At 41.3% G+C, this 144179-nt stretch overlaps 2 protein-coding genes across 2 annotated transcripts; one reads left to right on the top strand and one right to left on the bottom strand.

The window, feature by feature from the left end:
* Positions 1–64149: 64149 nt before the first annotated feature.
* RMDN2 (regulator of microtubule dynamics 2) lies at positions 64150–112540 on the top strand. Its single transcript, XM_075146662.1, has 11 exons — positions 64150–64175; positions 64489–64955; positions 72469–72664; positions 73616–73718; positions 75751–75811; positions 88760–88835; positions 90521–90598; positions 99085–99187; positions 100913–100962; positions 101052–101132; positions 111600–112540. Exons 2-11 carry the CDS (start codon positions 64501–64503, stop codon positions 111651–111653), a joined length of 1257 nt encoding a protein of 418 aa, XP_075002763.1. The 5' UTR covers positions 64150–64175; positions 64489–64500; the 3' UTR covers positions 111654–112540.
* Positions 112541–136898: 24358 nt separating this feature from the next.
* CYP1B1 (cytochrome P450 family 1 subfamily B member 1) lies at positions 136899–141854 on the bottom strand. Its single transcript, XM_075148146.1, has 3 exons — positions 141394–141854; positions 139561–140577; positions 136899–137916 (listed from the first exon to the last, which is right to left on the bottom strand). The coding sequence occupies exons 1-3, from the start codon at positions 141411–141413 to the stop codon at positions 137304–137306; spliced, it is 1650 nt and encodes a 549-aa protein (XP_075004247.1). The 5' UTR covers positions 141414–141854; the 3' UTR covers positions 136899–137303.
* Between the last annotated feature and the right edge of the window lie 2325 nt (positions 141855–144179).

Here is a 144179-nt window from a genome sequence, read left to right as displayed (position 1 = left end):
ACACAAGTCATAAACCAACTGGAAACCACCAAAACCCCCAAGATTGTAAAGGACTGACTTTTTTCTGTTGCCTGATGTCCCCAAAGCAGTTAAAAGCAGCGAGTTGCTTCCTTACTTTTGAAGCACTAGTTTTGAACCTGTTGTCTGTGGGCCCCTGGTGCCCACTTCTGAGGATCCTACGAAAGCTAAATAAGAAAAGAATGCTCATTGTCAGTAGGTTTATATCTGCATAGGAAAATTTTTAGGAGTCCACAATTTGAGAAAGATGGAAGCTAACCCAGGCCATGCAGGTTCACACCTTTTTTTTTACACATGGTAAAGATTTAGCAATTTTTTTAGACTGAAAAGTATTAGTGGGAACAAAATATAGGGAAAGCTTAAAAACGGTTAGCATGATAATATCTGAAATAAATTTTTCAAGGATACCTCAATTTTGTAAGATACCCATTTGCAGAAAAATGTCTGGAAACCTAGTAACAAATATAACTGTTATATATGTTTTAATTTTCATAATATTCACATCAATTATGGTAATGTTTTTACCAATGCTCCTGTTATATAATTAGATGACTTGACATCCAGCTAAACAAACAACATACTGTATGTGATTAAAACACTGATCAAATTGCATAGGATTATAATTCATTTGCTTGTGATAAATAGTGGTGTTTTTTCCCCCAGACAAAAATACTTTCATCTGAAGAATGTAATTGTCATTAACTCCTTCTCTCCCTTCCTTGCCATCCCCCACATACATAAATATGTTGTCGTCCTAGAAGATCATTTGGGAAGCAACTGGACTAATCTTTTTAAATGTGGTAACAGCCTACAAACTGGCCATTAACTACAGGCAAAAAGTGCCCTGCTAGTGAGATTAAAGCCTAGAATAAGAAAACTTCCACCTAATTCAGCAGGAATTTTGCCTGCACTAGCTTAGTCCAAAACCAGGGGCTTCTGTTTTGGGGTAATTTTGAAACTCAGTGAGTATTTTCAATGCCATTCTGTTTTAGCTAAATTATTCTTTTTTAATAACTTCTTAAGCAAACTGGTATGACTGGAATACATATTTTAGAGAAGAAAGATGTGTACCAAACCTTAATCAACAGTCTTTCTGCTGAATGACATAATTTGTTTTTCTTAAGTAACCACAATACTTAGAGGTTTTTATTTGGGGGCTGGTACGTTTAATGTTGGCTTTCTTTTTTTTTTTTTCCCTAATGTTTACTATAGGTGTACTACACTTACACTTACGTCTATAAAAACTACAGAGTCAGTTAGTAACACCTGCCAGTTTACTAGAAACACGCGAAGTGTATTTGTTACAAGATTTCCATTGCTTGCAGCAGCCAGTGCTCCAAAACCTCTAAGAACAGCTTCTTCTATTTGGTCTAAATTTTCAGGTTGCTACACAGAGGTATGTGTTAACCCAAACCAGATTATACATTTGAGTTGACAACATCTGATGATGGAATTTAAAAAAAAAGCCCAAAAGTTTGTCACAAGCCCTCCTGTAAGTGCAAAGAATATGGTATCTAACAAACCCTGCTGGATCTGAGCTAGGACTGCACAGAGAGCAGAAAACCACACCGCTTTCCAACCATTTGTTTATTCAGCCTGTCTGAATACTTAGAAAATCCATGGCATGCATCTTTATATTTGATTTCTGTTTATCTGTTCAAGGCTCTAAAAGGTAAACCTGAAACAAAAAGGAAAATGCAAAATTGCTTTCAGATATCTGATTTGTAAGAAGTGGGAGTGTCTTTTTTTTCCATCAGCTTTGAGTTTCTTACAAATATTTCTGGTAGATTCATCAATCTTCAGTTTAATATTGAAGCCACAACAGTTTAAAGCTAGGGTATTAGTGCTCAGCTTTGGATTTCCAGCCATGTGTGGCTATCTTGCATTTCTATCCTTGAAGAGATTACTTTTCTACTCAGGCTATTCCATTTTTTACTGGACTCCTAACTGACTTGCAAATCTCAGTTGTATATTTTATGCAGTACAGGCACATCTTTTGGAAAAAAGACCTTGGCACCATGGAAAAATGTCATGTGATGACTCTCTCATGACATGTCCAACTATGAAAAAACTACTTAAAAAATGCATCATTGAAAAAAAATGCCAGAGCAGATTACAATAAATTCCCTAGTGGATTCCGTCAAGAAAGGAAAGAGTCTTACTCAGCATTTACTCATAGTAAACCAGTTCCTGAAGTCATGAACAAAGATTTACTCAGGCTCTGATTTGGTAGGATGCGCACGTGGAGATGCAGAGGTGATCCTTCCTGAAGGGACGCCAGAGCTCTCAGCATTTCCAATGGTTTGGAGAAGGGAGGAAGGTATCAGCTGGGAGGAGACAGAGGAGGGAACCCTATTTCTGCATCTCAGTGTTTTCATATTTACCTTAGTTTGGCTTTGCTTGCCATTGCATAGTGTTCGTTTTAAAAGTGACTCAGAATTTATGGAGCCTTTCAGGAGGATGTCCCACAACCTGTGATGTGATTCATGACATCCTGCAGAAATTGCATGCTGGTTAATAATACCCTCTCCGTATGGAACTGCATATCTGAGCTGTGAAACATAACAAGTGCTGACAAATCCTTCTAACTTAATTCTGTCAAAAACCTATTTTGTGATGTGCAGCCTTTCAGAGTAAAGGTCTACCCCCCTAAAAGGCTTCCAGAGTGTTTGGTGGCAGCTCACAGGCCCCACAGAGCCCATCCCCCCACCCACACTGACCCACAAGAAATAAGGGGCTCATATTTAAAGAGCTTACATCCATGCTACATTATCTGAAAAACTGTTGGATTTTTAAAATACAAACTTCCAAATTAAAGGTTTAGTGTGTAAAGCCAATTGCCATGCCCAGCATTCCCTGCTGTGGAGCAGTCCCAGGGATTTTGCCTGGGAAAGGTTATCTTATGGCCCGCTTGAGTTCAAAGGGAAGTTTGTTGACTTCAGGTAGCTCTCTGCCTGGCAATATGCCTAATAAGATTTACAAGTTTGGAGCCTGTTGACTAGCAAGTTATTTATATTTAATTTTAAATTACGCTGTTATTTAGAATAAATAAACCCCTACAATATGAACAAGTTAACATTATTAACACCTAGGGAAATTAATTTTGAAATACGCAGTCTCTTAAAAGTGAGATGGAAATAAAAATGTAGGAAGGAAAGTGCCGTGAAAAGCAAGCTACCATAATGATGCAGCATGCAAACAGGTGGGCTTTATAGTTCATTATTAGTTCCCATGGAACTTGCTGGTACTTTGCTGCTGAGATTTGGCAAAACGTGCCCTTAACAGAAAGTCCTGCCTGGACATCAAACTGACTTATAAGGACATAGTGCCAATGACATTATTACGCATGCCTTACAGTTTGGGGGATTCATTTTCTGCAAGGTAAAAAAGTTTTACTCTTCTCAAAAGGAATTAACCTGAAAGGAAAATTTTGACCATGGAGATAAATACTGATCTGAATTGAATTACTTTACAGCTAAATAATCTTTTCTGTGGGTGGTGACATGACAGCCAGCACTAGAGAAGGATCAAGAAACACTGGACTTCTACATTCCAGCACTTCTCATTTTGGAGCGGTATTGCCATTTTCTGTAAATAGCTGTGGCTTCAGCTGAGCAGTACAGGATATTGTAAACTGAAACACTTCCTAAAAAACACAATGCCTGCACAGGTGCAGTGAGCCAGCAGGATGATATAAAGAGTTATTCTGTGACGCTCATCCTCACAAATGTATGTGTCTCTTGATCCCTGTGGCCGTAAGAAACCTTTTAACCACCTTTTCTCTTAGCATTGAATACTCCAACATGCGAAGAATGTTTTCAAACAGGATGACAAGGCTACATCCTGCACGGATTTGAAAGGAATTGATTGCGAAGAGCAGGCAATAGCCCATAATATCCTTCCTGCTCAGTTGGCCCTCTTATTGCTGCTGACCTCAATATGGGGAAGTCCCAAATAAATAGGAGCTTTAAACTTCCCCCGTTGTGCCGCATTCCTATTTGGCATCTAAACCCCTATTATTTGCTATCCAATGGGGAGATGAATGGATCATCGATTAGCTCATGGTAGGTTTGAATCGAGGAATGTGAGTACGTGAAATTGCAGCACCATTAGATCACCCTGGGCTGATAGCTGCTACAAACGAACCTTGCCCCGTTGTTTTTCAAGGATCTTTCCCATTCCCTGTGGAACACAGGTATCCCTGGTCGATGCAGCTGGCACACCCAGGCTGTGTCTGGGCTGAGGGCACATGCCTGCTCTGGTATGCGATGAGGATCCTGGCCTTCTCACGGCTCTGTCAAGGTCTTGCCCTGAGCACGTGCCAGCTCTCTGCTCGATTTCCATGTTGCTTCCTGCAGAAACCCGGGCAGGGAGGAGACAGTATGTGTCTGACTTTCCCTCCAGTACGCAGCTGGGAAGTGGCTGGGCTGCCCTCACCCAGGGGACAGACGTGCTTCTGGATCCACCAGTTTAGACAGGCCTCAGGCTGGTTCCACAGCGATAGTTTGGTTTGTCCGTGAGAGTCACCCCTCTCTAGGTTCAAAACACAAGCCACACCTCACCCTTGTTTGCATCTCAGATCGAAGTTCGTTCCACAGCATCCATATGGTGCTTCTTGACCTTCCAGAAGTAATGACCTTCTAGTAATCAACCTTTCTCTCCCTCCATGGTCATTACCTGTAATTAGGGGCAGATTGGCAAGTGGGGGACGGTGGGAAGGCAGGAAGTGGGCATTGCCTGCTTGCTGCTGGAAGACACCTTGCACTGATGGTGTGCAGCCCCGGGGTGTTTCGAGCAGGACAGGACTCCCCCTCGAGTGCTGGCGTCCTTCTGGCCACGGGGTAAGTAGCTGCCAGGAGTGAAGGGAGGGATTTGCTGCGGAGATGGGGGTGGGTTTGGCAGGAACTGACAGTCCCACTGGCTGCCGCGAGGCTTTGCCGTGGGCACCTCGAAGGGAAGGCAGGGGAACGGATTAAATCTGTGGCTGACCGCACAGATTTATGTGTTTTCTCTTAATTGTCTCTGTAGTTACCCAATAATTGTGTAACTTTTATCAGGGCTGTTTGTTCTTCCTTACAGTTAATCCATGTCCTATGTTTTCACTGTGTTTGGTTTTCCAAGTTTCAAAGAGTGAAAAGAGAATTTCACATGATTTCGTGGGACAACAGACTCCAATAGTAACTGTGTCTTTCGCTAATACGCTTTTTGCTGGCAACCAAATGGTAACTATTAGTATTCATTTCCATAACGTAGGTCTCATAAAGAAAATGGCATAATCAAGTAATGCAGCATTTTGTATTGCTTAATTAATGGAAGGGAAGGGCTGAGATAATTTACCATTCATCATCCTCCAAATTAAAAGTCTGGTGCTTGGGGCCTCTACCCAGAGCTCCTATTTGTTACTATTAGGGTAAGAAAAAAAAGGGGTACACTGTCAGGCCAAATTCTGATAAAACGGCGATCTTTTAAGGGGCTGGTTCTGCTATCATTAAGCGTAGTGCAAACCAGAATGAAACTCCACAGGTATCAGGGGAGCTGTAATGCAAAAACAGCAGTGATAATAGCTGGATCTGAGATATTTATAAGAAAAGAGTTCATGTCTGTCCGATGTTTGTTGATAGCTTAGTTTGAAAAAGAAGGTGCAAACCAGCAGCTTAGCTTGACAGCGATTACTTAATTCCTATTTTGTTTTCCAAAAAATATATGTCTAGATTTTCTTCTACCTTATATTTGGATAATTTTATAAATTCATGAATAAAAGAGGAAATAAATGAGTCTGCAATAAGTAGATAGCATTGTATTTTTTTTTTTTAAAGCAAGTCCTTAATATAACAAACTGAGCTAAGGACTGACATGAAAATGAACATTTAAGTGAAGATGAATATACTTTTATAGCGTTCTCTGTAAAACATCCTGAATCTCCATGTGTATCAGAGGAAGTAATTATTTTTTAGCAATGGCCAAATGGTTCCAGATAAAAGGCTTAAAACTGGACTTTGAAGGTATTACTGTTTTCATTAATTGGAGGGATGAACTGGATCAGAGCTGATGAGTCATTGCAGGAGCCTGCTGGAGTGTTGCTTCAGCTGCATATTGGGATCCGCAGGTGCACATTTCTTGGCCCGGATATTCAAAATTAATAGGGAGGCATTCAACATTCAGCAAATTCTTACTAGATGGAGAATGTTTTCTCCGAAGGAGAAGGGCATGGTAGCCAAAATCCTCATGGCAGCATATAGTACATATTACAGTATGGAAATACAGTGATTTCTGATCTGCTTCGACTTTCTGCCTTGGTTCCTTTTTTTAGCAGTCCAAACACAATAATGCACTAGTGAGGGGGACCCAGTACTAAGAGCTGTCTTGAATGTTTTCCTACATTTTTTGCCATTTTTGTCTCTAGCCTACACTGAAAGAGAAAGTGAACATCCTGAGACCAGCCAAAAGCTTAGGGACTTCTCACCTACAAGAGTTTCTTGTGGAGCACAGGGGCGAGCACGTGCAAAAGACTTGAGCTATTGTTAACTCTGTTTGTAATCTGGAAAAGTTTAGAGTCAGATCTGCTGTGCTCTGCAAAGGGCTCTGCCTACAAAATGCAGATTATTCTATTGGCAACACGTTACATTTCTAGTCAAAGTATTGAAAATTATGTTTCCCTTTAAACACTGTGCATTTTTAAAATGTTTTGTATTTTTCATCACGTATCTTGTAAGATGTTTGGTTTTCATTATGAACAACTACTGAGAGAGTTTCTCAGCATGTCTTATCCCATTCCTCCTAAGGTTTCCTTTAATCCTAAACAAGAGAAATTACAGTTATATATCTTTAATAAGACTTTTCTGACCTGAGCAACAGAAAAAGGTGAACTGTAATCAGGGAAAATTATGCAATGAATCTGAATTGAGTTTGATCCAGCTCTAGTCATTAATATATAATATAATACAGGCTTTTGATTACATGATTTGATTAGTCAGTAGGAAGACATGCTTCTGCAGAAGGACTTTTAAAATTTATATTTACATACTTTCCAACAGCAATAGCATGCATTGACAGCTGTGAATGATACAGCAAAACTGTCATTCCTGGCATGTCCCCTGGTTTTTTGTTTGCTTTCTGTTTCCCAGCATGTGCCCTCTCCCTGCCTGGAAATCTTGCCTGGGCAAATTTTGATCACTTTCTATATTTGTCTGGGATTTTCAGCCTTCCTAGAGACTGGTTCTTGGTGAAAGGTCAGATGCTGTTTTGCATATGCCCTGTACTGACATATGAGCTGACAGTTTTGGACCTGGCTTGTATACAGAGGTCGAAGACAACCACAGAGTGCGGACACACAGTATGGATATATACGTCACTCTCACAATGCCTGATGGTTTGGCAAGCATAGGATATACCCCACATGCATTATATAGCCACCTTGGACCTGTGCAGTTAGTTTGACACTTACAGGAAGAATCAGCTTTAATTACTGGGCTGGTGTTGCAGAATTACTCTGTGGAGGGGCAACAGGTCTAGGAAATCCCAGAGGCATATATGGTGGTGCCACACAGAGATAAAGTGTCTGCGGCAGAGTTCAGGTCCTATCCTCAATTGCATGAGAATACCTATTTAATCAACTTTAATTCCATACTTTCAGTTAATTAGCCTTGGCTTTCTTGAGTGCTTTCTCAAAGACAAGCTGTCAGCGAAGATAGTCTCATTTCTCACTTGGCCCAGCTCTAGCGTTTTTTCAGGACTACCAGAGATTTTGGACACTGCTGCCTTTTGTGGCTTAATATATTTGTGAATACCTATTAGACATTATATTTATATCTGGGATTTCAAAGAACTCCCGATGATGTCCTGTGACAAGATCATTCATTCTGTGGCCTGCTGAGCACATGAATATATGACCCTCTGAAGTGTAGCTGAAACACTGAGGTATAGTTCCTTTTTCAATTGACTCATTTTAACTGGAATTTAGAATAATCAGACATTCTATTTTTCTAGATTTATGCAATTATATAAGCACCACTAAGACTACAAATAAAGCCTTAGATCATTGTGAAACAGCAAAAACAGTCCAAGAAAAACTCCAAGTTACCAGAAGAATGTTCACTTATGGAAGGAAAGATAAATATTTCTAAGACTCACGTCATAATTTTAGCCATATCTGAAAGATTTTTTTTTTCCAGTTTATCTTTTACCTTTGGTAATTAGAAGTTATGGTTCTTGCCCTGAGGAACTCCAGTTTCCATTTAGCTTTAATTTCAGTGCATGAATGGAATGCAGCACTCTATGCATGCTGCCCTGTGGCTTTCTCATCACTGAAGATGTGCTTGTCTAGTGCTTGGTGAGCTAGACTTAACAAAAAAAAGCCCTGCGTTTTGGCTTGTGCAATATCCTTCGCTTATGGATGTATGGGATAGATTTGTACATAGATAGGGCTGCTGGTATCATTTCCATATATGTGAGCTTGTTCACATACACGTTTATCTTTTAATCGTGGTTGCGTTTATGCTCATTACATAGTTTTGCTTCATTAACTCTTTCATTCTGAATTTTCAGTCAAGAAGGGGTTCCCTATCCATCCTTTTCCAGAAATAATAGAATATAGGAACAAAGATAAACATTAAAAAAGGAGAATCATCTTTTGCCAAGATTATAAGTCCTAAGGAATTTAGTCAAGTTTGTTTGACTAAAATGTTTCATTTAGAATAATAACTGCATTTATAACACACCAGCTCCCTTCCCAGCTAAGCTACTTTGGGATCTGTAAAAGCAGTCAGAATAACAGATAGATCATACCAATTAAAATTTTATCAGGAGCTGTTTTACCATGCAGCTTATTTCATGCGATTGGCAGAACTCGGGCAGCTGAAAATAATAAGATAGTTTCCCCCAAATAATAAGATTTTAAGTAATAAAAATGTTGATGCTGTTTTTATTCCTTGATGTTAGATACACTTTGTGTGACCTTCTACCTAGTCTGTGTCATACCTTGCTCTAAAAACAGCACGTGACATTGTATTTCATTCTCCTTAAAAGTCTGCTGTGTCCCTGGACATTCAGCAGATCTCTCTGACTTATCATCAGTGTCCGTGCAGTTTTACTCAAATCAAAAGTATTTCTAAGTAAGAATCATTCCATATGGGCCTTAAATTAATCAGTGCAAGTTTTCTCGTGAGTATGGTGTCTGTTTACACATACACATACTAGCAATAGCTACTGTGAAGATTTAATGCTGTTTAAACATAAGCTAGGTACTGTATTTCTTCACTTACCCTTGCCAGTCCCAACATTTTGCAAAACAGGAGTCAAGCCTTGAGGTCAGCCTACAAATCTCAGTATTAAAAAATAAATAAATGTTGTACTCTTTTTTTTTTTCCTTTTTTGTCTTGTCTTTCTTGTGTCTTTATCACTTATTTAATAGTACCATGAGTTAATGCTTTTGCAGCACAGAATTACAGGAACTAGTTTTTTTATGAAACATAGTAAATATCATACGTCTTAGAATGAAAGGCTATGTTGGCAGCTGTACGGCCGTTTTAACATAATTTAAAATTTTCTGGGTTTCCTCCCCTGCCAGCTATATAAAAGGACATTTAAAGGGATGTAGGGGGAAAAATATAGTAGTCTGGCTACAAAGGGCTTGAGAAACTGTCACAAAATCAGTGTCTAGTTTGTAAAAAGAAGTTTGTCATTTTAAATATAGATTTTGCATTTTTACATGTACTTAAAAGCATAGTGAGGAAATCTGAATGAGGAATGAATAGTGGACTGAAAAAAAGATTAAAAAGCAAATTCCAGCTCATTGTATCTAGAATGATGTATACACTGTGCTTAGCATGGAAATAGGCAGAGGGGTAAGCTAGGATTTCTAATACTGTGTATAGTTCAGAAGCACAAATGTTTGTAGTGCCTTTACGTTACATAAAAACAGTGGTAAACCACCCAATTTCGAAAAATACAGTAACTCAAGAGTAGATGTGAAAACTACTGCACAGTCTGCTACTTTTCAATAAACTCTATACTCGAAACATATTCAGTAGGGAATACAAATGGTACATTATCACCGACTCCACATTTCAGGCATATTTAGTGTGAATTATGAACAAATACATGGGGAAACAACTGGCTACATTCTTCTGATAGATAGATCAAAATCAGTGTGACTTTCAGCACTAGCAGCCATTGCAATGAGTTCTGTCCCCCATCCCGCACTGCCCCCTGAAAATTCAAGGCCTGATTCAAGGCTGACTGGAGCCAACAGAAGGATTGCTGTACTTCAGCAAGACTTGCATTAATTTGGCAGTACCTAAACAAATCATTCAAATCCCTTTCAGACACCCATCTTTGCCTTGTGGGGATACAGGTTAATGGAATCATCATAAATGAGTTTTATGATCATATTGAGAAATTCCTTCTCCTTGCAATGAATTTCTTCTTCCCTTAATCTTGACCCTACATATACTTCTAAAAACCCTTTAACCATATAACTTGTTTTCACACACACATACAAACTTACACACATATATGCGTGCACATGTACATATACATACACACATATATTTCACGGATCTTTAAACAGCAGTAACATACAATTTGTTTAGTCCTCATGTGGTCCACACTGGGTGTATTAGCCCCCGGCATGTACTGAAATCTGCATTTGTGATTCAGGAATACCTGGTATTTGCGAAACTCCCAAACCAAACTTTGCACTTCTGGCACAAGATATGTTTATTCTGTACTTCCTAATTCAGTGGAGGGTTTCTGATAATAAGCTAAACATGTCTTCTACCTGAAGCTGTCTAATAATGGCTCTCAGCAGGATAAATGGGCTTTCAAGGAGTCCTGTGATAATTGCAGCTGAGCTACTTCCCATGTTTGAACCAGGTCTTTTCAGCTCCAGATGGACAAATGTTTTAAGTTGCCGCTGCTGTCTTTCCCCCTCTGCCCACCCCAGATTCCTGTCCCCACTTCTGTGGGTGGAGGGGTTTTACTTATGCCAATATAATTGTTTTTCAGCCAGATCAGTTCTCCAGCTCACCCTGTGGCTGCCCAAGTATGTGTATTGGCACCAAACAGGGGATAATCAGGGCAAGGGCATTAGCAGCTCAGGCCAGGGTAAGATTGCTTCCTCCAGCAACAGGAAATTTTTTGCTCACCAAAAGTGTTTGTCAAACACTTGGACATCAATATGTTGCACAAGGCATAATAAAGCATAAAAGTACAAAACAACCTCTCCATCAGATCTATTGTTCATTGAGAAGTCCTACAAGGAGCCGTGGAGGTTGACTACTACCGATCTGGAGAGGACTCTGTGCTGGCGATGGTATGCACATGTCACCCACCATGCCACAGCCATTCATACAGATCTAAAATTGCAAGCCCACAAATAGTGAAAGTACCCCTAATATCCCATTCCTCAGCTGAACTCCACTGACTGCCACTGAAACCACCCAGAAAAAGAGGCGTTGCCCCAGATATGCGCCCGACCTCAGCCTCAGCATTTTAGCTTAACTCACAAACAGTGTGGGAGGAAGCAGATCTTAAAATTGTAATGGGAACAGGTTTTTTAATTTCTGAAGATTGGTGCCAAAGTCGGTCACATTCTTGTTGTTAGACAAAACTATGTCCGCTAGAGGGCTCTTTTAATTTTGTCTAATAAAATCAAAATGAAAATTTTATTAGAATATTAAAATCAATTATATAGTTACATGAACTGTTAGAAATAGAAGGCTGAGTCATATGCTACTGAAAAGGTAAATACGGATAATAATACTTAGCATTTTTTGATTCAAAGCACACGTGATTATCCACGAATTATCAACTGATTATCTACTGATTATCAATTATCCACTAGTTTATCCTCAATACACCTCTCTGACGTGGCAGTGACTTCCATTTTATGCATGGCTTAATTTGGGTGGATCAGATTTACCTGGCACCAGATTCTGATTCAATGATGCAGTGAAGATCAGACTTCAAATTCCTGAGCACATTGTCTTCCCACTGGCAATTAATAATTTGATAAATTTATGTAAATGAGTAAATGTGAACAAATCTTTTCAATAAACAACTTGTACTATAAAGGATAATTTTTAATTAATCAATTACTGATTGATTTTGATCTATCTGACCCTGAAGTCTGCAGCCTGCGTTTTCTCAGAGTTTACATGGTTCCTTCCACCAAGAGAAGGTGAAGGTAAATTGCTTCCAAGTCAGAAGTGCAACATTTTCCATTCTCTTCCAGGCAAGTGGAAGTGATTCCACAAGTGATGTGGGTCTCTGGACTTGAATCCTCGTACTCTAATCTCTGGCCGTAGTGTTGTCCTGCACCTCACACGGTAAGGCAGATGGAGTACACTGCATGGCTACAAATGTAAACTCTGGAAAACACAGAATATGAAAGCAAGGCCCACATCATCTCTACAGCACAACCTCACCTCTGCCTTTCTGAAACGATGACACTGCATGCCAGAAATGCAATAGTTTTACAGATGGTATGGGATACTTTGGGAACTAGCGCCAAGGCAGAGCCCTGAAAGCCAAACCCTTACCTCTTCATTCAGACAAGTCTCCATCTCAGGTCAATCACATTGAGCAGGACATATTTACTTCACACAAGCCATCTTGACGTCTGTAAATTTTCTCCTTTCTTCTGCTCTCAACATTACTTCTGGGCTACTGCCTTCCTTTGACCCTCACTAAACCTTGGAGTCCTTTCTGCAGGATACATCCAGCTTGCTGATAATTTCTATGGTGATAGGAGAGCTTGTATACCTCTGCAGGCCCAATCTACAGAATTAAGCGTTGACAAAAGCCTTGCTTCATGTACATGTATACTTCCCCTCTTGCTGCAGTCACAGCTCTGGGGAACTGCTGCTCTGTTCACCATTCGGTACAGCTACATATAGCCCAGTGGCTGCAGCTGGACGGAGCACAGAGAAATACTGCAGTTTAAACCATTAGAACACAATCCTGGTAAAAGCACTTATTTCAGTCCTTCTACTGTTTAATTTCCAGGTTTTGGACACCTCAGAGATTAAGTGTGACCAAAGCATTTCTCCGAGGAATGCCAAGCTGGGCCAGAGAGGGTGCCTCTGATTCACAGCCCATGGCCGTGGCTATGGTAAGGACAGGCAGGAGAGGAAGGGCGAACAGGTTCAGATGGAAATAGCGTGTGGAACTGCCCTCCCCTCTCAGCTCTGACTGCTCAGCGTTTTTCACCACATTTGGCCCCTGCAAGGCAGGAACCTCTGACCTAATCACTCAGCAGCTTTATTTGACCACACTCAGTCTCTCTCTTTAGGAAACATGATTACTGGGTCCTAAATGCTTCCTAGAGTCTTTCATCTTTCCTCTATCTAATTAATGCTAATTTCCTTGATGGTACTCCTAAAGTACAGTGGGAGCCTGGATGTAGATTACAGAGCACTTTACAATATCAGCATTAAATCAGACAGAGATTGTGAAGCACGTATAATATGCATTTCCTGAGACTTGTGAAGGGTGGGATTTTATCTTGCAGTGCATTAGTGCCCCTAAGATTGTGTAACACTATAAGTCACTCAGTTACCATGACACTTGGTTGCCTGGAAATCCTCTTCCTTTACGCCATATGCCTATTTCATTTTGTAGACAAATCAGTTTGACACATGTTAACCTGAAACTATAACTTTTACCTTTCCAACAGCTTTCAAGAGTGATTTTTCTCAAAGAGCAAAATGTATAATAAACTTGCTGAGAGAAATGAAGAGGGACTAAAATAAACTTCAGAAAGATCACACTCATATTTTGAGCCCAGAAGTGTACCTGAGACATAACAGAAGAATACACATTAAAACTAAGTTACACTCAGCTTGCACTGTAACAGGTAAGATACCATTGATCCATGAAAAGAAAATTATCCTCCATTTTAGTGATACTTCCTTCGGTAAGAAAGGTAAATGGGTTATTTTCTAATGTAATGTTAGACCATTTGGCTATATGACTCAAGTCAAATCATTCAGCCAGCATCATTCCATGTATTATTGAGAAGCCTTTCATATGGGGATACACGACTGCTCGCACAAGCACGTTTCAAGGTATGTTTGTGGGTGCACATGCAGAAGTGCAGGTGGAATCTGGAGATCAAGTTCTAAAGACGTGTCTAAATGCTCTAAAAGCCAAACCTATCTGGCTCTGTAACTCCAATAGCCACTGCGCTCCATCATCTGGTCACTTCCAGTGGTGGAAAGCAGGTATGAAATATGACTCTCTTGGTTTGGTAGCACGTTGTCATCACTTCCTACTGATTACCCAGAAATCTGAACAACCCAGGGAATCCCCACAGATTTCTTGTCTGCTATTCTGAACAGTATCTCTTTGATGGCAATACATGCAACCCAGTACAGTTTATATCTTGACTCAGATTACTTGTTGTAACTCTCAGTTACAGTATTGGCTCAGTTTCTCTGTATCTCGTTACTGCCAAAGATCAGACAAGCTCTCAGTAGATCTGCCTAGCTAAAGTACAGTACCTATCTTCTAAAATCCAATCAAGGAAGGAAAACCCAAACAAATATACCCTTCCCTTCTTAATACCACCAATCTTCCCCATGTTTTTACCTGAGTTTTTAAATAAACTATAAAATGAGAACATGACCAGAGCACATGTATATAAATTTCAGAAAAATGATATATTGAGCTTTCTCCAGAGACATTTTTGAGCCACCAAAAATGAAAATAAGTTCATTTTTTTAATATCAGCTTAGCTTCAGTGACTACAGTGACCCAAACCCAAATTATTTTCATTCTAAATTATTACGTGCACATTTTACAAAACCTATACATTATTTAGTTTAAAATCCTCCTCCCTTTTAATGAAATACAGTAGCTGGGCTTTCTACTGAAAAAATCATTGAATATTTCCATATTGGCTTCCAGCTTGTCTGGTGTTTTTGCCTGGCAGAGTACAGTGCATCTTTGTGCTTTATTAATGGGCTGAGCTTCTGGACAAGACCATGCTTTTTGCCACTGCAGAGTTTTCTTACAAACTATGCCCTATAAACCAGACAGAAACAGAAACTTTCATACATCTAGAGGACTATTTTTGACAGAGTTGTTAAGTCACTTTCACTAGACAAAAGCTAAAATACAGATTTTCTCCCTTCAAGGCATAAATTAAGTATTTTCAAAAAATCCTAGGCATTTTAGCAGTTGCAAAACTGGGAGGAATGTGGGAGGCTGTTAGCCTGCAGGTCTGGTCTTTGGCCTGTACGAGTCCTCCCCTCCTTTTGACTCTAAGATGGAGGATAACGGTATGAACACTTGCAGATGCAGAACTACATAGAAGGGTTGCCAGATGTGGGTGGTGCAGAGAAATCACTGTCAAGCATTAAAGAAGCCTTTCCAGGAGGGCTGCAGGCTCTGGACTGGGAAATGTGCCATTCCCAACAGCACTAGGAGCCACGTGCAATGCTGATACATCACCCAAGCACTCCAGAGATATCCCAAGACCTTAAGGTTGAGTGCTGAAATACAGCATTTCAGTATTAGGTACCCTCACTGCCCTGGCACTAGGAATCCTCTAGCAGAGCAGTGGGGATGTGTCTCTGAGGCTCAATTAAGACCTCTCTGTACTTCATGGCATGCTCAATGCAGGTGGTGGAGCAGGGGAGCAGTTGTGTGCGGCCCTGTGCCCAGCGGGCAGGAGCTGGTGGAGCTGGTTCTTCTCGCATGTAGGAGTTAAACAAGAGGTTTCCTTTGGTGTGTTCACTGCTACAGCTGAACATCTCTTCTGAAATAAAGGCAGTACAGAAAACCGTCAGCCCTTTGAGACCTTTATACTACAAAGTTTTTGTGGAATTTGCCAGATATTGTCACCCCTGGAGCAGAAATAAGCATGTGCCTTGGTCTCAGCTGCACTACCTCATAAACCTGAGCAATGCGTTAAACTGCTGGTGAAGAAGGAGTTGTGCTATTGAGCCAGCATGTGAGTTGTTAGGGAGGTAATGACATGCCTTCCCTTGTGCTGTCTCCCTGGTGGGGGGGCCAGCTCTGGCAGACAGGCATAGAGAAATTTTCTGAAATTAACTGATCTAAATTTGCCAAATGAGACCATGCTCTAAGTGACAATAGGAAGGTCTCATGGAGTTGAGTATTTTATTGGCAGCATTTCTGGCTTCCTTCATTTCAGAATGATTTGGATTAGGATAAAAACAGACACAGGCAGACAAATTGGTCCCCTGAATCTCTTATTTATGAAGTCTAATACAGTAAAAGACAAAGCAAGAATCACTCATTTAAACTGCCTCAATCACATTAACTAAATTTATTTAACCACCATGAATCTAAACTATTTCAAGCGTGCTCCTTCCCCACCTTTCCATTCACCCCCATCCAAAACCTACCCTCCCACCTCAAGGATTCTAGGTTTTGAATGAAGAAAAGTGGTGTTATCTGTTATTTGGCAAAGTGAAGGTCTCCTTCAACTCAGCACAGGATGAAAACTTACAGAGTGCCTTTAGCCTTGACCAGGTCACAAAGTGAAAGTTATACAAAGATGGGAGACCATGTCCTAGGAATTTCAGTGCTAATTTAGTGGGAAGGGATGGGGATCCGACCAATGTGGACCTGTATTTCCTGACTGCGTGGCAGAAGAGAATCTCTCAAAACGATTTTTGTGCACAGTGGCTGCCCCATGCTTAGCTGTCTCATATCCTGGAATGAGACATAAAGAAATGAAAAAGGAAGCAGCAGTGGTTGAGTAAAGAACATGACAGGATATGAAAATGTGGATTTTTTAAAGCAAGAAGAGTTTGGAGAAGGTTCTAACATAAGGTCTCCAGTGGAGGGAATAGCATGTCTCTGATGACAAAGTTGTTCTCCCCTTTTGCTGAAATTTCTTTGCTCAATGTTGAAGAAAATAGCTTTAGGGACAGGTTTACTGGTGGACTTGGCAGTGTTTCGTTTATGGTTGGACTTGATGATCTTAAGGGTCTTTTACAACCTATATGATTCTATGATTCTATGATTTTTAATCAGCTTTAACAAGATGAAAATCCAGATTGCTTTTTTCTTTAGTTGTGTATGCTCTGAACACCAGCAGCCTCTTGTTAGGAGCAACAACCAAAACTCAGGAACACGCTGCACGTGCTTCAGCACCATCTACTGGCACTTTCCCTATCCACCACTTGGGCATTGCATCACCTACAGCCCTTGAGACACTCGCAGGAACAAAGAAAACAAGTAAAATCCTCCAAGAGACCGTCCATACATAGTAAACCTACAGACTAGCCTGTGCCTAAATAGATTTTGATTCTTGTAAGAAACATAGTACAAATCAGTCAACTTAGAAGCTGTACAATCAAGCCAATGGTCATATATGTCCCCTAACAAAAGCATAATGGAGGCCAGGGACAAAAAGACAACCCAGAGCAAAACAAAACTCATGAGGTGATGAAAACACAAGATGAGGTTATCTGGGCAGGGAAAAAATCTACAGGAAATATAAGAAGATATTGACCTGGGTAAGAGCTTTTCGAAGCAGAGACTGGGGACAGTATGTATTTCCTGAGATCTGTGCCTTAAGAATGGGCTTGGACTGTTATTCTCAAATTTTGCAATACTCCTGTTTAAAAATAAAACTGATTAAGAAGGAGGGATGACTGTGTTTTTTAAGAAGACTTTAGATAAACAAGCTCTGACACCTCTGACTAGAGCAGCTCTACATACTCCTCCAGTGGGACAGATCTGGTGCTGGATTTATTGACAGTTTCTACTGTCTTCAGAAACAGTGACATAAAACCAAAAAGGAGAACAAAATTTGGAGCACATCTTGTAGACACTGTAAATCAGTGCAACTCATTGACATCAAAAGCACTTACTGATTTGCTGCAGTGGAGGAACCTTTCCGTCTGTTTGATGCCTTTTCTGCCAGTGGACTAAACCCAAATTGAAGCACAGCCACTAAGTGAGCCCCAAAATATATTCAATAAGTTGAATAGTGTTCAGCGCCAATTTTCAGTGTTCATTTTAGTATTCATTGACAAAAGATAGTGTGCCAAAGGCATTCCAGATAGCCATGAATGAGCTGTTCCTGGTGATTCTGAACATGAAATAAGAACAGAGAAAAATGGCATAACAGAACGTGCTACTGACACATTAGGATAAATACCCATTAAGCCTGTCTAAGTTTTCTTTTGCTTATCTACAACTCGATCTTCACAGATTTATAACAGTTTAGTAAAGCAGTACAGAGAGAAAAGTATGTTCTTCTCAGCACGGAAGTTGACCTCAAAGTCATCTAGTCCAATAAAAATCCATTGATAAAAGGCTTCTATACACAACCTTCTATTCACAACCTTTTCTTCTTAAAATCTAATTAACATTATACTTTATTGCAACATCAGCAAAATGTTGACAAAATTAACATTTTGCAGTATCAGTTTGCAGTATCTGTTTTGACAGCAACACCTTCCGAAAGATATTTCGAAGTTGTCAACTTGGCCTCATGGGAACAAAATTTAGGCAAATTCTCATTTAGCATCAGTGCTTGCTTATGCTATTGTTGCGAACACAAATGCCTCCAGTTGCTAAAGACAGGATAATTCAGTTACTAGCTGTAGCTAGGGATTCCAGCAAGCTGTAGCTTGCCATGACATCTACAGACTTGTGAGTTTCGTAAATCTTTTTGGAAGATGTTATTTCCAAAGGAAATACAAGGACCTGAGAAGTCTTCCGAAGTTAATGACTCCAGCTCTAATAGTGATGGCCGTATGTGTGGGAAACTGTTTGATATAGAAAGTAGTCAGTGGATGAACAGACCAAGGGTAAAGCAAGACTGGATGACAAGTGAGGTTAAGGAGACAAAGGCTTGAAATGACAAATGCTGGTAACGTTCTTTGAAAAGGCAACAGATAAAGAAGGGGCAAAGGCAGATTCAGAAAAAGCAAAATGATAGAAAAATTGCCCCCAAGAGTTATTCTGGAATTGATGCAGATCAAGCTGCTTACTAATTACACACTTCTTTAAAAAGACTAAAAGAAAACACTGGATTATGCTTTTGGGGATATAAAACATCCAACAGGCTCCTCCATTGCAGTGCAATTTTACGATGTTTCCAAATTTAGTCATTTTAGCAACTATGAGCTCAGAGAGTTGCTACTGTACTTAACTGAAGATCAGAAGTTGGCAACGCATTATTCCAGATGGCTTTTAGACAGATCCAGGATGCCCAGATAGAGCTGAAGAGCGTTTGGTGAACATATGGGGGAGTGAGTTGCTTGTAGATTTTGCAAGACGTTGATAGCATCACACTTCTGGCAAAACACAAAATACTTGTTCCCATTTATAAGAAATGAAAGCCTTGACAAGTGTTTGTCTTGGATGACAGAGAGTAGAATGTGCATCAAAGAGTTTCCTAGAAGCATCTATAGCTGAGGTAGAACAAATCCTACAACTTAGGGATAGAAACATAAAACAATGAAACCCCACAGCTGGAGTGCTGGAGCTGGAATTTGGCCAGGACTTGCAGATGTAATGATAATTATATCTCCTTCTAAGGGCTGCAACTCAGCATGTCAGTCAGTGTTACAATTTGGTCTTCAAGTGCAATTCAAAGCACTCACTGATTCAAAACTACCATGTCTTGCATCCTCCAGGGACAAGTCAAAACTTGACATTAAAGGAAGCTGTCATTCCTTGGTCTAAGGGTAATCAAAGATAGCTTTCTGAGAGTTAATACCTGAGCAGATGGCCTGTGGCAGTAACAGATTTTAGCTCCTGTTCCCTTCCCATTCAGTGCATTACACATGGCACACATGAATCTTTTGCTGGTACTAGCATAATATGTTCTGCATGCAAGTGCAGAGTAGCAAAGCCCAGAGTAAAATTAAGGAAAAGTCAAATGTGCCTCCCACATGCACATGTGAGGGACAGGATTTTTCCACGCGTATCAACAAACTTGTCCAAGAACTACAATGAAAGGAATTTAACTTCCTGTTAATAAGGCCAAAAACTCACAGCAAGGAGTCTTTATAAATAATCCAGTGCTGAGACTCCTACCTTTAGTTTGTGTGGGGGCATCTGTGCAGCCAAAGGATGAATATGCAGAAGGAAAAGGACTCCTAGCCAGTCCTCACCCCTGTCCCGATCCAATGTTGGGGGAGGTTTCGATATGATCCCACGGGTGAGATTAAGACACAAACGAGGTCAAATGCCGCCAATTTTAAAGGTCCTAAACAACTTTTATTATCAAAAGTAAAACTTAGTAGCGATAGGATGGATTAGAACAAAGATAGAAATTAAGTAAATATTTGGGATAGAGTTGGACCAATAGTCACCACCATGGATCCGCAGTGTCCCGGGGGTCCAAGTCCTTCGATGTTTCGGAGATGGGCGGTCGTGCCGGAGTCCAAATCTCTCGGTGTTTCTGTTTCAGCGGCGGGTGGTCGCGCGCACACACACCGGCACACACCGGCACACACCGGCACACCCCCCCCCACGCTCACACACACACTCAGGGGCTTGTCTTGGCAGCCCCTTTTATCCTCACTCAAGGGCTGCAGTTTCCATGGCAACGGCACGTACTTGCACATTGCCACACTCCTGTGCATGCGCACACGCTTCGCGCGGCTGCAGCCTGGCTCTTCACGCGGCTGGCACGCGACGAGCACGCGGCTGCACGTGCGCACAGGCGCCTCACGACCGCGGCTAGCGCGGGGTCTCTCGCGACCTTCGGTTGACCCCAACCGAGTCCTGCGCACGGCGCAGCCCCTGCAAACCGGGGGTCTCCACGGCCGTAGCCGTCCTTACAGTATTCAGAGGATTCTTCGCTTAGACGAGCAATCTTTGAGACAAGTGTTCTACAGTTCAGTCCCTCACGACCCCGTGCTAGGGGCCCAGCCAGCCCAGGGTCTCCCCATCTCCTCAGCTGGCCTGTGGCAAGGCCTGCATGGAGGTGTTTGCCCTCCTGCCGCAGCATCCACCTGCAAGCAATTAGCCATGGTCCACAACCACTTGAGTGCAGGTCTCAGACCCTGGTCCAGAGCCTGCTTCATGCACCCCTTCAGAGGAACTCAGGTACTGTCACCAGTGAACGCACCCCAGCTCTAGTGAAAGCTGCTTCCACCGCTGAAGTGGTCACTGAAAAGACAGACTGGGAACCCTGAGAGAAGACTCCGTTGACGGGTAGGGTCCTACAGTTCAGTAAGCAAATCACATTATTATAGCAGTGAAGTAACCGTGCTAGTAGCTGTATCCTTTATCATTTCAGCTCTGTTTTAAAGGAAACTGTCCAGAGGAAATGAGAAGAACCAAGCATCCAGTCGCCTGTTTGCAGAAGCCCAGCAAGTCCAAATTTCTGGGTAATTCAACTACACCATCTTGCTGCCATTAAGCAGTGCCTGAACTCTGCTTAATGATGCAGGGTAATTACAGCTGCGTCCTAGTGACAGATGCATTTCGTTGTAGAGAGACAGGATATAGGAGCAACTGAACAGTTTTCTAGTAAACAGCATTAATAAAAGAGTGGTTGAGGAGATCCTATTGGGAGAGCATGAAAAATACTGCCCTTGGGAAGCAAGTGAAGTCGGAAATTTGTATGTGATGGTTAAAGGGCTAAGTCTGGACTACTTGTGGAGCAGAGTTTTAACTAGCAATTTTGTTGTTCAACACAGCAATATATCCTTCTGTTAGTCTGCAGATCTGCCTCTCAGTTTTCAACAGGCCCACATGCTCTCCCGCTTGAGGGGAAGGAGCCCACTGGAATGCCATCTGGGCCTCAGCAGGGAGAGGGGAGTCAATGAAAAGTGTACGTAATGCCCACTTCAATCAACAGTGCTATCAAGTGTGATTTTATGAAGCTGAAGAATATTCAATGTCATTGTCTATTTACATCTTAATGAACAGATCATTTTACTCCAGAGGACTGTTCACAGTCACAAAGAAAATTGTGTTTCTTGCAGTCATTGCAACTATGCTGTAATACATAATTTAGTCACAGTATACAATGATGGCAAATATTTCTACTGCATATGGCATATACAATAGAACTATAAAATAAGTTACCTAATGGAAGTTTTGTCTCACCTGCAATGGTTTCATCTATTTAGGACAATATTTGGGGGAACAGAGGAGAAGTAATTCAAAAAGAATAATCCATTTGTGGAAATGAAGAGTATAGATTATTATACTTGCATAAAAATGATCTGCAGTAATAGCAATAGGGTACAGGACACTTGTGCTCAGTACAACCCTGCTTGTAACTCCTAGAACAGGTATTTGAGCCTGTTTCAGGCTGGTGATGCCTGAGAATTATAGAAGATCTGTGTAAAATGAGCCTGTAGACTGAGCTGAAGCTTTTAAACCTATGTTTAAAAACCACCAACTCAGCTGAAACTTTTGCTTAAGCATTCAAGCACTCCATCCAACGTACAGCTAGGGCACACCGACACAAGTGTATCATAACAACTAGTAAAGGTAATTTCAAAGAATTCTGAATTTAGAGAATATTTTGGTTTGCTTTTTTTTCCTAGCTACCTGTGAAAATTGGCTTTTTGCCTTGCTTTTAACTATGCTTCATTAGCTATGAATAGGAGCTTTAAGTCTCAAAGGGATGACAATCCAGCATTTACTAAGCACTAAAATAAAATTAAAATATTATTCTAGAAAAAACCAATAAAACTAGTATTGCATTGTCTGACAACATTACTGCAAAGTCCAAAACGACTTATTCAAAAAAGTACTATCTAAATTGTCAGAAGCAAAACATTTTCTTGTTAATTATGTGGTTCTACTGAGCATTTTCAAGAATACCAATTTTCATTTTGTTACATTTCTAGAGAACTGGAAAAATGTGCGTAATAGTGGGAGCTACTCTACTGGGATGGGTAAGTAAACAAATTTTGGCAGACTAGGTTGTTTATTCTACTTCTTATTATAGTAACATAATTACAATTCTTGCTAAGGGTGAAGAATGAAAGACTTTCAGAGGTATTCAGTAGATTTTAATACTAAAGTAAGAGCATGTGAGTAAGTTTTAATGATATTGGATAGATTCAACTTCAAAGGGAAGGCATACTGACGTCATTTAATTAAAAACTTACAGAATACATGGCTTGAATATGCTCTTGACTGGTTATTAGCCAAGAATATGCTCTTCACTGGTTTTTAGCCAAGGTAACATGTAGATGGCCAGTCTGCAAACCAATGACAAGAGTCTTCTTGAAACAAACCAGTAACAAAAATGCTAATGATTGAAAAATTCAGTCAGAAGCAAACTATTTTTCATTGGAAAGAGGAGAGGATCATCAGTCAACGCTTGGCTATTTCTGTGCATATCATCGTTTTATCTGAGAAAATAACTTCTGACATGGTCCATGTATCTCAAACGCAGACTAAAGCCAGTTAAAATGTTGCCTTCCCTGAGACAGGAAACAGAAAGAAACCTGAGCAGTTGCAGGTTGGCTAGCAATATAACTGGTGAGGTACTCTGATAGAGACTGGGAGGGTTCGACATATACTGCAAACCAGAAGGGTACAGGCAAGTTTTCCAGCTGTGACAGATGTGTCTCTCATCCTACTACCTGGGAAGGAGAGAGACTAGTGCATTTTTAAAAGCAAGGTGTCCTCTCTCTATTTTACCTAAAGGCATTCTCCTAGCTACAGCAGTCATGCACTGCATCCTAAGCAGATGCTTTGACTTTCTATGATTTCTTCCAAAAGTTTTGCTTTTAAAAGGTGCTTTTGGATGCAGACTCTTAGAGGCAAAATCACAACAGTGTCTCCAAAGGGCTGTTTTCTGTTGCTTTCTGAGCAGCACAGTGGAGTCAGCATCCTGTGGAGCACCTGGTGAGAGCAGGGACAGGCTGAAAGTAATTGGGAAAAGGGGCATGGCACAACTCTGTAAAGACAGGGATTATGCAGTACTGCATGCAGCAGTAACTAGAGAAAATGGATTTCTATTAAAGAAAAGGAAAAGGCCAAGAGAATGGGATGCTATGGGAGATTAGTGCTTACGAAAAGATCTCTCCCCTAGTCAGAGGCTGGGAGCAGTTAGACTCATTGAAGGGGCAGTAGAGAAGTAGTATGAGAAGAAATGTAGGGGTAGCCTAGAAATAAAGGTTGTCCTGTGCAATATAGCAACTGATGGTTTCAAGTACGCATGTAAGATAGAAGATTAGAGTGTAATATCATCTGCTTAAAAATGAATGCAGCTTCTTCCACTGAGCAGGTAGATAGCTGGATTAGCAAACAAATTTTGTGCGCCCCTGCCTCTCACTTGCATGGCAGTCGGGCAAAGAGCGTGGGGCTTGGCTGACCCCAGGCCGATGCACAAGCACCTGGAAGAGTTAAAAGTTGAGTTCCAGCAGATAGTGGCTTGGTGTCACAGAAGGTCTTGGAAGAGGTATAAACCAGGGAACAATAAAACCAAAATATATCTGTGAAATGTTCATCCGCAAACATGTCAAACCAGATTATGATTATCCAGAGAAGGGCTGGTACATCAAACAGCAGCTGGGCTTTCTGAGGAGGACTGCTTGTTAAGTGTGGGGTCTTTGGTGGTCTTCTTTGTGGGAGACAACAAAAATTGCCTGGAAGAAAATATGAAGTGCTATTTTCAAACAGCTCAGTGACTCCACAGAAGCCGTTTGTGGCTATGATTTCTCTCATGCTATTTTACTGCATTTTTCTGTTTCAACAAAATGTACGTTGTATGTCTGCATGTGGTGAACTGCAGATGTGCTGGACAGGAGGAAAAGTTCATTTCAGACTTGCATGTTGAAAAACTTCATGCAGTGTGAACTTATTTTCTCTTTAAACTAAACATATATTTGTGTACTTTTAAAAAGTGCTGATTTTAACTGTTTTTGTTTCTGATCTGAGAACTCAAAGGGCAGTCATCTGAACAAATTTTTGCTCTTACTGAGCTATTATTACACCTTAGAGACCTGAAAGGTTCCAGTGTGTGAATTTGAAGGTAATTTGACAAGACATGTGGAATCTAAGGTAGCAGAAGTGTAGATAGAGGCTCATTTTCTTGCGGGGAAAAAAGGTTCAGATTATAACCTGACCTGAAATGCCGACTCAGCAACAAGGTGCCACAAAAATTTCTTTCCAAACATTGTGGCATCTGTTAATGCCAGGAAACCCCACAGAAGTTAAAGAATGTGACTGAGATGTTCAAAGTAAGATCCTGAATTCTACTTCAAGCTCTGGTGATGACAGTTTCTAGTATGTCTACGCAGGAAAAGAAAAGTACCGTTGTTATACGGGTAGGTCTACCTTGCCAGCAAAATCCAGTAGCATGGGTGACAATAATAATGAAGGCTCAAAAGTCCGATATATTAGCACATGCCAGCAACTACAGTAAAAACTCTCCAAGAATCCTGGCCGTGTATTTTGCTTTCTAGCATATCCCAAAGGCCAAGCCACCGATTCTTCTTGGCTGTCTTCTGTCCTTGCCTGCTGATGCTAGCCCACGTCTGCCAGCATAGCCTGCAATCGCACTCCCTCGTTTTGCTGTGATGCTAGTATCACAGTGAGAATATTTAGCTACGTAAATTTAGATATCTAAAAGAGGGAAATGGATTTGCGTTTTGTTTTGATGGTTATCGGAACTGACTACCATACCCTGGAAAATTAATCATGGGTGCTCGTTTTGGGGGCGGGCAGCTGCACACTCCCACACTCTTTTCCTGTATCTCTCTCTGTCTCAGAACATGCTCTCTGTAATCACTGGGTGGCCGCTGACGTTGGTAAATGAAAGGAATATTTCAGACTGAGTACACAGAGATGAGGACCTGTAATGCAAATGGGTAATTTAGAAATAAAAAATGGGTAGTTGTTCTAAAGTAATAGTTATGATTTATCATCTGTAAAACTCTCTCACCACATCTAAACCTAGGAGTGTTTTAGAACACCTGTGCTTTGCTGTTGGAAGCTCATTTGAGCTGGAAAATTCTTCCTCCGGAGGCAATTTATTACCCATGTAACGGATGCTATTCTCTTGAATGTGTAGCATACTGAGGTTTGGCTACCAGTTTCACTCTTTCAACACAAAGTGAAAGTATGGAGCTTGTGGGTTTGGAAGAATTTCTCTTATTGATATGGAAAACTGAGAATTTAACTTGGAAATTCTTTGATTAACTCCTGATTCTGTGTATGCAGGGAAAAGGCTATTAATGTTGGAAATTAAGTTCAAATGCATTCAGTAAGAAACTCCCTTCTTCAGAGCCAGCTTTTGTTTCACCTTTCGATGGGACACTATTCCCTGAGCAAAAAGTGTATCTTTCAATAGGCTGCTATCGTGATTTTACATATTTTAAAATTTTACAGTTATATATTTTACAAAGGGGAAAAGTGAAGGTCTGAGAGGCAAAAAGGGAACATTTTCTTTGTCTTACTGATGTGATTTTAAATTGTTGAGAATAATTAAGAACCCAGCAACTCTGAAACAAAAGCACATTGAACTGTGTACCCTGAATCAGATAAAGTCACTTCATTTTTCTATGAATGACTTGCAGTATATTTCCACACTTTTAGGACACACTTCTCTGGAGTGTGTGCCTACCAATCTGACTGATGTACAAGATTAGAGAAACACTAAAACTAGAAATCTAATCACTTCATCTTTCCTTCCTAAATCTTCTTTATCTGAAAAGGGATTTTTGTTTCATTTTGTATTTTAATTTCAGTAAGCATGGGAAGGCAGGTATGACTGTGTTCATTTTGTTTGTGTTCCTTTGCTAAGGAATTACCATACTAGACTGCTCACGTCCATCTGGTATCTGATGATTCAAAAATATATACAAGACATTCTGAAATGGCTAATCACAAAGTGAAATACACTCCTGTTGTGGAGCTGTCACTAGTCTTTGAATTTCAAATGTTTCAAAGTGATCAGAATTTTATATTCCTTGTACTAGTTCACCTCAAAATGATAATGACAAGGATGCTTCTGTTATACATTCCATGGTGGTTTGACTATTTAATTAGAGCAATTTTGATATTGTCCTTAGTTTTGAAGAGGACTAAGGTATGCTTGCGAATCTTTTTCTTTTTTAGTGTAATGTAAGGTTTGCTTTGTTTTAACCGCAAATTAATAGGAGTTAGTAAACAAAACCATGCCTAAAAGTAAATCAGTTTGATTCTTTCCTGGTGTGGATAGCTGTAGCTCAGATAAGTTTTTGCCTTGAGGCCAATCCCCTATCAGTCCTAGATTTGTGTGTTCTCTCCTTACCTCCTCCTTTGTATATTCGTATTTAGATTAGTGTCTTTGCAAATGTTCTAGGGAAGTGTCAAATCTGCACAGACAAAGAACAACTATTGCTATTTTTGCTGTGAAGCTTAAGTTTATGTAATGGAGAATGACACCTGCTTGTGCAAGTGCAGCGGTACAAGTAAGCAAAGTGGAAGGAAATGTCTCAGAAGCCTACACCAGGCCTTGCAGCAGATAAAATTAGCCACAAAAGGTCTGGAGAACAACTTATGAGCTCTTGGGGGTAAGGGTTGAACTAGGCGTTGGCATATTCATACAGTTTGTTGCTATCGGGAGAAAAAGAATAATAATAGTACACAGTACTGATCAAATCCATTCCTTGAAGGTGGTTATTAAGGCCAATACTGAAAAACTATTAGCCCAAAGGGCAGGCATGTGGTGACATGGAAGTGGTTTATCAGAACTGTATCGTTTTGTAAACAAAGTTGTGTATCTCAGATTTCACAATGACTGCTTCAGATGCTGCCTTTCAACTAAAGTACAAACCCTGTTAGATCGGAAAAGACAACTTGCACTTCAAGAACTGTTTATCAAACAAATACAAAATGCCAAAGCTATAGGTTTGTTTTGCTTTCGTTTTTTTTCTTGTTTAATGCTGTATTTACAATGTGAATTTCATGTTGACTATATGGATACTCCGTCATTCACATTTGGATTATTTAGGGTCCTTTTCCAAGGCTTATTATCAAAGCAACTGCAAAAGTTACATTTGCTCCCAGCTAAGGTGACTGCTCCATTCCTGTCACTGAGGCTCTCTAAAAACTTCAGTCTGCAGATAACAAAAAGAGAGAGGGACCATGATATAAGCAGCAGGGTTCCCCGTTGCATACAAGCCTCCGTCTGTTTCCTGATTTAGACAGGAGTGGGGAGAATTTGGTCTGTCTGGATTTTTCTCCTCCACCCTCCAGTTCTTATTTTAGTTTCTTTCATCAGCTGTGCAATTGAAAATACTCTTCTCCCAGGCTCTCAGCGTGGACAACAGGAGGTATGAGAATCCTAACACGGGATAATGCCAATTAAATCTCTATCCTGTATCATTACCGCATCCATCTTTAAGTTGCTCTTTCCTTCCTGGCTGTGGGTTCAAAAGACATCGTCTCGCTGCATGGAGCTGCTGGCATGAAGTAGCTCCAAGGCCAGTTTGGGGCTGGGACCACAGTCCTGCTCTGGGCATAGCGACTGGAGGGGGACACCTCCTCATGCCTGAGGTAGACAGCAAGTGACTTCGTTTTTCTCCACTCAGCACTGCTTTTCTTGTTGCCATTCAACTCTGCTTTCCTGCTTCCCCGATTTTGCCTTTGCAGTTCTAATCCATTTGCACACTCTTTTGGGTGTGGAGGTGGCATTACCCTGACTTCCACCACTAGCGTTGATGGGTGCAGAGCACTCATCCAGCACCAGCAATTCCTCCAAGGTTTGGACACACAGTAAATACTGTACATTTGGGATCACTTTGGGATCAATATACAAAATGGCTACATGATTTATCCCAGGTCACCAAAGAAGCTGATGAAACAGTGGGGGCTTAAACTCCCAATTCCCATATCCTAGGTTGCTTCCGTAACCTACTTGGTGATTTCCTCCTCTTCTGTGTTCACGTTACTGCTGGGAAGGAAGCAGTGCTGGGGCTGCTCTGCCTTACTCATGTGATGGTTGTTCCTGCCCTACAACCCCACCATTGCCTCATGTACCCCCACGCAGGGCAAGAGCCTTACCTTAAATAAACTTCTTGGCATTTAGGGAGTAAATCTCTCTGATCATCTTACAGTACTCTTGTGCAATGACATAAAAGTTGGTACACATTTTTTCTCTTATGAGCTTACCTCCAGGAAGATGAGAAACCACAAGGAATCTGAGTGCTTTGAACATAGGCTTTGCGTGGAATTCCTACCCTCTCCCTGGTAAATCCTTGGAAACAAAGTTATTTTCAGATGTCCCCAAAGAATCTTTTCATCAGGTTGCTGAGAAATGTTGTTGATTGCCTGTTCAGCAGCAAGGAAAAATATGATGGCACTATTTTTTTAGCCAGATCTTTCAGACATTTTTTTCCTCACCATGAAACCTTCAGGCTTCCCTCTAGCACACATGAATGAATTAACTGTGCAGCTCTTTGCCACTGCCAAGTTCCTTCTTATCCTGCTCTGTAGATGAAAGGACGAGGAATCTATGGATCTGTTTTGCATCTCTCACTGCAAGCAAATGTCCCCTTTATCACCAAGAAACACACCAAGACTCTATTAAGATTTAAGGTGCAGACTTGCTATGTTCAAGCTCAGGTGAGAGCTCAGCAGGCAGTCAGCAGCTGGATCTAAACCTCATGACCACGTGAGGCAGACAGGCAGTATTTTAGCCCTGAACACACTAAGCTACTGTGACACTGGCATGTGTGCCTATTTTTGGTGTCACCGTTACCAAGCTAGTAAATACAATTGCGAGTCTTAGGTCTTGAGCTGGATTTTAAATTCCACAGCTAAACACCACACTTGCAAAAGCTGCATCTTTTGGTATTGAACTTCTTACAGTGGCTGGAAGGTTAGCATTTTCAGTAGGTTCTGTAAATCAGGTCATTCGAAGTACCTTAAATGTGCGGGCATCTGTACTTGGTAGGCACTTTTCAAAATTTGGGCCAGGGTCTTATTTTGAGAAAGTAATGTTTGATCCACTGTAAAGTTAGTGGCATGCATAACATTTACGGCAGACAAGGGGCTGGGCTGAAGACTTCTTAATACTAAAAGGACTTAATTTGTACCCAGCAGAGACAAAGTGAGGCCCCATTTCTACCCCTGCTCCTATGTCAGTCGGCTATTTCCTTCCAAGAGGATTGCTTTGGTCTGCAAGCTCTATTCAAAATGAATAAGGGTAACAAAACCTAATCCACTAATAGCAATGTATCAATAATGCTTTAGACTTAAGAGTATGAACTTTCAAAAGTAATTCAGGTGTGATTACGATCCATGCAGCATCAATTCTTTTGATCTGGTACATTATATATGAGAGACCAGTAAGCCCACTGGAGCTCAAATCTAACATGACTTATGATGAGAAAAGCGTTTTTAAAAAGTTATGAAAGCTACTCCACACTTTTCTATGGATTCCCCTTTAAAATTACTGTGCTATTGCAACTTCATGGCTGAAAACAGCTTTCCTCTTTCACAGCTTGCTGTTAATGCAAAGAATAACTCAGAAGAAGGAAAGATGGCAGCTGCTTTTAAAATATATAGCATTTGAAACTGGAAGTAAACAACATATTCGGGAGCTCTGGCATTACATCTCACAAAGAAGTGATGTAAGGCTTTGAAAGTAACTGAATTCTGAGGCAATAGCTGAAGTCTGAGGGAAGAGCTGAATCCTTATTTAACTGGGAATTTCTGAGTGATGGACATTGCACTGTTTCCTGTCCGTCAGCTTCTCCCTGATTCTTTACCTTCCTCATATACAGGCAAATCTGATGCAAAAAGTGGCACGGAGTTTTATTTTGTTTTGTTTTATTTTATTTTAGAGCAGCTTCTAAGTGGTCTTACTGAAACTGGAATAAACCTGGCTGACTTTTAAGAAAGTGTCCAGACAGTTTAGTTTCGCTATAATAGTTTAAAATAAAATCCGTAAACTAGTTTGACTGAAAGTGCAGGCTCTTGGCTGGTCTGCTGTAAGGATTGTTCTTCGCTATGTAATCTCTGCTAAATGCAGCAGTGATGGTTCTGTGATTACTGAACTAGTGGGTTTCAAGAGCCCAAAACTTGTTTACATTGAGAAGAAATGTTTCAGCAGAACTCATTTTTACCTACTGTTTTAAAAATACTTCTTCGCAGAGCAGCAGAAAAAGGGATGTGTTGTAAAATAAATGCTCAGCAAGTCACAAAGCATTAATTAATTTCTAATTTTCTTTACTACTTTTTACCTCTGACTCTACATGCAGCTTCAGTGGGTACAGACTCCAGCCTTAATAGCCAAGGTCCCCTTCCTTACTGCTGAAGAATCTGGCCCTACCAGCACTCCATTACATTAAGCAGGAAAGAAAATATCCTGAAAGGTGCCCCAGCATAAGGGAATGGGAGAGTAAGTGTAAATAAAGCAGAGGCTGGGCAGACCAACAAGAAATGTTTAACATTCCACGCTCTCCACAAAGGGCAGGTCAAGGAAAGGGAATGAGTGGTTGGGATGAAGCACATGCCACAGATATTTTTCAAGTACTGTTCAGCAGAGTATATCTGGTCACGTAAACATCTATAACAAACAGAACAGCCTTGTTCTTGAACGTGGCAAACCTCCCGAGGTCCTTCTATATACGCAGGAGATGGGTCTCCCTATGCAGGGAAGCCGCAGCTGCTGAATTCACAGCGGTATGTTTGAATTCATAGGCACAAACAATACTGAAAGCTGTACCCCGAGTGCCAGATGTTCTCAGATGTGACCAGTTGAACTCTTGCTTGCTCATGTCCTAGTCAAACCAATATACTGTCAAGCAACATGTGTGCTGAATGACTCTCGGCAGGTAGGAGGTGGAAGAAGTGAACTTGTCAAAAGTTGTAACTCAGGGTTTTGGGGGAAAGCTGAAAAAAACCTTTACAGCAAATGAAAGTTCCAGATTAGTGGGCAAGACTTCTTATTCTTTCTTATTCTCAGGTGCAATCCAAAGTAATTGCATGAAGATCAGAGTTATTAACCCTATCTTTTAATTTATATAGACTTGAAGCAACAGGTTTGATTCCGTTTACAGCTCAAGTTGCTCAGGGCTTTGAATTTGTGAGGCTGTAGTGATGTAAAAGTGGTATGAGACCAAAATGAGGTTTATTTTTGGTTTATATTGGAACTTAATGCACACAATGTTTAATAGCAGTCGGCTATGTAGATATGGGTCTTCAGAAAGCTGCAAAACATTCAGCAGAGGTAAAATCTTTCTATGAACTAAACCTTCCTCCCTCATGAATCAGCGACTACCCCATTCTGGGAACTGCCGTGCATAGGTGTGGAAGCAAAATCATGTTGCTAAAATAACTACACTCAATAGGGAAAACATAAGCTGTACTCTGCAAACAATGGTATGGGAAAGAGTGCTGTCAAGGTCATGGATACCAATGAGGAAGACAAATCTGGAGACTATTTTGTTAACATTGTTTGCCCTGCCAGGGTAGGACCACCAAGGGCTCTTGAAGGGGCAAAAGTCCTCCCCAAGTGTCCCATGAGTTCACACCATGCCCCAGCTGCTGCAGAGATTCAGTAGTGGCCAGTGAGGTTGCATTGGTTGGCAAAACCTTTTATTTATGGGGAAGGAGGAAGAGGTAACTGCACTGGGACAACAGATCTCGACTCTTAGGGATTGCGAAGGAATGGAAGGAATGGAAGAGCTTTCTTAATCTCACTTTGCAAGACTTGAATGTGTCCCCATTTAGCATTAATAGTTGTCTAGAATACCATGAGGTTTTGGATGCCAGGCTTATAATTACTGCCTTAGTGCAGAAGAATGATGTAGCTCTACTACTTGGGACAGTCACAGTACCCATTTTACCTTTTTTTCCTTTTTATATTGGTTAATAGTTAGTATTAGTAGCTATTTTGCTTCATATGCAGTTTAAAACCCCTTACTGGGTAGTTTGCATGGTGATCCAGAGAAAGGTAAGCCTCCTGGAGCTTGAGAGTTTTGCAGATATGTGATTTTTTTTTTTTTAAGATGGCAGGGTTCAGAAATCTAGCTGGAGTTCATGAACCTATTCTTCCTGTAACTGAAACCCATGTTTTAGTCAGGGTTGATTCAATTTTTAAAATAAATGTTTTCCTAGTTACAGGGAAAGCCAATGCTATGTATAAGGGGTAGAATAACACCCTTCCAAAATCCATGTGTCATGGGTGGGTGGCCTATACACAGGATATGCATGCACACAAAATCTAGCTTAGAGTAAGAGATTTTTCCTCTCTCCCCATCTGTTCTCTCCCGCCTACTCCCCTGCCATAAGTTCTGTCATCTTTCTGCCTTCTCTCTGAGCTATTTGCATATCAATTGCCATATTTTCTAAAAATATGTTTGTAGTCATTATTTTCAGTTTCTTTAAATGGAAATTGAGCTGAGTACCATTAGATTTCACCAACATAGAGTTTTTGTCCAGTTTCAGCTTAAGCAGAATTTACTTTTCCTTAATGGGGCTGTGTGTCTGAACTTGGATTACTGACATAAACAGAGTGATAAGAGGTTCTTACTGCTTGGGCATATCATCTATCCAGCCTGAGTTAGCAACAGCACCTACTGTCCTGAAGCATCTGGAATACCAGATTTCTCTGCAGAGACCCAAATGTGGAGAGTAGGGACACGCCACGCTAATGTCCATGACTTAACCCTTGCAGGAGGGGAAAGTTGGAAGCCTCTGTGTTACAAGTGCTCTCCAGTCTTCATGCCTGAATCCTGCAGCCCTTTTGCCCAGTGTGTCCCATCGCTCCCCAGGAAAAGCTCCCCGAGGACAGCAGGATTTTTCCCTTCCTGGACTGTGGTCATACACGTTGTATGAAATTCCCATTCACACTGGGGAAAATTCCATGTACGGATCAAGGGCAGCACAATCTTAGGTATGCAGTCGTCTGCCAAGAACAGACACATTGATTTTCTTTCATAAAACCATGGAATTACCCTTTGCAAAAGGGAGATAAATCATTAAAAGCATGTTAGGACATCAGACAGGAAAATGTAAATAACCATACATAACAGCATCTGTTCCTGATCAGGTTTCATTCTTTGATCTTAGAAAGATGATTATTAATTAGCAGAGTCAACACCAAGCTTTTTCTTGATAACAATGCTCTTCTGAACCGCTCAAATAATAGATAGTTGCTCGTAGTTTTGCTATGCTAAGCTTCTCTTGGAAGGATTCTTCAGATAAATGGGTTAACAAAATTACCTTAATATAAACAGTTTTGAAGTTAGGCCATGTCTGTAGATAGAGGAGCCATTTTATTGACAACTATCCTCTGAAATCCTGAATGAAATGGGTTCTAATCATACTGAGATTGCTGGTATTGCAATTGAGATTGCAATCGCTGCTTGCCATGTGAGTATCTATCTGCTGTGCCACATTACATCTGCAACATAAAAGCCACCACATTACAGGCTCCAAGATTGCTGAGACACTCCTGTTAAGCTGTATTTCAGTCTTCCACTACTGGCTGGATTGAAGAATTTTCACTGAACTCACTGGATAAACTGTAGAGTCCTACTGATGCCCACATGACTGGACCCCACGATGGAGTGCAGTATCAGATCCTGAGCCTAGTCTCAAATCCAAAACAGGTGAATCCCAAAGCCTAGCGCCAAACCATATGGCAAGAGTAAAACCCCAGACGCACAGTATATGCTAGAGCTGGGTCTCACTAGTCTCCAGTGTCCAGTTTCTGATTCCACTTCTTTGGAATTCAGCAGCAAACCGGAACAAGTTACACCTGTAATTTAATTGTGGGTCATAAAATTTACTGGCAACATCTTTCTTGTTGACATGCTATAATCACACACCGTTTTTTCAATGAAAGTCATAGCAAACTCTATGGAGGGAGTCTACTGAACGAATGGGAAATGACCTTGATTTCTCCTACTTTTCACACAGCAATAGGCATTAGAAGTTCAGGGTCTGTGATTATGTCTCTTCCTGCCACAAGACATGCAGAAGACTAGTCTATGTGAATTTGCACTCATGTTCGAGATAGGCCCAGTATGGCCCAAAGTAATTAGAATCAGAATTGCTGTTTCACAATTCTCAGTGCTGAATGTTCAGAAAATCATGGACACGGCATCTTGTCTAACTGCTAATGTGGTCTGGCACCAAAATAGCTTATCCCCTCAAAAAGGATGTGTAGTCAAATACACAAACACTTCCTCCTTGCTCAGTCCAACAGATGCTTGGTATAGTATAAGCCAATCTGGCTCTCTGTTCATGAAAATGTGTGTAACACGTTGGGCTATTTATCATTGCCTCTCTGGCTGCTTTGACAGAAACACAGTGGGGAAAACTTTGCTTCACATACAAAGCTTGCAGCCAATGACAAAATGGCTGACTAAATGGTGAAAGAGGAGTCAAAGCAATATACACAATAGCTGCAAAGATTTTGGAAATATGGGCATCTGTGGTCTAGGCTTACCTTACAAAAACTGGAAAGAACTGGGTCGCTATGTTCATGTGTCATTACTTGCACAACTGTAAGTATCGTATGTAAGAGCATAATAAAGTAAAATCATCATTCATTCAATCCTTATGCAAAATGCTGCAATGAAACCGTGGCTATACCTGACTGGAAGAGTAGAAAAAATGTAAACCCACCTGTCACTGGTGTATTGTTAAGGTCATAGTGGTTGCATAGTTGAAAACTATCGCATTGGATGTTGTGAAGGGAAAGATGTGGTACTTTTAAGAATTATCCTCCCTGTTCCTTAGCACACATCGCAGAATCATAAGATTATGTCCCATTTTAGGTATGTGAACTGTATGGCCTACAGATTTCAGCCAGGATTTCACCAATCCATACATCCAGCTTGTTTTCCAGGACCTGGTAGCATCAAGGCTGAAATGCTAATGTTTCTGTGGCCTTTTGCAGCACCAGGGAACCCCAGCAAAGCGCAGCGTCTGGCTGCTCGCTCCCCACTCCACTACTGTGTCTTCCCTTTCACAGCCACACTTACACACAGATTACTTCTGGGCATGACTCACTGTCCACATCTCTCAGGAAGAACCTCCTATCAGGCAGAGGTGCGCTGGATTGCACGATGTTTGTAACTGTGTTTCCGTACTGAAACACTTGCATAATGAGCTTGATTTGGTAAAGAAATAAGGTACATGAATGCCTCAGCAACCTGAGCTGTACTTATTCAAAGAACCTAGCTGGAAACCAGCAACTGGTGGTAGGAGTTGTTTAATCTGATTTTTGCAATTCATAACTAGCACGAACAGGCTTGAGCTTTAGGTGATAATTAGATGCAATGTCAGAGCTGTATCTTACTTTTGAGTCCTTTGCGGATAATATCAAATTATTGACCTTAAAAAGGGTTGAGATGTGTCCTTTTCCTAAGATGCTACTTTTCTCCTCATCCTTCTCCATGTCTTTTGTGCAGCCCCATAAACTACTCTTTTAAGAGTTCAGAAACGAAGTAGCAAAACATTACCAGCTCAGAGTGCTTGTGGTGCCCTGCCTGCAGTGATGCTGAGGTGCGTTACAAGTGGGAATGGAGAGGAAACTTCTAAGAAATAAATCTAACTCTTTCCGTGAAGTGTGTTCCCTCTGTGCTGGGGTGGAGGTGATGGGTTCCTTTCTTCTGTGGACCCAAGCCCTACGTTTATAATAACTGACCATGCAGGGATACAACATACAGATATTGAGTCTTCTTACACATTCTCCATTCTCCCCTCCATCCATGGCTTACAGACAGAGCACTGCTGGGCCCTCTACTGGGAGTCTTAACTCTCTGTCTCCAAAAGGCTTTATTTCTGCCTAGGGAAAAGGAGGCTAATAGGTAAAAAATGTGGGGTTGTATTTGGAAGAGTGATCCCTGTAGTTCCTTCTGCTGGCTACAATTTTGCACACTCCTACCGACTAGTCCATAGCAACAACTAACAACAGGGACTTCTCTGTATCCCCTTCTGTCCGAACGCTAAGTACTAAAAACAGATGCTAATTGTACGGTTCCAGAGAAAAAGAAAAAGAGCATGCTGGGGTGACTCAGGACATATTCCCGCTGCTGTGCAAGGAAAAATGGTATTTAGATATATGGAGGTTTGCCTGTGGTTAACTGTGGCTTGTTGGGGGCAGGGGAAGGGTATGCATGTATGTGCAAAAACTCACAAGCACCACCCTGAACTAATTTTAAGTCTTGGAGATGAAGCTGGTGATTATCTACTGTCTAAGTTGTTAGCAAATGACAATTCAATGCCTTGGTGGGACAAACTGAACTCAGTGACAAATAAAGAATGGAATAATAAAGAGAATTTTATGTGTTTCTTTTGAAGCATAAAACTTGCTACAAATTACATATCGTTAAACAAAGGCATAAAAACTTATTGGAAAACAGAGGGTGGCAACACTTAGACAAAAATGTAAATGTGACTCTGGTGCATATAATTTTACCTGAGGGAAATCAATGCCTGTGAAAACACTCAAGACAAGAATGCCTATGAAAATGAAAAGACTCAAGACAAGAATTTATTACCCTACAATTATATTTTTTTATTGTATTCTTGAACATCCAGTCAAGTGATAGGAATGCAGTGCTCTGGATCGCAGTCACCCTTCTTTCAGTGCTTGACTATAAGCACTGACAAGGAACTTAGGACAGCATTTTACACCTCAAGATAGAACTTAAGTTTATAATTAGGCACCTAAATAGTTAGCATCATTATCTTAGCTAATAAGCACATGAACGGAAAACTTCTTTAGAAGAATTAACTGAAGTTGCTTATTTAGATGACTTACAAGTACCAAAGCTCGACAATGCTGTCTATAACCTTCCCGTGCCTTCAGTTTCTTTAGTTGGAGGGATTGTAAAACTTCATTTGTTACATGGCATCGCAGGCTACAGCTGTTTTTTGTCACTGTAAAGCTCCGCATGCTGGAGTCAGGTTATTAATTAAGAAATCATTTTTTGGCACTCTGCGGTGACTTACGTCCATAATGGACTTGCAGCAAACACTGGTTGCAAGCAGTTAGCTTCAAGCTCTCTTTTAAGTGTCTCCTTGAATAACAAAAGCCATCATGGAAGGGTATGTCTGTTTGTCTTGGTATGGTCCTTCCTCACCTGATCTAAATTCTGTCTTTAGGGCATCTTCTTCACCTTTTGGACAGACATAATTCTTTCTCAATAATGCTTTAAGCTGCTAATAAGATTGTTTATACAAACTATAAGTGGTTAGCAAGAAGGAGAGCTATTTTTACAGCCACCAAAAATGAAAAATATGGCTCTTGACACCCCTTTACAACCTAAGCCTTCTGGTTATGAGGTCTCATTTGTTGCAATGAACTGTCAGATTCATTGCTAAATGTTACATTACTCTGCAGTTCCAAGCTCCAGGCTGCAAAATCCTCCAGTAATCCCTCCAGACCAAACAGGACTCTGCTGTCAGGATGAAGCCAGGAGTGAAGGAGGAGCAGCAGTGGTATACTGGAGGCAGCTCTCCAGGACTCTGCAGCAGAGTGAAGCAGCCTATGGCCAGGGCCAGAAGAGCAGTAGCAAGCAGCTACTTGCCAGTGGTCACCAACGACAGGACAGGTCACCTGACGACAGGAGGCCACAGCTTGCTGGTCTGTGGCTCTGCGCCCCATGGTGTAACTGTCTGTGGATGGAGGGAATAACCTTCATGTTGGGCATGAAGAGATGCATTTATTTTCCTATAATGCACTGTCCTGTTGGGGCTAGGTTTGAAGATGTAATCTGTACATTTACATTAATTCTTAAGGCAATTGTGCCCTGAATATTTGTATGCAATGTCTCTGGCAGGCCTAAAGAAGATCTCCAGTTTCTTTGCCTGTGTACATTTGGGGGACGCTGGTGTGGATGACAAATGAAGAACATGATGTATGAAGAAACCAGGATAACTTGCTTCTAAACTTCTAGCAAATTCATGGCAATTGCAGGCACAGAGTGAACAGTGGCATCCCACTATGCTAAAGGCAGATAGGGCTCTCTGCTGGTAGGGTCCTCTGGTATTTGGAGCAGTACTTGCATTGTCCTGCTTTTTTAAAGCTCCAGATGCTGTTGTCAGGATGATACCTGTGAATGTGAACTTTTGTTAAAAAGGAAAACAGTAATTTAAAAACAGTAGCCTTCAATATGATAAGGAGAAGGTTGAAAATGTGAACCCTAAATGTCCTCAAACTATGAGGAAGCAAAAGCAATACTTCTGGTTTTTTAGATCTAGAATTTTTAATCCAGCTTTTGGTGGATGCCCAGCAATGAACTCAGTTTCACTCGGTTGTTTGGCTTTCTCTGCACATGTCCTCTCACTGGAGAACAGTGTCCAACTTTGTTTCTGTTACTAGTGATGCTGGAGCTAGAGGTTTTGCCACTGTGAAGCTTATGTTTACGCTGGCTGCACTATGGCCCCTTTTTGTGGTTCTTTCCCTCCTTCTTGCCAAATACTTAAGTTTCCACCACCAGAAATAAGAAGATGGGGTGAGTGAAGGCTTTTGGGGTGAGTGAAAAGCAAAAATGGGGTGCATGATGACAAAGGGAGCAGAACTGGGAAGTGTGTGGGGGAAATGAAGAGGAGGAGGAGGAAATGGAGACATCAGGAAGGAGTGTAAGACTCAAATGCTTTGTGTCATTGAACCTCCAGCACTTCCAAGACAGAGGTCTCTCTAAGTTCTAAACAACATTATTTTTGTCTGGTTACTATAAACCAATAAACAGGAAACGTGTTATAGTAATAAACAAAGGACAGGAAAAAGGAAACACTACTAATCAAACAGGAACACGGCCTGGGAACACAAAAAGGAACAAACAACAGTTATGTTTTGCCCCATTCTCGCTCAGGATTGAGAATGATAACGAGTTTGACAAAGCACAGGACAAAAAAGAAAGAGACAGTTGTTGTAGGACAGAAACGAAGACCAACATTATCAGAGACATTTTGGGGCCTTGTTTATTGCTAGGAAAGAGGATGGCAGCTCTTGGCCTTGTGCAAACTCTAGCTGCTGTTCTACCTCTTACACAGGAGAGTTTTACAAGCTTGTCTGTGTATGAAACTGTAACTATCCCACCTTAGACCCGTCTCTTGTCTTTTGCATGCATGTTTGCATCAACAGGATGAAGCTATATTAGCATGAAAACATGTACAATACTCAGCAGTTGCCAAAGCTAGGCTATGCTTGTGCTGGATGGAAAGCAAAAATATAACTTCTTTCATTTTTATGTACATACATTTATATATATATATATATATATATATATGTATGTATTTCTTTGTGTGGGAACATCCTATTTCCAGCATTTCTAGGTTTTACTTCAGGGCTAGGGAGTATCCTTTAATGTATCTTTTGTTCTTTTTTTGTACGTTTGTTCTGTGTTTTAGCCACAAAACCCTCTTTAGAAAACAGGCTGTTTCTGTAGAGAAGCTTTAGTCAAAAATAAGTCCTACTGTTCTTCTAAATGTTGTTCCACGCAGTTCATCCTGAAAACAAAACTACTTTCTTGGAAATATTCTGTTACAAATTTTATTGGATTATTATTCACTTAATAATCCCATGGCTTTATATTGCACCTAAAACACAAAGCTGAATAATGAAGAATCATTTGGATTTACTTTCTACAAATTGGATATTCATAAATAAAATTCTCAAATGAGAAAATGAGCTTCCAGTGGATAAAAGCTAGCAGCATTTGAAATACCTGATTGTTCCTCATTAATGACCTAGATAATGAGGCAGACTGCACCATCAGCAAGTTTGCAGATGGTACAATACCGGGAGGAGTGGTTGATACATCAGATGGTTTTGGTGTCATTCCGGGGGACCTTGACAGGCAGGAGAAATGAGTCAACAGGAAACTTATGAAGTTCAAAAAAGGGAAGTGCAAGCTCCTGTCCCTCAGAAGGAATAACCCCATGCACAAGTACATGCTGAATGCTGACCAGCTGGAAAGCAGGCCCTGGGGATCCTGGTGGACTAGAAGTTGGCTGTAAGCCAGCAATGTGGTGGTACCCACTGAAAGGACAAGAGGCAGTGGGCACACACTGAAATACAAGAAATTCCATTTAAACATAAGAAAAAATTTTTACTGTAAGGGTGATCAAACACTGGCACAGGTTTCCCAGAGAGGTTGTGGAGTCTTCACCCGTGGCGATATTCAAAGGCCAGCTGAACAATGTTTTGAGCTGTACTTTGGCTGACCCTGCTTTGAGCAAGGGGGTATTGGACTTGATGATCATGAGAGGTCCCTTCTAATGTCAACTATTCTGTGATTCTGTAAAATTTAAAAAACCAGTAAGGACAGGCTGAAGATTAAATCATTGGCAATTCACAGAAAAGGACAAGAATGGGAATATTCTGCAGAGCACTTCTGACTACCTCATTTCTGAAGGTACCCAAAAAGCAAGGAGATGCTGCTGAACAGTGCTCTGGAGGTGGCTGGAGAGCTGACATTAGCAGGAACCAAGCAGTTGAAGGAGCTCTCTGAGGTTTCTTCCACCAGACACTACAGATGGCTGAACCAGGAGGCAGTCGGTGAGGAAATTCATGGGTTCTGGGATGAGAGAAAAGAAGTGCAGGTGGAGTCTCAGCATGCTGTTTGGAGAGGGGTTACGAGCTGGCACAGTAGCTGGTAGGGACGTGGCTGGGTCCCACTGTGTGCCTCAGTCCTCTTAGTGCTCCTGAATGAGTACAGGGTTGTGTCCAGCCCAGAGGGATGCTGAGCTTCGGCTTGAGAACAGGCATGGGTCTGGCACGAGTGCTTTCTCATTGAGCTGTGGTCATCACCTGCTTCTCTCTCTTTCCTCCCAATTGGCTTTAGCTGATCATCCAGTTCCTACCAATCATGACAAAATGGCTTAGATACTCCTCAAGCAGTACAGCAAGGATAGCTTTGGAAAGTACTACCCAACATAAGGATGGCAGAAGGATGGGCTGAAGCAAATCCATCTCCCTTGTCTGTTTTGGGTCCTTGTGCCAGAAAATAGCACCGCAGAGGTCTGAAGAAAAGGGGCTAGACAGGGTTAACATACACTACTTGCATGAACTTCCCACGTTGTAGCTTAAAGAAAGGAGTGAGATACCGCTCCACTAGAGACCAGGGTACCTGCAGCTTCCAGCTTTATTAGCAGTGGGTAAGAGCTGTATTTCTCTGTCAGGGAGGCACGCGTGTGCTTGCTTCGCTCATGGTCAGCATGGAGGAAATGCTTCGCTGCTCTGCCAGGAGCCTGAATCTGACAGGCTGTGAGCACATTTTCTAGACCTGCATCTTCACTGCGAATGCCCCAGCTTCAGTCAACAGATATGCCTGTAACTGGCATCAGAAGATGACTTCAGGTGTTGACTGGCTTCAGCACATTTAAGCTGTCAAATACGGACCTTGTTCATTACTTTCTCTCACCACTGCACACTCTGATCGCCATCCCATTTTGCGTTCCCAATACAAGCAAAAGCTGCAGCAGAGCAGCAGGAGCGGAGAAATAACAAGTTCAGAGTAGAGAGCTCTTCTTACGTGACAGACCATTTCATTAGGCAAAAGGCCCAGTCAGACTGGGCACATATGATGTAATTAAGCTGATTTAGCTTAATTTGTATATTAAAGAAAAGGACACAATTGTATAATGACCCATTCCTACTAAAAGCTCAAGTTTTGCCAATATGAAACCATGCTGAGGTCATGAGCAGAAATACGAAGTGTGGTGCGCAGGACAGATCTCTGATTCCGGGCACACAAAATACCGCACATGGTTCATCATCATAGCACATAAGGGCATCAGCATGCATCCACAAATATGGCTGTGGTTTAAAACACTGGTAATTATGATTCTCAGACATATTAGCCAGTTCTGCAGCTTTAATAAAGTGGCATATTTTCCCTCAGGCCATAGTTTGAACCCATGCCTTATCTGCTAAAACTTCTGATACTTTATTTTTTTGCACACACTAAGTGCTGAACACAAGTATGAAGAATTTTGGTAATAATGGTAGAGCATTCACACTGACCAAGCCCACAGCAAGCAAATCCTTTATGCAGTCCATTTCTCCTCGCTATTATTAATAAAACTATTTAAAGTTTAATCAGTCTTTTCAGGTCTTGGCTAGGCTCTCGTTCTGATGCCTGAATGAAAATAAAATGAAAAATCTCTAATGAAAAATTCCCTAAAGAAGTTTTGTGCCGCTAAGCTGATACAGGTGCAATACACCAGCTTGCTAAAGCAAATTACTCCAGCTTTGAAAACCTGAGAGATTTATTCTTGAGTCCAAATTTTAAAACCTTTAAAAATCAAATGTTAGAACTAGAAACCTGGGAGTAAAGCAAACCAAAGTCTGCATAAGTTAGTTTTGGCAAAATTAGTAAAGAAAACAGAACAAAATAAAATACGATCAAGGGAAGGGGAAACCCACAAACATAAAGGCACTCACAGTGTAATTTTTTCAAAGTGGATTTTCATCAAAATCTTTACATAAACTGAGAACTTCATTAAAACATAAAGCTTGAAAGGGTTTAGTGGACAGGGCTCTTGTTTATTATGTGAGACTGTGATGTCAGTCCAGGTGGAGGCTGTAATGAAAATAGTTACATTATTTCAGTCCAGTTTCTTTGAAGGTTAACCCAACATCACAAACCTGTCATGTCATAGAACACCCGTTGGCAAGGCCAGGGTTGCTTCCATCTAGAAAGCCCTAAGACTGTATGAAGGGTACGTAAACTCACCTACAAATAATTTGTGGGATAGTGGCTCAGTAAACGTAGGTTAAAATCTTTTGATGCTTATTATCAGTAGTTTGGAAAAGATGAAAGGCCAGGTTTTCCAGAAACAAAGTGTCTGTCTTGAGCGTGAAAAATATTCTCTAGGTGTGAATGGGATCAGTGTTTGCACAAACAAATACCTGACTTGCAGGTTAGTCCTAAGTGTGCAGACCATTTAAAAAGTAAAGCAAACAGCATCGTTTTAGGAAATATGCTATAACCCCAGAATGGAGAAGAGGAAAGAGGGGAATTCAGCTGAGACAGGAAACTCGCCCACATATCCTCTCAGCTTGACAAGATTTTTTTGAGAAGCTGAAGAGAAACTCCTCTCAGGAGGTCCCACAATGGGCCTGAACCAGCCTCCAGGATCCAAACATCTCAAGAACATCTTCGCATGAGCCTGTTCCTAAAGAAGATAAAGGAGGAGGAAGGAAAGTCCGGATTTTGACTTGAAAAAAAGGAGTATTTTCTTTCATGACAGAAGAGTTGTGATATGCTGCCTCTGTCTGTTGCTGCCTGGGAAAACAAGTGTAGGGAAATTCTCTATTAACGCTGGCTGTTATAACTTCACCTGGGTTAAGGGAATTGCGACGGACCTTTATTGAGGCTTGGCCACTATGCACTTAGATAACTATAACACACAGGTCCACACAAAAGGCTGCATTTACTCATTTTGGTGTATGCACCACAGCCTTAGCAAAGTACTTGCATTGACTGCAATCCTTTGCTAAGGAGGTCTTTATTCCAACATTGCAGGAAGAAAACCTGTCTCTTGCAAAGCATGCATTTCAGATTTCTAACTCAGGCTGTCAGACGGGCTGTAAGACGGGCTGGGAGGGCTGCTCTGTGCTCCCGCAGCTCTCCCTGCCCACATTTCCTCTCATGTCCCGCACTAACAGCTAACAGCACAAAGGGGATCCACTGCTCCCAATTAGTACCTGGATACCTTGTCGGACACTGTGTAAGGAGTCCTGGGAGTCTCCTGGAAGGTGAAATGCTGATTGTGAAGCCAGTGGAAGGTGCTGAGGGGCAGGGCAAGGCTCTGGGGCAGGTGGGGACCTAACTCCGTACTGGTTGGATGCATTTACATTTCAATATTCATCACCATGTGCCTTTTCCTCAGCACAGGTACCAAAAGCAAGTCAGCCGCTTTTCATGAGAAGAGGGTACTTTCTTTTCCCCTTTACGAGAAGGGTGCTGGTTATTCTACACATCCTGAATGTCCCTTTTTTTGCGGGGGCAGACTCTCCTATCTTCCAGAGGTGGCACTAGTTAGATGAATCAGGAGGAAACACCTTTGCCAGGAACACTGCGTGTCAGACCTTATGACAGCGCGAACAGAAAATGCCTGGAGAAGCAGACCTGCAGGCAATGTAGATCTGCTAATAGCTTGTTTAAGAAGGGCTTAAACATGTAACAGCATGGACATATCAGCACCTCAGTAGTTATAACATGCTGAGAGGCAGTAATTTAGGGAGGCAGACAACTCCAGTGCCTCCCCGGGCAGGTGCGTTGGAAAAGCCGCTTGGGGATTCGAGGGCTGAATTCAGGTAGCTGAAGTGGCAGGTGGGGGCCTCAGCCCCTTTGGGGACTGATCCTCTCATGTTTTGCTAAACAGAGTAGGAAACTGAAATTTTTCTGCATGAGTGAAAGAGAAATTGTGCTGTTAGTGAAAAAACCCCACTGTTATAAGTCTTTGTGATTTCTGCAAGTCAGACTTTGTCACAAGCCCAGGCAGCAGTCTCCCAGCACAACCTTTAGAGGCAGCTTTATTCAGCTCTGCCACTGCACTTGGGTGTGCGTGAGCTCCCCAAGTGCTTACGCAGTAGTGTGGAGCACATTCAGACTTCAGCTAGCCCCCCAAATACCCAACTCTAGATGTATTTTCCTGTTCCAGTTATCTTATCACTGTGGCAGTCTTTGGCTCTGGTTTGTAAAAGGTAGCACTAGAAGAAACCATGCATTCGGTTTTTTGTTCTGAATTTGTTGGGGTTTTTTCCTTCTTGCCAACACCAGCCCCCTGCAAAGTGGCAAGTCAGAAAGAGTTCTATTAAATGCTTGTCTAAACCTGCGTCCACCTAAATAAGTTACCACTGAATTCTGCTGACTGAGCATTTTTGTTTGATGTATGAGGGACACAGATTTGCCTTGTGGCTGGAACTGATCCAGACAGTCTGGGTTTCCAGGTGAGTGCCGGCTGCCTGGGCCATGGTCCACTCCAGAGGATTAAGTCAGCCCTAGGCTGAAGTAGTCAGGAGACCACATGAAGGTGCAGTGCTTGGTTTTGGGTAGAAACAGATTCAGCAAGTCCAGGGACACATGGTACTTGCCCTAGTAACAAATGCAGAATAGCAGAAATCCCAAGGTCTTCCATAATTCGACAGCTTGTAAAAGTAATGACTGTTTATAAGTTGTACAGACATTCCTCAAATTTTGTTTATAATTAGAAATTTTCATAGAATTATAGAAAGACTTAGGTTGACTAGGACCTTCAAAGACCATCTAGTCCAACTTTGAATCATGAGTAAAAGGATTCACATTTGAAAGCCAAATGCCATAAGCCATATGCTCACTAAGCCCTCAAATCATCTTCTCTGGAGATAAGTAGCAAATGTATCTGCAGTTCTAAACCAAAGGTGAAATCAATGTAATTTTCAAATAATTTTTATATGATTTATAAAGAAGGAATAACGGCAGAATGTCATTTGTGTCATGGCCAGCACAGGGTGCAAGTGGAAAAGAGAGAGTGCTGGGCACAGCTTATCTCTACCTCAACAGTTCTCTGAGTCTCGAGGGGGTCTGCAGAGCTCTCCTTCCCCACAAACATTAATTAGCTTGTCGTTATTGTCATATATTTATTTTTCTTGGCATCTAATAGCAGATATGCATTTGCTATTACGCCTTGTTGGAAATTTAATAGCTGCTGTCTTTAGACTGAACTATTGCTGTATTAGTCAATTCCAAATAAATTGCTTTAAAAAAGAAAATATTTTTTTCTCAAGACAATTTTTTTATAGAAAACAAATACAGTTTTTAAAATGTTCTCTATGTTTCTAATCTCATCTTCATGTTTCCTTTCTTTGACCTAATTGCTCATTCCTGACCAGTTCTGTTTCCCAGTATCCCATCTGAATATCATTACACTGTGGATGTATTCAATCACCTTTTTATCACCTCAGAAAGAGGGGCTAGTAACATACTACTTTCTCTAGCTTACTTTTATTCAAAGAAAAATAATGTATTACTTTAGGGACCAACTTTCTTTTGTTCTGGTTATTGATGCTATCATCTGATATCCATCAATGAAGCCTTATATTCTGTACATATCCATGTATAATACAATTGTCTGGAGAATCAATGTGAACTTTTAAAAATAATTAAAACAATTACTCCTATATAAGTGATAGCAAGTGAAAGCCTTGTACAATTAAAGCATCAGTATCGGTTTGGTTTAGTTCCCAGATGTGCATGTTCCACTTCTCCTGTAACTCTCTAAAGACCTCAGTTTGGCTCAGTATAGCAAGTCCATTAAAAAAATCCCCAGTGACATTCATGTTACAGCAGAACGGCTTGGCTGATGGAAGGATTCTGGAGTTTGAATGTTTTCCTGTTTGCGTACTAAAAAATGTTGGATGCTAGGCTGTGACATCACTTTGTCCCAAATCCTAGCTTTATGGTTTCCAACTTCTCTGCTTTCCCATGCTTACAGCGATCTGAGCTCCTCCAGCAGCTTGTTGGTTCAGTGGAGAAATTTTTGACTCTTTCATCCAAAGTCTAACAAGCAAACATTGGTGATGTAGCATGAGTGGAGGGCTTTATTTGCCGAAGTCTGCCTCTCAGGGGAAGTTTATTGGCATATTTGAAGAGCTGAGGATGTTTTTGTAGTATAGAAGCCAAGTTGACCGCGATAAGACCCTGTGGGGCGGAACACCGGGGTATTTTCTGTGTTTAGTTAAACTCTTATATCTGTGAGTAATTTAAAATGCTGATTAGATTTTATTGAAGACTTGTGATTCCATTTTCTCAAGAGGCCTATAAACATGAGGGTCATCTTAGTCTATGAACAACCCATATTCCAATGCCAGGATTTAAAAAAAAAAAACCAAACAAAAAACCCCAAAATCTCTCCTAAGACAATAGTTGAGATTCTAAAGGCCTATAAATTAATTAGCTTTCCAAAAGGAAGAGAGGGTGAAGTCTAGGAGAGTCACTGACTTCCCAAAATAATGTGCTAAGCAAGCCAAAGTCTGATCCAAGGCTTGTTGAAGACAGTGAAATGACTCCCTTCACTCCAACAGGAGTCTAAAGACTCTGCTACATCCAACAGCACCATGAAATATAGGGAATTGTGACTCAAATTTTATGACATATTACAGTCATTTGGACACAGGACATTTGGAAGGAATATCTACTTTATGGACAAAACCAACAGAGAGATGGAATTTTATACATGTGAGACTATCTTGACATAAATCTGTGGGACAGTAGAAGTTACCTGTGGCAATCATTAGTTGAATAGTAATAGGATTCCTTGCTTTAGTTTGTCTGGTCAAGACAAATGAAAAGAGCCCACAAATATAGGGCAAAATTACTTCCAAATTCCTGTATTTCCTTGCTGAGCTGATGCTTATACAGTATGTGCAATAGACACAGTAGCATGTTGTGCATACCAACCATTGTGCTGTGACTGCTACTTTGTTAAAACTTGCTGCTCGATATATAGCTTTCATATAGCTAAGAAATACTCAGGCTAAACATTATTTCTGTTGGAAACAACCTTCAATGTTTATGATAGTCGTTAAAAGAGTTACAAATACACAACAATTCCATACACTTTGAATCTGAAATACTCCACAATTTACAAAAATATTAGTTCCATCATTTCCAGGAAATCTGCCCTGCATTTTCCCATTGACTGACATGACTGACTTTCATGACCCAGCTAACCTAGGCTGTTTTCTTGTGATACAGCAAGCAGGCAAACACAGAAACCTCTCTACTTTCTGTAGCAGAGATTGTAATCATCCACATATGTAAACTATGAAAACACAAATTAAATAACGTCCATAATACTTTGCTAGTTGTTTTCCTGTGCTAAGCTCCTCTGTTTCCGTAGGATCGCAATTTCACGCTAGTTGTGTATCTGCTTTAAACAGCCACATGAATAGAGATCCACTGGGGAGAAGAAGACTTGCAGTTGATGGGATTTTGACCAAATCATCCACAGTGAAGAAAGAATTGCGAGTGATTAATTTGTGGGTTTAGATTTGTAGTATTAGTCTAAAAAACCTTTTCTAATTAAGACTGCTTTAAAAGGCAACCTATTCAAAGTCTTAATTTTGCAATATCTTACTCAAAACAAAAATTGAAAACCTAAACATCTAAAGATGCGCTTCTGATTTTCACATATTTGTATCTAAATTCATGCGCACTCTGCTACTCTTGAGTTTTAACTAAAAATACACCAACATAATGATATTAGGAAAAGACAATTATTTCTCAGGTTTTATCTGGTCTTGGAAAATTGAACTTTTATGGTATTCTCGGGTATTTTTGCCACATATGCTGTGTAAAGGATTGTGAGGTATATAACTTCAAGCACCAGGTTTTTTTCAGTTCTAGAGCTGAGGGATTGAGCAGCCAGCCAAGAAACACCACAGAGGAATGTGTTGAGGGAATAGTAGTTCAGGTAGATGGTTTGGCATGTTTCCTTCTATTGCACCATTAAATTCCAGAGGATTGGGCTTGCCAGGACTCAGTGCAGCCTTCTGCATAAGTTACAGCCTGATGGGCCTCCCAGATTCACTAGATTCACACACCAGAAACCTGCCAGCAATGCTGCAGAAAATGTAACTCTGAAAACCAGATGCAGCCTGCTGTGGCAGAGAGGCTGGTGTTCATATGCTCACAGTATGTCCAGAAAATCCCACCCCATCAGCTGTCAGCATTTTAAGAAACCTTTCTGGAGTCTCCTGTAAATTACTATTTTTCTAGAAAAATACGCCTTTCATGGAGCTGCATAGGTTTTGTCACAAAACCACAGACCCTAAGAAGTTTCCAATTTCTTTTAAAATGCTTTAGAAGTTCTATAGTCATTTGTTCAGGGTTTTGGTCGTTTTCTGGCTTTATCCCTATTGAATTTTGTGAAATGCTTTCATAAAGGAAATAATTCACTTATGGTGGTAGCCCTTGGCACAGGCCTAAATGAGGAAGGGAAGTCTGAGTTCCCCATTGCTGGTGATGGCAGTACATAGGAAATCCTTGCCCAGTCCTCCCACCCAGTACTTGGCATGGGACATGGTTGGAGAGCAAAAGGTCTAAGCCTGGGGAAGTGCTATATCTAAGGTGATTACAATTTATTAGGGCTATACACAAACAAATCCTCTGCACTAATTAGGGAGACTGGCAGAGAAGAGAGTAAATTGCAGCTGAAAAGGAAGACAGGAAGGTGAGCCGATAAAGAGTCTCCCTGCGCCTGCAGGCGCTGCTGTCAATGCTGTCTGTTTCCAGTCCCACGGTGAACTGCAGGACAAGTTAAAATCAGTGCTGCCCACTGAGTGCCATGGTCTCGACAGGACCCTCATTTCAGCTGTCATCTCTAAAGACTTTATTCAAGAGGAATGAACTTGAGCAAGAAAAAGACAGGGGGATTCCACAGAGCTCTTAAAAGGCTCTAGGGGAAAAGGGAAGAAAATATAGACTACGTGGCTTTGAAGTACTTGCAGGTTGTCTCTGTCAAGAACTGCTACGGGGAGGAAACAAGACTTTTTAAAAGGAAAAAAAGATCCTTTCTCAGACTCTTTCCTTTGACATCTAAGTATTACTTTGTCTTATCTTTGGAGTGACAGAATCAGGTTTTTCCTACTTTCACTGAGCCTCAAAACTCTTAGTGATGGAAAATTGTCTTGTTTAATCTTTTCACAGTGGCTTATTTGGTCTTTGGCTTTAGTGGTTCACTCCTGATTCTATAGTCTGCATCTGTAAAGCACACCCAATGTAGACCTGTCTGAAATTTTGTCTGCTGTTCTTGTTATTAGGAGTGTGATTTCAGTGATGAATGTTTATAACACAGCTTGAGGAATTTCATCCTCCCCTGGTAAACTGTGTAGGAGATTGCCTTAATGGACAAAGAAAAACGTCTGCTGGACTGTGGCCAGAAGCTTGGACTTGCTTACAAAGAACAAAACGCATGTTTAACCTTCTGGTATTGTGTACAGAAGACATATTTTTAAAAAAAAATTCACCTCTCTTCTCACAACCTAAAATGGAACCAGTGAAAGATTAATGTGCTTTTCACTATTTTATGGCAAATCACTTACTTGTGACAAGTTTAATTCTGCCTCTTGACCAGATGTCTTAAAAGGCTGTCCTGCTCTATTTGCTTCCACAAATACCTCTAACTGGGAAAATAAATTACAGATGACTGTGAAAAACTGAAGAGAACTAAAAGGTATGCAAAGAGAAAGTGATAATAGGCTTTATTCACAGGTGTAAAGATTCTGACTTGAAACAACAGATTAAAAGCTGCAGCTCAGTTTTAACCTCCCTGAATAGTTTGCTTGGGCAAGACTTGGGACTTAAATTCAGCAAGCCATGAAGTTGGTTAGATTTATGCTTGTGCAGTTCATTTAATCAGGGCCTGAATAAAGACTTCAGGATGTGAGCTGTTCTGAAGTCTACGTGACACGGAGTGTTCCGAGCTTAAGTTAAATTCACTGTAGAACAGTTTCTAACCTACACCGAAGAGCAGCAGAATCATCATGCATTGTCTGGCTAATCTATTATGTTGCATTTATTGTAAAGGAAATATACATGCTCAGAGCTATATTGAAGAATGGCTACTAACAGGTAGAGAGCCTAAAAATGTTCATGCCAAACAGTTGTTGAACATTACACTGCTTGCTTAAAAACTGTAGATGCCTAGTAGTTATAAAAGAGAGTTTCAAACAGGACTTAAGCATTGCTGAGCTAGCAGCCAGGGTGCACTAGTGCCTTTCTCAGCCTGAGAACAGTGATTGAGAACTATGAATCACCCTCTGTGTTTCCTCCCCTCACTCACTGGTCTGGGTTAAAAGTCTGTTAATTGTATCCCCATGGAAAATGTTATGTGCCAGGAATGGAAAAGCACAGCAGTGATAGTCCCATGCAGCTGATGGAGTGACTAAAAGTTGATGGGTTCCTTCTGCTGCTGCACCTCAAAAAGCGGAGGGAAGATGCCTCTTTTTCCTTAGAGCACCTTATCCCTGCTGCTGCTTCTGGGTTGGAGAAGGATGGATGCTCTTTCTGCTGTTGGCATTGCCTCAGGTGCACTGGAATAGGAGATTGTCTGCTCTTTCCTTCATTGGAGCCCTGGAGAACCAGAATTTCTCTCCCACATTTCTGGAAAAGACTATCCATGCAAAATGGGATTACAATTCAAACGTGTGCTTGATCCTGGCCCCACCTCTCAGGTTCACAGGCTCCCTGACCCATGGTAGCTTCCCTATTGAGCTCTCAAGAAGCCCAGAAAGCAGGCAAACTGCTGATAGAGAAAGCCAAGTAAGCCCTGCAGAGGAAGCAGGCAGCTTGGGATCCCGCCTGGCTTCTGACAGAGACAATGTGCCGCTCAGAAACCTGTCAATTACCGTTTCTTTTTTTTTTCCCAATGGAGGAATTTTCTGTCAGAAATTTCCAGCCAGCCCTGCTCTGTGCTGCTACCACTGCTCCAAATGAGAAAGGCAAAAAGGCACAGAGAGCCTCGCACAGGGAAGGCGCAGGACCCTGGGAGACCTGGCATTACGTCGGGTCTGCAGTCCTGGCTGTCACAACCCAACCACGAATACAATTCTGAAATGTCAGATATTCCCTCGAGAATTAAGTATGTGTATTCACTCTAGTGTGACCGCCAAAACAGTGCACGTGCCTTGCCAGGGACTTTAAATAAAGGGTTTTATGCAACACTGTAGTCCTCTGATAAAAAGTTCTGCTTCTTATTAGAGTCCTAGTCCTGGTCAATATTCTTCGAATTTAAGAGGAAAGTGAATTCTCCTGCTATTTTTTTCCACAAAGAAGTATATGCTTTTTTTATTAAACACCCAGTTGTTTAATAACTTGCACTTGTTACCTTAGCTGACTGAAATGCATTTATAGCCAAGCTGGACGATGGTGTCTATCTGAAGTACACAGAACTACCAAAATTACTGGGTCCAAAACTACTACCACTGAAGCTGGGCTCTTAAAATGAACGGGGACATTGCTCCTGACAAGTAATATTGTTAAAGTGTTATTGTGACTTTGCTGGCTCAGCTTAAGCAACAAATCAACTACCATGTTATTTCTTTACATTGCAACTCTTTTCCATATATTAGAAAGTGAAACATGATGAAAATACGAAGCCTGTGCTTAGTGCATGTTTTTCACCTACTCATGGTATTTAGAAGTAGATATTACAAAGAAAATGAACTAGAATCTAAGTAGTAACTTGACTTTTTAAACTAAAGTGCCTATAATGATGCTGTTTGCCAGCTCGGTTTGAGCTAATTTTTTATTATGCCTTACTGTTAAGCACTGATTATGGTCTTAGAACCATCACAGATAAAGACTTCCATTGCCTCAAAGAGATTAAACTTAAAAAAAAAAAAAAATACAGATAAGAAAAAATGCACTGAGAAACCCATGTTTGTTTAGAAATACTGGTCAAGCTTCTTTGCTGCACCAGACTGCTGTTCAGTACAACTCTTCAGCAGAAGGCAGCCAAGATAAGCAGGGAAGCTATCACAGCTTCATGATTTTTTGCTCATCCTCCTGTTTCAGTTCAAAATAGATTGCAGGACATCTTGCCAAAGGTTGAAACTAAAGTCACCCTTTTTAAGACAAAAGGGACAATGATGATCATATGGGCTGGCCTCCCATATAACGCAATCCAATATTTGCTTCCAGTAATTTCCATGACAAGGATGTCTTGCGATAGGCAGAGGTCAGTATACCCTAGGCATGTAACAGCAAGACTGAGCAGTCTACAACCTGACGCAGACAGACAACCACTGATATCCAACTTGAAGATCTGTTCCCCTTTGAAGGGGCCTTTCTCTCCATAGAAGTTACAGGAAGCCTATACCTGTATACCTTGGTTACACACTTAAATTCAGGAGGAAGGAATCCAGGTCATGGTCACCTTTGTTGCAGAGACGAGCTCTCTTGGCATTTAAAATTTTACAGACTTTCTCTACCTTCCTTTATTTCTCGCTTCTTTGCTTTTAACTCGTTTTTACTTGTGATTATTCCACTTTTCTTCTGAGCATCTGTTCTGCTGCTTCCATTTCTCTTTGATTTTTTTTTTCTAAGACTTGAAGGACACAACGCTTTGAGCTGAATCTTTCTCATTAAGGGTCAACTTACACAGAGCCACACCATGAGAATTACTCTAGTTCAGATCTACACTAGAGGCAAGTACAAACACCACAAAGATTTCTCCTGCTCTCTTAAATAGTCCCTGAGATCTCCTCCTTAGTTACTCTCCTCCTGGTACAAATACAGGATACAAGCAGTTAAGTGCTGTCTTTCCTTTCTCCATTTGTATCTTGCACCTACTACAACAGTCCCACTTAGTGGTGCATTCTCAAGGTGCACTTCCATGAGATAAGTCAGTCATCCTTTTCCTTCAGCTCTTGGCCATGTGCTCCTGCCTCTTTTCTCACACTGGGCTCTGCCCTGAGCTGATTCAACCAATCTGGCAGAAAATTCACTCAACAAAAAAGTGGTTTTCAGCCAAGTCAGTGAGCTGAGCCACCTAGTGAACACTGGATTCGGTGCAAAGGAGGGTGTAAAAGCACAGGGAAAAATAGGACACCTGCTTTGGATGGCAGCAAGCTGTTGTCCAAGCAGCTTCGTTTTCCACTTCGCCCTCATTCTGTTTTTCCAGACTTCAGATCTTCCCCCTTTCCTTACCTCTTCTTAGATAAAACTAGTGAAAACCAAAGCCTAACATGGCTGTTTCTTCATATCTCAATCTCCTGAGGCCAAAATTTTAAAAGCCAGGCTCCTGGATTCATCCAAGGTACGCCCAAAGCCATCAGCGGGTACCACCTGCCCGCCAGCCTTCCCCGCTGCTGGGGACCACGTGTGCCATCGCCGCCCGCGGGGCGCCTGCAGGCAGGTTTCACAGCCGGACCTGCAGCCGGCCACAAAAGCCCAACAAGCAGCGAGTACCTCAGCCCAGTCCCGTCGGGTTTGACCAGGGATCTCACGCGAGGGGACTCTGGCATGAGGCCTCTGGTTTACCGCCGGGGCAGCAGGAACCCGAGGCACGTCGCCGCTGCCATTTGCCCCCCCGAGATGCACCGCAAAGCACGCGAGCAAGTGAGGAACACCAGGGAAGGGGGTGGGGGTGGGGGTGTGCTTTTCCTTCATTATAAACAGGCTCGTTTCCAGGGCCCTTCTCGTCCTCAGAAGAACGGAGGCCCCCCCCCCGCACCGCGACCCCCCCGCGCACCGAAGCCGTTTTATTAAGACGGCGCCGCACAGCGGGGCTGCTCGGGCCGGCCTCGGCGGGAGCCGCGGGGAACCTCCAGGAAAGCGCCCAGAGCGCGGGGCTGCCCCTAGGCCGCAGGACACCGCCTGCCCGCTCGCTCGGCCCGCAGGCCAGCGCCTGGGCCCCCGCGGGGCCCCGTGAGGGCGGGCGGCCCTCTCCCGCCCCCGTCCTGACAGGCGTCGGGCGGCGGCGCTCGCGCGCCACCCAGTGGGGCCGTTGCGTTGCGGCCGCGTCCTCTGGGCCCCCGAGGGGAGGCGGGAGGGGGATTTCTCTCAGGTGATAATAACCCGTGTCACTTCTAAGTGGCCTTGCGGCCACGTCAGTGCGAGGAGGGCGAGTCCCTGCTCGGGCACCTGGGGAACCATGGGAGGCTCCGTTCTCCTCCTGCCCTGGAAGCACATACAGTATGTATGGCGCAATATATGGTGTAGAACTAGAAAGGGACACGGGGGCTCCTGTCCCCTGCTGTCTCAGGGAGGCACGTTACAAAAACCAGGCAGTGTTGCTGCATTTCACACTTCATTGCAAGGCTGTTTTGTAACTCAGCTCCTCTGATAGTTCTCATTTCCAGGCTGCGCCTGCCCATGTCTAGCATGCACCAATTTGCTTTTGTGTCAGGTGTGTGTTTTAGCACGGGTACCCCTTCTCCCTGCCTCCCCCCACAGCGTGGTGTGGGTACCAGCCTTGCCCCCTGTGCTTGGCTCACCAACTAGACACACCTGCGTCCCTTGGCAGGAGCTGGCTGCTGTGCATTTTGGTGGTGGCAGAGTTTCAGGTGAAGGGACAGTGGCAAGCGGCAGGGTGCGGCGCGGTTGTGAGACAGGTGTCATCCCCAGGACGGTGTGTGGCCTCGGGGAAATCGTGTGGGCCACGTGTGCCTCAAACTACCCTTGCAAAAGGTTCGCTGTCAGGGACGGAGGGAACCAAGGCTGGTTATGGGGAGGCATTTGATTCATGCGTTGCCTTGGAGCCAACCAGTCCCTGACTTGTGCCCTGACCTTCCCAGCCTGGTGCTGCTTATTGCTGCGCAGCCCCACCTTGCCCTCCAAACTCCCACTTGCAAGCCCTCATCAGCAGTTCCAAACATCATGGCCCAAAGGCATAATTGCATCATGACACTTAATACTGGCATGATGCTGTTTTTGATAAAAATATCAAGGAAGATTTAAATGTTATTGCCCAACATTAGTTTGCAGCTTAACACAAGTGAGTGGAGCGTACCCTGAGATCAAACAGATTTCCTATTCTGCACATTTAAAAATTCCATTTGCACCCTCATTTTGGAGAACACCGCAGTAATTTGAAAAATAAGCACATTTTTTAGCATTCTTTCTGCATTGTTGAATCAGGATCTGATGCAAAATAGTGAAATTGATACCTTATCTACATCATTTGCTGCCTCACACATTGTTGGCTCTTCAGAGTAACTGTTGATGTGTATCATCAGACTTGTTCAGAGTGTAGTGCTAGATTTTACACTTACTTCAAACTTCTTGCTCAGTAGTACTTTCAGGTGTGTGAGGAATGCAGATCTATAGACTCTAAAGCTTTAAAAGCATTTTAAATTAAAATTTTTTTTAAAAAATAAAAGTGTCAAAAAGGACGGTTTTGCATCTGGAAGATGTACCATATTTTGCCACTATAATACTTCTGGAAATTCTTTTCTTGTGTTTGAAATAACTGTAAGACCAAACCAACCTTTACACTCCCATTCTATTTAAAAAGTGACAGACACAATCCCATTGAAGTGAAAACAACTTAATCAAATTGCTTTGACATTATTTTTAGTTTTGCCAGATCTGGGGCAAGCTCTTCCATTTCTGTCTTTGACTTTTCTAGGTGTTTCGCTTGCTTAAGTCTTGCTTTCCCAATCCAAGGCTATTGAGTGAAACACAAAGTACCTCCTTTCTGAACATGGATGATCTTGAAAAACTGCTTAGTAACTTGCTAAAGTGGATTATATCAGTATGCAACAGAAATGTATCAAGTACTTGATGTGCCTGTTGACATTCAATTCTGTATTTGCATGTACATTTGAAAACTGGAAAACAAAACAAAAAAACAGAAAAACATTTCAATTGTTGGTACAATTTCTTCTTAAGGTTGGAATCTCACTCTGTTGTTCTCAGAAATATCTGGTATTTCAGTTTGAATATAAAAGCACATGCCAATGAAAATGCTTCTAAAACAACTACTCTGACCAAAAATCTGCCTGTTTAAGAGAAATAGTGTAATGTTGCTTGAGATGCCTTTCTAGCTGTTCATTAGATTTGGATTTTCAAAACTACATATTGAGTAACTGTGCAGAGCTTTAAATAGTGTCTATAAGAAGTGGCAACAGAAGAAACATTTTCACTGCTTTTACAGACAGCAGTACTGCTTATACTCCAGAAAGTACTGGGAGGGATTTTGTTAATTCTGCTAAAATACAGTACAAAGTTCTAGGCAGTCAAAGACCCCAAATCTCAATCTGGACCACACTGGATAATGATTCCCTATATAACCTACTGGATTAATCCACTAACACAGGCTGGGTGAAATATTTCTAAATTAGAAAAAAAAAAAGAACCAAAACATGCAAACACTTAAAAGGCCGTCATTACCATTCTTGACAATTGATCTTAACGCCCTCTTTTGCAAGACGACTAACGTGGTGTTGAAATTGCTGTAGCCTTTTTTTCCCACAAGGTAGCAGCACTGGAACTATGAATGAGCAAGAGGCTTGCGAGCCGATCTCGCCAAAATTCAGAAAGGACTGCCTGGTTTATTTACTTTTTAGTCTTCAGGAATCTGCAGCTCAGAATCAGAGGAAAAGCTTCTTAAACACCAGGACTGGGTGTAAACAGCAATTAAAATAACAAAATCTACATTTGCATTTTACTTTAACAGACCTGTCTCCTGCTGAAAAAGCACATCAGGGGACTTGAAACAACTGTGAAACTAAAATGCTGTGTATATAAACATATTTGTGTGAGTGTATATGTGTGTGTGCATTGAATACTGTGGAAATTTTGTCTTGTTACTGTATAGAGCAAACATCTTGTAACTGATTAGGAGTTTCTTTCTGCTTCCTCTTAACTGTCCTGGTTTCACCACTTTTCCTTATGCTTTTTGCTGCATTTATTAATTGCCGTTGTCCAAAAATGATCCTACAATGAATGAGGAAACCCTCTGGCAGCACACAGTAACTGCCGGGGGGAGGTGACCTCCCGCCCTGCATTCACTTTGTCCTACCTGAAAAATTGTGTGACTGTCGTGGTTTAACCTGACAGGCAGCCGAAACCAGGACAATAACCCACATCAGAACCTCCTAGTGTAAATATGGATGTATAGAGTAATGATTTGGGTTGGGTCAGTGTCCTGGTTTCAGCTGGGATGGAGTTGATTTTCTTCCTATTAACTGGTATAGTGCTCTGTTTTGGATGTAGTGTGAGAATAATGTTGATAACACACTGATGTTTTAGTTATTGCTAAGTAGTGCTTACACAAAGTCAAGGACTTTTTATCTTCCTGTGCCCTGCCGGGTAAGTGGAGGGCTGGGAGGGAGCGTGGCCAGGATGGCTTGCCCAGCTGGCCAATGGGGTATTCCATAACATATGACATCACGCTCAGCGTATAAGGCTGGGGGAAGAAGAAGGAAGGGGGGGACGTATGGAGTGATGGCGTTTGTCTTCCCAAGTAACCGTTACGCGTGATGGAGCCCTGCTTTCCTGGAGATGGCTGAACACCTGCCTGCCGATGGGAAGTAGTGAATGAATTCCTTGTTTTGCTTTGCTTGCACGCACGGCTTTTGCTTTACCTATTAAACTGTCTTTATCTCAACCCACGAGTTTTCTCACTTTTACCCTTCTGATTCTCTCCCCCATCCCACCAGGGGGGAGTGAGTGAGCGGCTGTGTGGTGCTTAGTTGCCAGCTGGGGTTAAACCACGACAGTCAGGTGTGCACTTCTGAGGCAAATCTCCCAATCGTCCCAGCATGGCAAGCTTTGCTTCACCCCGTGGAGCAGGCTTGGGGCACAGGAGCTGCACTTTGGGAAGATCCATTGCAGAAGCACACCCAGGGCACTGCAGCCGCAAATGGGCACACAGGCCCTGCGATCAGGCTAGAGTTAGTCAAAATTTAACCCGGGGCACAGCATGCATGTCATGGCCCCAGAACCAACCGTTTTGCCTACAGATGCACGCCTGTTGGTCCCCGCTGTTTGCTAATGTAATGTATAGCCTTAGTGGCCTAGATGGAAAGTTAAAATCAGAAGGGAAATTTCTGATAAGCTCACAAGTGCTAGTACAGTACAGGGGCAGAAATGATGGAAGAACATATCACATCACCCACATGAAGGTGTTTTTTTAATGTGAAATTGCAGACATCCTAGGGCCATGTGTTAGACGATATTTACTGGAGGGACCAATCTGTGGAGTTCAGGAAGGGACACTCAGCCATTTGCAGGTGGAAACGGTAAAAGTCTTTAAAATACTTTGAAATTGCATATTAATAGGGAAGCTGAAAAAAGAAACACTTCTCATTAAATAGAAGAAAATACATTAGGTGATGTGGAATGCATGTCTGCACATGTATACTTACAAAGAGTTTGACTCTTTTTGAGTTTTGACTCCTAAGGAATATACACATATAGATGTAAAATATATGTTTATACACACATACTCTTTTCTTATGTTTTTTATGACTATTCATATATTTTTCCTCTTTGTAGTATACCCAGGCAGTCCCAGGACCATTTCTCTTTGTGAAGGAATCAGGCAGCGCTATGGAATTATGTCTAATGTAGCCTTGAGTATTTATTCCTATTGTTGTCAACACAACATACACAATCTCTTTTGGGCTGCCAACTCTCATCTCTTACATCACAGAAATTGAATCATTTACCTTGGCCTAAAAAATTAACATAGCTTGCATAAATATATTTGATAACGTCCTTGAGCTTCCTGGTGAGACAAATAAAAACATAAAGAAGCAGGAACAGTGTGTCCTTTTTTTTTTTTAAATGCCATGGCATCAGTGACCATGTGTACTTAGCTGAAGTTGCAGCACTGGATCCTATCAACACACTAAATAAATAAACAGATGGTTGTGTGTGCAGTTGAACTAATGAACCCAGGTTTCCTATCAGGTTATATCTTGTAGTTCAATTCCCTCACATCTAATAAAATATAAGCTCTGCTTTAGTTTTTCCTGTCCTTGCAAAATGCCTTTCTCCTCTGTGGATTCTCAGTTGTGTAACAAGGGGTGAGCAATCTTCCCTGTAGTGGGGGCACTAATTCAGGGCTTTCTCTTTTAAAAGATCAACTAATTCAAAGAAACTTGTCAGAAGTTATTTCCTCTGTTGAATTTGACTGAGATTGGCCAAAGATTCAAAAATACTGGAGAGGATGCAGAGGTACAGTTACACGTGCACACACACAGACATGAAGACAGCGCAGCTACAATAACTGTTCTCCTCTGGGAACTACGCTAAGCAGTGTGTCTTTATTTGAAGAAAACAGAAGAGATCAGTCTGCTATTACCCATCTCCTTTTAACTCCCAATTTATTAATTTTTCATTCAGGACACTGGACAATTGTTCAAGGCAAGAGCAGCAGAGAATATTGACAAATCAGACAGTGAATGCTTCCCCTCCCTATGAGGTAAGGTATAATTTTGTTTATTTTTATAGCAAAAGGTTCAGGAGAATCCATACAACTTGACAGAACAGTAGGATTTCTGGCAGGCTGGTTGCTAGTCTGGTCAAAGGTATTTAAGCTTTCACAATATTTGGTGATTTATTAACAAGGTTTGATTATACACTTACAAGACAACTGTTGAAGTAGTAAGTATGAAGTGTTGCTAACACATTAAAAGTTTCTGTATTCGTTACAAGCAGTATATTAATCTCTAGTTGGGGGGACATTTCAGAAAGGGGGGTATACCACAAAAGAAAATTTGCAGAAGAATTACAGCTGAAGAATTTTATGTCAATTGTAAAATACCAATGCCTTCCATACAGAAATGAAAACACCAGTAAATTAAGCTACAACTTGGCTGGAAATAGCATGTGTCTTTTACTTAGAATGTAATGGTTCTCTCGCCCATTGAGCACAATTACTCAATAATAAGCTAGCTTTTCTAACATGACACAAAGTTCAAAATTTCCCAAAAGATCAGTCAAACTACATGGCCTGGTTTTACACAAATAGTGCTGTAAGAAGGCTGGTGTCCTATGCAGGTGTGTCAGCGTTGCAGTTCTGGTGTGCTGAGCTCATCCCCAAACGTCTGCTGGGGACCAGGGGTGGAGGGAGGCAGGATGTTCACAGGGTCTTACCACCCCAGAGCTGCTGACCTTCATGAAACTTGTTGGAACTTCAGTATCTTGACATCTTTCTTCTGACAAAATTGGCTGAAATTAAGCTACAGGTTCAAGAACTACTACTGGGTGGATAAAGTGTCATGGTATAGCCTGACAGAAGGACAGCACATGGACAACCCGGGGACATAGGCTTTGTCTTCTTAGGAACTAAGGCTAAAAATACACTAAAAATACTAAAAATATATGGGGCTAATCATTTTATAACAGATGATAGTCTGGACTTGCATGGTTTTTAAGACTTCAGGTACAAAGTTTCTTTTGAATTAGGAAAAAAATCCACGTGCAGAAGAACAGCACTTTTCTAAAAACAGTTCCTTTCAGTTTTTTAGAATATGTCAAATTTAGGCCAATTTAATTGTGCCAAATCTAGGTGAATTCATGTTTAGTTCCCCAGCTTAGAAAGCTGTTGTGTTCTGGCAGGTTTCTACATGCACGCAATAACTTCTATGCTTCCACGCTGCTCTGCCTGGGTAAAATGGCCACAGGTGAAAAGCAAATAAGGAGTTTGGGACCTGACAGGTGACCTGATTTTCACAGTTGCTACGCATCCGGGCAGTTGTAGACAGCAGTTCTCCTAGACCATTATTTTTGAAAACAGGCTACTTGTCTAAGGCTTGCAGCCTGAGATAGCCACTTTGGAAAACTCACTTTGGTTTTTGCATCCATAATTCTTTGTTTCAGATTTGTGCTGTGTTTGCCCTCTGATTAATTCTCTTTTTAAAATCCTTTCCTGTTTTAATTGGCTTATAGAAAGATTTTTGGCAGATGGTATTGAAAAAAGAAAATAAAATAAAGGTTCTTCAACAAATTTTTATTACCATTCCTGAACATTTGAAATACCATCAGCATAGAGATTCACATAGTCCTGTTCCATTTTAAAACACTGATGGATTATGTAACATAAAACAATTACTTATAGTGACATTTGTTCTTTAAAATAACTTTATTTTAGTAAAGTTTCCATAAAATTGAAGAGATCACCATCCTTGGTTTAAAAATCTCAAATTACAAACATATGAACAGATTACACTTTTTTTGTAACTAGGAAAGTCGTAGAATACTGAAACAGTATTCGTTTTTCCATCTTAACAAATTTCTACCTTTCTTTCAGGTTGTAGTTTGGTCTCATGTAAGGCTAGTTTCATCCTCAGGTTCTTAATAGAGAATTAGTTAGCAGCTGTAGTTATTTTAAAGGAAGTCTTTGTTTGAAGATAAACAGACATTAGACTGATTTACATTTGCTAATTTGCAGTAAGACTGAAAATTCTTGCGTTCTTGGTACCTGTTTAAGGTACTTTTTTTTTTTACTAGCACTTAGTTCACTTTTTAAAGATAATTAGTATGTTTTTTAAGAACCACATTGTGTTCCTTTGTTTCTGAGTGATATGGCTGAGGAAAATTCCAACTGTTGAAAAGCAGTTTCTTTCATTGCATAGACACAGCGGTTTCCATAATGGTTTCCTCGAGCTCTCATGCAGAAGAACATGAGTTTTACGCTTTTAAATTCTGGCAAGATATTGTGCATGGGCACCCTCCAGAAGCCTTCAGGAAGACGAATGGGCACAGCAGGTTGTCTGTGATGATTCTTCTTCCATTCAAGACCAAAAACAGGAGGCACAGGAGGCAGACCCAGAAATACACACTGTCATAAAGGAGAAAGAAGGGTCTTGTAAGTATCACCAATAAAAGTGATGTCTCAGATGGGATGCACAAGAAATACCTCCCGCACCTCGTTAAACCCAAGTTCTTCCATGACTTTGGGCAATCTATAATGGACTTTGGTGAAATCAGCTTTGGGCCCTTAGATGGTTAAAACTGCATGAAGCTATTCTGCCAGAACTGCTCCTCTTCCTGGCAACTGGGCGGGGGTTCTCCGTGATTTTGCAGCTTCAGGTCTTCACTAATGCAGGGGAAATACAGTTTCTCTAGGGCCTAGGAGTAGCAAAGTTTAAGTTAGTGAGAACAAGTAGCCAACAGACTGAAGAGAGACGCATAAACAGGTAAATTTGCACTTGAACAGCATATTCGAGCAATGCGTGAGGCATGTGCAGCAGGCGCCGCTCAGCAGCACCACCTGGGCTCACAGCCGGAGGCCCCGGCCCCGGCCAGGCCGGAGGTCCACCTGCCCGCCCGCTCTGGGGCTGCCAGGGCCAGAGGGCGGGCCCGGCCCGGCCCGGCCCGGCCCGGCCCGGCCCGGCGCTCTCCTCCACAGGGCAGCCGCCCGTCACCCGGGCGGCGCGGCCGGCGGCTGCGGCGGAGGCCCGTCCCCCTCGATCCGGGTATCGCCGCCCCGGGGCGGCCCCGCCGCCGCCACCGCCCCCTGTGCCGCGGCGGGAGAGCTGCGGGGCCGCGCGGCGCCGCGCCTGGGCCGGACCCGCTCCCGGACCGACCCGCCGGTACGTAACGGGGGCGGTGCCGGGCCCGGGGCTGGCGCTGCCGCCGGCGGCGCCCCCCTGCCGGGGCGGCCAGGGCTGGGGCGGGCTGCGGGACGGGCGGTCCCCGCGGGGAGGTGACCGCGGGGCTCCGGCAGCCCTTCGGCGCAGTGGGGCCGGGACGGCGGCGAGACGCCCCTCCGGGCGGCGCGGGCTGCGCTACGGCCTGACAGCTGGGACTCCGCCGCTCTGCAGTTGCGGAAAACCCGATTATGTGAGTTTTTCGCATTAAAACCACAAAACCCCCAAGATACGGAGAAGGTTAAAAGTGAAGGCTGTGGTCCTGCGCACGTGCCGATACAGAAGTGTGCCCCTCATGCCCCCCACCCAACCCACAACCGTCTTGTTTTTGCTGTCATAGCACATAGCCTTTTATTGCAGAATCTGCTAGACTTGTATCGTAACTTTGTATCTGCCGCATGCGCCAGTTATTCTAGCCTTACAGTTTTGTGACTTAAAAGCGAAGTCGTTTTGGGCAGAGTGGGAAAAACATCTTTAACTCCGTTATTGTTGTCTCACAATTTTAGGAGAGTGCAGAAATGTCTCCCTTCGAAAATAAAGGACTAATACTGGGCATAATGGCAGGGACTGCTGGAATAAGCCTGATGCTGATTTGGTACCGTAAGATTCGAAAACCTGGTGCAGCTGTGCGTATACCTGCCTTCCTAGATGTAGGTAACAGGCTTAATTCTGTGGGCTTGCAAAACGAAGCTGCTAATGAGCAAGGAGTAGTAATGGTTTTACACGGAAGGCAACTGCAGATACTAGAAAAATTGAATGGCTTGCTAGTAAGTGTGGACGAACTGAAGAGAGAGGTGAAATTTCTGAAAGAAGCTATTCCAAAGCTTGAAGAGCTTGTCCGAAATGAGCTTCAAGGGAAGGGGGATGTTCAGAGAGTTAGCCCATCACACAGAGCAACGAAGCGGAGAAAAGCTGAGACGGCTTCTGGTGCAACAGAAACTACCAGCTCTGAGGAGGCTGAAAGTGAAGGAGGGTGAGTCAATAATATTTTGTATATACTACAGTACACATACAGTCCAAATTGCATCATTACCTATGTGAAACTTTGTATTGTAAACAGGACCCCTTTTAAAGTGTTATGTATATTTTATATTTCTCTATACGCAGGGAAAAAAAACCCAAGAATTCAGATTAATAATTTTTAGATCAGAGAAAACTCTGGGTGACCATCTCTGAATCTGCACTACAGCTGCAGTTGGCTGAACGCCAAGCATAATAGAGATTTGTAAGGGTGCACTTGGTAACAATTTGATGCAGTATTGCTACATAGCTATGCAATGAGAGGCAAAGTTCAGAATAATGGTGTGATTTTAAAAGCTCTTCTAGTAAGAAAGTAGTCTTGTCTTGTGTCTCTGACAGAGTTTGTTCAAACTGTATGAATGCTCTTGTGCTTTTTGTGGTAATTGTCTTCTATGGGCCTCAAAGATGGGTTATTAGAGTGTTCTGCCTAAAGGTATTACATGCTATGAAAGCTATGTCCAAATGCAACACGTGTACAAATGGCAGTATGTTCATGCATGTGGCTGTTGTATACACTTTCTGGTGGCTTAAAAAGTAATCATGAGGGATTTAGGCTACTGACTCAGTAAGGTAGAAAGTTCCTGGTTTTGATCACATCTTGCAGTCCCATTGTGGTTAATGGGATCTTTTATACACGTGAGTTGAGGAAAATGCTGAAGGATCAGATGTACCTGGAGTCCAGGAGAAGGACTATATTTTTATCTTTTCATATGTTACCTGATATACCCTCCAGTAGTAATGTAAAAATGGTGATGACATTATTCTCCTGTAATTGCAACTTTGTTTTGATATAATCAGATTAGATACTTATAAGGGTGTGCTTATAGCAACTGAGGTTTTTGAACCATCTCCTCGGTGTGTTATACATACCTGTGTAGGCAGCATTATGTCTGTAAATTGCCTATCTTAAGTCACTTTTTTTCTTTAAAGATATATTTATTAACTGTTATATTCTGAAGACACCAACATGCTGCATATAATAGTTAATGGAATTCTATTTTTTAAGAGTTCCTCCAAATTTATTTTCAGTTCCTGTGGGCAAAATTTGTTGTTGTGTTACATTCCAGCCCACATGCTTCACGAGTCTTATATTTTGATACTGTATTTTGAGACCTGTCAGTTCTATTATGAACCAGTTCTTTAAGTATTCAGTATTGGCAGGGTTATTCAAAGACATTCCCCCTTCATATGGTGTAGAAACATTTCAGTTCTATTAGTTTCTCAGATTGTTTTATCCATTAGTTGGTTTGCAGAGGCCTTTATGTTATGCTTAAAATATTTGTAGATGTAGATAAGGCTAAAGGACCAGTTTATGAATAATCAGGTTCACAGACGCAATATAGGGATTATTCCACACCTAGCGTTTGAGAAGATCCTGTTTTCTGGTCAGGAGAGATGCGTTGCTGTTTGGGAACTAGCCAAGGAAACTTGTCTGTTCAGGTTCTTCTGTGTGACGAAGAAGCTGATGAGATGATCCAATACAAGTGATTACAGAGTGCAAGAGCTTTGAATGTGTCCTTAAGAGAGGCCTTCTCTGACAAGTATTTGTATACAGTCAGAAGGAAGGAAGATAATTCAAGGTTGTAGATAGTGTTAGTCATTCGGGTATGTGCTTTTCCAACACTATTTTTTAATCCCTTTTGAAAAGAGGTGTTTTTTTCCTACTAACACCTTGTACTTGATGTGCTTGTGTATCATCTCTAAATTTAAGATAATTTTATCTCATTTAGGAGTTTTCTTTTTGTATTTTTGTCTTCCTTTTGCAAGTGGAAATAGGTTGTTAATTCTAACGTGTGTACAGTTGCAACATATACAGCTTTTTCTGAAGTCTTATGTAATTTTAATGACAGTGGTGCATGTTCTATGAGAGTTTGCCATGAGAGACAGTAACAACACACTTTTTTTTTCCAGTTAACATGCATCACCACTTCATATGCTGTAGGTATAACACTATGTGCATTGTTTTATACTGTTCTGTGGTGAATTCCACACACAATAATGCATTCAGTTGCTAGTTTGTGCACTAGAAAAATATTTTTTCTCTTTGTTACAGATTAAACATTTTTTCACTTTCTGTATTCTATCTAAGGCACATGCAACATGTTTCACTGTCTCAGCAGTATTTTCATGATCTAGAAGATAGGATTTTGCTTGTGTTAAGCACTTTTGGTTTTAACTGACAAATGGGTAGGTGCTGGGAATTGACAGATGAAGCAATCTTAAAGAGTTTTATGGACTACATTGGTTTCAGATTTGTAAACTTCTTCCAGAAAAGCTTTTAATAATGCCTGGTTTTTCCATAAAATACTTGAAGCTGTCAGTCTCTGATATGGTCCTCACTGCTTTGATCTGCTCTGGTCATACTCTCAATGTCACTGTTGGTATTCAACACCTTGGGAAGAGAAGCTTTCTGTTTTGCCTTTCAAAAATTATATATTTCTGTAAGTGGAAAAATATCACATGCTTTTTAATAAATGAGATATATTTTTACATAATAACAGATAGCCTGAATGGAAGATTCACTGAATGGATGGGACACTGACTGAATGCTAAAGAGCCTACGGTTTCTAGTCTGTGCTTTTCTGTATTCTATTTTTAATAGTTTGTTTCAGTTTCCATCATTTACTAGTGAAAACCTCAATCTTTAACATTTGAGAATGTGTAACAAGCACTCATTCATTTACAAATACAATAAATTGTGTCTAGATGATCACCTGGGATGGAGAGTGTTACCTAATTCTCCTCTTTGTGATTTTAAAGCTGTTTTCTCTGATATAGCAGTGATGAACCGTTGACATCAGTGTCATGTTTGGCACCGGTCTTTAGCTGGCCTGGCATCCAAGCTTTTCAAATTACATTTGGCATAAGTCACCAGAAAGATTCACTGCAGTAAATCCTTTTCCTACAGATGTTTTATTTATATTTTTTCCTTGAAATAGTTTAAATATTCAGCAGGAAGAAACATTTCCCTTGCCTGCTTCTGCGTATCGCTTCACTTACCATTTCTTCATTTATTTTTGCTGCCCATTTGTTTTCAGTGCAACCCTCAGTTGACCCAAGAATCTGGTTTGCCAAACTTTTCCTCGAAGGTCGCTTATCATTACTGATGGATATGCATTCTGCTGGGTCACACAGTGCAAATTTGATCCAGATCAGTCTGTGACATGTAATCACCTTTCTATTGAATTAGCTAGAGTGGATGAGACGGTGTTTGTGTCAGCTTGTGATTTTTTAAAGTTGTCAGGGAGACCATAGGTGATATTTGATCTGTCTAAAAACTGAAGTGTTGTCAACAGATGATACCTGGTTAGGCCCAGTGTCTGCAATTTACAGGCAATCCAACACAGTTTTTGAACCAGCAAAGTCAGTTTATACCACAGTGGTGTTTTATACTTTTTTCTTAATGCAGTACTAGGTGCCTGGATTTACTGGACAGCTTAACCACAGTGTGGTGAGTCTCCAGCACGGTTTCCATTTGTTCTTTGAACTTTGAACAGTCCTTTGTGATCCAGCTGAGTCCTGTTGGTTGATCATTGCTCCTCGCATTCTTGCCACTGTTTTTCTCTTTTAAATAAAATCTATTGGTAATAAAGGTGAAAACAAGTTGACACAGACTGTAGACATTTTTAAAGTTCTTCCACTTTCTCAAACATTGGTCAATGTGTTTATCACATGTAAATTCTCACTTTTCTATTCATCATTTGATAAAACCTCTTGCAGGAAAATACCAGGTAAAACTGCTGATGTCAGTGTTGTTATATGAAATATTTGTAAAACAAACCATAATGACTCTTCCTCGTTTTTTGTTAATTTCCCTTTTGGATTAGTATCATCAGCCCTTAGACTCTTGGAGTTTTTAAACTGTGTTAAAAAGAATCTCCACTTCTGTTTGTGTTAGTACTGATTTTTTTTTTATAGTATTGCTCTTCATGACATGCTTTTCTAGAATGAGTAGATGTATAAGCCTGCTAGCTGCTTTGTTGAAGTCAGTTATCAAGCTCTTTTTATCATAGTTTTATATCAATAATATCTGTTACACTCTTATTTTATCCTTAAGTAGCTGGAAGGACTTCCTATCTTGTAATAAAGCTGGCTTCAGTTCAAATTGGTAAACTACAGCTTACCCAAGTTGTTAGGAAGAATCCTAGCTGTTTATTTTTTAAAAGTCTGTATTGCCTTCTTAACATGTTATGTTTTCATGCTTAAAACATTTCAGCTGTGATAAGGATCGAATAGAGGGCTAGCAAGGAAATGAATGTCATCAGAAACAAAACAGAAAAACATTCTTTATGTCTAGTTTGGCTCAATGTTTGAAGTGATATTTAGTGCTTTATACTTGATTAAATTACCTTGCTTTCATTTTACCCCCATAACTCCTGAGCAATGTAGGAGTTTGCCAGGGGTGCGTGTTTAGTGAGGTGGGAACTCATCACAAATAAGTGATGAAGCCCTTGGCTGTCACCTTGGTGCTTTTACTGTGGAAAATGCTGGGAGGCAGCAATGTCAGGTCTGGGACCAAAGAAGAAGAGACAAGGAAGAGAGGACCCTCTAAAGGTACTATGAAGTTACTTTTCTGAGGAAAGAAAGGAAAATTTTAGAGGAATGCTATTGCGTCTCGGGGCTAGTTAGCATGCCCAATCTTAAGCACTAGCAAGTTTTTGCACTTCCTTGGACATTTTGGTATCAGGACATTTAATTTCTGGCCTTCCCATGAAAAACACTTTTCACTTCAAACCAAACTTGGAGAGGATTTTAGACATTTTGTTTCTTTCATTTGACAATGGCATTCTTATCTGTTGGTTGTATAGAAACTCCTGCCCCTTAGTGTAGCTCAGTGTCTACTCATCTATGTCAGCAGGCACAGAGTTATATGGTTTGTTGCAGTCCCTAGGAATTACTGGCATTGCCTTACACTGAAAAAAGTTATTTACTGTTGTGTTTTTCACTTCCCACAGGTTCTTTTATAGGTATTTTTTGCCTTCTTTAAAGCATGCAATCAACAAGTAAATTGAAATTTATGGCATTCTCCTCAAGGTTTAAGATGGTCTGCTCCATATTTAAATTCTTTAAGGATTCATAAAGCAGATAAATAGAGGAGGTAGGAGAGAATTTCCCAGAACAGTGGAGGGGAGAGGGAGTGGGGAAGAGACGACCTGTCCTGTTTCTCAGCACAAATGTGGCCCAGAGATCATGTTTCTGTAGGAGAGGTGGGATGAGGAAAGGCTTGATGCAGTATGGTCTGATCTTAAAAGGTTATTCTTCCATGATATTTTATAATTAGCTCCTTATGGGTTCACATCTTCTGTTAGATAGTGACTTACTTCACACCTTTTCCATTTCAGTCTCTCAGTGAATATTCTCATGTGACTTATCTGATGTCATATGAATTTGAAGTTTGGCCATGACAGTTTGATACAGTGCTGCTGGAAATCTCTACTGGGCTTGTTTGGAGTGACAGGGCTTGGCTGACAGCCCAACCTTGGCCTTTATATTTTTGCTAGGGTAGTAACATTTTCTAATAATCACTTTTGTTTGTTTTCTAACATTGGGACAGTAGTGATCATAGAAATTTTAGCAGATGTTTTTGCAGCAAAGATAAAAATGGCATCATCAACATTGACTTCCAAACACTGATTCCTTACTTTCGTATCTACCTGCTTAGGTAGCATTTGATGCAGTGCCCAAATTCCTGTAACTAAGGAGTGTTATGGTTGCAGTATTGTATGGGAATTTGAAATTGCCTTTACTGCTTAGTTGTTGCTACTTTATATTATCTAGCGCCCTTATTTTAGGTCGGTGATTGCACAAACCCTCAGTGCATTTATCTTTTAATGGCGGGGGGGCATCCAAACCATGTGAGGAAGGGTACTTTCCAAACATACTTCACATCATAGGATTATGTATTGGATCTAAAAGACTGCCCCCCTCCCACCAAATCCCTTGCGCTTTTGGTCAAGTTGGTGCTCTTACAAACGCAGCCTATATATGATGTAGCTCTGCACCCAGTTCAAAATAACTATGGAAGAACAAGATGCTGTGTTTTTAAAGATGCTTCAGAAAACCAAAATAACTGTTTGGTGACTTACAAATAAAGACTCTGCAGGATACAACATAGGATGAGTCATCAACTTCAGCATCATTAAGATTATGTAAAACAAATCCATAGGAATCTATGAAGTTTCCATCTCTGCTCTGCTCCATGTTGTTTGTCAGTTTGAACATGTACACATGGTTCATGTATGTATTGTTTTATCCAAATGTATTTTTGAGTCCTCTTTCCTACATTATCGGGTTAATTTTGCAGTGAAACTGTCATGCCACATCTAGCACCTCTGTAGCTTGCTAAGCAGGTTACTTGTTCATTTACAGGCTGTAAGTGTATCTGCTCGTGTTTTAGTTCTGATCTCTTCTGAAAGTAATGTATTGAAAACAGAATATTTAAAAGCCATGATTATTAACCTCCACTGATATTGCTAACATTCTGTACTGGTTATATTTCTGGGAAAAAAATAGATTTTGTAAATTTTGGCTGTCATGGCCTACTTCAATTATTCAGTTGCTTAATATGTATAGTACCTTTCATGCTTTTTCTGCTCATAGTAACCATTTAAAAAATCTCTGAACCTGGCAGCTAATACTTTTACATTATTATTTCTCATCAGAACAAGATTTTCAAAAGTGGAAATGCAGAGTGGCTTTTCTGTCCATTTTTAGCACATAAGCAAAAAGCTACTTTTTAAAAATAATGCCATTCAGCTGCTTGCTCCTATATGAAATTGGAGGACCCTAATGTACGCTCAGCACTTTGGACAGTAAGGCCATCTGCTTATCTCTGCATGGTATTTATGGCTTTTGTAAATATTTCTTTGTCCTTGATTGCCTTGTGCTGAGTACTTGTGCACTAGGCATAATGAATTAATATAAGCTCTTTCCCAGTTTCAGATATTCTGACCTTCAGAATGTTCAAAAGAAATAAGTAAAGGAATTGATAACATTGATGTTTTTGCTTATATTTAGATCTTACAAGTGTTTTACAAAACATTGTATAAGTGATTCTTATAGCACTTACGTTTTGGTTAGCAAGCTCATTCCTGTTTCAAAAAATAGGGAAATTGAGGTAAAGAGTTGAAGAGGCCTATTCAGCGTTACAGAGCATGTCTTAATAGACATTAATGATTTAAAGTGTTCTGCATTTGAAACACAAGGATACATGTGTTTCTAATATGTATCTGCATTTTTTAAATTTTTTAAACAGGCAGCAAGACAGTGTAATTACTTCCCTGTTATGTTTGGAATATGATTGTGTCCCTTTGAAGATAAAGGTTTTGTAATAATAATAATAATAAAAACTCCTTTAAGTTTGGACAACTGGAAGAAATTGTGCTGCAAAATTTTTGCATTTGAATTTAACAATGCTTTCCCATTATTTTTTTTGAAAATATGGTTTTTTTTTTCTGTGATTTTAGTTATCTTACAGCTCATACTGATTCTGAAGGAGACTCTGAGGAAGAAGAGGGATGTATGAAATCACCCGATGCCATTGTGAAACCAGAAGAAGAAGAAGAGTTATTTAATCTTTTACAGCAGGTGGACAATTTGCACAAGGGTTCAGAGGATGATAAAAAGGAGGGCTTCAGGTTGCTGCTTGAGAAAGATGACAAGGTATTAATGGGTAAACTTAATATGATGTTGCTATTAACTTATGCTTTGCACTGCTTTTGAGAACTTCCTTAATACAAGCATTAAAATGCACACAGGAATGGAAGATGAAATTTCATGTGTGTTTTTAAAATACAGTGAAAAAGATATGTTTCAAGATGGTGTCAATATTCATGTTGGGTGAGCACAGAAGTTTTACTATTTTATATCCGATCCAGGCTCAATAACTTTGAGGCTTTGATGTATGTATTCTTGCATGCAACAAAGAAAGATCATGGGCTTTTTTCTACGTAAATGATACTTACTTTTTAGAATGGTCTATGTGAGAAAGTCCTGTGGAATTAAGTAGTAACCAGACCAAGTGTTCTCAAGAAATTGAACTATGAGCCTGTAATCTGCTTATACCTTTCTGGTGTACTTCATGTGAATTTTTCCTTTGACTTCACTGTACACATATGTAACTTCAGATCAAATTTCAAAGTGATTTGATGTGCAGTGCTTAATTCAGTGTACCAGTTTCTTCTGATTTGGCAAACATTAGTTCTGATTATATTTTCATTTACATATTGAAACACCCAGGAAGGTAGATGAGATACTAATTGTGAGCGAGTGTGGTGCTTATGGCGTACCTAAAGAAAGTATACATCATATCATTCAGGGATCTGTTTTGTTTTACTGGATTACCTTTTTATTTTTTATAATAAAAGAACTTTAAAACTGATTTATGAAATAAAGCCTCTTTAGACAGCCCAGGGTATTTCCAAAAGCTTTCTTCTCCTTTGGTGGTGAAAAATTAGTCATCTGGTTCTCACATAAACTAAAAGTAATATAGAAGGATGCAAAATAACCACAGATTTATGCCATGTTCTGATAACCTGCTTTAAGCATTATGAAAGGAAACGGTTTAAATCACATTCTGATCAGTTTAATTGCCCAGCTGTCCTCTACTTTCAGTATGAAAACTATGCAGACTTTCTTTGGAGACTTGCACGTGCTTATGGAGATCTGTTTGAGATGACTACTGATGCTGAGGAGAAGAGGAAATATGTTACTGATGGTAAGCAGAGGAAAAATGTTTATGTAGAATACCATCCAAGAAATGGGAGCATTTGTACTGTAATAATAATGTTTTGCGCAATAAAATGCCACGGTATACAACTTCAGTTCATTCTTTCCTCACTGGAGAGATCCAAAATTGGTGAAGTAGTAGTATTGTGGGTCACAGTTGAAGGCTGTTGACTCTGGATTGTGCCTTAAAATTCTGTATTCTGTTGAGAATCAGAAGGATACAGAATGTGAAAAAAGGCAGATGCTGTCAGCGCAGTTTCTTAATTACATCTTTGGGACAGCGAGAGCAATAAGTAAATGCCAAGGCAAAGTCAAGGTTTGTTTTTCTGCTTTCCTGTGGCAAAGGAGCGCTCCTGCATATCAGCAGCCTCTTTTGTGCTGATGATGGGGATGAAACTTTGTGAGTCTGGAAAAACTGTTGACCAGAAATAGAAGTCACGTGTGACTTGATGTTGCTTCCAGGCATATCTCCCCATGTGTCCTGTTAACCTCAACAAGGTTCTGATTTTCTTCTTCACAGCACTTTTTCTTTGGTGCTTTTAAAAGCATTGCCCTTTTTTTCACTGTCTGGATGAATATTTGCTAGAGGTACAGTTTACGTTTCCCTTTTTGTTTTGGGCCACCTTCTCTTTATTACAGTAAAACCTACATCTTCTCTACCTGTGTCACTGTCCCCCAGTCAATACGCTGTTCGTACAATAATCCTTTTTGCCTGCATTTGGGAATACTTCTCTCTCGCCTTTGTTTCTTCATTGCCTATCCCTTTTTTGCTGCACCAAATTCAGGTTTTATAAGTGTATTCCAAGTTCAGGTTATTTTGTCTTTTGTGACTCTTTTCCCGTTTTCTACTTTTTGTTCTGTCAGCAGCGACATCACCACTGACCAAGCAGCAGTTTTGGCTGCCGTTTGTCATCCTTAAAGGCAGTATCATGCCTTTGTGCTGTCATTACATATTCCATAGCCAACCTCAGTCCAAGGTCTTTGTCCCTATCCTTTTGTCATCTAAATACTCATGAAGACTTAGCTACTTAATTGCTACGGTCTTTGCTTTAGTAGCAACGTGGCTTCTTTGTATGGAAATCACCCAGTGTAGTGAGGATTATGACACAAACTAAATTACAACAGTAAACTCTGTTGTTGGATCCTTTGCTTTTACCAGTGACTACATGTAGCCTCAGTTGATGAAAGATAATGGCATAGCAAAAGACAGGGAGAGATAAAGAATGATGGAATGAAATTGGCTCTTAGGTGTTAAGTAACCAGCCTAGTTTGGCTCATTCTCATGAAGTGGTGGGTGGCGGCAGCCTTTTTCATCTCATTTTTTGGAAGTGATGCAGAGGGATTGAGACTGCGGGGGAGCTGGCAGTAGTTTCATGGGTTTTTTCATTCCACTGGGTTGGAGGCCTGTGTATGCTGTTCTTTGTTTTTATGAAGTTAACTTGCAATACAGAAATGTCAGTGTGGCTTAATTGGTTGCAGCTGAGACTTTGCAAACAGCAAGCATCTCATCTGAACTTCTTACTGGGAGCGTGGGTTTGATCAAATCACCTACTGTCATCTTTATTCAGTTAAAAGTGGAACTTAATGGAAGTCTTTGTGCTGGAAAGGAACTTCAACTAGTTCATTCCTGTACCCAAGGCAGGAAACAGCTTTGCTGGTTCTTCTGACAGGTGCTTCTCTAACTTGCTTTTAAGGGTCTTCAGTCTTACAGACAACACAGCCTCCTTCGGCAGTCCAATCCTTCCCTGATGTAGCTGCATCTGAATTGGATTTTGAGAGAAAATACCAAAATTGCACCCACATATATATATATATATATATATGCACATATTTATATATGTATGTATGGGTATATAAATAATGTAAAGCCAGGATGTTACATTGTCTGTCTAAATGTTTACAAGAACAGGAAGCAATTTTTTCTTTGCAGCTAGAGTATATCAGGTTGCTTCGTTCTTGGGAGTTGCCTAAAACATAGAAGAGTACAATAAATCCTTTAATATATTGATTTCCATTTACAGGAAAGATTAAAGCTGAAAAGGCTGTTCAGCTGGATGCCGGGAGTGCTGAGAGTCACCAGTGGTAAGTTTGAGAAAGTGTACATTTTTGCAAAGTTATATGTATTTGTCAAATCCAACAAAAAACCCCAGCTGTCTTTGGCTCTAAATAGTGCCCACAGCAAGTTACAGTTATCATTCTGCAGTTTAACATCAATTTCATAAATGATTTTTGAATATCTTTCCTAGTTTTATGGAACTCAATTATCATCAGTTGCAGCTAAAAATTACATTCAAGTATTCTGTGAAGCATTTACTATAGCATGTGAAACAACTCAATAACATACTTCAGTATGTACAATGAAATGTAGAGGGGAATATTTGCTTAAACCAGTGTATTATTGCTCAGAGAAGCCGTAGTTTTCCATTTACCTTCTCTTTCAATACTTCACAAAATAATGTCATTTGACCTCATATTTTGTCCTTTCTTTTGCTTGTAATAATCTAAATTCTAATAATTAAAAATAGACAATGAGAGGACTATGGAAGTTTCAATTAACTTCTCAATTTTTGTTTTATCATATTATTTTCCTCCAAGCTTGGCACTTGGATTAGTTTTGGAGACCCTGCCGGGACTAAAAAACTCCTTGCAAATGTAAATTTTTTTTTATCAAATCAACATTATCAGGTAAAAGATAATTCTGCTGAGTTCTAGCTGATAGTTCCTCACACTACAATTTTATTAATCAATTTTACTGAGCTCCTGATTTCTTTTCTAAAATTGTTAGCTTTTCCTTTCCATTTTGGTTTCTATGTTCTTCATTAATATTGTCATTACACATGTAGGGTGGGATTTCACTTAACTTTTACATATCTAAACCAAATCCTCCCTTCACAATCTAAAAAGAAGTAGCTGCTTCTGGAGTGCAGTTCATCTGAGTCCATTTTGCCCATCTGCATTAAGGTGAGATTAATTTCTCCTGAGGTTCAGTTGACAATATCTCTATTGCCCATAAAGTGAGCACGTGTCAGCTAGCTCAGGTTTAGATACTTGATTAGACACAGATGTTTTAATTTAATTAGGTGACTCTCTGGCTTGGTCTCTCTCTCCTGAACTTCAAAGATGGCTATGTTGTTGTTCCACGCTGTGTTCCTGTGAGCGTTGGCATATTTCTATGACTCTTTTTTTCCTGCTGTTTATAACAACTAGTGATCCAAACACCTGCTCTGTAACAGTGGGGTGCTGGAAGTGGTGTGCTGTGGGAATCTCGACGAAGCTTCACTGTCACAGACTGATTTGCATTTGCTCTTTCCGATGTCTTGGAAGTAACGATGATGCCTGCCTGGAGGTGAAGCCTAGGCTCCAGGTGGCTATAATGTGGCAGTTTAAGATAGGAGCCTTTGCTTTTGGCCTTACCCAGCTGCTTGTTAATTCCTATCAGCTGGAGATTGCCCCTCTGGCAGCAAAACTAACAGAAGAGGATCATCTGAGCATCACTCCTCAGTGCAAAGTGATTTGAAGCCCATATAGCTTGAACACCTGCTGAAAGCAATTCACAGCCGTTTCTGCTGTTTGCCTGACCACAGCCATGGTCACTTCTTCAGGATAATGCTGGTGTACCTCTCTCAGATAAAGCTATGTGTATAAACAACCACAAAATCCCATGCAAGCACAAGTCCTGCCCCTCCCTCTCTCCCTTCCTTCCCAGCCCACGAGACCGACAAAATCTCCTAGTATAAATACAACTTCACTGGCAGAAACTACACTGATAAAAGCTTACATGTTGTTCAGGGAGATGTAGGTGGTCTGCTAGACTTCAGATGTGAGATCCTGTACTGGCAGGCACATCTAGCAAGGGAAGAATTACGAGTGCAAGTTGACGTGTTCCAGAGGTTAGCTCAGAAAGCCTGTTTGAGAGGTTTAAGAGGAAAATCTTACATTTTGTAAGCTACTGCTTCTTGTAACAGGCAATGGATTTCTGTATGGTTTACAGTTTTCATCCTTTTTGTATCTGCGTTGCAAGTGAATGTGAGGGTTTTATCAGTTACTGTTGAATTGGTGGCTTTCTAGTGATGTAGATGGACACCACAGATTTGAATAGTTTGGTATAATTTTTTTTCTGAATATTTTATCTGCTTGTCTTTCTTTTCTGAAGTCTTTCTGACTTGATGCATAATTTTTAAAGTGTGATGCCCCATACAGGTTATGCTGCTCTAACTGAGGCTCTGAATACTGGGCAGAATGGACTTCCATGCTCTGGACAGACATTTGTATGTTTTTGTCTAGTCTGCCAACTGTTGTTCAGTCTGTGGTTCCAGTAGAACCTTTTCTGCTGTGCTGCTGCTTAACCAGATGGACTTGTTTTGTAACTGTACATTTCTTTTTTCTTCCTTGGTAGAGTGCTTTACACACATTTCATTGATTTCATGTTGATTTCAGACCATTTCTCAGGTTTATTGAGACCATTTAGGTTTGTAAATGCTTGCATCCCCTCCCAGATTACAATTTTATTTTAAAAGTGTTTCATTGTTTTGTGGGTTTTTTTAAATCATTGACTTCATTAGTGAAATTACTGGAAGATAATGGATCCAGCACAAAACTTTGTGGAACACCTATAATGATGCTTAAGTTCACATGAGCCTGGTTCTGCAATCATCTACAGGTGCTTTAATCGAAACGATATTTCCATGGTTAGATTTTGAGGAACATCAGGTAGGACAAAGTCAAAAGCCACATTAAGGTCAAGCTATATCCCATTTGTTGCATTCCTCTAATATTCCAGGCTTGTTTATCTTGTCAGAAAATAAAAAAATTTTTGTTTGACACTGTTTGTTCGCAACAAACTTGCGTTAACTGTTTTGTATGCTTCTGCACTTACAGAATAATTTATCCTGGAATGCTTTCAGGTTAGGCTGATTTGTCCATAACCCCTTTCCCCCTTTCCCCCTTTCCCCCTTTCCCCCTTTCCCCCTTTCCCCCTTTCCCCCTTTCCCCCTTTCCCCCTTTCCCCCTTTCCCCCTTTCCCCCTTTCCCCCTTTCCCCCTTTCCCCCTTTCCCCATAGATAGCAACTATGTTTGCCTTTTTCTCTTCTGCTAGGACTTTCTGCATTGCCCAGGAGATTTTGGTAGCAGCTGTATGTCAGATCTGGATTGTCTGAGTCTGGCTGATGCAAATTTATCCAGTTTATCTATACATTATTTTACATGTTAATCCCCGTGAACAGGAAATAAGACTTCAGAGAATCTTTCCTGTAGAAACTGTGCTCTCAAAGTTGTATGCAAACAGAATTTTGCCTAAAATCATAAATAGATCAGACTGTGTGTGAACAGAAAACAGTGCAATACAATTAAGGCATGAAGAAATAATATGTGAAAGTAATATGAAATCCATAGTTAAAAAGTATAATAAGAGAGAAAACAAAACTTAAAAGAAAAAATAGAACAAATATTTATACAAAAATACTAGGATCACTAGCGGTCACTTAAAGAAGAATGGCGTACCAGTTTTACCTAAGGTAAAAAAAAGAGATGAAGGGCAGTACCCAACTCCCAATTGACACCTAAATGTATTGCCTCCATTATATGTCTACATGTGAGTGAGGGACTTGTCCTCCACTTATAGGGGGTGGAGAGTTAACGTTTAATAGGCAACATGTGCCATCTGACGTGCCAGGATATTTGCATGGCATGGCAGATATCACACAGGACCTTTGGGGGTCTGTACCCTTCCAGGGTGGCAGCTGGAAGTGGTGGGAAAACCTGGGGCACCTCCAGTGGCCGTCGGCACCTGTGTCCAAGCAGGGATCCTGTGAATTGAACAGGGTCTCCACTGACTGTAATAGGAGATTAGATACAGAGATGAGAAGCTCAGCATGAATGCAAGCTCAGTGTGAAAGCAATGCTGTCTCAGACCAAAATCCTTCCTTTTCATCTCACTGCCAACACAAAATTTTCTTAAGCTGTATAAGGTAAATGTTCTTAGCCTGTGTAAGATAAGCCTATCTGTTCGTTAGACAGTTTTCTCATTTTTCATGTAAGGTTATCTCATTCTCTATTGGCTACTGATGAGGAAGCTGGCTTTCTGACCTTGCCTAAGGAAAGTTTTGGTTGATTTCTTACTAATCTGTACTTTCTTATTTCTGAGGGGTTTTGATATTTCCTATCAGCACAACTGAGGTTTTAACTCATGTTTGGTATAGCTGCTATCTATATTGTCAACTCATGCATTATTTCTAATGTTTTCTTAAACTGTTTAATAGATTATGGCTTACTAAATGAGTGAGGATTAAGTGATAGGCCTATTCTTTTCCTGGTCCTGTTCCTTGCTCTCTACTTACAGTTAACCCTTGGAGGGTAGGGGAAATATAAACGAAAAAGAAATTGAATTCAGCTTTGTTGGTTTCATCTTTTGTCATTTTTTCCTCATTGCTAATTGTTCTGTACTTTCATTTATGTTTCTTTTCCTTCTGCTGTATTTATAGAACCTCTTCTTATTGCCTCATATGTCTCTTCTGAGTTGCAATTTCGTTTTTATTTAGCATTTCTGATATATATATCTTTAAATATGCCACCCAGTTCTGAGATAGACAGATAGATAGATATCTCTTTAATACTCATCCAATATCCCTAGCTCAGCCATGTGCTCTTATTTTCACTTTTAGGGTCAATTACTTCTGGATTTTTAAGTCAACAGAGAACACCTCACTGGAGCTGAATTAGTCTTTAAAACTATTTCCTGCCTTTCCTCTGCATCAAAAAAGGTTATTTGCTGCTGTGCTTTTGAATATTGTCTCTTAATAATTCTTCTCTAGAACTTTTTATAACATGGCACTTTTTATGGTTTAGTTTTCTTCATTAGAAATTTACACCGTGCCTGTCAAACAAGGATTAGGGCTATAGACCTCTTTGAAAGTTTCTTTTGAAGCTTATCGCTGCTGCTTGAAAGCTCTGTTTACCGTATAAATATGTTTTTGTCACACCCTGACTGACATAACTGTTGCAGTAAAGCCCTAGTGTAGACAGAATTATACTGGCAAAACATCCCTTTTCCAGAGCAGGGTTTTTCCTGTTTTATGGAACTGCTATAAGCTATCTGGGAAAAAGAATGTATCTTTTGTGTCCACTGGGAGAATTTAGTGAAATGGTCTCATGAGCAAACTTGTGCTACTGTAGGCCTAGAGTTCAGCCGTCTTGCCTTACTTTTCATATTTACTTCAAAAATGCTATATATCTTCTTAGTAGGTCACCTGTTTTTTTTTTTTAATAAAACTGTATCATAAAATATATCAGCAATAAAACTGACCAACTTACTGATCAGAATACTGACAGGTAACCAATATTTGTCCTCAAATTAATTTGATAAAATATATGCAGAAAGAACAAAGCAAAATATCTTGAAGTAGTCAGTTGGTTTTCGTAATGAACTTTTGCAGCTGCAAATAATTTTCATATCTGAATCCAGATTTTTGAAAACATATGATCGTACTTAATATTGTAGTCACTAGTGAGATTAAAAAACTTTCAGATTTTTTGAATGGTCACCTCTAAAAAAATGAAGTAAATGGAAACACTGAAAAGGAAAAACATAGCTGTAACCTTTTATTATTTGTGTGATCACCCTAAAGAGAGGCAGAGTAAATATTCTAAGTGACTTGTTGCTTTGTTCAGCTAGTGTCAGTTATTCAAGTTGTGAAGGAACTTGCATGCAAAAGTTGGCATCAGCCAGTTACAGGTCGTCTTGTTTTTCCCAAGCCTCAAACAAAATCCTTTTTTGGGTCAGTGATTCCCGAAGGATAGCTGTGAATCCTCATGGCTTGTCTTGGACCATGGAGCATCTTTATCATCTAGATTTTAATTGGAAGGGCTCTGCAAGCAATTCAGTGCTATAGTTGCTTCGGATGGCACCGCTTTACAACTTTGCAATTATAGAAAACATAAAATGTAGAAGCATGTTTATAGTGCTTTTATTTAAAACTAAACAATCATTTTTAAGTTCTTTTGCAAAACAAATGAGTTTTTATGTTTGGGGGCGTTCGTGCTGTTTTTTCTTCAAGAGTTTGGAAGAGTCCAGAAGGCTTCTCTGCTGTTGCCCAGAACCCCGCACCTCCTTTTTTTGCTGAAGAGGATTTGTTACTGGCTTTGCAAAGAACAGAAAAGTTACTATATGTGGCCAGTGTTTATGACATTTACTTAGAAAGAACACTCTCTTTGCATTGAGCTTTGGTTTGTTTGCCACAAACAAACTTAGTGCTGCCATTAAGTTTGGGTTACTGTATAGAACTTAGTCCTGATAGGAGTCATATAGCACGTGTCTATTTGGATTGGAGTAAAGTTATCAGGTGAAAACCTAGTAATTTTAAGTGAAGACTCTCCCTGAACCACAGTTGCCCCCAGGACTTTTCTCTATCGTGTATATGTGAGTTACTCGGAAGCGCAGAAAGAAGTTTCACAAGCCCAGGGTTGTCCATGGAAGCGGGTTCCAGAGCTGAGGGTCTCTCACTGAGAGGGAACACTATGGAAGAGAATGAACTGGCTTCACCGAGAACGCGAATAATTACCACTTACTTGGGTGTTTTGGCTGACCTGTATTAGTAAGCCAAAAAATGGAGAAGTATATATCATATTAGCTTTTGTTCGTATTCAGAAATGTAGAAACTTTTAACTCTTGTGTCTTGTGAACAAAAGATGTTAAAATCACTCATAATAGGATAAAGAACTGCTCAGAAGATGGTTCCTAAGAAAGTCAACTACTATTTTGGCCCAACCGGGATTAAGTTTCTCCTGGATTAACTTTTAAGATTGAGCGATATTACTACCCAGCATGATAAAGTCAAGTTCTTAAACCCATATAACTTGGTTATTTTGCAGAAATGTGGGAAGCTGTGCAGAAGCAGGAAAAACGCAGTTCTTATGGAAGAAGAACTTTTATGTTAGGTGGCATGTACGCGCAAAGGGATTTTACACAAACTTCCTACAAAAAAGTGAATGTCATGTACTCTCAGTAGTAGAATTGTAACAGATAATTTGTTAGATTTGTAGGCAGCAATGGCATAAAAATGTTTCTCTAGTGAAACAAAACTGTTCAAAATTATAGAATATGTTGTAGGATATTATTACTACTGACAACTTTTAAAATTAAATTCATACCATGTTTCTAACTAAATTATTGTAACCTTCTGCCCCTAATTATGCCTTATTTAGACTTAGAAGAGACAGATACCTTACAAGCTACATCTGTTTCTATCATACAGTCTTATTTTTCAGGAGTTGATACCTTGTCGAGAAATACTGCTTTCAGTCAAAACTTGGTATAACAAAGTTTTAGGTTAGTAGTTATTTGTCCTGTATTTGATTCATGGGATGACCAAAGAAGTTTTACATCAATCTTTGTTGTTAATTATATTAATCTTGATCAATCTTTAAATTACTTATTATTTTGGCAAAAATAATTTAAAATTTCAAATACAGAAAGACAAATTCAGAAGTCATTTCTGAAAAGCTGTAACTTGTTCTGTAGTAAGTGGATCAGAGGGATGTGTAGCTTCTTGTGTATTTCTGGTTGAAGAGCATTTAAATGAGAGCATGGTGGAAGGTCATGCATTAGGACTGTATGGTTGCTGGGGTTAGTGATTAGATCTGATGGAAGGTCATGCATTAGGACTGTATGGTTGCTGGGGTTAGCGATTAGATCTGATAAAAGTCACTTTGTGTGCAAAAAAAAGAAATCACAATCTAGTGTGGGGTTGGATGGTTTTTTTTGTTTTCGACAGGGCAGGTCAATGGAGTATTTCAGTTCAGAAATGTTGTTGCAATGCCTCAGGGCATTTGTGGTCCCTTCTCCAAGTTCTCCATCTGTTGATCTTTCTTCTCAGTGCGCATTTCCCTCCCCGCTGAAGGGAGGTAGCAGATGTTGGCACTTGCATGACAGTAGCCCTTTGCAAGGGGCTGAGCTCAGGTCTGTAGCCCAGGCTGTGAGGAGGAGTATGATGCATCCACTGGGAAAAGGTTCTTGAAATAGCAGTGCATTGGTGAAACACTGCAGCATCCTCATGCAAGTGCAAAGGAGGTAGGTTTGAAATGTGAAAAGATGTATTTAGTACAAGCTTTTTGCAAGAATGGTCACAGAGGAAATAATACTGGCAACCTAGTGATCCCTATTACATTTCTGTCAAGGAGAATTGTTGTATTACTATCACTGAAAGGTATTGTTTCACTCTGTTTCCACAGTTGTGAAGACTATATCCTGCTAATTTCTTCAAGATTGTGTTTGCAGCTACAACAACTAAAAACGTCTATTATAAAAATAAAAGTTAAATTCCTGTAACACAGAGATTTAACACAGTTGTGGGTTCCACAGCCTCAGAAATGCAGAACATGGCATCCACATGTTCTACTGGTGAACTTCTGTAAATATGCATTAACAGCAGCATTTTTTTCCTTGGTTTTGGTATATTGTATGTGTTGCAATAAATTATTAAGCCAGAATTCTTAAATATCCTTACTTTTTTTTTTTTTTAACCAAAATATGGGTTTGTTTCCCATGTTTTTGGAAGCGTCACCTATGCAAGTGTGTGCTATATCTGATGTTTCCCTGGAGCTCAGCTTCAGTGCTCTGGTGAATTTTTAATATAAAAACTATATTTCTGCCAATTTCTACAATGTAGACTCAGTTGTATTCCAAGAAGAAGAAAAAAAAAAGAAAACAAAACAAAACCCAAACCAAAAAAAAACCCATGAACAAAAAAACACCTAAACACTTCACTTTGCACCTTGGTGCGTTTTAGTTGGCAGTCTTTCGCATTCTTAGCCGCTGCTCCCATACCACCCTTACCGCCATGAGGAAAGTGGTATCAAACCAATACTTTATTTTTCCATGGAAACTTAGTATCAGATGCATTTTTATAGATGATATACCATGGTAGGAAAGTGATACAATTTTAAGTATGCAAAACTCTGATCTCTAGAGGGGTAATGCAACAGGGGTCATAAACAGTAAAGTAAGTTGCAAAATCTCCCTACATAGGAATTGATATCATTGAAGTCAGATTAAAAAGAAAGCCTGAGGGTCTGGCTGCGTTGCAGAGACTGTCAGAATACGTAAGTGCGTGAAACTGGTGAGCGAGGGAGTCGATGGCTAAGAAGTAAGATGTGATGCACAGGAGACTGAGCCATGCAGAGATGGGGAGACGCAAGAACACATTTAGAACTGGAATGGAAGAGACTTTCTTTTCATTGGGCCTCTTTTGTGTTACCCACACATTAGCCTTTACTCGTACTACCTTATGTGTCAAATGTGTCTCGGATGAAGAGGAGAGTGAAAAATAGGTATGAAACAGATACATTAAATTCTTTGGTATTAGTGAATATCGCAAACTCTCCTCCCATTCACAAAGTCATACCAATTACAGTTAAGAAAATCTTTCATGTTGATACAAGGCTGCTAAAAGGGAGACCTAGACTGCTAAATGTAAGCCCTGTACCCACACGTTTCCAAAGTCTACATGAAATAAGAGGGTTTTTTGGAGTTGGGATACACAGAAGGGGATGTAGAAGAGTGAGGAACACTGGGAAGCCTGGGAAGATGGATGTTATTTCTGATTTTGGCCCTGTGAAATTTATCAGGGAAAAGGTAAAACTTGCTGTATTTGAGTGTTCTAATGTGGCTTAATCTTGATTTGAGACTTTAAATCTTTTCTGTAAATCCATCTCATATGGAATAAGCTGTGATTGCCAGAGCCTAAGTGTTGGTAGCATCTCTCTGCATTTTTGGTATTAAAATTCAAGCTTGCGAACGTGCTTGATGAAACTCACTGGATCAACCTCCTGTTCTTCCTTTTGCAGCAGGTAAGGTATCCCCCTTACAGTTTTATCTTGTCAGAGTACATACAGAAATTTTGGAACACCAGAAGGGAAAACGTTAATTCACCTTGATCTGGACCCCTCTACGTGAGGGCCACGTAGGCACTTGCCATCCATCTCTGTCAACTGCGGTTTCTTGTGAGTCTGAGTTTCAGTGACATCGTTTGTAGCAAAGGGACGTGGTGCTGACTTACTACTGGGTTAGTTTGGTTGTGTTTGTGCTTAGAAAAGGAGTATTAATTGTGGATAATTAAACTCTATGCTTCTACACTGTTTTCGGTAACTTTTCTTCCACCTGGAAATAACATCTCTTTATGTTAACAGAAGTACTGTGTCTGTCTCAATGAGGTTGTGATCGTTACGTTTATTCAGATGAACATGTCTGTGGCTGGTTTTTTACATTATCCAGGAGTAGCATTAGCTCAGCGGTTCAGTCACTTCCTTGCAGTGCTTAGTTGCTACGATTTTCTCGTTATTGTTTCTTTGTGAAGATATTGTAAGTGATATTTTAATCTTGATGTCCAAAGGGCGTAAGGCAGGCAGTGGCTGCGAGGAAAACCAGTATTGTTCTAGTAAAAGATATGTACGCGTTACCCATGTCATTGGGTATTTGCACATTATTGTGTGATTATTTTTTTTTTATTTATTTATTCCCCCTCCGTAATTTGGATAATAGCGCAGAAGGTGACGATGTAAAAAACCAGCGAGGGGCCCAGGCCCCGAGGCTGCCCGCTGCGTCCGAGTGTCACCACCAGGTGGGGCAGGTGACACGGGAGAGGGAAGGCGGCGGGGAGCGGCAGCGGGCAGCGGGGAGCGGGGCGCTGGCTGCGCCGTGCCGGCGCTCCCGCCTCGGGCTGCCGCCGCGGCCGAGAGCTGGGCCCTGGATCTGGAAAGGTGGTTTCGGGATTGAATGACAGGCACCAGATGGAAGTATTTCTACTTAGTTCCTTCCTCGTTTTCTCTGATCATTTTCTTAGTATTACCCCTCGGATCGGTGAAAATAACATTTGCTTTGTTTTTTAAGCTCTTTGAAAATTATTTAAAAAGCCTAAAAATTCTTTTCTGGGAAAAAAACCCAACCCCCTTTTTTTTAGAAATGAAATGAATATCTGAAATGCCATAGAACTCCAAAAATTAAATAATTAATTTATGCCAATTGCCTGCCTAGCCCAGTTCAAAAGTATAAAATAGGAAAAAAAATACTAATACATGAAAGACATTCTTATTTTTTCCTTGAAAAAATAAAACATATTTAAAATTAGTAGCTTAGCTTATTTTTCATTTGTTGAAAATTTTGCTGGGATTTCCCTCCCCAGAGATTTTAGCTGTAAGTAGAAGTTTTTCTTTGAACTGGTTTAAACTAAGGCCCTCTTTCTTGTCACGCACAGACAGGGAAATACTGCAAGATGCTGGATTAGCTTGTTCGCTTTTCATTGTTTTCTTTTGTAGCAGCAATCCGTTTAGCTATGGTATGCTGAGTTTATCTGATTAGCACTTAATGAGTGAAGGGAATAGGGGAAATGTTGCCTGAGTTACTTAAGCCTAATAAAGTTTTCAGTACCTTCCCCCTCTTTCTAAATACCTGAACTTTCCTGACCCCCACCCCTTGCTTTTTCCATCAATTGCAGCTCGTTCCCATATGAAATGCGCTCCCCCTGCAGCTTTGGTGCTGTGGTGCCATTAGCTGGATTTTGTTCAGTGCACATTGGTCACGACATACATCCTGCTCAATGCTGTTTGACGGTCTGTCTGGAGCTCTTATAAATTCAACTACTGTTGTTGTGCTGACTCGCATGCCTTACCTGGGAACACTTACTGACTAAAAATGCAACAACCTGTAGCATGAGTATTTCTAATTTAAAACCATTAGGTATAACTGTAAGCAATAAAATCATTTCTTTAGTTATGTTAGCAGTGACATTTTAATGAGGATTCACTGAGGCTTGAGTAATTACATTATATAAAGAAATTCAAGAAAGCTGAGGTTTAGTAATGCTTAAAAACTGTGTGTGCCATACAGATTGCGGGTCTGTTACCATAATTAACTCGATAAGTTTCTTGCATAATTCTCATGTTTTCCTCTGGACTTCAGCTTGATTTCCCTCTTTTAGGATTAATTTTTGTTTTAATTTGATATTGCATTGTAAAATTTTTAATACAAAAGCAAAATTCTGAAAAATTTAGAGAAATCATCTATATTAGTTTATGCTGCTTAAATATCTTTGTTAGTTTTATATAGAAATGCAAAGTTGTCTTAATACCAATGAAAATGGGTCCAAGGAAAGTACAATTGACGTCTGTGCAAGAGATTCCTTATGCATAGTAGGTTTTATAGCTCTTGAAGTAATAAGGAAAAAGCAGTAGAAGTTTAGGTGGAGTGTCAATATGACAATAGTGTTGCTTAGGAAATCTGAATCTTTATAGGTAGGGACCTCTGAAAATATTTTCAGTTATACCTGCTTAACAATACAAATTTTTAATAGGAATGATCTCACATTTCTTTTAGCACTGTCAGTGTCCCCAATTTATAATAATAATAGTAATAATAATAGTAATAATAATAATCTTAGCAATAGGCAGCTAGTAATTGCAGTAGTGATCCTGTTAGAGCAGAACGTGTATTATGTTTTAAAATAATTTTAAAGATATTAAAAGAATGCTAGAGGTTCAGGAATGCACCAAGATGCTTGAGAAGGGTAGAAGATGACTGTTAACGATTTTTGAGGTCTGCACAGCTTTCTGCTGAGCACGCCCCAAGGGTTTGCCTTCCTGGGTGAGGTGCCGTGGCTGGTGGTGTTCACGTTCCCAGTGCATTGCAATGCACAGCGCAGTGTCTCCAGTTAAACTGCTGTCAATGCTGGAACGGGTCTGGAAGTGTCGCACTCTGATCTAAATCGTAGAAATTTTGGAGGAAAAATCCCTGGTTTTCCACTTCACTCACAGCCCAAACAGTGTCATTTAAACAACTTCTTGTTTCCATTATTTTCTTTTGTTTTGTTTTTTTGTCTGCTCCTGGATATGTACAGCTCATGCCAAACTTCTATCCAGCCATCAAGATGGAAGAAAAAGAGGTGTTAATCTGTGAATTAGGTATTGAAATCTTTTGTAATATGATTCAAAGGTTTATTTAAATCATGAAAAGTATGTGTGTGTGTTTTTCTTTTCCCCTCTCAGGTTTGCAATTATGTGTGGCTATATGTCTCAGTTTGAAAGTGTACAAAACAAAATCAGGAATGGTTATCTCTTTAAGGTATGTTTTTGTAGGGTTTTGGGTTTTTTTTAAGCTATTCCTTTAAATTATTTCCTTATATAGTGTCTAAGACAGATTTGTCCAACACAGTAATTCAGCCTCACAGGGCTATCTTGGTGCCGATGTTAAAGTGAAAAAGTTATTTTTATGTATGCAAATAGATGATATGCTTACAAAATATAAGAACTGAGGTAGGATTCTGGGAACAGCATTAAGATTTCTGTTTTATTTTGTAGTTAAAGCAGGGAGGAAAAGGGAGTAACAATTCTGTTTAGAAAATAAAAACAAATGAAATATTAAGTGATGAACTAACACAGTTCTGTAATCATCCTTCATGCCACCCTTAAGAAGTAGTATTTGTTTTAACATTGTCCTTTCAAAGGTAATTGTGTTTTTTAGAGTTAGCAGTTTGTGTTACGTGTGCTGCTCTCCCCCTCCTTGTCCTCGGCATTGCTTAGGCGCTTTCCATCCCTTGCCCTCCGAGCCGGCGTCCCCCCTTTCTGGGTGTCAGCGAGAGGCAGCAGACGTGTTCGCTTCCCAGGGAATGCCCGGGATGGGTCTCTATCACATCATGTCCATGTTAGGGCTTGGGGTGTCGCGGAGCTTTCCTGTGAGAGAGCATTAATTACATCCCAGCTGTGCCAAGCGAGCTAAGCCCCGAGTGTTGGGGCAAGCTAGGAACGAAGGGAAAATGACAAACAACGCAAGTGCTGCAGTTGTTTAAGGATGGAGTTTAAAAAGAGCCCGCAGTGTTAGCAGTAGCCTTTTCAGGGAGGTTTTCCTCTTCAGAAGTAATTACTGAAATCTGTGAATCATTTGGAAATGGATTTGGGAAAATAATAGCATGAAAACATAGCTCCTATCTGAATAGTTTGTGGACAAAATGATAGAATAATAGGCTCTTAGATTGGTGTAACTCAGCTATTTTAGTGACTGGCTTAATTAGAAAAACAGAGATATCTGGGGGAAAAAAAGAGAAACCTTAAAAGTTAAATTTATTTTGAGAGGCAAATGGTAGTTAGGGGTGAAATAACGTATTTCTTTTTTCTTCAAACTCAGGTTGAGCAATAAGAGCTTTCTTTAGTAAATTAGAGTGAAATAAAGATACTTATGACCTGTAATGAAAATGGTTTTGCACCTCATTAGATGCTTTCTAGGTTTTATGGTTGCACTATAAACAGAGCCATTTTATTTTCTGAATTTCACATTACAGTAACAATTTGCTGTGTCATGTACCATTTCATTGGGGCAGTCACATTCCAGGGTGGAAGAGTCTATGCTTCAGTGATGGGTGCTAGCATGTAAGATTTATCAAAGAGAGTGGATGCTTTCTCACTGATTTGGTGTGTGACAGTTTCCTAATACTACCTGTAAATAAAATGAATTTAATTGAAGCTGTTGCCTTTTTAAGACAAAAGTTCTTGAGTTCTGTGATTGAACTTTAGAGCTGCTTAGTCATGTGCTAAATATAGCATGCCTTCTTGCATTGTCTGCAAAGTTGCTAAATAATTTTGTTTCCCTCCATGAGGAAGGGGTTTGCTAGTTAAAATATTTTTAGGTTGTTAGAAGAGAATTGCAGCAGAAGAGAATTTCTGAATTTGTTTATGATTTGCAGCAAAATTCTTAGAATGTAAACACACTTGCCAAACAAACATCTAAAGTGACACTGATTTTCTTTCTAATAGGAGCACCTAGACAAAGCAATTGAACTTAAGCCTCAAGATCCTTTTTTATATTACCTAAATGGAAGATGGTGCTATTCAGTAAGTTGTTTTTTAATCTAACATATGAATTGAGTATGCTGAAAAATGGTAATGCATTTGAAATGAAATAGTGGGACTTAAGACAAAGTAGGTGTTTATTGAAGTAGGTGTTTTGAGCTAAATGAAGCAGTACATTTACATTTCCTGAATTAATTTCCACATGTGTGATGTTAACTGCTGACCATTCCTGTCCTGTACATTAAGCAAGCTGTGCTTGTATGTTCCTCATTGTTGTGTTCATGTTTCTTATCTGAATGTATGAATGAAAAGTAACTGATATTTGGAAGGGAGGAAGGGTGACCTCTGGTATTGTAAGCCTTGATTTCAGTTCTTTATTCTGCCACAAACTTTCTGGGTGACCTTGGGCTGGTAACATAGCCTTTTGGTAACTTTATTCCCCATCCATAACTGAAGTTAAAGGCACTTACACGCTGTGGGATTATGGCTGTGGCAGCAAGGCTACCATATCGGCTTGGTAAATTCCAGGAGAATGTCACAACAAAGATGCAGGCATAAAAATCTGTAATTCACCAAGAAGTTTTGCAAGAGATACAATTTGTGTTATGCCAACACAACAGGTGCTCTTAAATATTGTGTTAATGACATAGTGATAAGTAGTCATATACGAAAAATTAAAATAATTGTTTTACAAACTTAGCTGTTGATTAATTTTAATTTTTTTTTTTTTTTTTGAAAAATGGTGCTTGTATTTGTAATATGAGAGTTGTCTTATTCTTAAGCCCACATCTTTGATGGCTCAGATGGCTATCCTTATTGCTTTATCTTTAGTGCTGTGAGGAATCTTTCGTCAGAAGAAAATGTTCTTGCATAGTCCATGCCGTAAAAGATCACTGGGAGGCTTCTCAGAATAATAATGCGCAGTGAATTCCAGCCCTGCCTTTTTCCTCCAGCTACTTCCAATGCTACGAAGTGCCTGCAAACTGGAAAGAAGGAGTTGCTGTGATACATTGCAGCCTTTGACTTTGTCTTTGTCTGCAACAAGACTTAATGCAAAGTAATCTTTCAGCAGTTTTTTCAGATCGTATATTTAACTTTCAAAGATCTTTCAGCAACTACATTTTTTCTCAATTGATTTGAATAAGGAATGACACCAACTTTTTCAAAGAGCTTTTCATTTTGGTTTTCATCATACTGTATTCTTGATTATCAACATTAGCTATGCAAAAGTGAGTTGCTGAAGATTGTCCTATAGTATGCTTGCTGTCCTGCCTTTGAAGAGCATCTCTCTCACCGGTGATTCCTTAAGCATTTTTATACTGTACGGTGTCCAACAGCTGACTGCAGCTTCCATTTCTGTCAAACACTCCCAGATGTTTTTCATGGCTTATTTCTCACTTGAGCTATCGCTTTTGGAAAATTTACATGTAATCTCAGTATACCTCACTTTGTTCTTATTGCACTGGTTTTTTTTTACTCTCGTTTCATTTTAGTGACAATCACCACTTCCTGACTAATACATGTGGTTTGTTGCGCTATATCATTACAAACTCATGTTCCACACTTGCAGCATCTATGCAGGGCTTTCGTACTGAACATTAAAGCCACAGATTAGCACTTGCTTTAGGGTATGACCTGACCTGCATTTTATTAAGTGAAACAATCCACCTAAACAGATGTAGCCACTGAAATACTTCAGGATTGGTCCTTTTTTTCTTCTTTTTTTTTTTTTTTTTAAATTCTTGCCTTCTGTGACTGTCTTGATGGCCACAAAATAGTAACTGCAAACACTTAGAACAGATTTTCATAGTACAAATAAGTGCAAATATAGGACTGAATAACATTTTGTTTTAACTTCTGGGGCTGTCAGCTCTTAAAAACTTTCTGTCATTTGGGAACGTTAGTTTTGGGGCTCTACTATGGAAACTAGGTCTTAATCCTAGCCCAGTGAAGTTAGTGATATCCTCATTAGTTTTAGCAGACTGTATGAATAGGTTTCTGTGCTGATCCACTAATACGGGTTTTGGTCATGCATGTCGATAGTCTTAGCAGCTTGTGGAAGATGTGGCAAATTCCTTGGTCCTATTCTGCAGACCGTGGTGTTTCATGCTGTGGTAATTATCCCAAAAGTAGACTGTTGGCTGTGGCATTGATTCCAAATACTTCTTCAGAGTAGGGTTTATGATAGGGATTATGTATTGAAAAATACATTTATCACTTCTCTATGCTGGTACCTGTAGATGGAGTGATAATGCTCCTCTTAGACCTTCTGTTTTTTCTGTTTAGTCTAGATGAGGTTGAGGCTGGGAAGGCTGTGTTGTCCAATGTGAGGAAATTAAAAAAGAAAAACAGATGACTGAGGAAAGAAGGTTATTTTTTATATTTAGCCTAGCTGACTTTGAGTTCCAGTAAGGACTGGCCACAATATTTGTTCTTTCACAAGCGTTGCTTCCAGGGGCATTATTGTCTGGTTTTAGTCACATATTCTTCTACTGAAGCAGTGTAGTTAAAAAAGATAACTAGTATTTGATACTTTCTAGGCTTTGATAACATTTTTGGGAAACGTGATGTACTTAAGTCTTCCTAGTATAGTCAGACGCTTCCCATTCACTCCTCATTTAATGTTGGGGGATCTTATTACTATCTTCTAGTGCTGTTTTTTGGGGTGACACACTGAAAAAAATAGGTATAGCATAAGAGACTGCAAAAGGGAATGCTTCAAGTGTTTTAAATCTGGGCTCCAGTTCATTTTCACAAATGAAAATCAGTTGAACAGACTTTTAGGTAAAAAATATAGTGGAGGCAAATGGAGAAGATTTATTAAAGGCTGAAATCTATATCCAGAGACTGCATGCTGTACTCATAAAACTATTTGATTTGTAGTGTTTTGCCAGCATGTGGCTCTGACTGCCATTTCTCACCTTCCTCAGTGTAACACAGTCCTTTGCGAAGAGCAATGGTACGGCAATGCCAAGTTTCTTACTCAGCAGTTATTCTCGCTGGGCCAGATCCGAAGCTGATGCAAAGTGTCATAGCACTTTCCAGCAGGAGGGATGAGCTGGATTTTCACTGCCTCGCAGCAGTGGGGGTTTGTCTTTGATGCAGAACCAGTGATAGTTGTGTGCTACCTTGTCTAAAAATCAATTTTTGCTGTTTCTTATTTCTCTTACCATTATAAAGCCATTGGAGGTATACAAAAGAGGAAGATTCCGTTCTGATGTGTGTATCATCTCAGCTTTGTTAGAAAATTACTTCTGGTATCACAATCAGGTAGGCAAGATTTTCACCAATCATTTCATAGATGTCATGATGGGCAAAATTTTGCCTGTGAGACCTGCTGTGTATACAAGAAGCCACGTATAGCTCTCGTTTTTTGTTTTGTTTTGCAGAGGTGACAAGGGGAAAAAAAAGCCCTATTTATTTATGCATTGAGCAAGCATAATTGAACACCACTAGTAATGGATAACTGCAGAACCCTACCAAATGTTATTTGAATATTCCTTTTTCCAGAGCTGTACAAACTTCTTCGTAGTGGTAATTTTTTCCGGGGTAGCTTTAGTGATAATGTTAGGAAAAGGTGATTACCATATAATTCTAATGAAGATACTTTAAAATATCTAGTAAGCAAAGCAAACCAGTGTTTAGTACGTAAAAGAGATGTTACTATTCCAAAGGAAAACAACTGCAGCAAAATAATTTTCATTTAAAATGTCTTTGGTAGTGGACGAAACTTTTTCTTCTCAGCCTTCTGTGACAAAAACAGGCTTTGTACGTATCTTTTAGGGAAGGTTTAATGTTTTAAGTACATGCTTGGGTTAGTTCATATGATTTAAAATAAGTACAGTGTTTAGAGCATTTCAAGTTTCAGCTTTGTTTTTGTTAAGGGAAAGTGAAAACTACTTTGCTCTTCAGATCAGCAAGAAATATTTATTGGAAGTGAATTTATCTGTGGTGCATGATGTATAGGAATTAGTTTTCTTTCCTTAGAGTTTTGGGCGCAATCATCTGATAATCCTTTATAATTGTGTGTTTGTGGGGTTTTTTTAGTGTTTAATGTTTAGAATAGCTTTTAAAACGGAGTACCTATCTAGTTAAGACTCATGGCTACTTGCCATTACAGGACTGACACAGAACAGTTAGCGTATACTTGTGAAACTGGATCAGAGCCTCTGGTAAATGCTAGTGGGGTGTTAAAAATTAGATCTCTTGGGATTTTCTTTTTGCAGGTTACATGCCATGTGTTGGATTCATCTCTGGTGTATCCCAGTATCTGTTTGGGTTACATCAGGGAACAAATTGACCCAGTTCCTTTGTCTCTGTGCTCTGTAAGTCTGCTCCCCTTACTGGAAAGTGAAAAGCCCAGGGAATTCAAGTTGGATAAATGCCTAAATGCCTGTGCAGACTGTCCTGGTTCCTCAGCTGGCAAGAAAGAGAATATTTGTGTTGGAAGCCAGTATTTTAAAACTGCTGTCCAGTTACTTAATCTCTTCCAGAAGTCAAAACATTGCAAAATTATTTAATACAATTTTACATTAATATATTGTAATAAAAAAGAAAAAGAAACTCTCTGGGGATATTTAAGTAGGTGCCATTAATATTTTACTGAAGTTGAACCAATGGGATGATTTTCCTTTATGGAAGACAATTGTGTGATCTGTCTTCAGTGAGCTATTAGCAAGGAGACATTGGAGGAGGAAATCCTTTAGGGCTGCATGTCAATCCTGGCTGAATTTTCAATCCAAGTGGGTTAGTTTCCTTGGTACCAATATCCTGGTATTTGAAAAGAGCTGTCAATGGGCAGGGTTTGCATCTCATCAAAACCAAACAGAAGACAAAAACAAAAAACCAAACTCCAGCCAGTGTTTTAGTTCATATGTGATTTTTGCTGATCCTAGGCTAAGGAAGAGAAAGGGGTGTTAGGAAATCCCTTTTCCCAGTATTTAGGGGAGAACCACATTTTCTGCCTTGGTCTTCAGAGGCACAAGAGGCCTGATAGGAGTGTGCTGGGCACAACCTTTACGGTCAGCTGCAGTTTAGCTCTGTGGGTGGCTTTCTTCCATCTCTGGTATTAGTAGAGATTTGGGTAGAATAAATGGATGCGAGCTTGCTGTTTGACAGATCTATAGGAGAGATTGTTTGAGACAAGCATCTCTGCTAGCTTTGGGATACTGAAGAATGGCCTCCTCTCCTTGGCAGAGGCCAGGCTGCCATGGTGACCCACTCCCCTCCAGCCCTAGGAAGGTTCAGGAGTTGGCTGATGCTCCCTCAGGCCCTTGTTTTTCGCTCTTGAGCTGGTGGGACTAGCTCTCCTCATGTATGGCAGCTGGGGAGCGATGTTCGTCAAGTGACACAATACATTAAAACCTGATATTCTGTGGAAACACAGTGTTCCCTGCAGTGTTCTTGTGAATTTTTGGGCTTCTGGGGGGACTGACGTCAGGGCTTGGGAGACCTAAAAAACCAGAAATCACTTAAGGTTTGGAAGTCATCTGTAGGGCATTCTTTAATTTTGTTGTTGTTGTTGTTGTAGCTGTTACTTGCTGCAGTAGCTGTTTTTCTTACTACTTTCTGCTGTCCTATACCATTCTTGGAATATGCATTAAGTGAATTCATGGTTCAGCTGAAGTTGATGACAGTTACAGTCTCTCTGTACTTGATTTTGTATGGACCTCCAGATGTGTTTTGCACTGTTTGGCATAACCTTGACTGTAGAAGTCAAATTTGCGCTACACTAGAACATGCTACACCAGGGTTTCTGTTGCCTGTGCTTGCTCACACACAGAGAATGCTTAATAAAGTTAGTTGGCGTAGTAGGAATGGTGTTTCCATTTCACTGAACATGGCATAAGATTTACTCTAATAAAGTTATTTCAGGTTAAAGACTGTGCTTGTGTGTATTTAGGGGAAGGGTATAATTTCCTGTTCATCATTATTGCTCCAGGACACAATTTTGTGTCTTGTGTAAAACAGGTCTTTTCCATTTGTCACACCTCGGTCTTAAGGGGGTGCAGGCTGACTCGGTGGGGCGTGGTTAAGCTGTTGTGATGGGATTCACCTCACCTGTTTTTAGCCATCCACAAGGTATAATTGTCTATGCTCCTTTTGTAGTTGAAGGAAAGAAAGAAGAGAAAGAGAGGAGTGTTCATCCTAGGCTAATGTAGGCAAAGAAGAATTGCCAACATATATATTGTTTGGGCTTTTTAAAGTTTGAATAATGCAAAGCAGCACCCAAGCCAGACAAAATAAGGACTAGAACCTCAGTAAATCAATTCTGATTAAATCTTGTAAGAAAATAAAACAACTGCCAGGAAGAACTTGTGTTTTCCATAGGTAATTACAAGTCCACATGGAAAAACTGCAATTTTGTTTCCTCACTGTTGCATAACAGCAGACACGTGTGTGGTAATTGTATCTGTGCAGTGCATGTGTATATCCAGGGTGTTGTGTGGTCTTGCAGAGAACAGTGTAAGCATATACCTTCCCTTTTATTTTGTTTCCCTCTCTTCCTCCCTCTGTAAGCTACCTCTATCTTGATGTGATGGACCTAGAAATATAGAAACCTAGTTCCTCTTCCAAAAGAATAAAGAACACTGCAGCAGTAGATTGGCATAAAGAAAACAATACTTTTGCAAAAATCCTTTTAATATCTCTTGCAGAATATGTCTCAGAAACTATAGAGCAGCTATATGAAATGAAATGTGTGAGGAAATGAAATGTGTGAGGAAATTATATACATACATACCTACAATTTGAAGTTTTAACCAGCATGCTGCAGTTTGTAACGCAGTGTGAAAGCCCTGCAGTGCAGAGAGGGGAAACATGTTGTTGCTTCAATGAATAAGAACTCTGGGATTGCTGGAGAGCTTTTGTAAAAAACACTTTATTCCCTTAGAAGAGGCTTCAAGAGTGGAATATGTGAGAGAGAGGGAGAATGAAAAAAAGCTTTATATTCTTAATATTGTTTCTCTCTGGAATGTAATTTTTAGTGGTTTTGTGTGAAAGACTTACTGACGGCATTTAACAAATAAGGCATTGGACCCCGAACAACCAGCAAGACTTGACCAGGATGCCTTCTGTCTCCAAGCAATGTTGTTCTTACGTAGCTAGAGTCATTGGGACCAGATGTGAAAACATGGTCCTGTGTGTTTTCCTGTTGCATGGTAGCCTGTATTTGTACTCTTTGCAATGGTATTTTTAGGGCAGTTTGCAACAAGAAATACATAGAGCTTGATGTTCAAGCTCAAAAGAGAAGCATTCTGGTTGATGGCTGTGGATATGGATGGATTCTTATATTTTCCCATAATTAACTGACATCTACTGGATAATTGCTGGATTTAGCTGGAGAAGGCAGGAGGAGCAGCAACAGCCCTGAAGAGATTGGGAAGCCAGGGAATGAGGCGGGAATAATCTAAAGCTACCCAAAACCATTTTAATTTTTACAGCACTAGGACAGACTTGAATTCAAGGCTCAACTCTGTTATATGAATTGCAGCTCCCTCTGAAAAAGAGATGTCCCTATATCTGACTCATATCCAGGTCTCCGATGAGAGGCTCTCTTTCTTTGCCTGTGTGTATTCCTTCTCCGTGTTGCCTCTACATAGATCAGGCCAGAAATTTCTAGGAAAACACAGAACCTTTTTTTTTTTTACCATTTTTAAACTCAACTGTACTCTGTGAGCCATCAGTGCTGTGGTTCAAATACTGATGTGAAGGAATAAAGTCCTGACTTTTCTTTACAGATGTAGCAGAAGTGTCCAAAGGAGGGTGGCTTCACTTCTCCATTTAAATAGGCTCCAGTTTCGCATTAAATGTCTTAGCAGCTCCGTCCTTCGTTAGAGATGTGAGGTGTGTTTCGCCAGGCTAGGTGATGGAGCCAAATACCTTATGGCAGTAACCAGAGCAGTTTCTGTCAGGTGTCAGTACATTGTGTGGCAATATGACAGTTCCCTGAAGTCCTTTTATAGCAGCCCATCTTCCTGAAATGAGAAGAGGTCTTTGGCAAGTGTTATTTGTCAGATTTGAAGAGGAAAAAATGAAGTCTGTTTCTTAACAGTGGTTGTTGCCAGCTTCTATGTAATAAATGAACTTGTTTTACAAGCGCCAAAAGCACTCACATTTTGACTGTAGCAACAGCTTTTCGTAATGTTGAAAAGTAGTCAAGTACATAGACTATCATGCTAAGCTGTCTGTGTCATGAAAACCTTAACAGATTTAAAGCACTATTTCTAGCCTTAGAAATGGCAAAGTCTTATGAAACCTAAACTGCACTTTAAGCTTTGTATGTTGGAATAATCTCGTATCAATGATGTTGGTGTTTTGTCATGTATTTCTTAATGTGTACATTTTCCTGTTAACAGAATTTAAAACCAAAAGACTATGCTTTGAGCTGGCAAATCGACAGTATAAAACATTCCTTTACAGGTTCTTTTGCAAAATAGGTTGTATTAGTAGTACAGTGGCAGAGGACAGTATCTACTCTGAAACAAAAGACTTCTGATTTTTTTTTTTTTTTTTTTTTTTAATTATAGGTAGCTCAGTTGTCTTGGATTGAAAAGAAAGTAGCTGCTGCTCTCTTTGGGACTCCACCAACTTCAACAGTAGAAGAAGCATTGCAGAATTTCCTTAAGGCAAGTCTTAGCCAAGGGTTTTCCTGTGAGACTGTTTACCAGCTGCTATATGTGACTGTTGTCAAGATGTCTGCTCAACAGATTATGTTCAGTAGCTATAAATCCAGGGCCCTCCTAAATACCACAGAGCTCTCTACTAAAATATTTTTTCTTTTCTATTTTAAAATTAGTTTTGAGATGAGTGGCTAGCACCTTTCTTCTCTTTCTTTAGTTTTAGGGAATTCTTCAATGACTTGCTATGGTTGATAGTTATTGGATTTAATGTGAGATGGATATAGATTAGTTATATATGCCATTGAAACAAATTAACCACAGCGATAACCAATGATTTGCCCATTTCTGCAAGAAGGTTAACATAGGCACGGGAAACTTTGACATTGTGACACTCTCTTTTTCTGATCTGAAGCTCTCTTCAAGCTTTTCTTGGTGGAGATGAAATTACCTTTGTAGTGAAGTGGAAAAGAAAGCTCTGTCATACAGGTCCATGTTCCTGGGCATTCTACTTGAATGCACAGTTATAAGAAAACACTACATGAATAAAATAAACCCGTCTTTCAGGGTCTTTTATATTAATCATTTCTACTTCTGGAGCTGAAAAATACAACTTTTTCACTTGACTGAATTCAAAGCATAAACTTCCATCATTACAATTACTTTCAGACAGTTTCTCAAAGGAATTGGACAAGCATATTTTCTTCACTATCAAAAGTGCTTGTTTTCTGTGTTCTTAGTCTATTTAAAGTTGGTATGATCTCCTGAATTTTGGACAATGCAATATGTTACCATCTTCGCAGTTTAAGGGATTTTATCTTTAAGGGCAAACTCCAAAGGTGGTAGAAAGAATTTGAAATGTTCACTTTAGCTTCAGGGTATTTTGTAGTGGGCTGCAGAGTAATTGTGGTTTTAAGTCATCTTCTGCAACAAAAAATATATTACTGTCTGAAAGGCAACTGTTTGGGTTTCTTTTTCAGTTGTTTGATAATACACAGTTGTAGTGAAAGCAGCATTGTTTTGGTCCAAGGATTACAGCTACTATAAATTTCACTGATGTAATTTTTCTCCCCCAAAAACTGTTTGTTGATTAAAGCTGCGTCTTGGTTAGTAGGTAATTGGTAAGGTTTTTACTCATCTTTCAAGCTTCTGCATCCTTGATGTGTTTTAAAAGGAAGACAATCTTGAACTGTTTTAATGACCTGAACTTTTCAGAAGATGGTAATGTGAAAAGAAAGGTGAATCTAGAGCTAGAAGAATGGGTCTGTGAAAGAAAAATAATTATAAAGTTGATGAATACAGTTCATTACCCGTTACACAAAGTGTGAATGGTTGGTTGCTTGATTATTTCTTTGATGAGGAAATAAATATTAATAATCTAGAGAGAGCAGTGTCTTCCAACCCACTGTGTAAGTGAATGAATCCAACAGATATTCTATACATAGCTATGATCCGATATCTTTAGAAAGCACTTAGGGAGAGAGCAGAGCAAGAAGTACAGAACATTTTTATGTGTTCGGTATCAGCACCTCATGTGGCTGGTTTGGGGTTTGGGTTTTCTTGTTTTCTTGAGGTTTTTTTTGAAGTGCTAAACAGATTGTGGTGCACACAGTAGGAATGATTCAGTCTGATGTTTGAGGAAGCTTAGTGCATTACTAAAAATGCTATGCAGACCACATAAATCTCATCACACAAGTTTTATGTCTATTTTCTTTCCTGTTTTTTATTATTTAGGCAGAAGAAATCCGTCCAGGATATTCCAAATACAATTATGTGTATTTGGCAAAGGTAACCAAGTTCTTTTAAAAAATAATGATTTGTAGACTCTGGTATTCTTACAGTGGTCTGACTGGAAACAAAATGTTTTTTCTTCTCAGTGCTATAAAGATCTTGGCCAGAAAAACAATGCACTGAAGTACTGTGATTCTGCACTGTCAATTCTCTCAGTTACTAACGAGGTGGGTATTGAGAGTGATAACTTGTTCTCTTGTGTCCGCTGTCTTGTCTTTGGCACCCATTGTTGCACTGTCAGTAATAACATAATGTTTCACTTTTTCCTCTGAAAACAGAACCTTCCTCTTTCCTTCCACTCTAGGTTGGCTCATTACAGTTGTCTGTATCTACAGCTTTAAAAAAATCTTTGTTTGGGGAACTGTCAGGGACTTGTCTGTGTCAAAAGCTGTCAGAAATTGAATTGCACTCTTTGTAATTCAACCCATTTCATTAGACTATCTTAAGCAATAAGCAGTTGAGTGTGTCACTCTAGCTGTGCTGAAATTTTGCCCCAGACCTACTTTTTCTCAGTTGAAAGCATTCTGAATTTTTGTCCCACAGTCGCTATTTCTGCTCCTGAAAGCCTCTGGTTTGTGATTCTTGTCAAGGCCTCCAGGGCAGTGTGTTAGCTATAGCAGAGGTAGATGAGTTATTCAAGATTGCCTTTGTCTTCAACCACAGTGCAGTTAAAGAGGCACAGTTCTTCCAGTTACACCTACTGGAATGTAGTTTATTCTAAGAGATTATTAGATTCCTTCTTAGGCCCTTTAGAGTATTTTTAGTACGTGGACGCAAAATTTCTACAGATATTTGAGAGATTTTAAGTGGTTTAATTTCTCAAATATAAACCAAGTCATGGCAAGAAGGTTCACTCTGTCTGATCTCGTGTAGAAGCAAGTTCCCTAATTACCGACCTATGACTGGAAACGTCTTACCATCCTAGAGCGTGACAAGTTCAAACCTGAGCTTTGTCAGCCTAAGGGACCCCCTCTGAGCACAGCAGATGTGGTAGGGGGAGAGAGAGGTGATTCCAGAGATGAATTGTTCCTATCCCATTTAATTCTTTGAAGTTAAGGGAAAAGACCATTAAATAGCTCTGTAACTTGATTGACAATAAATGCTGTGTGTGGAGCGCTAACGTGTTTATGTCAAGTGTTCCTGCTGTGAAGAAAGACCACTGCATGCCTCACCAGCAGCTGCTCCTGGGTGGCCTTTATTTTTGGCCCAAATTATAGTATGTACCAATCATACATTAAGCAATCATTGCTTAAGTTCAGTGTTTCTTTAAATATGTATTGATACAGATATGACATTAATAATCTCTTAACTCTGCTTTATTCTTTACTTACTGTTGAAATATGCCTTCAGCTTGCCTGTTACAGAATGTAGGAAAGACTGCTCTAAATTATCCGTTACTTGGTACCTTACATCTTTGCATAAAAAGTAGGACCAATGGTGTAAGAGAGAGAGCATACAACTGAAATTGCTTTAACTTGGCCTGTTTTGTATAGATCTGCACTGATTGTGCTGGTGAATTTGTTGGTTTTCCCGTATTCAACTTACTACAGGCCAGGTAATCTTGCAATCAACTCTGAAGCTATCTGGTAAAATTGCAAACAAACATATATGACAGAAACTTTTGCTGGGCAGAAGATTGCCTGTGTTTAGTAAACTGGAAGTCATTCAACATGTTCATAAAGACTCCTTGAAAAATATAGAGATAGCATAGATTGGGATTCATCTTTGATAACAATAGCTGGACAAAATTTTGGTGACCAAAGGTAGTTGATGAGGCTCCCCCTACAGCCGGAGGAGATAGATGCATCCAGGTGCCTCATCCTGCCTCTCTCAGTCCCCTGATGGCAGAGAGAGAGACTAGATGTGAAGATATGTGTAAGATGTGTACCTGAGACACCTGACTCCTAGACTCTGCAGTTAATGAGAGGTGAATCCTGCCTCTAAAGTCCAGTGACATCCGTCTAAACGTGAGCTGGAGTTCAGTGTGTCCTGGGCCACCTGGAGGGACTTAGTCCCTGGTAAAAAGAATGCCCCATCACATTTCTGAAGTACCGGCAGACCTCAAGGGACCCTGAGGTGAGAGCAGGAATTTGGGAGCAATCTGAGGTGGGGGGTGGGGTGTATTCTGGCAAGCAGAGTGGTGATGAGAATAAGAATTATACTGGCTTGTGAACAGAAGAAAGAGTGGCAAATGGGCCCCAAAAATCTTTTGTGCATCTGAAGAGAACAAGGTGATTTGTCCTCTTCTGTTTTGACTCATTCTATAGATGTCACAAATTTGTCTGCTTTGTCTGATTTACTTGTGATGTGTTTTAAGTTTAGAAAAAAAAGTCCAGGAAAATATGGCGTTGGGGCAATAATATGTAATTCAATTTAAAAAAAAAAAAAAAAAAGCAGTCAGCACAAGGTAAAACCAAGTGCATGCTGAAAGGAATTATTATAAAATAGAGATCTGGAACACAAACTCTGTTGATGCTATGTTGATACCTCAAGTCCCATCTGAATTAGAATATTATGTGTTGGTTTGGTTATTGTGTTAGAGAAAGACTATTACTGATTTTGGGGGGAAACATGTTGGAAGTGAAGTAGTTCAGGGCTTGGAGCTGTAGTCAGGTTTAGTTTAAGGGAGGGGAGAGACTGTAATAAGACTAAGGAGACGTTGGGAAGACAGTAATAAACGGATACTGATAAAGTGCCTGAACGCACTACAGCCCTGTAAAAGATGGGGTTCATGGTCTGAAATAGAAAACGCAGGTCAGCAGCAGTCTGAGGATTTCTTTCAGTTTGCCACAGCACAGGATCTCCAGGTTGTCAGCAGCGTGGTATGTTGTCACAGTCCTGTGAAACCCATCATTCCCAAATGTAATCATAGTTTCTCATGTGAGTTTTCTTTCTTTCTTCAGGCAGGGGAATTCCTTTATTGTTTTTAAATGTTGGCTTCTACTGTGAAACATGCATATGTATAGAGGCATAAAATCAGGAGCAGACTGAGAGACAAAGTTGCTGGAAAGGTGCCACATTGAAGAAATGTATAGTATTTCATGACACAAATCATCCTGCAGCATAAGTATGAAAAATAATAGTAGACAATGGTTTACTTCTCATTGCTTCTGAGTATCCACAGTTTCCAGTGACTTCAGTGGGAACCAGAGGTGCTCGGCATCAGTAAAATAGCCCATAGCTCATTTTAATCCTCAGGTCAAATTCTCAGCTGGTCTAACTCAGGGCACTTCTTCGGCACTTTGTCTAGGATTCATTTCATGTAACATTTCAAGTTAAGTGAAATGATTTTTGTCTTGAATGTTGTATCACATCCAAATATCCCTTCTGTGCATCTGTTCTACTACTTACAGAATATGTTTTTAATTCAAGGGGTAGAGGGGCTTCCAAACAGAGGTAATTCTTGTTAAAGAAAAAAAAATAATCAGATGGCCAGTTTCAACCCTATTATGAACCTTAAAAAGGATACCAAAGAAATCATCAAAAAAGAGACAACTTCTGATTGAATGACTCCTGTAATTCCTAATACCAGTTTTTAAAAATAGTTTGGCACATTTTTAACTAATCGGTCTATGCATTTTTTTTATTTTAAAAGGAATACAGGAGATTTGGTGCAAATTACATCTGGAAAACAAAACTGATGTTACAGTACTACTTTAGAAACCTTTCTCTTTATCCTCTCTACTCTAAACAAAAACCTCCAATGAATCACACGGTCCTTCCTTGGCCATAAATACTGTCATACTGTAGAGTGGTACTTCACTGCTGGAGGTGCACGGGACATGAAATTGTCCTGCTTTTCTCTGGTGCTGTCCAGGTGGATAACCTCAGGGTCCTGGGAAACATTCACCCCCTCAGTAAAAGCGATCCTAATGTTCCAGGCTGCTGTGAGTTATTGTAAAGTGCGTAACAGCTGCTCTGTTTATCTAGTAGATGTTGCATTACCCTTATTGAGACTCATTGCTTTGTAGCGTGCTCAAAGCCTTGGTGAGTGTGACTACATGAAGGGCTGTCAAAACCAGATGTGGTGGACTACTGTGATGGAAAAAAATGACTTTTTTAAATTTGGGGAGAAAAATGTAATATAAATTTGAAAACATAAGCATTTGTCTTGCATGTAAAAAGACAAAACGAGTTTGGGGGGGTGTGCTTATTAAACACATAGCGCTTTGCACATAAGGGGAATAAGACACTAATTTCTTGTTTATAACAAAGGGTATTTTCAAGGCTGGAACTTGTAGAAAATTAAAGTCTCAATGCAGGATTATAAAGTATAATAGTAAAGAAATTATTGTTTCCTGTATCTAGAGATGAGCATGGGTGTGAGAGTGAACTCTGTGCTTGTAGGACCAGTAAGCTCACATAAAGGGATTAACAGCCTAGCAGAGAAAGAGATTAAAATTTCAAGGTTCTGGTCTCTGTGACATTTTTGAAAATAAATCTAAAAAGCAGCAAAAAATGTAGCCTTGGAAGAGCCAAAGACAGCAAAGCAGGAAGAATGCAAACCAAATCTATTTGCACAGAGAGCTGCTGAAAGTCTTACTTAAAATGCAGATAAAAACTTCCCTGAAGCTGAGAATGTATTTTACAAAATTATCGGTGATTTTAAAAAAATAATCTTAATTTCAAAAACCCTCCCTCCTTCCCAGCAATTACAAATGAAGGCAATTCGGAGTTGAAATTAACAAGTGAGAGAGATTTAGATATTACTGAAATATCGTTACGGCATTCAGTTCTTACAGGTGTAGAATGGCAGGAAGCAGAGACTTGTTAAAGACTCTGCCTTCGGCCTCAGTGACATTTGAAACTCTAGAAAAGCCCATGTGGAGGAGGAGGTAAATGTAATAATGGGCAGCAATAATGGCTGAACGTTTACACAAGAATGCAGCTGCTGAGGAGAAATCATGCCCATATGATTTTCTTGCATTTTTTTACGTCACTATAATTGATCACCCTGGTCATTAATTTACATTTTTAACATTGTCTGTAAGGAAAAGAGTGGGAGTTACAGAGGGATGGAAGAGAGGGCAGAGTATAAACTTCAGCACCCATCAGTTGTTCCTGTTACAACAGGCCATTTGTGTATCTTGAATTTTCCAAAACAGATTTTCCAAGAAATGTCTACTCCAGCCACCGTATTGGTCATATGTTGCCGACCTTGCTGTGATATTTCCAACAGATTTCATTTGAAGCTGCTGTGGCAATCTGTCCTTCTAAGTGAGATTTTGAGGAGAAGAAAGCAATTTACTTTTGCTTTTTAAGTGAAGGGTACAAATTATGACTTGTTTGTGAAAAAACTACCCATCGAAACTATGTGAATAATTTGGGTTAACCGTATAAAAAATGTTTTTGTTTTCTCATCAAACAGAACATTTTCTTTTCTCAACATCATCAGCTCAATACAAAATGTCATTGTTTTCAGAGGATATTCATTCCTTTAGATTTTATGCACATTTGTTCTCCAAATGCCAAGCAAAAGTCCATCGTGTTTCAATTACAAAATAATGGAAGGATTCAGATTTGTGTTCATTTTGAATAATACTGTTTGTAGAGTTGAACAAGAATTTCCTAATAGCTACCACTAACCCAAAATGAAAGTATCTTTTGAATATACTTTAAAAAACTATTCCTTAATTAGTGATTTACACTGAATATGAGTGCTTCAAGCTCAGGGAATGGGCCTTTAAAAAACTCATTATAAAAAGATCAGATTTCAAACTGTAAAATGCTGGTAAAAATGAGACATTTGTAAAAGAGCTGCTAAAAGAATTTGAGACCTCCTATATTTTACATTATTTTGCACTTCAGAGAATACCGTCTATTTTTCTCTATCTTAGTGATCAGACTGATTTGCCGTCTGCATATTTTTGAAGTTCTTGCCAAAAGGTTTGTTTGCATTGTCTGCTTATTCTTTCTCCCCCTCCAAAAGCAATTCCAAAAAATGATGAAGATATTTTTTGTAGTATAGAAGTTTCATACATAAGGATGAAGTCTATCCTGATAAATACTGAGCTTATTATATTTATGATTAAATTGACTAGTTTATCACAAAGTATTAATTTCAACATCCTATCAAAGGTAACACAGTTTTAGCATAGTTCTTAGTGCAACAAGACTGATCAACGGACAATTCCTCGAAGTGTGGCGCGTATCTCCTTCGCTAATGTGCTGACGATGCAGGGGGAGAGTGGGAGAAGTATTCACGGAGGTGGTGGTGCACTGCAGGATTAAGAGGTCCACAATCGGTTTCCTATTTTCGTAGAGTGGCCGGGGGAAGTCAAGCTTCCAGGAGTTTGAAATGTATTGTCTCAGAATCAATATATGGGGTGAAGGAGGGCCTCAACAGGCATCTTTCTGAAGGGGCTGTAACTGGGCATGATCGTGCTCAAGCCGTTTCAGTGATGACTGCGCAGAAGGAAGGGCTGTAGGTCCCACCATGGTGGGGGCGGCAGCTGGGCAGAAAAAGGGGAATGTATTGAACACCAAAAGCTCTATGTTTTGTACAATAGTGAAAGGAAACCAGATTACAGGTGAAACTTAGTCTTTTAAGTTAGAAAAGAACAAGTGGATAAAAATTTTACACAGCTATTAATTATTCTAAATTGAATTCTGCCATTTTGCCATTTTTCAACAGCAGTCCTCAAACTAGCTGAACTGTTCATTCACAGTCTTCTGGGTGTGAAAGGGTGTTTTTCCCTCTACTTGCAGTAAAATCAGAAAATGTGGAATTATTGTCAGCTATGTATTTTAAAGCTGTGTTTGTCTTGATCCTAAAAGCCTTGAGAAGTCATGATTTGTCCCCAGAGGAAGATACTAAAAATATGAAAGAACATAAAATGCCCTAACTTGCGACATACAGCAGTCATATAGAAGATTGCAAGTGGATGATTGCATTGGTTTATTGAAATATCTAAAGGGAAAAACAGTATTATGCAATTGTATGCAAATTAATGCCTACTACAGTCACACCATCTGTGAGAGTCTATCATGAGACTGAGAATGGATACCATATAGCTTTATGTGATTTATGTTGTCCACAAGAGCTATTACTCTCTAATTAACGATCTTTGTGCATGTTTGGGAGTCTCTTCTGTTACAGTCCAGGATTTCTCCTGGAGCTGCAAAGGAATGTTACAGCTGTACCCGAAAGCAGGGGTGGCTCTCAGCACCTCATTGCTGTTACCGCATATCAGAGTACAGCTTTGGACCACCCTTGCAGCCCAGCTCAATTAATATACCATGCAGCCCCGCTGACTTCAATGAAACCCTACAGGATGCATGTCAGCTTGGGATTTGGCAGTGGTTGCACACAATTATGTTATAGTTGGCTGGTGTGGCCATTTTGGCTGTGGTCATGGGGTTGTATCATTCTCTGTTGACAGTTGGGACTTTGTCAACAAGTGCACACATGTGCAGTGCCTGGGTTGAATGTGTTTAGTGCATGAGGAAATAATTAGCAGAGATGGAAGGTAAAATCATTATCTTTTTGTCTCTGCTTTAATTGCCATTTAATTTTTACATGCACATTTATATGTGTATGTCTGTGTGTATATATATTTATCAGTAAATTTTTTCAGCAGAAATTAGCTGTCAAAATGTCGACTATCTCCAGTTAAGCCAACATTCCCTTTTCCCCACCAGCTCTCTCTTCCGTCTTGCTCTTGTTTTCAACTCCCTCTCTTCCCTTGTTCAGTCCCTGGCCTCCCAGGTCTTTTTTTCCTGTGCATATCCCCTGTGGATGATGAAACATAAAAGAAAAGCAACTAAATAGGCAGAGGGCAAAATACAGTCACTGACCCTGTAATTTGAATACCTTTTGTGTAGCAGTTTGCAGAACATTTTGAACTCATATTCAACTCTGAAAACGATATGAGAAGTGTTTAATAAATGTAAGCCTTGACAGTAGAAAGTCAAGGTTGAAAATGGCTGTGTATTCAGTCAGTGCTAAACTAAGCCTCAGGGTGAACAAATGGGACTGATGCAAATATATTGCATTCCTCCTATGACTTGCACCTCTTCCTCTCCTTGCTGCACTCTAGAAGGAGATCAAAGCCTGCCCATCTTAAAAAAAAAAAAAAAAAAAAAAGAAAAAGAAAAAGCTGACCTGATTGCTCATTTTTAGAAAGCCACAGACCCTTGGAAGAGAGTTGGCCAAATACAAGGTTTATGGCTTTGTCTTCCCATTAACAGTCAAGTTTTCATCCTTAAAACTGCAGCCTGGTACAACGCTGGAAGAGCGTTGTGGCTTCCCTTTCCTTTTAGCATGACACACCTCTTGGTCTGCCAGGACTCTATCCAAAGGTGACATAATAGTTCCCTTCACTGACCATTCTCAGCTTTGTTTTTAATGCCATTACTGATTTTTTTAGACGCTTTTGCCATCTGAGTTCTTAATATTGACTGGAAGCCGCCGACTCAATTAATGCAGCCCGATAAGTAGTTTGCAACAATAATAATTCCTGCTTTTACTGATGTAGTCTTGGTTAGAACTGACAACCCAGAGGTAGGACACTTTGCACGTTTGCAGTTTCTTCTCCAGCTAGTTCTTAGAACAGTCATGGATTTGTTTCATTCTTTTTCCTAAGCCGAGAGGCAGATTCAGGAAAGATTGCCCAATATTTTTGGGACCTTTGCAACTCATTAAAGCTCATTGCCCAATATAATCCTTTGTGTCTAAGGAGAGAGACAATTATACAAAGTTGCTTGGAGATACGTTTTTAGAATGCTGTATCGTGCAAAGTAAGTAAAGAATCCCATCAACCCATGAAATGCTGAACACCACTCAGATAGGAGAAAAACTGCATCTTTATCATTTTCAGCTTAGAAAAGTGTGAAAAGAGTAGGACCAGATACAATGAAATCTTTTTCTTTTTCTTTGTAGCATGGGACAATATCTGGCTTTTTACTTTTTTGTTTAATGGAGTTTAGAATAATTTTCACAAGTTGACCACAGTCAATACAGAAAAGAGTGTATTTTCCCTGAATTAATCAACATACTGATGCAAATTTTGAGTTTTCCAATTTTTATTGAAAACCACAGGCTGGTGCTCCAGGCAGCCTGTAGTGACGTGGAGCATAAGGGGTGCTGAATTCTGTGTGACATTTCCTTCTGTTAGAGTATTTTGGCAAGAGCTTACTGGCTTTGCAGTGTGTGCCTTTTAAGGCCTCTGATAAATGATTAGGCAGATAATTTAGCCTATTGTTGCCAGTGGGAGAAGGCAGTGACTCCAAGAGAAGTGTCCAGCTAATGTATTAATGCCTTAATCCAGACCAATAATATAATGTAGTTTGACATATCTGGCATATGGTTTCTATCATCTCAATATTCTTCTCTATTCCTCCATGACATAATAGACAACTAACCAAAATAAAGAGAAGCAGGAATTTCTTCACCCGTAAAATGTATTTTAAAATGTCCTGTATTTTGTTCCAGCTCTTTGGTTGATTGGATAATGAAGTGATCCTGAAGTTCAGTGATTACTTTGCTGTCTGTCTGCAGTATTTTCTTTCAGAATTGCCTGTGGCATTATCTGGGAAAGAAATACTGGTCTCTGTCATTAAAAATACTTGCACAAAATTTGTGATGTGCAAGTCTTTTTGGCTTGCACTGCTAAGCACACATGGGTGTGTGTATGGCATGTTTGGATCCTTAGCAGCCTGCAGGTATGAGGTGCTGACTTTTTAGAAATGTGGTTTTAAACCAAGGTGCATTTTGCAAGCTAGAAGTTTTGCAATGGCAAGTAAAGGAAGTGGATTATATCCAGGAGACATTTCAAAAATAAGTAGAATAATGGAGTTTTTTGTACTGTGGTTACATGTTCATATGCGTGTACCCCGTTCCGAACAGATTATACACGGAATAGCCAAAATGTATGTCACTGGTTACCTGTGAAAGAGTCTGTGGGCTGAGTTTGGTTTCAAGCCCCGTGCAAACTGTGCACTAAAAGGAGCCTTTCCCTTCTGTCCTAGGAGGTATAATACTGAGAGTGCTGAGAGTGTTGGCTCTCAGCATAGCAGATTACTTGCCTCTTGCTCCCCCATTGGCTCCACTCTGCTATGAGCCCAGTAGCGTAGGCAGAGCCCACCAACACCAGTATGGAAGATACCGAGGGTGTAGTCAGTCCATGGTGGTTATTACAGGTAGGTATAGCTGTATGCACTGAAACCACCAGCTAACCTGTGTCGTTAATTACATTTCCCAATGTGTTCTTGTTAATTGCATAATAAATCATTAGCAAACACCACAGAAATATCTTTAGAAAAACTGCACACAGTGGGGTTGCAAGCTTACGTAAAGTATAAGGCAAGGCAGTACTTTATGCAAAGTGCATCCATAAAAGTTATGGCCTAAGCTGAAAGGCTTACTGGTCTGCTGGGGAGGCTATTTGTGGCTAACATTTTGAGTGCTTTAACAGAGCTGTAAAGGGAGGGCTGCCATCTGGCTCTTGTTTTCACTCCAAACTTTGTTTGCTATCACTGATAAATTAACTTACTATGCGGTCTTGTACATTCTGTGGCTGTTAACAGTTGTGTGTTATGTCTGTTGTTAGTAAAGAAATGTGGATAGGCACGTATTAGGCAAAGGAAGGGATTTATCCTATCTAAGTTGATGCATGATTGTCTGTTTCTTTCAGGATAAAGAGGCCCAGAAAGACTTAGAGGCTTTACTTCTCACACTGAAGCTGTGATACGACACACTTTTTAACTCTGTATGCTGTGATAAAATTGCAAAACTAAAATGAGAATCTATAGTGACTGGGAACTGCGGGTGAATTCCAGCTAAGTCAATGGGAAAACTGTCATTGATTTTAGCTGGCTTGGATCATGGCCTTTAAGCATCTGGTGATTCTGATATGAAAATGATGCATTCATTTTTGATTATTTATAATCTTGTACTGAATTTTAATTTTAGATTGCTGACACTGTGAGTCTGATTCTCTAAACATGAAGTCCACTGCTGGCAATGGACATACTGGGGGTCAGAATGCAAAATGCATAAATCTCACTCTTTGGAAGATTAATCGACTAGTATGTGATGCCAGCATAGAACTGTGTGTAGCAAAAACAACCAAACAAAATGTTTCTATAGTAAATTGTTTGTATCAACTAATTTACACAGATGTGTACAAAAGAAAATCATGAATGTTTATGTTTACACATTTCTCTACTCTTATAAAATTAGAATCTTGTTGAAGTTAAAAAGCTTTTGCCTTCACAAAGGTGTTTTTACTTTAAACCTACTGTTGGTTTTACATGGAAATGTGAAAACTTTATAAATTAAATATTACAGTTATATTTTATTTGTAACATCAAGTACAATATTAAAAATCAGACCAATGAAATTAAGGGGTTTAGATTAATCTGTTACAGCTGTGACGTTTAATGAATTTGTTACAGGACTTCCACCAAGTTTTTGAATCCTGGCTCTTTCTCTTTGAACAGTTGCCTAGCATGGTGGCATCAGTGTGTCTTCGGAGAACCTAGTCCAGCATGTGACCATCACTGACCTTTTATATCATCTATATGACATAACCTGTACATAAAATAGACTAATTGAAGAACTACTACTTCTGTCTGAGTGTGTAGGACAGCAATGTTTTCAATAAAATGTAACAGGTAGGGAAAGAATTTTGTTCACCAACGGACTGATCCAGAATTCAGCAAAGTCTATAGAAAAATAAAGGCCAGTGTTCATTGGCTTTTAATTCAGGGTCTTCATCTAGATGCGGGGAGTGTATCTGGAAGAAGTAAGCATTTCTGTTAAAGGAAATACAACTGGATAAGGACAACTGCACGTTCCGTTGACCTGTTTGATGTGTAAGATAACATGGACTAGTTTATGGCTAAGACAAGGAGAACTCATATGCCACCAATATATTGAACTAGTGATTGGGGCTTTAATTTTGGACAGATAGGGGACAGTGAAATTAGCAAGTAGAAACTACGGTCACCGCAACAAAGATCTAAAAATTAGGCAGATGTGAAGGAGTATGTATACATATGACTGAAGCATCTCATAGTAAGAGCGAGCTTTAACTACTAACAACAGAAGGCAATAGATGCAGTAGACTGGAAGAAGACAAATGTTACATTTGAATTTAGCCTGACTCCATGACTTCTCATAAAGTATGGAGATTTCTTTTCATAAAGTAGGGCTGTCCATTTTTTTCAAATGTTTTCTTTAAAAATATGTATTCAGACCTGAAAACATTACTGTGAGATATCTCTGAACAAAATCTGAAAGTTCAGAACTGGTTCTGAGTTCTTGCTGTTATCTTCATGGTTTTAATTATCCTGAAGATCTTCACAAATTGAAATACGCATTTTAGTTGTTTTCAATGTTCATTCTGAAGGAAAATGGTTCCTATACCTCTTTTTCAATTTCAGAGTTCTCTTTTATTCATACACAATTTCAGAGAAAAGGGGAAATACCATATGAGATAAATCCTATTAAATAATTCCTTCTGTGACAGAATAATTGACTTGTGAACAGAGAAGCTGCAAAGGTGGCACGTCTTGATTTTGGTAATGGGCCTTTGGTAAGGACTGCTTTTGGCATTTTCATAGCCAGTTGCAGGAAGCATAGTTTAAGTGGATCTACAAGAGTGACTTGTACTTAGGGTTATTGTTAGCAATTCACTGTTGCCTAGGAGGATGTAATAAGGAGACCTTTACTTAGATCAATTTTATGCTAATCAATATACTTTATAAAATAGATTGGATTATGCAATCGATACTTCATTTACAAGCAATTATTGCCGATAAAGGCTGAAAGTGTATCGGAGGAATAGATTAGAACAAGAAGTTATTTAAATTAATTGCTGAAATTAGGTGATATAAGTAAGATTCACTTCATTAAGGACAAATAGAAAGTATTGAATTGAAGTAAGTAACAGACAGAGGATGGAGGAGACCTGGCTAGTTGTGCTAATTCTGTGGAAAAGGATGTGCAGATTCCAGTGAGCGGCAAGCTAATCATGGGTCAATAATGTCATGTTTTTGTGAAAAAACTAATGTCATACTAGACTGAATAACTAAGCATTCCCTATTAAATTCACATGAAATAACCTTTTACTCTAATTAGGCCTAATAAGGTCTAACGAGGTCTAAGCTTGGAACACTATATCCAGTTTCAGGCACCACACTTCAAGGAGGTTGGGGGCTAATTGGAAAGAGTCCAGTGGAGAGAGACAAGAAAGATGTGAGGGCTAGACAACATCATTTTCTGTGTAAAAATTGAAAGAATTTGGTTTGTTTAGTCTGCAGGAGCAACCACTAAAGGAGTATTCACATTTGTAAAAAGCCATTGCAGAGAAGACAGTAAAAAAACCACCCAAACCTTGTTCTCCAAATCCCTGTTCATAGGACAAGAAATAATTGCCTACCTTCAGATTAGGCATTAGGAGAAAATAATCCTGATGGTAACTTTGCAAAGCCCTGCAATACATTTCCTGAGAACATTATAAAATCATTTACATAAGTTTTAAAGTAAAAGTTAAACAAAGATGATTTTAAACATTGGCGATGTTTAAGGCACAGTTCATCCTCTGGCAGAGGTTGGACTGGATGACTTCTTAAGATCCCTCCTGGCCTTGCTGTCCCTGGGGAGTGCACAACTCCAGCCCCTACGAGCCACGGGCGCTCCTGCTGGGTTTCTGCGGTCGGTGGGATTGTGTCTGCACACGCTGGCTCTGCATTTGGGCCAAGACTACCTAATGAATTTGTATTATGAAACATTTACCAGCATGTTTCAAGACTTGAATTTAAAGATACGCATCATGGCTGCCCTCGAGTATTTATTTATCTCACCTGTGGTTTTAATCCACATGATTACATTTTTAAATGAAATTTCTGATTTTATAAATGAAATTACTGACCTTTCTTTTCAGCCTTCTGAATTAAGCCCATTCTTCTGTTTTAATTTTTGCTCATTACCAGTCTATGTGTAGAATCACAAAATAACATCTGGAAGAGAAAAGGCTGGTCTTAATTATTCATTCCAAGTTGTCTTTCATAGTTCGCAGAAATATTCTTCACAAAGGCAAGAAACTGTTGTTTTATACAGCCAAGGTATTTTGTGCTTTTTAAATTTTTTACTAGTTAGTATACATGAGCATTCTCAAATTTTCTGTGTTTCCGCTTTGCTAATCTGAGAACTTTTAAAACTGAAGCGTGTTCCCTAAATTGTTCTCTAATTGTTCCTTAGAATAAAGCCTTTGCATTTAGTTCTAGGCCTAGGCTATCTGTTCTCTGTGTCATATCAGCTGGAGAAACAGCAAGCATAGTTCCAGAGGGCCATATGTTTTCTTTTTTGTTTAAAATATCCGCAAGCAGACATTCACTTCCGTAGTTTCATCTCCATGGAGGAGCTAGAAGTTAACCGTATTAACCCCTGCGGGCCTTTAAGCCGTATGGAGCAGATGGGGCTGCAGGCTGCCTGAAGCCGCGGTGCCTTGGCCGTGTGGCCCACTACCTCCTTCAGCTCTTCCACTGTGGCATCGCTTGTTTGGTCTCTGCTCCATGGGGAATTTGTCTCTTTACATGTTTGCAAAAGGTGAGTTCAGGGGGCCTTGATCTGGTACTAGGACTCTTGTGCTTCATTACAGTTAAAATTACTAGTTCTGCCTTCCTGGATAATTGAGATAATTTTTATTTCTTGTGGTGAAGCTAAGGGCTCTGTCATTGGATCCTGATCCCTTCGGGATTGTCCCCCTGCAACAGCAGGTAATCACAAACTAGGTTATCTATCTTTTGTAGCAATTGGCCACTGGCACATTGTGGAAACGGTTACAGTCATACACTCTCATACTGCTTTGTTTAAATTACTGGCTTTCCTTTTGCAGAGTCTTAGGGTGATTTACTCATTTTTATGTAGTAATATCAATACTCTGACTTCTGGAATGAGTTAGGAAGCTGTCCAACAGTGGTGAGTAGCTGACGATTTAGAAAGGAAAGTGACAATTCCTGTGTCCAATTAAATTAAAAAAAAAAAAATCCATGCCTGCAACCCTGTTGTTATAGTAGTAAAAGCCTGAACTAAAAAAAAAAAAAAACAAAACAACAACAAAAAAAAAACAATGAAGAAGTGGCTACCAGAGACCCAGCCATGTTCAACCCAAACATATCGTCTTATCTGGATCTACTTATCTTCAGCCATCACTACCTGAACACCTTCCACCTGAAGTACCTAGAACTGTAGGCAGGTACTGTGGATTCCAGCAAGGTTCATGGGTTTTCTGGAATTTTCCTGGACACCCTGGAGGGTGGTCCTGTGGTGTTTTCTTTCAGTGGGCACAATAGGCATGATGGATACATGACACCTACTCCAAATCAGAAAATCCTGCAGTGATGTGACAATTAAAATTGTATTGCAGCATTCATTCAGTGCAAACTCAAGAAGGAGTAACTCTGACTGAAGGGCCGACATTATTGTTTGCTTTTTTTCTTCTGTACATAAGGTTATATTCTTATTTTCCAGCACTTTTCCTTCTTACAGACTCTCACAAGTTCCTTGGAGAAGAAACAAATCAAACTGTCTTGGCAATACAAAAAGAAGTAAGCTTTTCTGGCCCCATCTATGTTTGTGTAACCCATGCATGTGTGACGCTGGTAAATGAAGCACTAGAACTAAGAATGTGAAACATTAATAATTTTTTTTTTGAGGAAATATTTTACTCGATTTCATTAAAATAAACAACCAGTCATTCTAGAAGTATCTGTGGGAGCAATGTCCAGTGTGAACTTGAATATGAACAGTCTGAGCTCTGTGCTTGGTTGTGTTACTGACCCATGATGTGACTGTGGGGTAAGCTACTTAGCTACGTACCCAAGTTACACGCATGCAAACACTGTCTATACACTCTTCATATGTCTTGTTTATTAAGATTAATTATGAGCTGGTTTGAATTGCCTACCTGTATGAGCCAAAAAAACTGCCACACAGTATTGACTGGGAATATTATAACCTAAACATGTCTTAAGGATACGGGCATGAACGTGGATGTACTTTTTAACCTACCAAACTAAGTTCAGGTTTTTAATTCATGGATAAAGGTAATCAACATGGCTGATGAAATGTCAGCCCCCAGATGAGAGAAATGTTCTTGCTCATTGTTCAGAAAAATGTGGCAAATCAGCAAAGTGGATTCAGCGATTTACTTGTGTTTTCCTAATCTTGGAAGAGGATAATTTATGAAGAAATGAAAAGTCATTTGTAAAGTTCTTGACTGTGGCTCTGGGTTAAGGATTGCTGGTTTTCAGAATGCTAGGCCAGCTTATATAGTGCACTATAAAATCATATATGAAGTTTTAAAGCAGTAATAAAATGTATGTTTTTCAAAATAAAACACTTTTAAGTGCAGCAAGGGGTTCATACAAAAGCACTGCTAGGTTGTGTGTTGGTTTTGATACCACCAGTGTATGGCTATTGGCAGTTTCAAGCAAAACAGTGTTGCTGGTGCGTTCGTCACGAATCCCTGAGCAAGGATTACCAGTGCACGCTGGCACAAAAGGCCATAATTGAGTGTGTGACCCTACAGTCATTTGACATCTTCTTTGTTTTAGAAGTGTTTGTCTTACTGAAGAGTAATTTCACTTGATTTGTCCCTATAAAACTTACCTGTGACATTTTGGTGCCATTGAGAATATGGCAAAACAGCCTCTGGACATCGGTGAGACCCGGGCTTTGTGCCAGGATGAGATTTTTAAAAGTACCTGCTTGACCTTGTGTGACACGTGCTTCTGTACATCCTGATACTTGGTTCAGCCTGTTCCAGCGGCATGCTGCTTTCAGCCCCTTTTACAGCCATTCCTACGTGACCAAACGTTGATTAGGAAATGAGAAGGCAGGTCTTTTCAGCTGTCATGGGAGAAATTCAGAACAATAGATTAGGGGGGAGAGAAAAGCCCAAAAAACTGGACCTAGACCTGCATGGTCATTTGAGCAATGCTTTTAATTAGTTGTCCACCAGACATGATTTCTGTAAAGGGGCATTAGTTTATTCTCTAGAGAAGGAGTTTTTTGCTCAGTCTAGCCTATTACACACCACAGAATTTTTCTTCAGCCTTTACATTATAATATCTATTTCCACCCCCGACTTACTTCCCCATCTGAAAAAATGGGGCTGATAGTGCTTCTTTCACCCATGCGGATGGTTTGAAGAAAAACAGGCAGTGAGGCACAGTTGTCTGCAATGAGGACCATCGCAGTGTTTGAATGGACCATTCGCTTGCCACCGAAGCTGGCAGCAACTCCCCCATTGCCAGGCTGGCATTGCAAAATGGGAAGGCTGACCTGTGGTTTTTCAGTAACTGGTAGAGCCAAGCCAAGGTTCAGCCAAGCGTTAACTGGTTGGAGAACACACGCAGCAGTAAGCAGTAAAATAGGCTTCACATTTTAGGCCTCTTTCACTTTTTCCATCAGCACCTGAAGAGCTGTCAGGGAAGTCGAAGCCTTGGGAAGCATTTATGCCGCGTTTCCAGGCTGGTTTGGAACGCGCGGAAAGCCTGTGCAGATACGTGGATAGATACACAGAAGCGTATTTGCAAGCGCGGCTGTGAGCGGCGGCGGGGCGGGGAGCAGCGCGGGGGCCGGAGCAGGTCTCCCCGCAGCTGTGGGCCAGCAGCCTCGCGAGGCCGGGGGAGAGGCGGGCACACCTGGCCGAGCAGCGGGGAGAGCAGCCCAGGGTGCCTGCAGCTGGGGTTCAGGTGGGCTCTGGCAGCGAAGAATCAGCAGTTTACTGCACGTGGTTGGACTAAAGCTTCCCAGAGGGCTCATGGAAGGTGCTGGGCTCACACATCTGGCTGCTTCCTGACTTTGGGAGACGTGCGCTGGTCACTCGGGAACTGTGTTACTGCAGGACTTTGCTGGAAGTCCCGAGCCTCCGACTGCTGCTGGCCTGGAGGTGAAGGAGAGGGTGAGTACGTGCTCTGCGGGGTATCCAGCTTCACACTGCTGCGTCTGTGTCAGTGGGGTACTGTCATGGGTGGGTGTTTCACAAGCCTGTGTGTCTGCTCGTGGCACATGCCAGCGTTCAGTTAAAAGAGAAAATCTGGAAGCTGTCCCTAGGAAAGCTAACCAAAGGCAGACAGGATTTGGTAACTCCTGACGAGGAGGCATGTTACGTCTTGAGCCTGTAACCACCCACATGCAAGACTCTCCCCTGTGCAGGGCTTTGACTCCCTTCGGGGCCTGCAGCGAGACCCGGGGGGACGCTCCAGAACCTTCCACTGTCACCATCGCGTCCTCTCCTGGGTCACTGGTGCATGTGGCAGGTGACAGTGAAATGAAAATGTTTTTTTTCATCTTTCCTTACTTCAAAAAATGTTTTTGTTCATGTTCACTAACTTAAATTTATATGGAAAAATACAAGGTAGAAAAGACATTTCCAATGCATTACCTATGAACTGCCATTTTCCTATGCGAAGAGCTTGTTACTGTTAAGCAAACGAGTGCTAAAATCAAGCTAGAACACCAGTGTGAAAACATTGCTGTAGCTTGGTTTTGTGGGATATATATTAAACTGCTAACATTTTATTCAGTTTCCTCCATAACTGCTTACAGCACTTGGTTAAAATCCTCACTGATGGACCTTCGTGAAAGCCGTGTGGCGGGTGTGAGGCAGTCGGCAGCTGCTGCGATTGAGCACGGCTCCGTCGGCAGTGCTCTGCAAGGGGAGCTAACGCTCACTCCCAGCCGCTGAGATCTGCTTCCTCAATTGGCAGCCTAAAATGAAAGCTAAGGGGTGTTGTGTTTTTCTTAAATTGTTGGGGGGGGGTGTTTAGTCCTTAAATTTAGACTAGAGAAGGAACTTGAATGAAGGAGCTTTTCTTACACCAGTGAGCAGCAGAACAGAAGCAAGTGCTTAGTGTATTTAGTGTATCTGCAGTGGTATCAGGTGAAGGCAAACAGGCTGATTGGGTTCACCTGCACTGCAACACCCTGATTTCTGTGCTGCACTGGATTTACTCTGGTAGGAACGCTACGGATCCTGTCTTATTTTGATTGTCAAACTGTAATTACACTTGCAGAAATTGTATGGGGACCACAGTTTCTGTGTTTGTGTGTTGATATACATACAAAAATATTTTTGTGGATATATATATCCGTAAGTTTAATAGAGGAATTAAAATGGGTATGACCTGCTGCATTTTGTAGCTACAATAAGCAACTTGATTACTTTGTGAACCTGTTGAAATTTCTATCTATGTCTGAAGTGAAAACTTGAGAAAGCCTCTGCCTGCACATTCTTTTATATCCTAACTTCTAAGAGCAAAGTTAAAACCTGTTTCAGGAAAGGGAATTGCCACAGTTCAGCACTTAATTGGGCCTCCCTCTGAGAGGAAAGACAGGAAAAATATCTGTTGAATACAAAGTATTGCTAGATATCTTGTATGCTGGAGAGGAAATGCTAGATGATAACCCTACTCCAGACTGCAGGCTCATCTTGATATATAGAGCTGAGAGTTCCTATTGGAGGCTCCTTACATGTTCAACTTGGGGCAGGCAGGTGGTAAAGAAAAAGGTAAAAGATGCTGTAAATAAATGTATTGGCTTTCCTTGCCTTGGCTTCTTGACCTGTGAGCTTGTGAACTCTATAGGGTTTACTGCGTCAGTAGGAATCAACTCACAGTCCACCAACCCTGTCTCTAAGAGAAATGGTTGTAATTGGTATCCCCAAACCATCATATCTGCTTCTAGGGAGTCTGTGGCTGAAGGGGAGGGATGAGGGGGGAGAGTCTTATGTGTCTGGAGGTGGGGTTTTGTCTTTTGAGGGTACTTTTTTGTAAGTAAGGATTATGGTTTGCAGAGAAATGCTCAAGGAGGCTTGCTTAATACCCATCTGTGGTATGTTTGACTTTCTTTGGTTTCCTGCGCTCAGTACTCGTGCACCGAAAAGTAAAGTAACTCCTGTGGGAGTGGGAAGGGAAGAGAAATTTCAGGCAAGATTGACGCAATCTTGGATATTAAGTATGAGGAGATTGAAGCGCATCCCGGAACGGCTCCTGCTGAGACGCTAATAGCTGGTCTGCTCACCCGTATTACACTGAATGTCTTCCAGTTTTCTTGCCAAAACAAGTGGTATTTCCAGTTGTACTCCAAGTAAGGAGAAGTTAAAATGTAACCTCAAACCAGTGAGCTTTCGAGCCAGTATTGCAGGGGCTGTGAAGTGCTTTTTCTGCCAAGCAGACAGGCGGGGCATTCAGCAGCAACCGCAGGCCTGTCAGTAAGTTTGACCTGAGACAATTGTGGCCCCATGGCCAGAAGGGAAGGTGTCCATAAAAATTAAGTGCTCAGCAGGGCTGTGTACATCTCCAGGACTTCAGTTTCCAAGCGTTTTGGCAAACTCTGTTTTTCAGTGTTGGTCTGGTGTGACTCCTCTCTGGAGTTGGCTTTGATTTTTATTCTGATTCTTCTGACACATGGCAGTCAGAAATGGACAAGTTTGGATCCTCAGCTCAACATTTGCTTTCTGCATTGCTATCTTCATTACTAGGTACAGCCTCCAATATATTTAATGCTTAATGTATGCAGTATGTACAACCAAGGCGAGGTAATGCTGTATTTACTGAGTTACTCGATCATCGTCTTACCAAACTACTTCTGATTACTTACCCATTTTATCAGACAGGGTCCCTTCTCATCTCTAGCATAAGCTTTTGCAACTAAGTGGAGCATCTCTTTTTTTCAGACTCTCCTAAAGGCTACAAAGAAATATTTCTTGCACTGGAGACCTGTGAAACTTTCCAGTCAGGTACTATTTCACTCAATATAATTATGATAAAATACAGCTGATGTGGAAACTTGGGTACGGAGCAGTCCAATTGCCCAAGTCCACATTTTCTTTTTTCCAGTGACGTACTAGATTTCCAGTTGTTATTGACAGATTTCATAAGGATCTATCTCATATTCAGAGACAGGTTGAGTAATTCTTCATATTGCAGGCATCACAGCAGCCTTAGAGAGATGTGTGGGTCTTTCAGCACAGAGGGGATTATCTGTTAAATTTTGCAGAATAGTTTAGAAAACTTCTGGTGTGAAAGCATACCCTTCTGAGGATTGCTTTGTGTAAAGCACTTTATGCCAATGTTTGTGTGCTGTAAGCCTTTGAAGACACAGTATTTACCCGATCTCTTTTATTTTGAGAAATATTGCATAGGCTTTTTAAGACATTTCTCCTATAGTTGACACTTGCCACTTGCTCTGCATTCCTCATCCTTCATGTTCTTCTAGGTTTAAAACCAAACAACGTAAGCCCTCAACCCAGCCTGTAACCCTGATCTGGAGAGACATCCAGGTGCCCTGGAGTTCAGTAGGGATTTTCCTGCTGATTTCAAGTGGAGTGTTCTCAGGCGTGATAGTGAGTAGGGTGCCATAAAATTAACTGTAATTATCTTCTGGGTTGCTGTTGCTGCCTGAAAGGATGCGAAGTGACAACAGATTAATGCCCTGGGATAAAGCTAGCCAGTGAAAGTGTTCAGAGAATGCTGTTTGCCTGTTACAAAAGCCACAGTTTCTAAACTGACTGTAAACTTAGGGGATAGGGGGAGTCAACAGGTTTTGTGGTATAGGCAGGAAAACAGTACATTGCCACCACAATATTATCAGCGTGAGAATTCAGCAAAGAACTTTCAAAAATCATACTAAAAACAGATTGAATATGTTAACTTTGAACTATATTTTTCTTATTAATTAATCAAATTTTTTTTTTTAAAGTAGCTTTAGCATTTCCCTGGTATTAATACGCAAAGAGGCATGTCCATCAATTAAATTTAAAAATATATATATAAATGCATCATCACTATTCTTCCCATAAACAGAGACCACACGGCAGCCTGTAGGTCTATCCTAATAAGCAGATAACCCTGTGAGGACACCTGGGGGAAACCGTGATGCCGGGCTGCTGCTGAGTTGCCATCCATGCGGTTCCCTCTCTGACCATGTACTGCTTTATGGAAGCCCCCTCTGTTGTTTCAGTTGTTGGAGTTGGAGGCAGCAGTGCAAGCATTAAAAAAGAAAGACACAAGAAACCCTGATGTGTGCTATGATTTCTGCTTTGACTCTCGGTGGTTTCCAGCTGCTGTTTGACTGGGACAGAGGGACCCTGAGGAGTCTCAGCTTTGCTGGGCAGCGGTTGCTGAGGTGCCTGGGGCACAACGTTCGTTCCAGGAACACCACGTTTTGTTGATTCCACAATTAAGTGCTATGGGATTTTAATTTGCTATTTACTCATTTTTAATTTCCTTCGTTTTTGGCAGTCAGACCTAATTTTGATGAGAAGATTGCCCCAGGACATGAACATTTTCCTGGAGCTGAAATTTGGATTAGCAAAGCACTTTCCTAGGATCTCCTCCTTAACACCCGGCTCTTTCCCTAGGGAAGGAGTGGGCTCGCTGTGAGGGCTGTGGCTCGAAATGTGCACATAGGTTTCATGGTAACAGGAATCCCCAGCAAGAGCTTTGGCAAGGGGCTTGACCACGTTGATGCGGTGGTGTTACTTTTAGCTCTTCTGTTTCTAGCTTGGGGAGTGAAATTCGTGAGCTTGCTTGGGATTCCAGCCCCTGCAGTGAACGGGGAGAATTAAGATGTCTCGCAGCGTAGCAGTGAGGTGTTTTTTTCCTAGGGGTCTGCAGCCTTTCCTGTTAAAACGCCTAGGGTAGCATGTATGTCTGTGTCCTGTGGTGTTTTCTCAGTCCATGCTCTAACCCTGGCAATGAGCCCATTTACTGGAGAAATTGATATATCCACCATTAGGAAATGAAGAGACTTGTCTGCCCCCAAGTACCACCGTTGCCCTTGGCTTAGGTGTACAAGTGCCACCCTGACTTGTTTTATGTGTTTGCATTTCATCGGACATTACCTGTGGTTTTTAATTTAAGAGATTGTATTTAACTATTGGTGACCGTGGGCTGGTCCCAAACAAGGTCTTCTACTAAAATCACCTTGTGTTTGCGTATTGGCCACAGCATTGTTTACTGTTTCCTGAAACGCAAGGGAGGAACAATGCAAACGTGCATCTGAGTGGAAGATGTTTGGCAACATAATGTTTTTCTAGGATAACTCCTTATTGTTGAGTGATTACTGCCAGGGCTATGTCCAAATTCTTTCCTCCTCCTCCTGCAAAAATATGAAACGTAACAACAGTACTTGTATCTCTTTACATGAAAACTTTCACAGAAAGATTATGGGCAGGTTGTTAGGTTTTGTTTGTTGTTTTGTTTTGTTTTTTTTTTTTTCTTAACAAGTGCTGGAGAATAAGTAACTCCGCGTCCAGATTTTTGAGTACATGGGAGTTAGATGCCTAAATGACTTCTAGTGGATATGGTATTGAAAACTTGAGAACTCCAACCTGAGCTGGAGCAGAAATATACTGGAAGCATCTGATATTTGTTGTGCTCAAGCATAATCCTGAAGTTTTGTCCTGCTAATATAATCCATCTTCAGTTAATATAAGGACCAGTTGAACTTCCTTGCTAACAAATATCCTTTCTCTACTCCCAGAAAACTTAAAATTAAAGTATCTGTGTGGCTTGTTCTGAGAGAACATTGTTCGGTTCCACTGCAGCAGTAGGCTGCTTGCTAAGGTCTGTGTGTCTTTTCCCAATCAGCCATAGACATAGATGTAGACACCAAGTTCACGTTCCCAGCTTTTCTAGACATTTATTCTTTAGATGCAAATGCTGAAAGAGCCTAGAGTCTGGTCTCACTGCGGCCAAGTGGCCCGTCTGCTCTCGCTTGGTTTCCCTGTCAGTGCAGGGTAGCTCTACAGATAGCGCAAGAAATTCATCATAGGTATTGACAGCAATATAGGGATTTTTGCATTAAATTCTAGGTACTATGCTACCTGTGAAACTACATTTTATATTCTGTCATGACCAAGGCTGTAGCTGGAGAGTGAAAAGGAGAGGAATTTGCTAACTAGGATGCAAATTGAAGCTTTCTAGGGGCTTAAACAGTTTACATGATACACCATTTTAATTGGTGTAAACCCTTCCAGCAAGGAGGCAGAAGGGGGGATTTACTGAGCTTGGAAATAATTAAAATCATGCTGAAACTTTCCTAACAGGTACTAAATGTGACATAGTGTGTGGTCTCCCTGAACAGGGTTGGCTTTCCCTATAAATGGGAAAGTGCAACATCTGATGTTTCAATGCATGCACATGGATAAACAAGGCTTTTATGGCGTATTAAGAATAGTTTGCTTTATGGCTCTTTAGATGCATCTTAAAATCTTGTTCTATGATGACTTTAGCAGAGCTGTCCAATTTCCAAGATATGCTTCTAAAGCAGGATGAGGGTTGTACCTGTTTTTTATTAACTATATTACAAGCTAAAAATAAACCAAGTTGCAGACAGCTGACAGCAATGTGGACCCTCAATGTGTTTCATTAAAAATAATAATAATTCTCGGGGGCATGGAGGCAGAGATCAAGCTCTTTTTGTCTCCTGGAAGCCCTCCTGGAAGTCTGGGGGAGGAAAGTAACCTGACAGTCTTTGAAATTTACTGATATTCATCAAGATCACTGGACTTTGAATGGAGCTTTAGTTAATTATGAACTGTAACTCCATGTTTTAGTTTGTTCTTGGACAAAATAAGTGGCTTCATCGTGCCTTGCAGGCTACTGGCAGAGAAGCTTTCTGGTAGTGTGTATAAAAGGATCCTGGGGTTGTATGTCAAAACTGGACAACGGCAAGTGCAGAATTATAATGAGGGTGGTCTAATTTTTTAGACCAGCATAGGGATGTGGTGATTCTCTCAATTTGTTATTTAATCATGTCTGAGTGCCTTTGTGAAGAATGGACTCAAACTGACTTGGGAGTTGAAGTTTCAATAGCGAAATTCATAGGACCTTAGCAGGAGTGCAAGCTAATTACTGAGCACAGGTTGAGGGCCAGTCCCTTGAAAGAAGCATTATAAAAAAAATCTAGCCTGGCCAGAGCTAGACAAATGAAGAAATATTCTACAAGAACACTGGGCCTCTTTTTTAATCTTTACTATGCAAGCCTATGCTACTACTGAAACCTATTTCCCCAAGAGTCTTATTTCACTGAAGTCTGTCTTTTCTAATAGTATTGCTATTTAGCAGTCAGAACTAAAAAGGCAATAAAACACATGCATTTAAGCTGAAAACAGGTTGTACCTCCTAATAAATTTGGAGACAACTTCAGTGGCACAGTTTAATAAAACTTGTTTTGGTGAACATCTGTAAACAAATGTTTTTGTGCATTGGATAGAAAAAAGCCTCTACAAAATCTGAAGTACAGTTTTGATACCTCTTTTTGATAACCCAACAAAATGCTTTTGGACGCTGGGAAAGGAAGCCTTCTGCAAATGATTTTGACCAATAGCTGAGCAAGGATGTGAGAGCAAAGAAAAAAAACCACAAACCAAACACTGGAAAGAAAAAGGTAGAGTTCTAATTTCTAGCCATTTTTGAAGTGCTGTGCAGGCTTGAATTCCCCTGTCCAGATTTGGATTGACATAAGTTGTAATTTGTTTCCTGTCTTTAAAATTTGATTTTCAGTATGCAGTAAATTAAAAATATGCAGTAAAATACAGTAACCAGATTAGGGATTTAGGTGTCTGCAAACATGTTGCTCTATAGTTTTTGCTCTCTTAAATCCTGACTACAAAGTTTGACTGAAGATATGCCATGCATTTACCATTTTTGTCTCGATATTTGGAAACATATGAGAATAGAGGACATTACTTTGCGAGGAATTTCTTTTTAAATACTGGGGGAAAGCTTAGATTCTTTGATTTATCACCATTAAAATACACATCAACTTCTGTGCTAAAAATCAGTGAGCAAACAGGGCACTGTTAATTACCCATATCTTAAATTGCATGGCTACTTCACGTACTACTATAGGCGAGGTTGCTGCATGTAGCGCTTAATTGTTACTTCGAGTATCAAAGATGCTGTGGTGCTATTTAGAATTTTAAAAGGATTAAAACCTTTGAAAGATGTGGGGGTTTTCACCAATGGGTCATACCTGTGTACACCGGTGGCTCAGAAGTGGTTCTTCGCTTGTGAAGCATCCCGGACCAACCCCGCGCCCGCAGGCGAGCAAACGCCTCCTTCCTGAAGTCAAGTGGAGAATTGCCCCCCCCTCTGTTTGTGCGGGCCCAGGTCTTCAGGGAGAGCCGGCAGTACATGCGGTTCCTGTTAGTTCAGAAAACAGAAACATCTGGGGAAGACGTGAATGACTTACTGGCTCGGTTCAGCAGCAGGAAAGCCTGTGACAGATAGATCCTCTCCATTATGTGCTGAAGCAGGGAGCAAATGCTCATAAAATCACATAAAATCCAGCTCAAAAGAGCAAGAGATGGGCAGTTATGGCTGTCTTGTATGGCCTTTCCCTCTTCCTGCCTCTGGGGATGCTTCCTAAAGGAAGGTGAAGAAGGGAAGGCTTTTCTCATCCAGTGGGAGTGTTGAGTGTGGAGGAAAAGCACTTCCCGGGGACAGCAGTGGGTTTCCCAGGATAATGCCCACACAGGTTTAACTTCAAGAGGAAAGGAAAGTGAACCAGTGGTGAACATATTGTTTGCTATGTGTTCACTGTAAAAAATCTAAAGGAAAAAGCCTATAGTGTGGTAGGTAGTTATTATTATTGTGAAGGTAGAATGACTAGACCAGCTCCAGGTGGCCCCTCTTGAGCAGGGGGTTGGACCAGCTGACCTCCAGATGTCCCTTCCCATCTCAATCAGTCTGTGATTCTGTGACATCAGGTAGTAAAATTGGGTTAGTCTCTACAACATGGCCTGGTTAAATCAGTGGGGCTTATTTCCTCAATCCCTAGGGAAATGTGTCCCACCAGTGTAAGAATATTGTTTTTTCTCATGTAACTGCTGAAGATGTTCTGGAGCTTAACATGTCTGTTTCTAAGCAGGCAGACCTAAATATCTGTCTCTCGTATACTGTGACTAGCAAGGGAGGGACATGGCACATCAATAACCTCAACAGTAGGTGTTCAGTATAAGCAGGCTGTCTATGGTCACTAGTCAGTGGAGGTAAAAGGGCAGATGGGATGAATTGCCCTCTGCAGGGGCATGGGTGTGTGTCTTCATCAATTACAAACCTGTGGTCCGTAGAGTACCCTGGGGAGCTATTGTACCTGGGGATGGGGCAAATTAGTATTAGCAGCTGCTCGCATTCTTTTTCCTCATTTTTGTTCTCCACCATGTGATGAAACATCTCTTTCTATTTTCTCTGGCCTGTTATTTTCATGTTTCTCCTCTGCTGTGTTCTCCTTCTCACTTCTTAACCGCCCCAATTTTCCCTATACTTATTCCTCCATACATACAGCATCTTCAATGCTACAGGCTTGGGGAAGAGTGGCTGGAAAGCTTCCCAGAGGAACAGGACCTGGGGGTGCTGATTGACAGCCGGCTGAACATGAGCTGGCAGTGTGCCCAGGTGGCCAAGAAGGCCAATGGCATCCTGGCCTGTATCAGAAATAGTGTGGCCAGCAGGAGTAGGGAGGTGATCGTGCCCCTGTACTCGGCACTGGTGAGGCCGCACCTCGAATCCTGTGTTCAGTTTTGGGCCCCTCACTACAAGAAGGACATGGAGGTGCTGGAGCGTGTCCAGAGAAGGGCAACGAAGCTGGTGAAGGGTCTGGAGCACAAGCCTTATGAGGAGCGGCTGAGGGAACTGGGGTTGTTTAGCCTGGAGAAGAGGAGGCTGAGGGGAGACCTCATCGCGCTCTACAACTACCTGAAAGGAGGTTGTAGCGAGGTGGGTGTTGGTCTCTTCTGCCAAGTAACTAGCGATAGGACGAGAGGAAATGGCCTCAAGTTGCACCAAGGGAGGTTTAGATTGGACATTAGGAGAAATTTCTTTACTGAAAGAGTGGTCAGGCCTTGGAACAGGCTGCCCAGGGAAGTGGTTGAGTCACCATCCCTGGAAGTATTTAAAAGACGTGTAGATGAGGCCCTTAGGGACATGGTGTAGTGGGCATGGTGTGTTGGGTTGACGGTTGGACACAATGATCTTACAGGTCTTTTCCAACCTTAATGATTCTATGATTCTATGATTCTATGATTCTTTGCTATTGAGCCTGAAGAACTACTGCTTCTATTAGCATATGATCAAACTTTGCTGGATTTCCCCAAAAGGCAGGAAGGTGCCTATTTAGAAAAATAAAAATAAATACATTACTTCAGTTCAGTGAAATAACTGACTAGAATTCTTCTGCCAGCTAAAGTTGTGTGTATTTCAGGGAAATATTTGAAGAAAAGAGAAGGATGACAAATCCTCAGGCAGGAACTTGTTCATAATTACATGAAGACCTTGACTGTATATGAATGTAAGGATGCAGGAAGCCCTGCTATCTGGATCTTTGCTAGGGAAAACATTACGGTCTAATCTGGATATGGTTTGGGGGTCCAAAGAGGTCCAATGACTTCATTAATTGACTTTTCATAAACCCTAGAAGAAAGCATCTGTTCTCTTTAGAGCAAAAGTTATCATTAGTATCCAATCCTTATGTATCTGTTCTGCTTTCACAATTTCAGCCATTCAGACAATTGATGGAGCATCTATTTATTCCAAGAACTTCCCTAAAGGTTTCTGTTCTGCTGTACAGTTTTATGGTTTCATTCCCAAGAAAACTACTGTATGCGCTTAACTCTGGGAACAGGCTAGAGCTATTTACTCAAGCAGAAAAGTATTGTATTAGGGTAAGAGATAGCTTGGGAAGATAAAGGAATCTTTCTGGCTTTCAGTAAGATATGAAGATATTTGAAAGAGTGTTGTATAGTGAATACATTATCACCAAATGCTTTGAATTCTGGCTCTGCTGATGATTTCAAGGAAATTAGTACCTTATCCTTGAAAGGCAGAGGACAATATTGTCACTGTGCTGTAGATCTGTGTGCACAGATGCTAAGTATCTTAGTCTTAATACCAGCAGGAGTAGGATTTTTTTGTACAAGGTTTCAGTTCAAGTATAATGTCACTGGAGGATCTGCCTTGTAATTCTCTGGGGCACCTTAAATATTTGTCTAAACTGGATTTTTTTTTCTCCCCTTCTTTATGGGAATTCACACTTGTTTAATTTTATTAAACATTTGCTGTGGTGTTTCTTACCAAAGCCCATTGGCTGGTCTGCCCTCAGCTCACTGTGGCAGAAGTGCTTGTCACATACTTGGAAGATGCAGGCTTGGCAGGATGTTAGGCACCTGAGAGAGAGAATGCTCATCCAGAGAAAGCTGGTGGAAAACACTTCCCTTCTGTTCCTGTGCCACCTGGAAGGGTTGCCCAGAAAGCTTCCCTGCAGGGCATATTGTTCTGGAGTGTAGGTACAGCTCTTCATCGTTTCTGCCAGAAACAGAAAGATGAACGTAGTTATGTCTTGGAACAAGTTGCAGCACGACACTATGTCCCAGCAGCTATATACATGAATGAAGGGAAGGAAAAGGAGTTTTGTTACAATGAGGTTCATTTAGGAATCTCATTTTTCATTAGGGTAATTATTGTAAAGTCTGAGTTTAATTTCTGGTGGCACTTTTTTTTTACTTGAATTGAGTTATTTAAGTTTCCTGAACCACAAAAGATTAATAGCTTCACAATTTAGGATATTTCTCTGTAGAGTGAAAAAGTATAATTAAAAATAAGATATACAGTAGAATTAAATTTTTGAAGTGCAGCTTGGAAGTTTTTCACAGAATACAAAGCATAAAAGGAGAGTGGAGTATTGTTTCATGCTGTTCTGCAGATGATTGCAAACCATACTAGCTTTGTGAAGTCAAAATTTGTCTTAAATCTTGCTTTTGTACTGGGAACAAGGGTGTCTCACTCCACATCTTCACTTCAGTTGTGATGAGTAGAGTAGTCCAAATAAGTGCAGGGTGTTCTGTTATTCTTAGCACAGAAAACATGATTACGTGAAATCCCTTTTGTTATCATGAGAGGATTAGAAGCCTGTTTCTGCATGATAACTGTTACGCTCTTACCAGAGCTCAGGTTGGGAGAAGGGAGATTGTGGAAATAAAGTCTACTTTTGTGGAACTGTCCTTGCCAACAAAAGGTGATCCACCACTGAAAATGTACCAATAATATCAGAGGATAAAAGCAGTTCTGGAGCATCCAGCAATATAGATGCCATTCCTTCCCTAGGGGATATTGAGCAAGCCTGGATACAACTGAAGACATAACTGTACAGCATGGCAATAGCCAACTGATACAACCCTCTTCCTGCTCAGCTTGCTCAAATAGATGATGCTGACCTGTTCTGACCTCTAGACCAGTAGTGTTTCTCTCTGGTGTAGTGCCCGCTCCTTCCACCACTCTGTCTGAATGTCAAGAGGAAAATTTCCCCAAAAGGTGTTTAGACTGGTGCAGCTGGGCTGTATTTTCCTCCCCATTGTTCTCGGGCACTGGGGATGCTGAGGCGAGGAGAATGACTGACTCTCCATGGCTTTCTGTTGTAGACAGGCTTTGTTGTCAAATCCTGCAGCCTGTATGGCACAGCCCCATCGCTCGTGTTTAGTTCCTCAGCTCTTGTTTCTATGTTTGCTACCTCCCAGATCTATTACTTGAGTTAACCGGCAGTAAGGAGTTAGCATTTGGACATCCCTTGTTTGTCCGAAGTTTTCAGGAAAATAATCGCTCATTCTGTCTTCAGCCTGGTGTGAAGGTAAGGTTGGGTCCAGGTGCTCTCAGTGCTGCTGATGTGAGTGAACCTCTTTAATACCGTGTGGATTCTTACCACCCTAATCCTGACATATTGTGTGTACAAGCAATGTAAAATCACCACCTCTCTTTTCCTGGAAATCAGAGACCCTGTGCACAGTTCCTCCCCAGCTGGAATCTTCCTACAGTTCAGACATATATTTTCCTCTGCTAACTCTCAGCCACTCCAGCAAATGACTCCTATATAGCTCTACAGTTGATTTATGCACCTTTACTAAGTCCCCTGTGCATTCACTCCCTTCCCCCCCCCCCTGCACATGTGCAGTTGAAATGCCTCAGCACCTGCATCTTCCGCGTTAACTGACGGATCAGTGTCCCCAGATATCCAGCGCAGGTAAAGAGTGTAAGGAACTGAGAGATTCTTGTTTGATTTGGTTAGCTCTAGCTTTGTGCTTTCAGGCTGGAGCAAGATCTGTTCTAAGTATTGAAGGACAGGGCAACACTAACAAAGCAAAGAATTTTTTGGTTAGTGGAGCTGTCTGAAAGGTTGGCAAAAAGCCCCAAAGGAGGGCTATCAAAGCATTGACCACAGCCATCTTCAATGCTCCAGGCTGTTCGTGCTTAACACTGAGCTTGTTTTCACCTGACAATTAAGTGACTTGGCCTGGTCTGAGCACAAGTGACTGGAACATAAAAAAACTCAGCTGCAAAAATGCAGGGCGGTAAACAGTGAAAAAGTTGAAACTTGAATTCACTGTATCTGTGTTGCACTGTATACCAAAACAGTGGCACTGTTCAGAATCCAGCCCTTTTCTTCATCCACGAAAAAGTCAGATCCACCTTCAGTGTTATCCCAAGTTGAATTTGTTGTGTGGGCAAATGAGAGGTCTGAGTAAAATTTAACCAAGCTACAGATGCAGCAAAGGCAAATGTTAACTGTTCACTTTACATGGCTAATTCCTCAACTTTTCTCAGGTAAAATGTAAGCTCCCAATTGCCTAGTCTCTGGTTGCTCTGCCTGGATAATCTGAACCAATTTCCTACAGACCAACCTACGCATCAGTCCCTGCCACTCACAAAAACATACTGGGTCTGATGCAAAACTAGCTGGAATTTGTTGATGTGAATTTGCGTTTAGTTACATTGTGCCACGACTATGCTGGCACCGATAGCTGTTGCACAGATCCTGGACTGATTCCCCCCTCCTCTTTCTAGCAGTGGTTGTTTCTCAAGTGCTGATGAGTCTTGTTCCTTATTGTTGTATTATCGCTATTTATTTCAGCAGCTCTGAACTGACTCCTGCTGAAGCCAGCAAGTGTAAATATTAGCTTCACAAGGAACGTAATGGTACACTTGGGTAGTATAAACATATTCTGTATCAACTCTGCTAGCTCAGCCTACTTGCTTCCTCTCCTTGTTATGGAGTGGGGTGGCTTGACAGCTACTGGTTTTCCAAGAAACGTATGCTTGTCCTAAGTTCTCCCTGTGCTTCCTGTTTTGTGGTTTGGGGTTTTTTTGTTGTTTTGGTGTTTGATTGCTTTGGTTTGGTTTTTTTAAATCCCTCATCTCAACTTGAATGAAAGATGTTACTAAAATTCTGGGAGATGGACTAGGTGTCTGCGTGCACACATACACAGAGAAAGCAAGCGTGAGATGACATTTGGCTTTCCTCACCCATTGAAATCACCACAACCTGAGCATGAAGATTTTTAAAAGAAAAATCTTGTCTTGAATACAGCTGCTTAACTTCTTTATTTCATGTGCTTTATTTCATGAAGAAAGAGCAACAAGTATTTGTCTAGTACTGCTATGGTGACATCCAGTCACAGGTTGGTGAGGGAGGCAGTGACAGTGCAAACACAAAATCTCATGAGATGTGCATGACTTGCTGTTAGATGTGACCTTGCCTAGTTTTGAAAATGATAGTTTTTCTAACAACTGCTTTAATGAAACAGATGGAATACAGAATTCTTTTTTTTTTTTTAAAAAAAAAAGCCAATTTGCTGAGCTAGTCTTATTCTATTTCCTTAATGCTTGGTACTGGCTTGCAGTGGGCAATCAGAAACTTTTGATTCCCTACTCAACTGCTATAAATAGTATTTGTATAGGATCTCCAACAGTCTCTCCAAGAGTGCTTTCTTCATGCCAACTTCTGGCTGCATCAGCACTGCATCTTTTTGGCACTAAGGCAGCAGGTCTTGCTATAAAAATGTGCCTGTCAATGCTGCAGAGGGAGTCTAGACTGTAGACAGCTGGTAAAACAGGAAAATACCTACAAATTGATGGGAAGCAGGGACGGTGTGGCAGCATCTCTTGACTGTATGAAGTTGCTCTTGGCTTTTATCCAGGGAGGACACCTCCTCTGTATCTACGCTGCATCCCACTGGTCAGCCCCAGCCACGTATGCACTGCATGGCCTATTTTCGGACACTACACCTACTCCACAGGTCCTTAGCTACTTCTAGGGGCTCTTTGTAAGTCGTCTTCAAGTTGTGCTCCTTCTGATTTCACCAACTCAGCCTGTACTTAGAATCCTGCCCCCTTAGGGAGAAGCTCCAGCTGAAAACATCCCAAATCAGGAGGGAACTTCTGCTAGCCAGTCTGCCCAGCCCTTGCCTGTCCCACCAAGCTTTCGTTCCGCTTCCTTGGGGTTAGGGAAAATGTGAAGGTCTTTTCTAAGATGGCTCTGAAGTAAGCAGGCCTGTGTAGCAGACTGGGGAAAAGAAGACGGAGGTGGGGGAGGAGGGGAGCTGCTGCTTTATGAAGAAATGTTTTACATTTGCAGTAACGGCCACCCTTCACCACAGGATTGCCTTGATTTTGTGGGCAGTTGCTCTGCAAGGGCACGTTAAAGCCTGTTTGGCCCCAAGATTTCCTTCCTGGCACTCCCGACTATACACCAGGGCCAAAACAGCACAGATTGGTCCCAAGGGCAGTGGTGGGGATCCAGTATCAGGAGTATATAGATGCCAGCACTAGATATAGGAGGGAAAAAGAGAAAGGAAAAAACAGCCTGTGGGCTTGAAATGCCAGAGGGAAGAACATAGCCGGCTGTGCAGGCTGAGGAGAAATTAACAGGTATTAGAAGAAAGCAAGAGACACGACGGAATTCAGACGATGCTGAGACGAGCAGCAGCGAATGTTCTTAGCAAAGAGCATGAGGAAGTTGAACACAGATGGCAAGGTGTGAATAAGCAGGCAGACCTGAGAAGCTGTAAGGGCAAGATGGAGAAAAACCCTAAAATCCAGAAATGGAAAGAAGGTGAAAAGTATATGAACAAATATCTTAAATAATAATGCTTTCCAAATCAGAAATAATAATTTTGTTTATCTTGATGTTAGAAAGCCATACATAAACTAAGCAAAGGCAGTGTAAGAATAATTTTATTTAGTATTTTGGTAACACGACGATACATCTCAAAATGACCATAAAAGTTAGCTCGCTGAACAACTCCATACATTCTAAATGGGTGCTACTAAATTTGAGTAACTTCACAGATTATACGAAGCATTATTTGACCAACAGCTATATAGTGTGTGACCCCGACAGACATAAGCAGCGTGAATGGACGTTGCATTAGTAGCCAATGCATAGTTAAAGCTTTTGACAGAGTACAAAATTGCAAAACCCATTTTTATTAAAATATGAATCGGTGATCCTTGCGTTAGAATAACTATTCAGTTGTAGGTTACATCCTTTATATTTCTTTTAATGACAATACTTACAAAGGTACAAGGAAAATTGTCTTGCTAGCATCTGATCTAATATAGATCTCCATATGAAAATGCTGAGTGTCTTATAAAGCTTTTCACAGGTATAGGCTAAGTTCTGGGATATCACAAACTTGTACATAATTCAGAAAAACACCTGAGGTTACTCCTTGTGTATGTAACAGAAAGCTTTTTTAGCTCAAAAAAAAGAAGATAGATGCCATATGAAGTCAGAGACTTTAAACAGGTACGTTACTACTGTGTGGGGTTATGGAGCAGTACTTTTAGGCTTGATTCAGGCTTTTAAAATCAGTAGCGAAGCTTCTACTCAAGAAGATCAGGATTGTGTCGTTAACCCAGCTCCTCCCGATGTCAGTATGAGTTCTGTCAGTGCTGCCAACGTGACTAAGAATGGCCATCTATCAGAAGACCCAGTGCAAATCTTTACTTGCTTAGGTCTCAGCAGAGCTACTTTACTGTGTAGCATTGCACCCTTATTTTTCTAGCTCTACTAATACCTTATTTAGCACTAGGCTGAACACAGCAAGTCATGTGAGGTACTCTCATTTCCGATGGATTTCATATGTAATTGAAGGTGATCTGCAGCGCCAAAGAAGTGCCCAACACTTTTCAAAATCAGGCATTTACATAGGGTTGTTTGCTTTTTAGAGAAATACATGCAGCTTTGTGTACACAAACATTAGCCAGAGGTTCAAGGCCATAAAGTTTCACATGTGTATTTTACTTTAAAATAATAGTTTGGGGTTTTTTTTTGTTTGTTTGTTTGGTTTAATTTTATGTCCTTTGCCTCATAAAAATTTTAAAAGTACTTTTTCTTCAGTTAATGGGTACATTAATTAGGACATGTAATGTTAGTTTTCCTTCGGAGACTTTGCTCCAAGCAAATCATACTAAAAGTACATAGTTCATTTCTGGATATACCATTTAACTCAACGTAACAGAATGACTAGTGAGCAGGGGTGTATTTGCTGTACGCTTTACTTGAGGCTTGTGGCATGGAAGTTTTCATATAAAAACCCCAAATTCTCACTTCTAAATACCTCGGCCTGTGTGGATTTTACTGGACTTACCTACGTGCCTAAGGACAGGGATATTAACTCTTTACTAGAGAAATACAAAGTTCAGCTATACCTTCATAAAACTTTCTAATTCAAATATCTATTTTGTTCATGAATGTGCTAATGAACAGATTAGCATATGGTTTGTATCACCCTTGCCATTTGGTGACATATCAAATATTTCAAAACTTAATGAAATGTTACTATATTAAGACATTCTGTTCATTCTCATGTAAAACATGAATTTTATTTTTAAATGTGCTTATAAGCAATTCTATTTTTTTTTTTAGTCATTTATGTAAACACTTTGGAATGCTAAAGGCAAGACTTTACATTGTCATTTTACCAAAAATCATTTGAACATTTATTATTGAGGCATTAATGTACATCCCAGCAGTCACAATGCAGGAGCTGCCATGTTCCTATGGCAGTTTCCAGTAGAGTGAATTCAGAGGCAGGCTGCAGTGTTTTGAGCAACCCTTTTTTTCTTTTTTTTTTTTTTTTCTAAATAAGGGATTTCACTTTGGGATGTGGAGTCACTGAAGGCGAACTTAGAGTTAAGGCACAGCGCATGGAGACATGGAAAGGATTGTAAAAACAGTTCCTGGAGATGCTCCAACCAGTCAGTAGATAAAAAGCGCTTTTACAATGGCGACTTCTGTGAACAAGCTAGAAAAGAAAAGGCTTACTTTCAAATTGCATATGTTTTATCATTTAATATATTAAATTGTTGCCCTGGCTCTCCTTCTAAAATTAAAAAGAGGACTGAGTTATACCTTGTGCAGTTTTCCTTCCTGCTCGTGTAACTTGTAATATTGGCTATTTTCCAAAAAGATCACCAGAACAAACTATAACTTATTTAAGACTAAAAAGAGAGAGAGGGATTATTTTAGATGCAAGGGTTGTTGCTTAGGCATTTGCTGACAGCTGATTTTCATTGGCTGCTTTCTCTGCTTGCAGTCTTTGGACAGCCTGATCGAGCAAATCCATAGTATCTCTAAGCGTAACATTCAAGGTAAATGGCTTAGGTTTAATGGTCAACCCATAGGTAAAGTCCATTTTAGGGTCCTCGTTTGGATTAGCAGTAAAATTGCACTGATGCACCAGTATGGAGGTAAAGAGAAACAGCTGCACCTTGGATAACTCCTCTCCAATACACCGGCGTTTCCCCAATGAGAATATCATCACGCTACTAGTAAGATCTTTATTGATGAATCCATTCTCATCCAGGAATCTTGTTGGATCAAAATCCTCTGGGTTGGACCATTTTGCTGGATCGTGATTCACTGACCACTGATTAACAAAAATCACCGTGTCCTTGGGAATGAGGTAGCCCATTATGAAGGTGTTGGTTGTGGTGGCATGCGGGATAGTAACAGGCACAAAGCTGCTGAAACGCATGGATTCATACAAGAAAGCCATGATGTAGGGCAAGTGAGGCTGATCTTCAGCACATGGCAGACGGTCTCTTCCAACAATCCTATCCACTTCTTCCTGCATTTTAGCCTGCACATTCGGATACCTGTCATTTAAAGTAAGTACATAACACTTTCAAAAGATTTTCTTAAAAATAATCCTTGCTGAAAACATTTTTCATAGATCCTCACCCCTACCCTAAATAATGCAGTTTGAGCAAAGTTTAAATATATTGCAGGAACATGTAGACCCTGATGGAAAACTTTGAGAGGAAAATCCAAACTTCCCATGCAATGGTGTCATTTTAATTTCCTCCGTTTTCACTTTAATGTAACTGATTCTCAACATAAAGAATGAAACTACCTTAAAATGTCCTGAAACTGAATATTCTGATCCAATTTTGAAAATTCATCCTAAAACTGAAATTACTCGTCTATTCTAAATACTGGGCTTTCTGTGGGAATGAGAATTTAGTTTTCCAGCTCTGTATGTGACTTCTAAAAGTTAGCATAGAGTTTGTTATCACTAGACATATTGCATACATATGAAAGTCTGCTGGTTTTTGAACTGAAAAAATCCCTGCTAATAACTGTCAGAATAGCTTTATGAACATCCCACTCCTATTTTGATATCGATTAGAAAAAGTATACACAAACTATGTTTTTTTAATAATGTATTTTAAGATGACTGTCTTGAAGCCTGGATAGTTTGGAAGACTACACAGTAACCAAACAAGATCAAAATATTAATAAATTTTGCTTATTTTCTTTTGCTTGTCTAAAAGCACGTGTTCCTCCAGGGAGCCTTTATTTACTTTAAATATTCAAATTTGCCTTTTCCTCCTGCAGCAGATCTGCAAGTCGAATGCTGGGCAAAGGTAGGAAATGGGGAGAAACCCAGCAGGTTGTGTGAAGGGCATCATACCCTTAGCTCGAAGCGTTAAATATTTGCCTGTTTTTCAAGAAGCGGCTGAGTAGATAATGTTTGCGTAAGCCTACCAATCATGCAGATGATGAAAGAAAAAGCCGGGACAGGCAAGAAAATCAGTGTTACGCCTTCTCCTATTAAACCACCTCCCCTAGCTGAGGTTTTCCCCCTGGAAGAGCCGGTGCCAGGGCAGCGCGCAGAAGGGGTGTGCTTGCACCCGCCAGCTGCCCGGCGGGTCAGCCTTTCCCCAGGTCAGGCCATGGCGATGAAGGCACACGCTGCTGGCAAATTAACATAATAGCGGGTTTGTGAACGGGTGCACGAACTCTTTAGCTTGCTTAAGCAGTTGTTACCCTGTTCCTATGATCTCCTTGATCTTGACCTGGTAAAATCTGCTACTTTCAGGTTTTATTCGGCTGCCTTTTTGCCAGCACCATTACCCCACCGCCCGAGTAGGGTTTGTTGTGGGGTTGTGTGGTGTTTTTTTTTTTTTTATCCTTTCTGATCTGTTTCTGGCAGGTTTCCCAGAGCTTCCGTGTGAGTTAAATGGGAAGCCGCTGCGGCACCCCGGCACCGCACGGGCGGGCCGGTCCCTCAGAGCCTCGCCCCACCGGCCGCCGCTCCCCCGGCTCTCCCCGAGCGGCTTAGGCGCTCCCTCGGGCCGGCTTTTACCGCCTGCCCAGCGGCGCCATTTCAACGGGGATCCCCCAGGGCTGGCGCCCGCCCCGGGCCGACTCCCGCGTCCCTCCCCGGGGCAGGTGGGGCGCCCCGGCCTCCCGCCTCCGCCCGGGCGGCGGGGAGGGCCCGCCCCGCCGGCACCGACCTGATGAGGAAGATGAGGAGCCACTGCAGGGCGGTGGAGAGGGTGTCCTGGCTGGCGCCGAAGATGTCGGTGACGGTGGCAGGCACGTGCTCGAGCTGCAGCCGCGGCTGCTCCCGCTGCAGGCGGATGAAGGCGTCCATCATGTCGCGGGGAGCGGCCCCCGGGCGCAGGCTCCGCTGGTGCTGCAGGAACTTTCCGCGGACGAAGCCGTAGAAGTCGCGGTTGAGGTCGCGGAAGGCGCGGTAGGCGGCCCGCACGGGGCTGGGAAAGCGCTGGAGCCAGGGCAGCGCGTCCACCAGGCTGCCGGCGCCCACCGCCCGCCCGAACTGCTCGTTGCGCCCCACCAGGCGCAGGAACTCGCCGTCGCCGTGGCTGTAGCGGCGGCCGAAGCACAGGGCGCTCATCACGTTGGCCACGGCCACCACCAGGACGCGCGAGGGGTCGAGGAAGGCGCCGCCGGCGCTGCCGCGCACCAGCAGCGCCACCAGCGCCCGCGCCTCGCCCACCAGGTGCCGCTCCAGCAGGCGGCGGGTGGCGGGGCTGCCGGTGGAGAAGGCGCGCACCGTGGCGTGCGCCGCCCGCCGGTGCAGCTTCCACAGCTCGGAGTAGCCGCCGAAGGCCAGGCTGCGCCCGCCCGACACCAGCCGGAAGGAGGGGAAGGGCGGGCGGCCGGCGAAGGCGGCCCCCTGGCGGACGAGGGCCTGGCGGATGGCGCGCTCCCCGTTCAGCACCACCACGGGCCAGCGCCCCAGGCGCAGCTGGAAGACGGCGCCGTAGGTGCTGGCCAGGCGGGCGAAGGAGAGGTGCGGGGCGCTGCCCAGCTGCGCCGCGTTGCCGATCAAGGGCCAGGGGAAAGGGCCCGGCGGCGCCCGGCGCTGGCCCTGCCGCCGGCGCTGCTGCTGCTGCAGGAGGAGCTTGCCCAGGTGGATGGCGGCGAGCAGGCAGAGGAGGAACAGCAGGGAGCTTTGCACGGGGGGGATGCTGCGCAGGGCTTCCCCGAGCCTCTCGAGGGCCATGCTGCAAGGGAAAGGGAAAGGTCAGCGGGCGGCGGCCCTGCGGAGAGGCTGGGAAGCTCCTCGTCGCCCGCAGGCAGGGAGAAGCCCGGGCGACCGAGGGGACCGGGGCGCGCTGGCGTGGCGGAGGGGAGCGCCGGCAGCCGTGTCGGCGCTCGGTGTCGGGGTGCGTCCTTGCTATGCGCTCCTCGCGTGCCTAAAGCCCGCCCGAGTCCTGTGCGAAAAACAAGGGATAATCGATAATCGAGTGGCACGCGCTCAATCAGGGATCAACATCGTATTTGGCGGCGGGGCCGCTACTCTCTCCCCCCCGGCAGGGAAAGTTTGCAGCGGGGGATCCGGGAGGTCACGGCTGAGAGAGGCAGAAAGGGAAGCAGGAGGATGCTCCCGCCTGACGAGTCTCTGCAGATGCAGGCAGCCGCCGTGCGCTGGAGACAGGTTCATCCCGGCGCTGCACATCGCTCCTCCCGGCGAAAGAGCCCCTGCGAGAAACGGGCTCCCCGCGCCGCCGTCGGAGCTTCCCGCTGCTCCGGAGAGGAAACCTCCGCACATGGCCACGGAGCCCCTCTCTGTCCCGAGCCCTTCCCTCCTCCCAGCACCTTCGTGTCCGTCGCGGCAGCGCAGGCTGGCGGCCGGCGGCCACGGGGATGGGCTGCGGAGGATGCCTGAGGTACCGGCGTGGCCGAGCTGACGGGTCCCGCTTCCCATCCCCGTGCCCGGGGACCACCCGCTCCTGCCGTTTGCTCCAGCCTTTCTGAAGCAGCAAGGGGAAGACGGGGTGAAATAAACGGCCACCTCGGGCGCCCGTAGCAGAACTGACCTGTTGCACGCTGCTTCCATCCGAGACCTCGGGGAGGATGGAGAAGAGCCGGGCAGCCGGCGGCAGCTCTAACGGGCAGCCCCGGGAGGAGAGCGGCGACGGCGACGTTCAGATCCCGGCTTCTGGGAAACTCATTAGGAGCCCCGGTTCCCGTCACCCGGAGCTTGGCAGGTCATGTGCAGGCAAATGCCAACTGCACCCGATCCCAGCGCAGAGTTATTATCACCTTCCCAGCCCTTTAACCCTTCGGAGCTCGCCCCGTCGGCAGCCACCTGCCCGGTGCAGCCCCGCGGATCGGCGGCGAGCGGGCTGCTGCCGCCCCCTCCCTCCCCCCCCCGCTTGCTGGGCTGCGGGGACGGGACGGGGACACCGCTGCAGGGAGTGGAGGCGAGGGGCTCAGAGGGCGCGGGGAGGACGGCCCGCTGCCCCTGGGCTGAGCCGGAGCCGGAGCCGCCGCGTCTGGGCGCCTGGCATTGGTACTGGCGGTTTTAAATCCGCCGGCATCCGCGGTGCGCGGCGCGGCGCGGTGCGGGCGTGCCGCAGTTCGCCCCGCTGACAAATCGCCGCTGCCTGGCCCTTCCCCTGGCTTGAGGGGTCGCAGCTATTTGCCAGCTGCCCTTGGGCCCTCGCCAAGTGGAGCGGCTGAGCTGCGGATGCTTTTATGGCCGGGGCCAAAAGTTTTAGCGGAGGAGGTGCTGGGAGGGGAGCGGGGTGGCGGGCGGGCTCGCAGCCCTCTCTGTCGGGAGGCAAAGTCTCGCCTGCATCTTGGGGGCTGAGGAAGCCGCAGAGCTTCCCCTCCTCCGCCTGTCGCCTCCCCGTTGCGTGCGGAGTTTGCATTGCGTGAGCCGGGGCTGGAAAGCCTCCAGCCATCTCCTCCCCGGGCCCCTACCCCTCCTCGCAATACCTGACACCGGCTCGGGGGGGAAGGAGGCAGGGAAGCGCCGGGCAGCTCGCACCCCGGCCGGCCCCGCTGCCCTCCAGCCTAGCCCCCGCCCTGCGCTCGTTTCTCTCCCGCTCGCGGCGCTTTCTTACTCTTAAATCTGGCACCTCCGCTCGCCCCGGGAGGGCTGGCGAGGGGCGTGCGGGAGCGGCGCTCCAAGCCCCCCCGGGCTTTCCGGCGCCCCGGGGGGAACCGGGGCTGCAAAACCCCCAGGCATCAAGGAAACTGGTCCCCAAGAAATCAGAACGCTCTTGCTTTGTTGTCGTCGTTTTTGCTGTTCCAAGCAAAATTTTAAAATACAACGTTTATTTCGGATTCTCTACAGTCACGTCATGAGAAGAAAAGAAGGTGTTTTGGTAGCATTTAGGGATTAGACAAAATTAGGTGCTGGGAGTCAGGCCAGCTCAGGGTGTGAACCCAGGCCTGGCCAGGCTGCTACTGCTTCTATCTTTGCTAAGAAGTGTAATCCTGTCTGCTGTCACTGTCCCTGGGCTCCTCCAGTCAGCTGTACTACCTCTTGCTCAGACTAGCGTCAGCCATATCTCTCTGTGTGCCTCAGAGCACGCTGTGCTTCTTCCTGCCATTGCCAAGTGGCAGAGGTGTCAAAACCACTTTTTCCGGGCAGTGCCAGAAAAAGTGAGCTTCCTTCTTCCCAGCCCCATCTCTGGGGTGAACTCGAAGGATCCTGCAGTCCAGCCCAGCACATGGCCCAGCTTCAAAGAGGAGCAAAGATAGCTCCATCCCTATGGCATTAAGGTTAGGGCAAGCTTGGAGAGAGTCTAGGCAGTTTGATCTCACCATCACCATCAGAAGGCTGAAACCAAATTTCGCATGCTGTAACCACTCAGCTGTGGCAAAGTGGCCTGTCCCACCCTGATGGCCACCCTTCCATCCTTCATCTGTCACATGTCAAAGAAGAGACAGGGGCTTCTCCCTGCAAAGAGTGTTCTGGGCACTGGATCTGGGTGGTAAGGGCTAGCTTGGATCAGTTACCTGAGCTCTGGATTATAGTGCTGGGCACTTGCCATTGCCAGCAGGTACATTTGCCTTTTTCCTGGTGACCGTGGTAATCAGTTGCCTGAAACCCAGGTATTACAGCTCTTGTTAGTAAGTCCCTAAATCTTTTCTTCGATGCAGCGCTTAAAGTAGTTGTACTGCAGTCAAAGTGAGAGATTGCTGTTTACTTTGGAGCAAGCAGAACAGATTCATTCCAGCTCTCATGTAAATCTGAATTTATAAAGAAACAGTGTCCTCGAGGTGGCCAAGCTCCGGTTGCAATTGGTAAGAGGGAGAACAGCTCAGCTGCCGGAGGTGACATGCTGTGCCATTTCTTACCTCTCCTGCAAGTGGCCCTGCACCCACCTCACTGTTTTTCATCCTTTCAGTGAGTGAGCGTGGGTCCAGGGCACTGTACGCGTCGCACCCTACTGACATTTTTTCTCAACATCATATTGCAAGTGAGATTGCTTCCTGGCCGCTAGCAGGCAGTACAGAGGAAGGAGCACATTTCTACTATCGTGAGCTGCGGATTCACAGTTTAAGGCATGAGCCCAGGAATTCCAAGTCCTGGTACATTTTTTTTTATGCTGTAAGAAAACATTAATTTCTTTTTTTTTTTTTCCACTTCTCTTCGGTCTTCAGGAGTTCCCTCACTATTAGACAGGAGAGAAAGAAAAATCTATTTTAGATGTTTTGTTTTATTGTGGTAGTACCAGCTGGTCCACCTGTACTATGTGCTGTACAACCAGGATATTTACAGTCTTGGCTTACTATTGCATCTATTACAGCCTGACTATTATTTTGACTGTATGCAATGAATGTTCACTCAATTTTCTAGGCTCTGATT

This window comes from Calonectris borealis, chromosome 3 (assembly GCF_964195595.1).
Source record: "Calonectris borealis chromosome 3, bCalBor7.hap1.2, whole genome shotgun sequence".
Classification (NCBI taxonomy): Eukaryota; Metazoa; Chordata; class Aves; order Procellariiformes; family Procellariidae; genus Calonectris; species Calonectris borealis.
This window is presented reverse-complemented; position numbering and strand designations above follow the sequence as displayed.

What these genes read in the sequence shown, in the direction of transcription:
- CYP1B1 (XM_075148146.1), bottom strand. Translation starts at nt 141,413, where the DNA reads ATGGAAGCAGCGTGCAACAG. An exon ending in ATGGAAGCAGCGTGCAACAG is followed by an intron (nt 140,578 to 141,393) that starts GTCAGTTCTGCT and finishes TTTCCCTTGCAG; the next exon opens with CATGGCCCTCGAGAGGCTCG. An exon ending in CTCCTCATCTTCCTCATCAG is followed by an intron (nt 137,917 to 139,560) that starts GTCGGTGCCGGC and finishes TTTAAATGACAG; the next exon opens with GTATCCGAATGTGCAGGCTA.
- RMDN2 (XM_075146662.1), top strand. Translation starts at nt 64,501, where the DNA reads ATGTCTCCCTTCGAAAATAAAGGACTAATACTGGGCATAATGGCAGGG. An exon ending in GGAATGGTTATCTCTTTAAG is followed by an intron (nt 88,836 to 90,520) that starts GTATGTTTTTGT and finishes TCTTTCTAATAG; the next exon opens with GAGCACCTAGACAAAGCAAT. An exon ending in TTCTCTCAGTTACTAACGAG is followed by an intron (nt 101,133 to 111,599) that starts GTGGGTATTGAG and finishes TGTTTCTTTCAG; the next exon opens with GATAAAGAGGCCCAGAAAGA.